Source organism: Nuphar pumila, chromosome 12 (assembly GCF_984573655.1).
Source record: "Nuphar pumila chromosome 12, dmNupPumi1.hap1.1, whole genome shotgun sequence".
Taxonomy (NCBI): domain Eukaryota; kingdom Viridiplantae; phylum Streptophyta; class Magnoliopsida; order Nymphaeales; family Nymphaeaceae; genus Nuphar; species Nuphar pumila.
The window spans coordinates 4,563,584-4,707,762 of record NC_143260.1 but is presented as its reverse complement, the minus strand read 5'-3'; the positions used below and the strand labels follow the sequence as shown (position 1 = coordinate 4,707,762).

General features: G+C 37.6%; 6 protein-coding genes and 1 pseudogene across 16 annotated transcripts; 3 read left to right on the top strand and 4 right to left on the bottom strand.

The window, feature by feature from the left end:
• The first annotated feature begins 3,137 nt into the window (after positions 1-3,137).
• LOC149819730 (4-alpha-glucanotransferase DPE2-like) lies at positions 3,138-20,706 on the top strand. The gene is made up of 22 exons (XM_089983821.1): positions 3,138-3,657; positions 5,695-5,821; positions 5,949-6,004; positions 6,155-6,282; positions 8,697-8,826; positions 8,948-9,144; positions 9,303-9,381; positions 9,565-9,603; positions 10,120-10,239; positions 10,896-10,997; positions 11,142-11,225; positions 11,324-11,566; positions 11,816-11,941; positions 12,110-12,184; positions 12,259-12,330; positions 17,230-17,349; positions 17,513-17,610; positions 17,892-18,051; positions 18,132-18,230; positions 18,577-18,774; positions 19,011-19,104; positions 20,444-20,706. The coding sequence occupies exons 1-22, from the start codon at positions 3,307-3,309 to the stop codon at positions 20,581-20,583; spliced, it is 2,838 nt and encodes a 945-aa protein (XP_089839947.1). The 5' UTR covers positions 3,138-3,306; the 3' UTR covers positions 20,584-20,706.
• A 3,522-nt stretch (positions 20,707-24,228) lies between these two features.
• Positions 24,229-40,315, top strand: LOC149819729 (4-diphosphocytidyl-2-C-methyl-D-erythritol kinase, chloroplastic/chromoplastic-like). Its single transcript, XM_089983820.1, has 11 exons — positions 24,229-24,515; positions 24,708-24,803; positions 24,924-24,992; positions 25,304-25,408; positions 25,636-25,692; positions 25,803-26,003; positions 26,369-26,461; positions 26,552-26,651; positions 26,758-26,857; positions 39,848-39,933; positions 40,031-40,315. Exons 1-11 carry the CDS (start codon positions 24,336-24,338, stop codon positions 40,132-40,134), a joined length of 1,191 nt encoding a protein of 396 aa, XP_089839946.1. The 5' UTR covers positions 24,229-24,335; the 3' UTR covers positions 40,135-40,315.
• Positions 40,316-41,027: 712 nt separating this feature from the next.
• On the bottom strand, positions 41,028-48,301 carry LOC149819728 (uncharacterized). Of its 2 annotated transcripts, none has more exons than XM_089983818.1 (2): positions 48,128-48,301; positions 41,028-43,130 (listed from the first exon to the last, which is right to left on the bottom strand). In XM_089983818.1, the coding sequence occupies exon 2, from the start codon at positions 43,105-43,107 to the stop codon at positions 41,143-41,145; it is 1,965 nt and encodes a 654-aa protein (XP_089839944.1). In that variant the 5' UTR covers positions 43,108-43,130; positions 48,128-48,301; the 3' UTR covers positions 41,028-41,142. The 2 variants fall into 2 exon arrangements, with proteins under 2 accessions (XP_089839944.1, XP_089839945.1); XM_089983819.1 differs by having other exon boundaries at positions 48,003-48,279.
• Positions 48,302-52,124: 3,823 nt separating this feature from the next.
• LOC149819727 (uncharacterized) lies at positions 52,125-109,626 on the bottom strand. Of its 5 annotated transcripts, none has more exons than XM_089983737.1 (10): positions 109,412-109,626; positions 108,804-108,858; positions 108,288-108,323; positions 108,153-108,197; positions 100,833-100,916; positions 98,967-99,032; positions 96,530-96,568; positions 56,713-56,812; positions 54,938-55,088; positions 52,125-52,513 (listed from the first exon to the last, which is right to left on the bottom strand). In XM_089983737.1, exons 1-10 carry the CDS (start codon positions 109,606-109,608, stop codon positions 52,495-52,497), a joined length of 792 nt encoding a protein of 263 aa, XP_089839863.1. In that variant the 5' UTR covers positions 109,609-109,626; the 3' UTR covers positions 52,125-52,494. The 5 variants fall into 5 exon arrangements, 2 of the variants coding, with proteins under 2 accessions (XP_089839863.1, XP_089839864.1); XM_089983738.1 differs by lacking the exon at positions 52,125-52,513 and adding an exon at positions 54,256-54,588; XR_016426823.1 differs by lacking the exon at positions 56,713-56,812.
• A 15,576-nt stretch (positions 109,627-125,202) lies between these two features.
• LOC149819726 (RAN GTPase-activating protein 1 pseudogene) lies at positions 125,203-126,206 on the top strand (annotated as a pseudogene).
• Positions 126,207-129,415: 3,209 nt separating this feature from the next.
• On the bottom strand, positions 129,416-130,101 carry LOC149819725 (uncharacterized). Of its 2 annotated transcripts, none has more exons than XM_089983882.1 (2): positions 129,730-130,101; positions 129,416-129,625 (listed from the first exon to the last, which is right to left on the bottom strand). In XM_089983882.1, exons 1-2 carry the CDS (start codon positions 130,066-130,068, stop codon positions 129,545-129,547), a joined length of 420 nt encoding a protein of 139 aa, XP_089840008.1. In that variant the 5' UTR covers positions 130,069-130,101; the 3' UTR covers positions 129,416-129,544. The 2 variants fall into 2 exon arrangements, with proteins under 2 accessions (XP_089840008.1, XP_089840009.1); XM_089983883.1 differs by having other exon boundaries at positions 129,883-130,101.
• Positions 130,102-132,295: 2,194 nt separating this feature from the next.
• Positions 132,296-139,289, bottom strand: LOC149819724 (uncharacterized). 5 transcript variants are annotated; one of them, XM_089983735.1, is made up of 6 exons: positions 139,158-139,289; positions 136,204-136,352; positions 135,365-135,458; positions 133,875-133,991; positions 133,709-133,763; positions 132,296-133,060 (listed from the first exon to the last, which is right to left on the bottom strand). In XM_089983735.1, the coding sequence occupies exons 2-6, from the start codon at positions 136,256-136,258 to the stop codon at positions 132,599-132,601; spliced, it is 783 nt and encodes a 260-aa protein (XP_089839861.1). In that variant the 5' UTR covers positions 136,259-136,352; positions 139,158-139,289; the 3' UTR covers positions 132,296-132,598. The 5 variants fall into 5 exon arrangements, with proteins under 5 accessions (XP_089839861.1, XP_089839860.1, XP_089839858.1 ...); XM_089983734.1 differs by having other exon boundaries at positions 132,296-133,063; positions 139,158-139,283; XM_089983732.1 differs by having other exon boundaries at positions 132,296-133,063; positions 136,204-136,276; positions 139,158-139,281.
• Between the last annotated feature and the right edge of the window lie 4,890 nt (positions 139,290-144,179).

Below are 144,179 nucleotides of genomic sequence, written 5' to 3'. Positions count from 1 at the left end.
ATAACACACGCTCAGGGAACCAATCTGCCCCTGGGGGGAGCAACGATCTATACATTTTGTGGGTGTGGAACACACCATTTGGTGCAATCGCCCATTGCAACCACTGATCATAATTTCTCGCATCCCCAATTTGATCTCTGAAGAACGATAAGACTCTCAACCACATGCTTCGCAAGTGCGAGATCACCAACCCCTAGGTTCTTTGACGAAAAAAAGATAAATCAAGAGCACCATATTTAGCATAAAGCAAACAAGCACATGGAGAACCTGATTGATGGGCGATGACATTGCTTGGCCACAAGAGCAATACTCCTCTGTCTTGGAGCAAAAACACCTAAGCCAGCCATACGTCTAGTTAACACCACCGTTCGCCAACCAACCAAATGGCACTTACTCTTAAGTTGACACCCAGACCAAATAAAATCTGTCATTAAATGACAAATATGCTTCTCCACACCCACATGCATCATGAACATTGACATGGAGAATTCAAGGATAGAAGAAAGAACATATCTGATTAAAGCCAGACGACCAACGATCGAGAGATAAGATGCCTGCCACAAAAAAGCTTATTTTTCACTTTTTGAATAGTTGAAGCTCAAGCAACGGAAGAGAGACGCTTCACTTGTAATGGCAGACTCAAATACGTCATCGACAACTCAAAGATTGCGCAATTAAAAATCCGTTGACCCGCTGCAAGCATACAAGACTCAACATTGAACATAGTAAGAAAGTATTTGCTATCATTTAGGGAAAGCCCAGAAAGAGAAAGAAAGAACTGGAGAATAAACTTGAATCTAAGCATCTACTGCATGTTTGCTCGCCTAAAAATAATCATATCATCAACATGAATAATAATATGATCCGAGAAATCTGGAACATCTAGAGGATCTATCAGGCACATCTCCGCAACATGCTTGAGCAACACCACAGACCCTCAACAATGACATTGAACAACAAAGGTGAAAGATGGTAGCCTTGTCTTAATCCATGCCCCAACTTGATCTGGTCACCTCTAATGTCGTTAATCTTAATCATGGCTTAAGCATTAGAGACCAATTCCCTCACCCACCTAGAAAAATGATGAGCAATGCCAAAATTGGATAACATTTGAAATAAGAATGGCCAATGCATAGAATCAAAGGCTTTATGAAAATCTAATTTAAGAGAAAAATAGGGCTGCTCACTAAGATGTAAAGAGTGAAAGACTTCAGAGGCCAAGATGAATGAATGGTGAATCCTCTTATTGTGTATAAAAGTGAACTGAGAGTTTAAAAAATTTGGTGAGCCACGACTTTCAACCTATTAACTAACACCTTGGCAATAATTCGATAAAGAGCACTCATAACAGAAATCAGGCGAAACCTAAAGATATCAGTGGCCGCATCATCTTTCAGAATTAAAGAAATAATTGTCAAGTGGGTTTGAATAGGCAACCTGGAGTTGCGATAGAACTCATCAAACATATTAATAACATCAGGCTTTACACAAGACCATTTTTTTTTGAAGAAATCCACATGAAACCCATCAAAACCTGGAGCTTTCCACCCCGACAAACCTTTGATGTCCCTAAAAATCTCATCTTTAGAGAACTTCATTTGCATAATTCTGGCTTAATCTTGATGAATCGAATCAACAGAAACATGACCAATGACACCCTTCGCAGTAAATGAAACATAATATAAATCTTTAAAATATCGAGTGGCAGCTGAAATAACGTGTTGATTAAAGTACGAAATACTCTCAATGGTGATTGAAGGGACGACATTCCTCCTATGACAATGAGAAGCATATGAGTGAAAAAAAATTGTATTATTGTCTCCAGCCGCAAGCCATTTCACCCTTGCCCGTTGCTTTCATCTAATTTCCTCTTTGACCCTCCAGTTCTTCAAAAGGGTTGATAACTCAATAGATCTAGCCTGCAAACTCTGCAGGTGCAAATCAGATAGGGACTCTGGGGAAGACATAGTTTGATACAACGCTGAAATCTCTTGCTCCCAAGTAGCCATTTGATGAAATTTAATCACATCTCGATTATGGAGCCAAGCTTTGATATCCTTAGCAAGACGAGACAACTTCTTATGACATCGGATAGCCGTCCACTGCTCATTGGAGGGCTTGTTCCAAGAATCTGAAATAATCGTGTGAAAGTCTGGCTCCTGGAGCCACCATTGTTCAAACATAAAACTCCTGGCATATTTAAAATCATCCCTCAAATAGTGATTAACTGACCATGGTCTGAGATAGAAGAAGTCAACAAGACACACTTGACATCAGGAATGAGATCCAACAAATTTGGAGTGACAAAAACCCTGTCAAGAACTCTGCAGCATGGGCGAATCCGCCTATTCGACCAAGAGTAACGCTCTCCGATAAAAGAGATTGGGTAAAGGTGATGCTGATGAACAAAATCTTGAAAGCCTCGCATAGATGGATTGGGAAAAACGAGGTTATTGGAATCCTGAATAGACAAAAGGCAATTAAAGTCTCTCATAAGAAAATGATACTCTTTGTTTGAGACGGCGATCCTATTTAAGTCCTTCCAGAAAGCAGGCCTCATGACAGCGTGATTAGGGCCATACACAACAGTGACCACAACTCTTCTGTTATTGTCTTGCAAAGTGAAGACAATAGAAAATGAAAAAAGATTCATGTCTAGCTGAGAAATATTTAAAGACTGCTTTCTCAAAATAAGGATACCACCGGCATGACTGACCGCAGGCTTAAAAAAATAGTCAACACCCCTCCATATACCAGAGACAAAAGAACGAGAAATGTCATCCATCTTAGTTTCACAAATTACAATCAGGTTAGGCTTCTCTTGTCTAATCCAATTAGCCAGAAACATACGCTTAGCGGAGCAATTCAAGCCCCTGATATTCCAACAAAGAGACTTCATGACACATAATCTGAAAAAATCTGGGGAGTGTGGCCTCGCCGACATTCGTAGAGACCTGCCATCGAAAGTCCTAACGTGGGTTGCTCCTCTTGCTTCTACTACCATTAGTAACATGCCGGTGTCAAACAACCTCCCTAAGCTCAGTCACCCTCAAAGAATAGGGAAAATCACCCCCCTCGTATCATAGAGGCAGCATATATATATATATATACACACGAAGAGAGAGGTAGGTTCTTACTTCTTGGCCATCGTATCCTCGCTCTCCCCTGATACAAAGAACTCCATTGTTGATTTTTCTTCCCACTTAACAAATTCCAACAAAGGCAGAGGACGGAGACCCACCAACAATTGCTTTTTGGGCATCTCTCATCTGGGTTCACCTCAGAATCCTCTCTCCATCTGAGAGAATGGCGACCCTCAATCCAAAATCCCCACAAAACCCACCAAAAAGGCTGCTCTTATCTTTCAGGCTGCCTTACTACACTCAATGGGGCCAGAGCCTTCTTGTCTCAGGCTCAGAATCAATCCTCGGATCGTGGAACGTGAAGCAAGGCCTTCTCCTGACCCCTGTTCACACCAACAACGAGCTTCTTTGGTGTGGGACTCTCAGTGTTCCCGTTGGTTTCAGATGTGAGTATGGTTATTTCTTGGTGGACGATGAGAGGAATGTGTTGAGGTGGGAGGGGAGCAGGCACAGAATCGCCCTGCCTCCCGAAATTCAGGAAGGAGACGTCGTGGAGGTTCATGATCTCTGGCAGGTTGTTTAATTTTTCTTTGTTTTGTTGGTTTCTTGCTTGCCTCTTCTCCCATTTTTTGTTGCTAGTTCGTATTGATATTCGGTGTTCATGCATTATATCATCTTGTAGTTACCTTTTGTAGCTTTGGTTCTAGAAGCACTTCCTGTCTTGCTGGAATTTGCTGCTACTGTCTACTGTATGTACAATCTAGTTGGAAAACAGATGCAAATTGTATCCACTGAATCTGACCTCATAGATGTGTTCATCATGGTTTGTTTGCTAGGGATTGCACTTTGGATCATCTTTTTTCATTTTAAAGTATGAATTTTTGAGTTATGAAAATTTTAATACACGGTGGGTCGTTGATTTATGAAGCCCTAGGAAAACCAACTTATGATACAAACCTTGTTTTCTGCTAAAGAAACCATGTAGATCACATCTATAAGATGTCTACCAAAAAGGTGGGGAAAAAGTAGTGTTTTCTACTAGATTGCATGTACAAACGGCTGTAGAAGAATATATATATACATATATATATATATATATGTATATATACATATATATATATATATATATATATATATATATATATAGAGAGAGAGAGAGAGAGAGAGAGAGAGAGAGAGAGAGAGAGAGAGAGAGAGAGAGAGAGAGAGAGAGAGAGAGAGAGAGAGAGAGATGCAAGCATGCTAAATGGAGTTTTTGTTTTTTTTTTAAAATTCTGACCATACAGATGTGATCTACGTACATAGATGTGTTCAACATCGCTCATATATATATATGTATGTATATCATGGCCCTTAGTATAAAAGATAAACCCTCCAAGGTTCGATTACAGTAATGGGAAGAAACTGAAATTTTAGATGGTTTTTTGATACTTAACCTCCTAATGAGTAATGACAAACGTAACCCTTCAGTATTAGAATCCTGATGAAATTTTGGCAGCTTCTTAGATTACATTGGGTGGAACTTGGAGGGTATTCTAGTTGAAGTCACCTCATCAAGATTGTGGACTTGTGGCAATCGAGAAGCCATTTAATTCATTTTACTAAAGAGATTAACGTTACATTAATCCTATATATGTATATAACAATGTCAGAAACACAATATTTACAATTCTTTCTCACAATGAGAAAGTTAGTATCTCACTACGCAATGAATCTTGAAGCTTTGTTTATAGGTTCGGAACTTGATATCCAGATCAAGTGGGAAAAGAGGGAGTCAGGTTTTGTGTAGCAGATAACATGTGGCTAAGACATCTACACTTCAATCAAGTTTCCTGGTTCTCTCCATGGGTTGTTTTGAAGCATGTATAGTTGAGCTTGCAAGTTGCAGTGTGGCCATTTATTCATACTTTTTCTCAAGATCAATCTTCTACCATAATATAAGTTCACACATCTGATTCAACTTACTCCATGTGATTGACATGACAAACTAGCTCTGGATAATAGTGGGTGCCAACCATGACACTGACATAAATTGCCAATTGAATAAAATGTAGATAGTAGACCCCAACACCACATGTTTTGATATGGTTTTTTACTGAGAAATGATAGATCAGAAACACATTGATCATTGAGGGTGTGCTTTGTCATGTCACAACCTTTGCCAGCATGCTTGTTAATTCAAAATACCAGTTCAATTAGGAACATTTGGTTCATTGGCCATATGGGAGTCTAGGGTTTACCAGTTGCATGACAAGATCATGAGTCTAGGCATTTTATGCAGGTCCTGTTACATAATCCTGCCTGTTAGCCCATGGATCAAGGCATTGGATATACTCTCTTGTGGTAAGTCATGCAAGGAAACCGAATTTTAGAAGAATCTTTGTTGTCATATTTATTCCTTTTTCTGTCCATTTACTAAATTATGATTAAATATCCCTGTTTATGATAATAAAATCTCATTTTGTGTGCATCTTATATGTTTTTGATCTTTTCTATCCTCTTGTTATTCAGCTGTTTGTTGTTTGAGAGAGATATCTCTGCAATCATCTGTTCAGTTAAATCTTTGGTGATCTTTTTTCAAAATTATGCTGATGGTAGTTGCTGTAACCAGACTGCAGATGAAGCTCTTTATCTGAGAAGTGCTTTCAAAGATGTTATTTTTTTTGGAAGGAGAGATTCAGATTCTTGTGTTGACGAAAATGGATTTCAAAATTCAAAGGTGACTTTGAGCCAGCAAGGTAATTTCTGTCCATGTGCTTATCAGCTTTCTGTCTTCTGTTGGATGAAGGCAATTTTATCAGGTTCCCTTTTCCTACATATAATACTTCTTGTTCGTTTTTCACTTGCATTGGGCTCCAAGGGCAGATTCTGTGTATGTTCATTTCAAAATAAGCTGCCCAAGGTTGGAAGATGGTGCATCTGTGAGTATCTATGACTGCATAAAAATATCGTGTTTCGTGTGAACTTTTTTGCCTAACTTTCTTAGTAATTGTAGCCTTGGACTTAGTAATTCACGTGTTGGATTGTTTCTGGATACTCCAAAACTAGTTTGTAATTGTGACCCTTTGCAGGTTTTTGTTACTGGAAGCTCTATCACGCTTGGAGAATGGGAGCCAGAGAATGGAATAGAACTTACACATGCAGGCAAATTCATTTGGCAAGCAGTTTGTGCAGTTCAAAAATATGAATTCCCTATAAAATATCCTTGCAAACGTAATTGTGTCCCATATGGACTGAGATGCACAAATACATGCACCAAGTGTTAAAATGTAAACTGTAATATATATATATTATTTAATATTATTATATTTTCTTTTATTATTTTCTTTTTCTATTTTTCTTTATTTTCTTTTTTAGCATCTAGTTCAATAGAAACTAGATATTTGATCCAGTCAAGTTCCTGTTGGAACTTGACTGTGCAAATAGCTGTTGGACTGTAGTCCAACAACTATATTAAGAGACGTTGGAATCCAACGTCTCTTTTGGAGAGCTCAAAATGAGCTCTCCTCTCTCTCCCACTTTTTTGTATATATAGGGGTGAACCCCTTCAATGTAAATAACCATGCTTCTTAAGCATTTTGTTCATGAATAAAGTATTATTTATTTTTCAAGTGTTCTTCCCTTTATACCCTTTCAAGGGTCATGCTTGTAGTGTCTCCAATAGACACTTGTTTGTGAGTTATTTGTGCATTTGTTGAAGACCACCATTTCATTCAATGAGCGCACTAAACACATTGAGATGGACTGTCACTATGTCAGAGAGAAATACTTACATGGAACCATTGATCTGCCATATGTTACATCAGAATATCAATTAGCAGACTTCTTCACAAAGCCTCTCGCTGCTCCCAGATTTCACTTCCTCTTAGACAAACTTTCGCTCATTGTACCGTAAGTTTGAGGGGGAGTGTTAAAATGTAAACTGTAATATATATACTATGTCACAGGGACTCGGCAAAACAGGTGCCGCACCCGCGTCGACGCGACGCGGGATCGCGTGCGGGTGCGGTCAACACGACCCTGGGTGCGGTCAACGCACCCAGGGTCATTTTTGTCCAAATTTTTGGGCGAAAATTCCCCCCCCCCCCCGATGAAAAGGAGGAGGATTAGGGCAAACAATTTTTTTTGCCCTAATCTCTCCTCTCTCTCCCCTTGAGCTCGAGCTCTCCCATCGCCGCCCCAGCGTCGCCGCCCCCAGCTCCGCCGCCCCCAGCTCCGCCTCCCAGACTCCTCCTCTCGGCTCCTCCTCTCGGCTGGCAGGTATGTCTCTCGTCTTCTTGGGTCGGCTGGGGAGGGGCCGAGCACCCCCCCCCCCTCCCCCCCCCCCTCTCTCGGTCTCTTGTTGGGTAGGCAGGGGAGGGGCTGAGCCTCCCCTGCTCCCTCATTTTTCGGCACAGGAGGGGCCGAGCCCCTCCCCCATCTACCTCTTTTTTTTGGGTTGACAGGGGAGGGGCCGAGCCCCTCCCCCATCAGTTTTTTTTTGGGTCGACAGGGGAGGGGCCGAGCCCCTCCCCCATCTGTTTTTTTTTTTTGGGTCGATAGGGGAGGGGCCGAGCCCCTCCCCCATCTTTTTTTTTTTTTTGGGTCGACAGGGGAGGGGCCGAGCCCCTCCCCCATCAGTTTTTTTTTTGGGTCGACAGGGGAGGGGCTCGCGCCCCTCCCCCATTAGTTTTTTTTTTTTTTTTGGGTCGACAGGGGAGGGGTCGAGCCCCTCCCCCATCTTTTTTTTTGGTATGTAATTTAGTTCTTTTATGCATACTTATTTAATTGATATTTAGGTCGATTTATGTAATTGCTTTACTTATTTGATTGATAATTTGATATTTAGGTTGATATACTGCATGCATGATGAATCATATTATGAGTTTATGACAATGTTTACTGTTAAATGTTAAACTGTTAAAACTTCAAAATTTTATATATATATATATATATATATATATATATATAAATTTTTTTTTACATTTTTGCCCCTGCCGCACCCCCGCACCCGGGTTTTTTGGAAGTGCCGAATCCCCGCACCCGCACCCGCTCCCGCACCCGCTCCCGCACCCGCACCCGCACCCGCACCCGCACCCATGTGACATAGTATATATATTATTTAATATTATTATATTTTTTTTTATTATTTTCTTTTTCTATTTTTCTTTATTTTCTTTTTTAGCATCTAGTTCAAAGTCCAACAGCTATAATAAATGCTGTTGGACTATAGTCCAACAGCTATAATAATAAATGCTGTTGGACTGTAGTCCAACAGCTATATTAAGAGACGTTGGAATCCAACGTCTCTTTTGGAGAGCTCAAAATGAGCTCTCCTCTCTCTCCCACTTTTTTGTATATATAGGGGTGAACCCCTTCAATGTAAATAACCATGCTTCTTAAGCATTTTGTTCATGAATAAAGTATTATTTATTTTTCAAGTGTTCTTCCCTTTATACCCTTTCAAGGGTCATGCTTGTAGTGTCTCCAATAGACACTTGTTTGTGAGTTATTTGTGCATTTGTTGAAGACCACCATTTCATTACACCAAGTGCATGTGCACAGACACAAGCACATGTTCATGATGACCTTCCAGTTTGTCCACAACATTGTTTTCCTTATTAACTTCAGCACATACAAATACTGCCAAATGAGTAAGGTGGGAAATTCTGTCCTGGAAATTGGTCCCAACAGAGAACTTGTGGTTGATTCAATCTCAGGAAAGCTACCAAGACATATTTTTATATCTGATGGTGCCTTCCGGGTAAAATGTAGGCCTTGGAGTGTTTCTTTGTGAGACTATGCCATTCAATATCAAACCCCTTTTTCTGAATAGATTTTCCCATAATCATATTAAGTGTTTTTATCGGTTCAATATTTGGCAGGAAACTTCATGGAAAGGTGCTGGGGTTGCTATCCCCATGTTTTCTGTTAGATCAGAAGATGACCTTGGAGTTGGAGAATTTCTTGATCTCAAGTTACTCATTGATTGGGCAGTTGACTCAGGGTTTCGCTTGGTTCAGCTTTTGCCTGTCAATGATACTTCTGTACATGGGATGTGGTGGGATTCATACCCATATAGGTAATAAACGTGCTGTATGGTTCATGGAAAGAACACAAGCAGAACTTAAATAGATTGCACTTGTAAACATGCATATGCACAGTTTGAGATTAATCTTACAATGACTGTATCGATTTGGTTTGACTAAAAAATAACTTAGATGGGAAATTGCTATGCAGTTCTCTGTCGGTCTTTGCATTGCACCCTCTGTATCTGAGAGTACAGGCACTATCAAAGAATCTCTCAGGAGAAATAAAGGTAAAGAATGGTATCTTCATTGAGCAACTATCTTCTGGGAAATCTTTTGTTTCATGATTAATTCTCATGATGGCCTGGGTCTGTTTCTCCTTGTCTTTTAATTACAAAATTGTGCTATGTGGAACAAATCCTGCATATGTTGTGATTATCTATTTGTGACTTTTGCCTTACATATGCTTGCAGAAGGAGATCATTCCGGCCAAAAGTGACCTAGATTTGAAGGTAGTTCAATGATCTTTTTTCTTGTTTGGAAGCACTCTTGTCAATGGTAACTGTAATTGTATTTTATTGCAATTGTACTTTTGTTTGCTTTCATAGGGTGGGGTCTGTGGCATGATGTCATCATTTATATTTGCACTTTTGCCTGGTTTTCAGCTTCTTGCTTTGTGGGATTTGTTTATTGAGAATGGTGCATTATTGAATAGTCTTACATGTTTGACTCGATCAATTTCATTTTGACTCATTCATGCTATGGAATAAATTCAATTCCAAGTGTTTGGCAAAAGATTGCAATTCCTACATTTCAGAAAGCTGGATAAATGTGCTTGCATGCTACCATGCTCTATGCAATACACATATGTTTCTTTCGTTTCTCATGATATGGATGATACTATTCATTTTGAAAATTGCCTGGGACTTGTTGAAAACCTTTAATTTGATGGCATTAGTGCAATTTATCAACGACACTGCATTATAGTTAGTGCTAGGCTCCATCCTCTTTTTACATGGCTAATGCAGGATGTGGACTATGAAGCTACTATGAAGGCTAAGCTTTCAATTGCCAAGAAGGTCTTCACAATGGAGAAGGATGCTGTACTTTCTTCCAGTTCCTTCCAAAAATTCTTTTCTGAGAATGAGGTATATCAGATGTTTTTTTGGGCAATATCACATAATATATGAAGGAACTTTTTTGTCTTTGAGGCCCCACTGTTACATTGACTGCATATGTTCTATGCTAAGTCACACGGACTCGGCTATAAGGTCGACGCACCCGCGTTGACACGCCCCGACACGGACACTGTCAACCAAGTGTCGGACTTGGTCAACGCACCGTAGCCGAGTCCATCCACATTTTGGACTCTGTCAACTTTGACCGAGTCTATTTTGTCCATTTTTTAGGGCAAAAGACGTATAAAAACTAAAAAAAATTTGATCTTTTTATATATATTTTAAGTATATATATATAGCTGAATCTTATTATTGTTATATATATAGCTGTCTTCTAATAGGCACAACTTTGACCGAGTCTTATTATTGTTATATATATATATATATATATATTTTTAAATATATATATACATATATATATAGCAGTTGTCCAAAATTTTTGAAATTGCTCCGCACCCATATCGCACCCGTACCCGCAGCCGCACCCATGTGACATAGGTTCTATGCAGTTGTCCGTCTGGAAGAGGAATTTTATTATTTAATTCTTCTCATGTCGAGCATAACTTTGAATAGTTGCATGTTCATGTAGTCCTTGTTCTTTTTGAACATCAAAAAATTATGGGCAGATATGGTTGAAGCCTTATGCAGCCTTCTGTTTCCTGAGGGACTTTTTCGAAACATCAGATCACACTCAGTGGGGTTGCTTTGCCAAATATTCAGTGGAGAAGGTAATTGAAATTTCTGATTTCTTTGTGCATTATGTCAAAAATTTGCTATGAAGATTTGGTGTTGGAGAAACCACTCATATTATGATTCTTTTTGAGTTTAATTTCTTCCTTGATTTTCTGTTTTTTGGTTATTACCTATTCCAGTTGGAGAAGATTGTTTCAAAGGACAGAGTGCACTATGATATTATCTGCTTTCATTACTATATCCAGTATCATCTACACCTACAGGTAATCCATGGTTAATTATCTGAAATGTTTCTACACCCATTGAAAAGTTTCCTGTTCTGAAACTCTTGTCAAGATTTAGATTTTTCCTGTTTTGTCAGCTTTCAGAAGTGGCATCATATGCAAGAAAGAAAGGAGTAGTTTTGAAGGGAGACCTACCTATTGGGGTTGACAGATGCAGTGTTGACACATGGGTTTATCCAAGTCTCTTTCGTATGAACACATCTACTGGAGCGCCTCCTGATTACTTTGACAAAAATGGGCAGAATTGGGGTTTCCCGACCTATAACTGGGAGGAGATGTCAAAAGATAACTATGCTTGGTGGCGTTCTCGACTATCGCAGGTTCCTGCTGATCTGATATGTTTATTTATTTTATGCCATTCTTTTGTTTTCAACAGACAAACAATTGAACATCCTTCTGAGAACTCATCTGAATAAAAGATCTTGTGAGAAATCCTATCTGCCTTGAAATGAATCTCAGTATCTTGGCATTCTTTATTATTTTCAAAACTGCATCCCATATGCTTATAGATGCCATATCTGCTGATTCCACTGTATTTATGTGAACCTGTCTTTCTTCTCTCTCTATAGATGGGAAAGTATTTCACTGCTTACAGAATTGACCATATTTTGGGTTTCTTTCGGATCTGGGAACTACCTGAACATGCAATTACTGGTTTAGTGGGAAAATTCCGGCCATCCATCCCTCTTAGCCAGGTATTTCTTTCTATTCCTTTTGTATGAGTTAAATATGATAAGGAAATTCTCTGCTGTGGGATATATTTCAGTTCCGATTTTCCAAATTGTTATTACATAAAGGATTATATGAGACAGATCATCTACTGACATGTCTGTTTCTGGCTGCATTTTAACTTTACTCTCTAGGAAGAGCTTGAGAAAGAAGGTGTGTGGGACTTCAATCGTCTCGCCCATCCTTACATCCGAAAAGACATGTTGGAGGTATTCATATAAAATTCATTTAAGCCTTCCTATATCCATTTCTTTTTGGTTAATTACTTCAATGGATATGTCAGGAGAAATTTGGATCCCTGTGGACAGTTATTGCTTCAACCTTCTTAAATGAGTACCAGAAGCTCTTCTATGAGGTGATTTGTAGTGATTGCCATTGAGAATTTCTATGTTCTTACCTTTTTTGTCTCCCCTCTTGCTGTGCCCATTTCTCATGCATGATTGTGAGACCAATGAGATGACTTAGCTCAGGATATAACAAGCGATAAACATGGTTATACAGTCCAAATTGTGCATTGCATGGAGACTTGGTTGAGTGAATGGTCGAGTATGACTTATGGGTTTTGGTTGGTGGCCTTTGTGGTGCCCCCTTTAGCCAATGGGTATGGTCACCACAGACAAATGCTTAACCCAAAGATGGAGCTTGGTCAACTATCACAGATAAATACGAAAGAAACCAAAACAATCAAATTCAGGAAGCTTGGTGTCTCATGCATTTGTGGGTATGAAAAGCAAACAATAGGCAATTGATGCATTATATGAAAATATTTAGAACCTCAACATGATTGATAGTTTAGATTAGGAAGCATGAAAAAGAGTAAAGCCTTTTGTGTGTTCAGTCAGGGAGAAATACCTATGTCTACAAAATGCAAGTTATGGAAAAGGATCCCTTCATTTTCTGGTTTCAAAGGATCCTTCTTGGACATGTGATTGTGAAGAATCCTTGCAAACAATCAAGTTTTCAAATAACTTGATACTTCAAATACTCAAGACACAAAATAAATGCACAGTGTTTATAAGCTTTACACTACAAAAGAAGTACAATAAATGCACAGTGTTTATAAGCTTTACACCACAATTTGTGCAATAATTGCCCAGTGTTTATAAGCTTAAGAGACAACTCTTTATTGTAATGCATGCATTCAATGGGCTCACATAGCCCTTATTTATAAGCACACTTAAAGAGTCGTTGGGCTATTCCCAACGATTCTTATTAGAGACGTTGGGAATCAGCCCAACATCTATCTTTTTAAACTGTGTACAACAGTCAGTGGCTGTGTACAGAAATATTACATAAAAGAAAAAAAATGAAAAAAATAAGAAAAAATAAAAAGGAGGAATTACAATCATATTAAAAAACATGAATATGCGTAAAATGTAGAAATAACTAAAATACCCCTACAACTAATACATTGTCTTATGAATTACAATTTAACACCCTCCCTCAAACTTAGGGCAAGATGACCGAAAGTTTGCCAAGGAGGAAATTAAACTGCGGAGCACACAAAGCTTTGGTAAAGAAATCTGCCAACTGATATTCTGAAGTTACATATGGAAGATCTATAACTCCTTTCAGATACGCTTCTCGAACATAGTGACAGTCCATCTCAATGTGTTTAGTCTGCTCATGAAAAGTATGATTTTGACAATGTATATTGCACTATTGTTATCACAACATAGCTTGGTGGGCCCTTCTATTGAGATCCCCATGTCCATACAATTTTCATGGTAGTAGTCGCCATGACACGATATTCAGCTTCTGTTGAGGATAGAGACACTTTTTGTTGCTTCTTACATCTCTATGAAATCAGCGAGTCTCCTAAATACACATAAAAACCAGTGGTGGAGTGACGGTTATTTGGGTCACCTCCCCAGTCAGAGTCAGTATAAGCAATTAATTTTAATTTAAAAGAAGATGATAAGAATACTCCCTTGTTTAGTGTGCCCTTTATGTATCTCACAATCTGCAAGATGACACTCATATGAACTGATGTTGGTGCATGTTGGAACTGACTTGCAGTATGAATTGCATGAGAGATATCTGGTCTAGTAATACTCAGATACATCAAAGATCCTACAAGTTGTCTGTAGGAGGTGGGATCGGAGAGAGAAATACCATCATCAATCTTCATTTTGGCTCCTACTATAGCAAGAGTTTCACAAACCTTATCATCCGTAATACCTGACCTGCCAATAATCTCAGAGGCAAGCTTAGTTTGAGATAATCAATCAAGAAGGTACTCCACACATATTATCCCCCTTCCAATATCACATGCACACAGTTTATAGGCAACCAACACATCAGCGCACAACAAAAATAGGAAAAACCAGTCACCGCCTACTAGAGCACATCCAAAATACCAATAAAACTCAACAAATACGTCGTTGATTGCAACCAAACCACTTCCAATAGGATACTTACTAAAAAATGATCCAAATGATGCAAATCTATGACATTGAAAACCCCTGATGAGATCAATACCAGTGATTTCTTAGATCTGGAAACTATTCACGTCACTATTCAGAAAATAAAAAAAATCCATATAAAATCAAGTATACCTCTGATTGGAATGATTCTTGATTTAAAAGTCATCTAAAATCAAGATCTACCAAAGCCCCAACTCAATCAAACCAAACTGCAAAACATGTACGGATGTTTTTGGGGCACACAAAACGAGGCACACACCCGAACACACCAGGATGAAGTTTCTTCTTCCTTTTTCCTTTCAGATGATTACCAAATACCGCCCTCTAGGGTTTGGTATGACTCTGATACCATATCAAAGTTCAAAGCAATAGAGTTTCAACCATGAGAGAGAGCAAAGAAGAAGATAAGAAGAAAAACTTCATTAACCTTGAAATGAGAATAATACAATCATATAAGGGGACATCCCCTCTATCTCATTACAACAACAACAACAACTACGCCTTCATCCCAAAACAATTGGGGTCGGCGATATGAACCAAAAAAGAAAATCATTCTGGGTCTTCCACATGAATCCTCTCCTCCAATCATTTCTATCCAATGCCATGTCCTCGGTGAGGTTCAAAGCATTCATATCCTTTCCTATCATCTCCATCCAAGTCTTCTTAGGCCTACCCCGACCTCTTTTAACTAATATATTTTCCCATTTCTCCAACCTTCTAACTGGAGCATCATTAGGCCTTCGCCGAATATGTCCAAACCACCGTAAACAATTCTCTCTCATCTTATTTTCAATGAATGCAACGCCTACTTTCTTACGTATCTCCTCGTTTCGAATCTTATCTTTTATTATATTTTCACACATCCATCTAAGCATACGCATCTCAGCTACACTCATTTTTTGAATATGATGTCTCTTGGCAGCCCAACATTCCGTACCATGTAGTAAAGCGGGCCTAATTGTTGTCCTATAAAATTTTCCTTCAACCGCAATGGCATTCTACGATCGCACAACACTCCAGTTGCACTTTTTCATTTCATCCACCCAACGTTTATCCTATGATTTACATCTCTATCAATTTCTCCATACTTTTGAATGATAGATCCCAAATATTTGAAACAGTCATCCACCGGTATTTCTTGCTCACCAAGCTTCACTACACTCCCATCACTACTTCGTTGCTTTCTAAACCGACATTCCATATATTCTGTCTTACTCTTACTCAACTTAAAACCTCTTGCTTCCAATGTCTGTCTCCATAATTCTAACTTAGCATTAACCCCAACTCTAGTCTCATCAATCAAAACAATATCATCAACAAACAACATACACCACGGCACATTTTCTTGAATTGATCTCGTAAGCTCATCCATCACTATAGCAAATAGGAAAGGGCTTAATGCAGATCCTTGATGTAACCCAACCATTATAGGAAAATTGGTTGTCACCCCTCCACAAGTGCGGACATTGGTAACTATTTCTTCGTACATATCTTTAATTATACTAATGTACTTGAGAGAAACACCTTTCTTCATCATTGTCCACCAGAAAGCATCCCTAGGTACTCTATCGTATGCCTTCTCCAAATCAATAAAAACCATATTCAAATCTTTGTTCCTCTCTCTATATCTCTCAATAAGTTGTCTAAGAAGATGTATAGCTTCCATAGTTGATCTTCCAGGCATAAAACCAAATTGATTCTCCGATATCATGACAACTTTCCTCAACCTATACTCAATCACCCTCTCCCAAAGTTTCATAGTATGACTCATGAGTTTTATACCACGATAGTTTGTGCAATCTTGTATATCACCCTTATTCTTATATAGAGGCACCAAAGTACTCTTCTTCCACTCATTAGGCATCTTATTTGTCTGCTAAATCTTGTTAAAAAGATTTGTCAACCATTCTAAACCTTTCTCACCCAAGCATTTCCAAGCCTCGATAGGTATACCATTTGGGCCAACTGCCCTTATTGATTTCATTTTCTTCAAAGCCTCTGTAATTTCTTTCTTTTGAATCTTGCGCATGAAGTCACGATTCATCTCATAAAAAGGAATGGAGAAGTCTCCAAGATCCTGAGCATGACTTTGCACTACCTAAAAAAATGCAAAAATACCCCTAAAAGGAATGCTATGTACGAATAAATACAAAAAGGGGAAACACACAAGAATTGTAATATACATATGATACATGTCTCAACACCACCCAAGCCTTGATAGAAATATTGAGACAATTTCAAATGTTGTAAACGCCCATGTCATTTTATCCTATAAATGCATGAATTAACAGAAAAATAAAATGGATAACTATCTTGGTTAGGGGTGCACATGAGCTGGGCTCGAGCTGAGCTTAGGCTTGTTCAGAAAAACACACATGTACGAACTCAGCTTTTTTCAAACTTGAGTCTGACTCGGCTCAGATCGGCTCGAGCCGAGTTTTCTTTTAAAAAAATCTTTGAAGTGTGTGTGTAGACGGTGAGATTCAACCCCAACACCTCACACATGAGTGTCTAACACCCTACCCACTTGGGTGAAACTACATTTTGTGCTTTTTAAACAACAAAATTTTTACATATTCTAAGATGTCATTATACAGCCACATTAGCCGAGCTTAATCGAGTTTGAATGCTTGATAAAGCTCTACTCGTTTATTTTTAACAAGCCTAAGCTTTTGTTCAAGCTCGGCTTGTTACTTACTTGCTGGGCTCAAACAAGCTGAGCTCGAGCTAGCTTATCTCATTGTGCAGCCCTAATCTTGGGGCTTTTGTTCTCTTGTTCACTCTGTTTCTTGTAGAACAATGAAGAAACTTATTCTGTATTGTTCCAGTTCAAGGAGGAGTGCAACACAGAAAAAAAGATTGTTGCCAAGCTTAAATCAGCTGCTGAAAGGTCTTTGTGGGTAGAACATGGGGACAAAATATGCCGTGATCTATTTGATCTTCTAAAGGTAGCTTAATTTCTTGAATGTATTAAGGTGATTGATTTGAAATTTTGAATCTATGACAAGCAAAAAAACTATTTCTACCTTTCTCAGTTGAGGATTTTTTTTGCGTGATTTTCAAGAGTCAGACTTGTTACTTGAAAATGGACTAACTGGTTTTTTATTGCAGAATGTTGTTCTTATAAGGGATGAAGAGGATGCAAGGAAATTTTATCCTCGGTTTAATATGGAAGATACATCTAGTTTTAAAGATTTAGATGATCACAGGTACTTGAATTGAACTATGGACAACTAGTTGGTGTTCAAGTTAGTTGATTAGCCTAATTTTCCCCCTTGGATTGATGCTTTGTGGTGGCTTTGCAATTTATCAGTGTGATGTGTTTCTACTGGGTGTGGGTGAAGATGTTTTGTGTTTCCTTTAATCATGCTAGTTATCATGTGCATCAAATTAGTTGTGTCTATTATATTTCTTTATTTTTGGGATATTCTATGATTTCTTATCCAATGGAGAATCTAATACCATGCATATTTTTTTGTTGATAATTCAGTAAAAATGTTCTGAAAAGGCTATATTATGATTACTATTTCCATCGGCAAGAAAATATTTGGCGGCAAAATGGACTGAAGACTCTGCCTGCTCTCTTGAACTCATCAAATATGTTGGCATGTGGAGAAGATCTTGGACTTATTCCTTCATGTGTTCATCCTGTATGTTCTTTTTGCTCTTCCATTTGTGGTAATCATCTGCATTTACTTGTTGATCATGGGGCCTTTGACTTCTTGTTTAGGTTATGCAAGAGTTGGGCATAATTGGACTGCGCATTCAGCGGATGCCCAGTGAACCGGGCGTCGAGTTCAGTATCCCATCGAAGTATGAGTATATGACAGTAAGTCATAATCTTGGAGCAATGCAACTGGGCTTTCTGATCTCATTTAACTAACAAGACTTGATAGAGTTATAAATCCAGTGTCAATCAGGTTTGGTCACTATGATGACTTGACCAGATAGATTAAGGTGTTTGATGACCAATTCTTTAGTCATAACTGTGTGTTCCAACTTGACTAGCAATTTTCATTGAAGGAACTTTGAGTTCTAGAATAAGCTGTTTCTGATCTTGGCAAAATTTTCTGTCATAATATAGAAACAAAGAAATGCATTTATGCTATATAAATCACTACAAGTAGCAAACGTGCTGATAATTCAGTTAATTAACCACAGTTATCATTTCCCAGGTTTGTGCACCATCTTGCCATGATTGCTCAACACTGCGTGCTTGGTGGGAAGAAAATGACGAACGAAGAGAACGATATTTTAAGGAAGTAATTGGAGATGATGGTATACCACCTTCTGTTTGTGTTCCGAGTATTGCATACTTCATCATACAGCAGCATGTTGAATCTCCATCGATGTGGGCAATTTTCCCTCTCCAGGTATATTTCTAAATTTTTGATATTCGGCGAAAAAAATTTACTGTATCTCAAAAGATACTAGGAGGCTTATAACGTTATTAGAACATCTGTGCATCTGTGTGTGTGTGTGTGTGTGTGTGTGTGTGTGTGTGTGTGAGTGTGCGTGCTTGTCGTACAGCATTGACTTTATGAACTCAATAGGATGCCAAATCATTGTGTTAAGTTTATGTGCTTGAAAATTTTGTACTCGTGTTCAGGATATGTTAGCATTGAAAGAAAAATACACCACCCGGCCTGCAGCAGAGGAGACAATCAATGACCCAACAAATCCAAAACACTACTGGCGGTATCGTAAGTGGGCTACTTTATAATTTCTCTTGTTATATGAGTTTTTACATATCTTTATGCCTAATGGTCATTCTTTTAGAAGCTTTAGTTCATTTAGATAAATAGGTTGATTTTTTTGCCATTTTGTTCAAGTGTTAGGCAGTAAAACCAGTGAACATTCAGACAGATGAAGCTTTACTATTTTATCTTGCTAAGTACCTTGAAATAAAAGAAGAGCTGATGGTGAAATAGAACTTGTTCAGAAATCACATGCAAACATGCCTGGGCTTGACAATTGCATACAAAAATTGGCTATCGCTGGTCTCATAACTGAGAAGGTTTAACCTTTAATATTTACTCAGGTCCCTCCTTGGTAATCACCCTGGTATACACCTCCATATGATTCTGATGACAAGGTATAGTCCCCAATGGTTGGAAAAATATTGAACACCAGTGTACATGTTTGACAAATCGTGAGACAGAACTGCTTTGCATAAAATAACTTCATACCTGTCTTAGCTGTTAGAACAATCATAAACATTCACAAAATTGATGAGTTGGGTCCATGCTTTTGATCTTTTTGTGGTCTATATCAGGGTAACTACAAGGGTAAAGGTGATCTTCGGTCTTCCTTTATTCTATTTTTTCTGAATTATCTTCTGATTGTGCCATGTAAACTCAAGAATTTGGTTATTGTAGAATGACTGACTTACCAACGGCTTGTCTGGTAGGAGCAGCTAGTGCACGTCACCTTGTGTTGGGACGTTGCAGGTTCAAAACTCAATTGTATACTTGTATAACTGGTAGGGGTCTGCCTAACCCCAGCTTGCCTTTCAAAAAAAAAATGACTAAGACTTTAAGACAGTAGATAAATAGTCTGTGCGGTTGATTGCATGGAATTATATCCCAAAGAACACAGTATTTGGGATTTAAAAGAAAAGTATAAACTGCTGAAAAAATGCAATTATATTCAGCTATGGACTTGATTCTGTTTGGAACCTTAGTGAATAATAGGCCTGGTTGAGTTGCTTACCAGCTTATACGGCTCATGTACTGATGTACGTACATCTCACTGAACTGCAAACCATGTCACTGTCTGTCGTTTTTTGAGCTTAACTACTGGTTGGAGACAGATGATCCATTCGGTGTATAAAGCAAACATAAAATGGTGACTTTTTTCTGGGGTTGACAATTTCGGATGTGACCGATTCTTTTTTTTTTTTGATAATCGGATGTGCCTATGAATTGGTTCTGTGATTACAGATATTCTTTTTAATGATCTTCTATAACCATTGTTTCTTTTGTTTATTAGCTTGTCAAATGAATTTTCAGTATTTTGGAGCCTCAGTGTATGGTATTTCAGGTATGCATGTGAGTTTGGAGTCGCTACTGAAAGACAATGAGCTCAAGATGACCATAAAAAATCTGGTAGTGAGAAGTGGTAGATCATGCCCAGCCGCAGAAAAGACTGATACGCACTCTAGCATCCAGCAGTCCAGTTGACATGCTTGGCGCGAAAAGTTGAAGCGGTAGAGGTTTGCCAATAAATGATCTACATGGATGCAGTTCGGCAGCAGTTAGGTTTCCAACCTCACATGAATAAAGCATAAGCATAGATTATGAGAAGTGGTAGATCATGCCGAGCCGCAGAAAAGACTGATACGCACTCGAGCATCCAGCAGTCCAGTCGACATGCTTGGCGCAAAAAGTTGAAGCGGTAGAGGTTTGCCAATAAATGATCTACATGGATGCAGTTCGGCAGCAGTTAGGTTTCCAACCTCACATGAATAAAGCATAAGCATAGATTATATCTCATTTGTTATTTGCTGCCTTTTCTTTCTTTCTGCATAATGCCTGCTGCTATCATAAACGACCCAAGCCGCAGTTTTTAAAAGTAAATATGTAGCAAATTGATTCATCATTTAGAATTTCCAGAAATTTGCTACCAAAAAGCAGTTCTGTGGTTAAAACTATTGATGGTGACCCCACTCAGGTTTTACCTTTGCAGAGACCCAGTTCTCGGCGAGGGTTCCTGGTCATGAAAACAAAACTCATTGATCCAGTTCCATTCTTGTTGGATCTTGATCAGTTTGTTCAAGTCTAGGCACGTCGAGCATCACCCGACCCGTTTTTGCTTTTAAAATATACTTCAAAACCAAATTCATTGGACTAAGTTCTGGTCTTGCCATGCTAGAACCGGATGAGCTCAACGGATTTGAATCTTGTCAAGACATCGATGGCTGGACCCGGTCCACCAAGAGCTGGGTGTTTCGATCATCTGTGAGCTGACAGGGATCATGTCTGTGCCCGCTGTTATAGTTCAAGCCTGACTGTTTACCCCTCAAGTCGCCAAAGATTGCTTCACTTGGCCGGTCCCCGGCGGTGGCTGTTTTGAAATTTGTGGGTCCCGGATATCCAGCTTGAGTTGGACCGGCTTAAGCAGGGCTTGCAAGTTGGGGTGCAAATGGTAAAGTTTGGTCAGGCCTCCAACCCAAATATGATACCTTATTTAGGGATATGGATCTCAAAATAAGACCCAACCATGCATTCAAATTGGTTCAGGCTCATCTGATCAAAGTTTTTGAATTTGAATTCAGACCAATGTTTTCTCTTGGTTTCATGCTCATAATCGATTAAATCTTTTTTTTTCTACTTTTTATGTGTAACGAGCTTGTTTCATAATGGAATCCTATATTATCATACAAAAGTTGAATCTGAATTCAGACCCATTGGTTATTGTTTGGTTCTAGATTTAAATTCAAATCAACCACGATCTGGCCCATATCTGATCCATTTGGACACATTGCTGCAAGGACCTACAGGGCATGAATAAGATTTGGCCCTTATTAGGCAGTAATTTATCTGGGAGGGTTGAGCCAGGATTGGATCTGGGTCCAGCAGGTCAAACCTGATACTTGAACCAAATATGGATGGCTAGTATATGATAAACCTATTTCATAAATATGGAAAAAGGTGGATATTTTCACAATATCGCTCATTTTAAAAATATTACGCTTTTATCATAATGACAATATGATTAAAAAAAATTTCACAATATCTTATATACTATTTATTATTTATTCACATTATGAATATATTTTATGTGTATATATTTTCACGTATGCCAAAAATTTTCTTAGATTCTTGAAAGAAAACTACATTTTTCAAAATGTCACAAGATTTTTCTTTGCCCATATTTTACAGATAATGTGATTCGTGGCATCGAACAAATTCGGATTTTAGACACTGCACCCCCGAGTCTACTTCCAACCCTGATGGGACTACCTTGTATGAGACTTACGGATGATAGAACTATGTGGACATTGGGTCCGGTACCCAATCCAAACTGAGCTGGATTTGGGTTGATCTATCTGCCTGAGGTCTAGTAAGTCTTGGGCCTGACCCGGTCTGAGCAGTAAAGGAGCTGGGTCTGGGTAGGAATAAAAGCTCATCCCAGTGGAACCCAACCCGTCATGCCAGGCTCGTCCCATTCACCAAAAACCAGCCTGATAAGACCTGTGCCCAGCCCTCCAACAAAAGCTCAGCTGATCAGGTCTGGGTTGGACCTCTTGGTGGCCCTGGTAAATTAACCAAGCAGCTTGTGACTCTGCTCAATTAGTCTCGTCACTCATGACTCGATCGTTCCTCAGTCCATGTAAGTAGGTGAGCCAAGCATGAGCAACTCGTTTAGCTCAAATGAGGCGAGCATGAATGCAGGGTGTTCGTCTTGGTTTGACTTAGGCCAGGCACACGTGTGTATATATTTGCTACTAATGAAGGTAAGGAATTAATGTGATAGAAATCTTAGGTGCAAGTTGTATCAGCTCAATTTAACTACATAGATGGGTAACATGATTTGTTTGCCAAGGATTGGATAATTTTTTTTTAACATAAAAATGTGATCTTTTGAGTTGTAAAATTTTGGCACATTTGATTTAAAAAAATTTAAATTTTTTTGAAGAAAAGAGTGATTTCTACTCATTAGTTTTGTACCTTCATTAGTAACTACCCATATATATGTATATAAAGAGAGTAATATGCTGGTGACGTGACGTGGGGCAATTCATTAGAGAATGCCTACAACTCGTTCTGTTTGAGACAAGTCAAGCTCAAAATAGACTCGATTAGGCATGAGCCCGATTACTATTGGCACATTTGAAAGCAAGAAAAAGTCTCATAGAAAAAAAAATTGCCTATGCGAAGTTTTGATATGATAATCTTCCTAAAATGAAAAATTTCACTTATTTGGATAGCATTAGAAAAATAAAAATGAAAAAACTTAAAAAATGACAGAGTGGGGGTGGGGGGGGGGGGGTGTGGAGCTTTTCTGACACAGTTTTTTAGGAGGTGGGTGGTAGTGGTGAGATGGATGGTGGCCAAAATCATCGTGGGAGTGGTGGTGGAGCTTCTCTGACGCTGTTTTTCAGGATGTGGTGATGGTGGGTGGTGATTGATGGTGAGGAAGGCAGTTTTCTGGGAGGTGAGTAGTAGTGAAAAATCATCCTAGGTGGTGGTGATGTCACCATTTTTTGGGGACGTGGATAATGGTAATGGTAACGGTGAGATGGATGATGGTGATGGATATTGATCACGGTGGGGAGAGCAATTTTTCAAGAGGTGGGTGGTGGCGGCGGTGGTTAGTGAACCTCACCATTTTCTTTTGGTAATATCAAAAAGTATATTTTTAAGAAAACTCTCTCAGAGATCAATTTTCTCTCCAAAGTATAAAAAAAGCCTATACATATTTTTCATTTTGTATCACTTTTCCTACAACTTTTCCACTTTCAAAGGTACCCCCATGTGTAGAGAGAACTCATTTACCAGGCCATTTGCATTCCTACCCCCAACTTCTCTATGCCTAACGGTCTCAGTCCGGTCCAAGTCAAGTTGGTCCGCCACCCTTAAATCGAACACAAGAAATAGGACTGTGGGTTCTTGTCTTGCCCTCCTCCTCTGACTTTTGCGGAAGACACGTTTGCTTGCATTTCATGTGATTTTCCAAAACCACATGTGATTCTAAGTTACATAGTAAACAATGTCATTTCGAAATCTAATTACCTCATTTATCACATTTGTTGCACATGAGAAATGAGGCAAACGAGATGAGATTTCATAATCTCATTGCCTCGTTTCTCGCGTTTGCATGCACATGAGAAACGAGGTAAAATGAGAATCGTTCTCTCACCATTGTAAGAGAGCCATTCTCATTTTGGGCCAACCAAACGTGACTCTCTCTCTCTCTCGTTTTCCCGACGATGGTCGCCACGAATATCTTCCCTCACAATTTCTGTTGTTCCATACAACTGAAAAATGAAGCTCATTACCGTCAAAAGGCCGCCTTCCCCTCTTCTACTTCCCGAAATTCTCGATTTCGGAGATGCCCATCTCCTAGAATCGTGTGTTCTGACAGCAAAACGAGTAGAAAACAGATAGAGGTGAATCGGGACCTTCCACCCTCTCTCTCTCTCCCCTAGTTGATGGGAACGGTGTATTTTATCTTAGTAAAGAAGTTTTCATAAGCCCCACCATTCTTAATCGATGCATCCCATCCTCTCTCTCTCTCTAATTTACTTGATACTATTTCCGTTTATTGATTTTGTTTTTTGTTTGGGGTGATGTGGTTATAGATTGTTTACGACCGAGATGAAAGGATTAATAGGTTAGCAGATGAGGTGGACAAGCAGGCAGGACTTTCAAGGCTGACTCTCTTTTCTCCTTGTAAGGTATTCACAGTGGAAGGGCATCTCTTCGTGTTCATACTTTACCATTCTAATGATTTCTAGTAATTCATTCTATTTTTTGGTCATATGTGGTTTGATTGTGTGGTACCTTGTGGAAGCCAGATTAACGTGTTCTTGAGAATAACGAACAAGAGAGACGATGGTTACCACGATTTAGCTTCCCTTTTTCATGTAAGTCTATGCCCCTCTGTTCCAATGTATGTTAGTTTCAGTGTAAAGGAATCAAGCCTTGTTAGTATTGCTCTATGGATTTCTTTAATTCTGAATCTGAGGCCTTTTGAGAATTTGGAATTCAGCTATGGAAAGATTAAGTGCATAGGTAGAGGATTTGTATGTTCGTTGCAAATGACCTTTGGAAAGATGACTTCTTTTGTAATATTTTAGGATGAGAAGAACCCATTGTCCTAAACTTGTGCAAATCATTCTCTAGATAGGTGCTTTATGAAGTTAACATTGCCTTCATGACCTATTATTGTCATCAGGTAATCAGCCTAGGAGATACAATTAAGTTTTCTTTGTCTCCAACAAAGAGTACAGATCGCCTGTCGACTAATGTGCCAGGAATCCCACTCGACGACAGCAATTTGGTGAGCTTGAGCAAATCTTCCTGCTTCACTTGAAGTGTCAGACTAGGTTGACTGTTTTTATTTTGCTTGGATGAAATTCTTTCTGAATTTAGATTTGTTTTTGAAGAATCTCTTTAAATGTCACCTGCCAATTTCTAATCATGATTTATTATCATCTTATGCACATTCTGTTCACATCGGGCTGACGAAGAACTTCTACTTACTTTGGCCTTTGTTATCTTTTGCAGATTATCAAAGCACTTAATCTTTACAGAAAGAAAACAGGCACAGATAACTTCTTCTGGGTATTTAGGACCTCGTGAAATTCATTATCATCTTTTTTCTGCTAATGGGATTTACAAGAGTGAGGAGAAACTAGACATCTGCATCTTACTTTGTTATGGAATTCTTGCAGATCCATCTTGATAAAAAGGTTCCTTCTGGTGCTGGACTTGGTGGTGGCAGTAGTAATGCTGCCACTGCATTATGGGCTGCAAACCAGTTTAGTGGATGCATTGCCACAGAAAAGGAGCTTCAAGAATGGTCAAGTGAAATCGGTTCAGATATTCCTTTCTTTTTCTCTCATGGAGCAGCATATTGTACTGGTAGGGGTGAGGTATGCTATGTGCATAGCACAATTCACTCTCCATGTAAGGCTATTTCGGACTAAACTTTCATCTGGCCAACTAAATGACCTGTATTTACTTGTGCACTTTAACCCTCACGCTTGCACATGTGAAACACCTCAAAAATTCATTCTTAGGGAAAAAATATAATGAAATTTCTTACAATAGTCTGGCTAGCAAGTTAATGTTTACTAGTTCTGTCATATTTGTGTAAAAGTAATGCTAACTCATTTCGTGGTCCATCTTAAGCCATGTTCATGTTGATCAGGGATGTAACTATTTTAAGATGTTGTAGAAGTCTTAATAGATGTCTTGTCTTTGAAAATATGAATTTCTGAAAAGTTGGATTGTCCAGGTTGTTGAGGATATTCCTTCACCAATTCCCATGGATATGCCGCTGGTTTTAATAAAGCCTCAAGAAGCTTGCCCAACTGGTGAAGTTTACAGGGTACTGCAAATAAAAAATCATCTTGTTCATTTCTTGCACTTTGAAAAACTTGTTTCGCCTCCTTTTTGACACAGTTTTCTTAATATGTAGAATCTTCGGCTAGATCAAACCAGCTCAGCTGACCCTTTATCCTTGTTGGAGAAGATAAAAAAGAATGGGATTTCTCAAGATGTTTGTATCAATGATCTAGGTATGTACAGGTGTTTAGATGAAAATCCTACCCTATAGTTTTGTATAATATCTTATCAGCTCCTTGATATCTGATATTGATTATGTAACTATCCACTGTTTTGCAGAGCCTCCTGCTTTTGTAGTCTTGCCGTCTTTGAAAAAGTTGAAGCAACGTATTCTTGCAGCAGGGCGTGGACAATATACTGCTGTTTTCATGTCGGGAAGGTAAGCATGTTCTTTTATTATGCATTTTACTTTATCATGTTCATTAACTTCTAATCAGGAATAACATCCTTGCTAGGAAAGCACACAGATCTTATATGCATGACCTATTCACATTTTTGATAGGTCAGCTGGGGGATAATCCCTGGTGGTATCTTAACCTGCGACCTATCTGCCAATGATCTGCTCAGATTTTTTAAATCCAACTATTGAGCCACGTTCCTTTGTATATTTGTTCATATTATTTAAATAGTTGTCCGGTACATGAGGATTGCTACTAGGAGCATTTAGATCTAAGTCACACGGACTCGGCTAAAAGGTCGATATACCCGCGTCGACATGCCCCGACACGGGTGTGGCTTCGGACACGGGGCAGACATGGTCAACTAAGTGTCGTACTCGGTCAACGCACCGGGGCCGAGTCCGTCCACATTTTGGCCTCGGTCAACTTTGACCGAGTCTATTTTTGTCCATTTATGAAAATTAATTTGGACTCCCCGGACCGGACCCGGATCCAAGACGGTATCGGGGTCGGATCTTATTATATATATATATATATATATATATATAGCCGTGTCCCCATGTCCAAAAATTTTGAAATTGCTCCGCACCCGTGTCGTACCCGTACCCGTACCCGCACCCATGTGACATAGGTTTTATATATATATATATATATATATATATATATATATATATATATATATATATATATATATATATATATATACATATATATAGCCGTGTCCTCATGTCCAAAATTTTTGAAATTGCTCCGCACCCGTGTCGCACCCGTACCCGCACCCATGTGGCTATTTTCCCTTTCATTGTATGTGAGACCACTCTGTAATATATGTTTTTCTAAGCATATTTGCTGTTATACTAAAATCAGTTTTTTACATTGTGCTCTTGTGGAATTTGTGCCATTGTGCTCTTGTGGAATTCGTGCTTTTGTATATCTCTTTTATGAGATTGGTATCGGTCCATTAGACACCATATTGTATTTGTGCACTTGTGTAGCCCTTCGTTGGCATTGTGATTGTGCACATCTTGTTTCATTACATTATATGTATGTATATCAACACACACACACACACACACACACACACACACATATATATATATATATATATATATATATATAACAGCTATGCAAGTTAACAAGTGACAGTGCACACTGATACATGCATGGATGATGGACAAAACATGATAAATCACATATTCATCATGGAAATTCAAGACCTATACTATTACAAGTATGGGTCTGTGCTGTTGATGTTGATGACAATGGTTTGCATGTTAGTTCATGCATGGATAATGCACAAAACATGATAAACCTCATCTTCATCAAGGAAATTCAAGATATATACATGTCAAAGTGATTAAAATGATGTAAAAATAATCTTATGCTAAATAAGAAAAGGATGGAGTGTATCCTAAAGATACTACAATATGGGTAAGAGAGGAGTGTTAGGTTGGGTGAGGAGAGGAAAGTAACTAAATTACATTAATTTATAAATTCTTCCGACATTTATTTGAAAAGTACCACTTATTCAGAAGTAGTCCAGACTCCAGACCTGCTTATGTGCCTATTTTGGTTGTAATCAAGTCAACCTTTTGGTAGTAAAGCCCCAAACCATTGATGAGCTAGTAGGAGTTGAATTTCAGTGCAACTATTTGATCCTTGGATTTTCTTTTATTTTTTATTTTTGCAGAATTTCTTATCATTGTGACCACACCAAAGAAATTTCCTAATAATGGATTCCAAGGATCAAACTACTTTGTCAGGTAAGAGAAAGCTCATCATCCAGTAAATAGGATGGCATTCATAACATAGTTAATAAGAACAATTCGTGTTGGAGTAGACAAGAGATTACCCTTCCATGAACTAAGTTTGATCTGCATCTTACGAATTAAAGGTTCACACATACTTGAAGTGAGGTGCCCTTAAACAAAGGAAGGTCGAGATATTTTAATGGAAGCTCACTTCTCCGCCAATTAGATAAAGCAAGAATATTGCTAATACGATGATCTGAGACCTTAAAAGGAATGCCGATAGTTTTTTCTTCACTGACTAACATGCCAGATTTTCTTTGAAAGTCTGCGATTAGTGAAATAAAATTCTCAATTGATCCATCTTTATCTTGATGAAGAATAATGCATCATCAACAAAGAAAGAGCGACTTCAGGAAAAGGATCTAATGGCAGTTGGGATGATGCTCTTTAGGTTCTGATCCAATTGCAATCTCCGGCTTAGCCTTTTCATTATTAGAATTAAGAGATAAGGTGAGAGAGGATCACCTTAACATATACCCCGAGATACATAAAAAATATCACCAGGCTGGCCATTAACTATGACTGCAAAACTCACTATGGTGACACACTTAATGATTCTTTCAATCCATAAAGCATGAAAACCAAAAAATTGGAGTGTGTTCTCCAAGAAGTGACAGTTGACTCTGTCATAGGCCTTAGATCAATTTTAAACAAAAAATTGGGTTTCCTGCTGGACATGGAATCCACCATCTCATGCACTATGAGAATACATTCCTGAATGCTTCTTCCTCTGAGAAAGGCACTTTGATTTTGAGATATAATGCACTGCAAAATAGGTCTCATGCGCATAGCTATGATTTTTTATATTATCTTATATAGCACATTGCAAAGGCTTATCAGTCAAAATTGAGAAAAGGAGATCGGGTTGTCACACTTAGGGACCAAGACAATATTGGTAGCATTAATCTTCTTTAGAATTTTGCCAGTAGCAAAGAAGTTCTGGATAGCAAAGCAAACCTCTTCCCCGATGATGCCCCAATAAGTCTGGTAAAAGAAGCCTGGAAAACCACCAGGCCCAGGTGCACTATCTGGCTTCATCTGAAAGACAATGTTTCTGATTTCTTCATGGAGAATAGGTTTATGAAGGTTCTCATTCTCTTGTTCTGAAACCGTGGGTTCCATAAGACCATGGAAGTGATCAAAGGAAACTGAAATCTGTGGCAAGGTGTCTAATTGTAGACACGTCTTCACACCTTTGTCCATTTGGTAACATGATGCATCATATTCATATTTGTGACGAAGTTTATTATTGAAGTAGGCAATATTTCTGTCACCTTCTTTAAGCCATTTCTCCTGGATTTTTGACACCACATACTTTCCTCAATTTGTAATAAGGATTGTAAATCATCTTTGAGATCGAGACTATGTCCAACAAGAGAGAGATGACCCTGATCAATTTTTTGTTGGACATCTGTAAGCTCAGACCGCACTTGATTAATTTGATGTTGGATAATGACAAAGTGACGCTTATTCCAGGATTTCAGTTTAACCTTGATTTCCTGCAACTTGGAAACAATGCGCAACATAGGGAAACCTTTACATTGTAAAGCCTGCCAGTTGAATAATATTATGGCAGTCTTCACTAAAAGTCCAGAATTTAAAAAAGCAGAAGGGAACTGCAATTGGCTGGCTTGTAGGATCCAGATCAACAAGGATGGGATTGTGATCAGAAATACTCTTAGGAAGTAACTGCAACCCAGATAGAAGAAAAGTAGAAATGCAGCTATTATTGATAAAATCTCTGTCAATCTTATTATCTTACTGGCCTTAAAGCTAGCACCAATCTTATTATTATGCCAAGAGGACTTATCGGAAGGCAATTCCAACAGATCACAATCTTGAATTGCAGTATTGAATTCTTTTCTAGCTTGATGATCATTACTATCTTCCCATCTTTCATCAGCAAATCTTACCGCATTCCAATGGCCTAGCACCAGCCAAGGACACAAAGGCTTCATACTAGCAAGTAAAGACCATAGCTCTCTGCACTTAACATAGTAGTTAGAGCCATGCATTTCTGACATTGGCATAAGAGATAGAAACTGAAATGGATTGGTTGGTCATGTGGATAAGTTGAAGTGCATGTGACTCGGGTTCCATAAACAAAATATCCCGCTGACTTGACCACTGATAAAGTTACTTATGATATTGAATTCAGGAAATGCTTGCCGAATATTCCCAAAAGCCTGAGAGGATATCTTTGTCTACAAAAGAAAGATGATATGTGCACCCGATTTACGGATGACTCATAAAATTTCTCTCCGGGCCCACTTACGACCTAAGCAGTGGATGTTGAAATGAAGTGAGGATCTTCCACAAAAGTACTTAGATCCTCAAGAGAGAGTGTCTAGAGAGACACTTGAACATAACCCTTAAAAAGGGTATAATGGGAACAAAAAAGAAATAAAAATAATCTTTATTGAAATGATAAAATGCTTAAGAAGCATTGAGTGTGTTTACAAGAGGGGATGCACCCCTTTATATACAAGTGAGAAAGGAGAGCTCTTAAGGAGATCTCCTTGTAACTGTTGGGCTAGTCCAACGGTTATAAATGTAATCGTTGGACTAGTTCAACGGTTATAAATGTAATCGTTGGGATAGTCCAACGGTTATAAATGTAACAGTTGGACTAGTTATATATATATATATATATTACATTTTAACACCCCCCCCTCAAACTTACGGTACAATGAGCGAAAGTTTGTCTAAGAGGAAGTGAAATCTGGGAGCAGCGAGAGGCTTTACAAAGAAGTCTGATAACTGATATTCTGAAGTAATATATGGCAGATCAATTGTCCAATGTCGATATTTCTCTCTGACGTAGTGACAATCCATTTCAATATGTTTGGTGCGTTCGTGGACTGTTCTGTTGCTTGCAATGTAGATCGCAGTCTTGTTGTCACAACACATTAGTGAAGCTTTTGTTGCTTCAACTTTCATGTCGGCAAGCAGATGTCGGAGCCAAACTACTTCCATGGTCGTGGTTGCCATGACTCAGTATTCGGCTTCAATGGATGAGAGATAGACTTTCTGTTGCTTTTTGCACCTTCACGAGATTTAAGATTCATCTAAGAAGACTTAGAAACCAGTGGTTGAGTGTCTATTATTGGGATCACCTCCCCAATCAACATTAGTATATGCAATTAAATGAAGAGAGGAAGTGAAAGACAAGAAAAGTCCTCATGAGAGAGATGACTGGATGTACATGATAATACGCATGATTGCTCCCATGTGAACAGAGGTGAGAGCATGTTGGACTGACTTGCTGTATGAACAACATGTGTTATGTCTGGTCTAGTAATAGATAGATAGGAAAGTGCCCCAACAAGTTGTCTGTAAGGAGTAGGATCTTCAAGAAGTTCTCCATCATCAATCTTCATTTTAACATTGACAGCTTCTGGAGTGTCTACTTTCTTATCATATGTAATTTCAGATCTGAAAACAATGTCAAAAGCAAATTTAGTCTGAGATAATAAATATCCCCTAGGAGAATAGGCGACTTCAATGCCTAAAAGTATCTCAATAAACCTAAATCAGTCATTTTAAAGTGAGATTTGAGAAGTGTTTTGATGTTTTTAACTCCTTGTTTATCGCTTCCGGTGATGATCATATCCACATATAGAAGAAGCACAATAATTCCTGCATCAGAATTCTTAATAAACAAAACAGTGTCGATCAAACAAAATTGAAAACCAATATCAAGCATAACACGACTAAACCTATTATACCAAGCTTTTGGGTCTTGTTTAAGACCATAAAGAGTTTTTTCTAAGCGAAGAGTTTTACCCTTAGGAATACTAAGACCTTGAGGGGCTTTCATGTACACTTCTTCAACTAGGTTTCCATTTAGAAATGCATTTTTGACATCCATTTGAAATATGAATAATTTCTTGATGGAAGCTAAGGCAATTAAGGTTCTGACTGTTGTCATAGGAGCAACATGGGCAAAGGTTTCTTTATAATCAATGTCATATTCTTGGGCATAACCTTTTGGCTACTAATCAGGCTTTATATCTTTCAAGAGTGCCATCATTCTTGGTTTTAACCTTATAAACCCATCAACATCCTATAGGTTTCTTGCTTAGAGGAAGGTCTTCAATAGTTCATATAGAAGCCTTTTCAAGTGCATCTAACTCAGCTTTCATGACTTCTATCCATTTGATATCATTTTTGACTTGAGAGTACGAAGATGATTCCTCATATGAGTGAATTAATGCAATGACTGCCCTATATGTAGGTGAGAAGGATTCATATGACACAAATTTTCCTGGAGGCCTTGAGACTCGGGATGACCTTCTGGTTGGAATGTCAGAACATCTTTCAAGTGCACATGGAAGATTTAGGTTCTCTTCGTCTGGAATATTGCATACTCGTGTCTTTATGGACTTCTTTATTGTCAATATTATGATCAAGATCAATAATACTTTGATCATTATCAAAGTTATAGTCAAGATCATATTCATCAGATTTAGATGTCAGATCTAACAAAAAAAGTACTCAGTAACTTCCTTTGGTTTTTCAAAATCAAAGAAGCTTTCTTTTTCTAAAAAGATGACATTTCTTGATACATATAATCTATCATTCTTGAAGTCAAAACACCTATAACCTTTTTTATTTTTTGCATATCTTAAAAAGGCGCAAGGAATCACACGAGAAGAAAGTTTATCATTTTTGTCCGAAAATATAAAACACTTGCATCCAAATACTCTCAGTCTAGAGTAATATGGAGAAAGCTTCACAAGTTTTTCGATTGGAGTTATATTTTGCAAAGAAGAGGATGGCATTCGATTAATCAAATAGGTGGCAGTTAAGGCAACTTCTACCCAAAAATATTTTGGGACTTGATTTGCTATTAGTAAAGTCCTAGTGGTTTTCATAATATGGTGATGTTTATGTTCTGTCATCTCATTTTGTTGAGGTGTGTATGGGCAAGACCTTTGATGTATGATGCCATGTAAGTTAAGGTAAATTTTAAAATATGTGAACAAAAATTCTTCTCCTGAATCTGTGTGAAAAATGAAAATATCATTTTGAAACTTATTTTTAACCATTTTATGAAATGCCTGAATTTTTGAAAATACTTCAGACTTATGTTTAAGAAAATAAATCCAAGTATGAAAAAATCATCGACAAAGATAACGTAATAGACAAATCCACCTTTAGAAATTATTGGTGCAGAACCCCAAACATCCGAGTGTGTTAATTCAAGTGGTCTTGAAGAAACAAAAGTTCTGTTCTGAAATGGTAATCTTTTTATTTTGCCAAGAATACAATCTTTACAAGTAAATTTTTCAGAATTACAAAATTTTCCTAAATTTGGAAAATGTTGAATTTTGGCTATATGTGAATGACCAAGTCTTTTGTGCCATAACTCCAACTCGATTTTTTGAATGTTATAACAAAAGACATTCTTCGGCATTTCCAAAAAATCTATGTAATAGAGTTCTCCTTCTCTATGGCCTTCTCCAATCAACTTTCCTGACTGACGATCTTGTACCCAACAACCACGAGAAGAAAAGGAAATATTACAACCATGGTCAGATATTTGGGAAACAGATAAGAGATTCAAATTTAATTTGGGAATATATCTGACTTCTGGGATAATTCTTTTTTCAGTTTTATGGATTTTTTTCAAAATTTCCTATTCCTTCTATTTCTAGAGAAGTTCCATCAGTTGTAAATACTTTTGATACACTTGTTTTATTTTTAACACATTCGGATAAACTTTTATTATTTGGAGTCATATAAAATGAAGTACCAGAGTCAAGAAGCCAAGACAAGTTACCTGGATCGGAAAAAGATGAAGCAACTGCCCCAGTCGAAGCTTCAGATGAAGCGGAAGCTCCTTTGATGAGTGGTTGGAGAATCTCCATTAGCTGAGCCATAGAAACTGGTGCATCTTGATCTTTGGGCTTCGATCCAGCAATCACAACTCTCTTTTATCTGAGTTCTTTAAGCTTGGGACACTGAGGCCTGTAGTGTAGTGTCCTGGTTCATGACAATGATGGCAAATAACATTTTTCTTGTCATAGTCACTATTTTGTTAGTTAAAGTGAGGTGGTCTGTACGAACGTACATGATTATCCGGTCTAGATACTGCTAGAACATAATCATCTTTGGACTTTGGAATATTCTTCTTCATTATGTTTTTTTCCATAGTTAGTTCTTCTATACTATCGACAATAGAGGAAACTTTTTTCCGATAAAGAAGAACCGATTTAGTTGACTCGAATTTCGGTCTTAGATCGTTTACAAATCGATAAAAATGCTTCATATCAAGTTGCCTTTGACGGAGCTTAATGTTCTTAGGACAATGCCATTTTGGCTCTAAAAGAGCCAATTCTTCCCAAAGTTTGGACAATTCATTTGTAATACTCTCGTATGGTTTTGTCACTTTGGGTCATAGACCTAACTTTTTCTTGAAGATTGCACACATGTGCAATATCTTTGAGGAAATACATATTTTTGAAGTATTCCCAAGCCTTATCAGCATGCTCAAACTTAGCAACACTAGAGTATTTTTTGATGTCAACGCTATTGATTAGCCATGACATAATTTTTGCATGCCATATCCGCCATTCTTTCCAACTTTTTTTCATAGTTGGTCAAAGCTTTGCTTTTTTCTCCTTCGGTTAGGAGAACCTCTTTATCACCTTTCATTTTGGTGAGGACTAGTTTAGGTTCCAAATCAGAACCATCTACTATTCCCCAAAGCCCCTTTCTTCATATGTGGTGCTTCATTATCGAAGCCCACATTAAATAATTTGTGTCATTTAATTTCATGAGTATGACGGTTGTCACCCCTCCACAAGTGCGGGCATTGGTTACTACTCCTTCATACACATCTTTAATTATACTAATGTAAGAGAAACACATTTCTTCATCATTGTCTACCAGAGAACGTCCCTAGGTACTCTATCGTATGCCTTTTCCAAATCAATAAAAACCATATGCAAATCTTTGTTCCTCTCTCTATATCTCTTAATAAGTTGTCTAAGAAGATGTATAGCTTCCATAGTTGATCTTCCAGGCATAAAACCAAATTGATTCTCCGATATCATGACAATCTTCCTCAACCTAGACTCAATCACCCTCTCCAAAAGTTTCATAGTATGACTCATGAGTTTTATACCACGATAGTTTGTGCAATCTTGTATATCACTCTTATTCTTATATAGAGGCACCAAAGTACTCTTCTTCTACTCATTAGGCATCTTATTTGTCCGCCAAATCTTGTTAAAAAGATTTGTCAACCATTATAAACCTTTCTCTCCCAAGCATTTCCAAGCCTCGGTTGGGTTACATCAAGGATCTGCTTTAAGCCCTTTCCTATTTGCTATAGTGATGGATGAGCTTACGAGATCAATTCAAGAAAATGTGCCGTGGTGTATGTTGTTTGCTGATGATATTGTTTTGATTGATGAGTCTAGAGCTAGGGTTAATGCTAAGTTAGAATTATGGAGACAGACATTGGAAGCAAGATGTTTTAACTTGAGTAAGAGTAAGACAAAATATATGGAATGTCGGTTTAGTAAGCAACGAAGTAGTGATGGGAGTGTAGTGAAGCTTGGTGAGCAAGAAATACCGGTGGATGATTGTTTCAAATATTTGGGATCTATCATTCAAAAGTATGAAGAAATTGATGGAGATGTAAATCATAGGATAAAGGTTGGGTGGATGAAATGGAAAAGTGCAACTGGAGTTTTGTGCGATCGTAGAATGCCATTGCGGTTGAAGGAAAAGTTTTATAGGACGACTATTAGGCCCGCTTTACTATATGGTACGGAATGTTGGGCTGCCAAGAGACATCATATTCAAAAAATGAGTGTAGCTGAGATGCGGATGCTTAGATGGATGTGTGGAAATACAATAAAAGATAAGATTCGGAACGAAGAGATACGTAAGAAGGTAGGTGTTGCACCCATTGAAAATAAGATGCGAGAGAATCGTTTACGGTGGTTTGGACATATTCGGCGAAGGCCTAATGATGCTCCAGTTAGAAGGTTGGAGAAATGGAAAAATATATTAGTTAAAAGAGGTCGGGGTAGGCCTAGGAAGACTTGGATGGAGATGATAGGAAAGGATATGAATGCTTTGAACCTCACCGAGGACATGGCGTTGGATAGAAATGATTGGAGGAAAAGGATTCATGTGGAAGACCCAAAATGAATTTTTTTTTTGGTTCATATCGCCGATCCCAATTGTTTTGGGATGAAGGCGTAGTTGTAGTAGTAGTTGTTGTTATTGTTGTTGTATGACGGTGATTTTATCATGATCATCCATCTCTTACAAGGGTGATAAAGAGAGAGAAAAAGATGAAAAATAAGGTAGAGAGAAGAAAAGGGAGAGTAAGAGAACGCAAACTCAATATTTTGTTGCAACGAATCTTCCTTTCTTTAAAAAGAACTTTAGGAGCCTCAACCAAGGTGACGAAACACCTTTGCAATAACGAGGCAAGAAATCTTCGCGATATAGGATGAACCATGGTTGCCAGTTGAGAAAGCGGGAAGCGATACGGGAAACGGGAGTGGGAAGGGAGGCACTTTCAAAATTTTAGGAAGCGGGAAGCATGGGACCACTTAGGAGCGAATCGGGAATCGTCTCGGAAGCGACCTAGGAAGCAAACCGGAAGTGACCTAGGAAGCGAGGGGGAAGCGAAAAAAATACAAAAAAAAAAAATTGAAAAAATGGGGGAAGCAAGGAGAAGCGTGATGGGAAGCACGCTTCCCATTAAATAATGGCGCTTCCCTGTGCATTTCGGAAGCGCGACGTTTCACGTTTCGAGAAAACACGCTTCTCCACTTACCTGGGCGTTTTCGGTAACTTTGGGATGAACCTTACTCTGATAATACCATGAAATGAAGTGAGGATCTTCCACAAAAGTACTTAGATCCGCAAGAGAGAGTGTGTCTAGAGAGACACTTGAAGATAACCCTTAAAAAGGGTATAGTGGAAACAAAAATAATCTTTATTGAAATGATGAAATACTTAAGAAGCATTGAGTGTGTTTACAAGAGGGGATGCCCTTTATATACAAGTGAGAAAGGAGAGCTCTTAAGGAGCTCTCCTTGTAACCATTGGACTAGTCCAACAATTATAAATGTAACCGTCCAACGGTTACTTTACTAGTTAAGTTTCAAGTAGAACTTAACTAGTTAAAGTTGTCTAGTTCTATTAGAACTAGACACTAAAAAACTAAAAAGAAAATAGAAAAAAATACAGAAAAAATAAAGAATAAAAATACATATATATATATATATATTTTACATTTTAACAGATGTTCCATGTGAGTATTTTCATTGATGATGGGATGAAGGTGATGGGTCAAGAGGTCCATCTCCCTCATTTCGAGAAGAGTCCTCAACCGTAGCCAAAATTGAAGACGACGAATCAGTTGGAGCTGGCTGCGGCGGAGTCAAAGGCTCAGGTATTTTGAAGACAGTGGACCAGTTCACAACTTCATGTAACCGTCATTTTGGTGGCGGAGTGTGCTCAAGCTGGGTAACATCACGTCGACTAGCCCGAGTGTTGGCCATGTTACAAGAGGAACCAACCCTAGTGACTGAATAAAGTGAAAGGGGGAAGGAGTTAAGGTGAGCTTTCCCATTGGATGCTTTAGAAAATATCTGACGCGAGGAAGATTTTGAATTTGGAGGAGCACGTTCCCTGGACTGGCCCATCATGATTGGGAACAATCTCTGGAAGTCCCCCAGCAGAGAATTGAAAGCCAGGCAGTGCTTCAATTGCTGAACTTTGTAACCAGCTTAGTAGATGTTGATGACCTATGCAAGACAGATTACAGCACTGATTGAAGCTGGCCATGCAGACCGACCCTAGAGTTAGACATAGTCGGTAAGTTTACCGGTGGGAGTTGCTTAATCCAGCAGCCCGAGAGACCGGGCCATGGATTGGAGACGATCCAAAGAGGGAACTGAGTCGGCAATTTGCTGGTCGATGGTCATGGCCGTTGCACCAGTTGGAGATAAGGGCACGTCGATATCTTGACACTGCTGCAAAGCTTGAAACCTGTTAGAAGCAAAGGTTGGTTTCATTCTGAGCATAACGCCTACAAACCTTCACTTCATGGCCTTGTATGATTCAATATCAACATCAACTGACGAAATAGGGGTAAAATTGATTGGAACCTCCACACAAATTCTACCAAAGAAAAGACGTTCCAAAGAACTCGTAAGATCATCTATAAGAACAAGTTTACCATGTAAAAGTTAGCAATTCCTTCAAAGAACTCCTTGAAGCTCGTGACCTCTCAAGGGAGGAAGCCGGAACGAAAATATAAGGACTGCTGGAGTCAACCTGAGTGGGAACTGCCTTCAACTATATCCGCCCAAGATCTTTGAGATGCTCTGGCTTCACCTAAAGGAAGGGAGCATGTAGGACTCTTAGGAAGAGAATCACCCATTTTTACGCTTTTTTTTTTGTTTTTTTTTCTAGCAAGACATTAAAAAACCAGGGCATTGACAACTTCTATAGCATGTTACAAATGTGTAACCAGGGAATTTATCTTAGTTTTTGTTATTAATAAAAAGTTTTCTTAAACTGGTTATTCTCCCCTACTACTTTTCCTGTAAAAAGCATGGACATGTCCTATGCAAACTCTCATGTACCTCTGCAAATAAGAGATGCAGTGTGTCATGGTCAAAATATTAATTTTAAAATTCTCACACTTCAGAGTATTAATTCAGAGAAACATAATAAATACAAGTAATAGCTGCTTGCTAGTAATAAAATTGTCGTGCTAAGTAGCCATGAAAATACAGAAGAGATGGCAGAGTATATTCTTGGGGATATTAAACATATGATATTTGATATTTAAAACTCAGAGAAGTAAAATTACCGTTCAGAGTTCTCTGCCTTGAGAAGTCGGCAGTTTTTTTGGTGTCGTGTGTTCCCAAATATACCTGTGCTTAATGTAAGACCATGTCACAAGGACGGGCCATTTTGGCTGTGTCCGTGGTGACATGGCCGGACATGCTGACATGGACACTGACACATCTAATTACTTTTCATTATTATTTCAAGGAAAAATACATTTTAAATATTAAAATATCCAAAAATAGTTTTGCATTGGTTAAAAATTCCTCATTAAAAAAAATAAAATAAATCAAAATGTGTTTGTATGTGATGTTTTACTTTCTGTAGTGGGAGCACCATAGTTGGTATTGGAGATCCAGATCCTCCACGATTCATCTACGATGAAGATGAGTACCAGAACGTATTCGTGTCAGGTAAGAGACCCTTGGTGTTGACGATGAAAATATTTTTGCTTCAGTTCTGGTTCATTTCCATCTTTTTGTATTTTAATGTTAAGCTATAATTTGTCAGAGGGATACTTTCTCACTCGAGGAGAGAACGAGTGGTATACCGAGCCAAGCTCACCCGCAGATATGCCATGCAATGACAGTGGAGAAAGAAAATCAGTTATGTGACACGATGCAGATCCTGTGCCATAATAAAAGCAGCATTGAGAAACTGTGGGAAATTATAAATGCTTTGATTGTTTCTTTGTAGTTGCATTTTCCTGTGCCTAAATACCTGTTGCAGGCATGAATAATACATCATGATTGTTTCTGTTCATATATCAATCAAAATCTGGTTTATTTGAGCAAATAGGAGGGACGCAGACTAGACATTCCGATCCTCCTTTTTCTGGAAGAAGTTGGGGCAGCTGCATTGCTGGCTTTATTCGCTAAAAAAGATGTCTAACCTGCCCTCTCGACTCGATATATCCAGTGAAATGATTTTTTTGAAAGATCCCTACTCAATTGCCAATGAAATGACTTGTCGTATCGTTAATTCCTAAAAGGCTAAAACGGTTGGTAGCCTAAACTTGATTGCAAACCTCTCTTTGTTCCAAACGCAAGATTTGTGATTGTAAATTACCTGCAAACGGACGAACCGCAAGTCAAAGTGGTTAAGACTGAATTAAATAGGCTCAATTTCAGAGCGATCAAAGGGTTGGTGGGGAATAGAGGTGGGCACTGGGCCAGGCAGCCCATGGGTCAGCCCAATCCGTTTAGGCCACAGGCAGTGGGCTGGGGTTTTCCCAATGGGCCGTCCGGGTCCATTAGCAGGCCAGGCCAGCCCGTTACCCGCCTAAAAATAGACAGGAAAATCCACATCCCCACTTTACTGTTTCTCACCAGGGTGCCCAAAATGCCCACTATTTCTGGTATGGTGCCCCAAGAGAGTGACCTAACAATTTACCTTTCAACTTGAGTACTGAAAGTTCAAAATCGGCATATTGTTCCCTTCAAAGGTTAACGGTAGGTCGCGCAAAACGCAAAAGTTGTGCGGTTTAAAATTGCTAGCAGAGAGAGAGAAACAGATATCACAAATCACCTCATTTTCTAACTTGTTATGCAGCACTCGGCAGCATTTTATAGCACCATGAACGACAAATCACAATTCTGTCCGTCTTTTTAACACCTTTTTCACTAAAGAGATGGAGAAGTCACGATCTGCCTTGGCAGACTAAACAAGTCCTTCCCAGCAAAGGGAGACGTCCAGTCATGCAACGCAGACGATGCCTCCGTCGCAACACCACCATCCGGCAACCCAGAGCCAAACAGACCACCCACATTTCCCCTCACCTTTGAGTCATTCATCGTCAACCATGGTTCATAAGACTGACCATTTGAACCGAGTGATGCAAAATCTTGCCTTTGCATCGATTGTCCTGGCCAGGATATGCAGGATGATGGTGTTATGCTCCAGTCGATGTTGGTGTAGTCACAATCCACCATCAACCGGCCCCTACTCCAATCTGCTGTTGAAGCAGAGAAATGGGAACCAGATGCCACGGACGAACTCCATCCAGTGAACAGACCCAGTGAAGATGGCACAGAAAGCGACCCTGATGCGTTCCATCCACCTCCAGCAGATAAAGCAGGGTCTGCTGCCCCTCCAAACCTTCTGGAGATACTAGTCGCTGCACTCCAGCTTGCGGAAATTGCATCAACTGGACTAGGCATAAACGGCTGATACCGACCTTCCTGATGATATTGAGCACCAGCAGTCAACGTAGAGATACTCGAGGGTACTGTGTCCACAGGACCAGCACTCGGCACCTTCACCTGTTCAATACCAACACCACCTTTAGTATTCCACCCAACCACTGCTGAGGTACCACCGGCATTGGTTGCTGAATGTTGCTTCAAGTTAACCGACTGAGGCCGTTGCATAACGATGACAGGCTCCCTGACAGTCACTGTCTGAGCACTGGTCTTGCTCTCACTACCCACCGTCACAGCCCTTGCCTCAGCCTGCAAGGTCTTTGATGCCAACGGCACTACAGGCATGGTTGTAGCCAGAGAATATGACACAGAGGGACCCACACTAGTAGTTGGCCACAACTTCTCTGTAGCCAGAGACGGTTGAGACCTCGTGCATTCCGTCTTTCCTTGGCTTCTTCTCATAGCTACAACATGCCTGTTGCTTGCATAGTTGAAATCTCGTTCATCTTGTCTTTGCAGAATGGGCGGGGCAGCAGCTCCAACCTTGGCAACGGTCCCTGTCTTTGAAACAGTCAATGGCATGGCAGCTACTTGCTTGGTGCTGCTACCAGAAGGTGGATCAGTGGGCTCTTCGGGTTTTGAAGGCTTTGTTTCCTGTTTCTGGGATCTCAAAACTTCCGCTGCCTTCTCAAGATCACCCTCACAGGCAACAACAGCACGTTCTACCTCCTGCCGCGTACTCTTGAACCTAATTTCCATCTCTGCCATCCGAGCAAGCTCTTCGGTGATGTCTATCTTACGGTTCCCTCTTGTGCCAACTTTTGCCTCAGCGGCCTGTGCCTCCTCACCAGCCTCAAACAGCCATGCAACAGATTCCTCAACACGGCCCTCATTCAGGATAAGTGCCATTGTTGCCTGATCAGATGAGAATCCCATAGCCACAAGTTGTTGAGAAAGAGCTTCCAGCTTCCACGACATTAGGTAACCTGTGCAGCGGTCTTGGAGCTCTTGGGCACGCCGTTCTTTCTGCCTTTGGTGCTTCCTCTCATTCTTCTGACGGATCTTGTCGCGCTTCTCATTTCCTGAGGATGCAGAGCCAGGGGGAGGTTCTTGTCGAAGAGAGGCAGAGCTCTTCTCTTTTTGATCTTCTGACTCACCAGAACAGCTATCATTGTTGGAGACGGAGTCATATTCGGCTGCAGTTCCAAGGGAGCTACCAGAATGATCATCAGTTTCATCAATAGATCTGAACCGCCCATTAGGGGATGCAGCAGACAAGACGGCTACCGTTTCAAGCGAGTGAAATGTGCCGGAGACAGGGTTATAAGCATTTGCTGGACTACCAGTACCAGCATTCCCAGTATTCAGTTTTGAAGGAGTTTTCTGTTCCTTGGCTGCCTTTGTGGAGGATTTCTCCTTTGGTTTGGACTTGGATGCAGGCGACATGATGATGTCTGATTGGAAATTACCTGCAAAATATGAGGAAATCAGGAAATACTTCTTTTCATTGTTGAACAACAAACCCAAGGTCAAAACCAATGGCAACCAATTTGTGTAGGAAAATTACCAACATCAAAACTGAAGTCCCATGCATCCGCTCTACTAAACTGAAACACTCGACGACAGGTTACTTGGGTCCTAAACTTCTCTCTTTCAACAAAAACAATGCTTCATTTAATTCAAAAACCACTATCCAAGATGCTGATTTAGCTTTTACGTGACAAATTATTTATTGACTGTTCATCTCAACATATTGATGACTGCTTTTTTTGGAGGAAGAAGAAGAAAAACAGAGACCAGAGTTTAACGATCAGACATAAAACAGGATTTCATAACATACCAGTTTAACTTCAAATTTGTCAATCATATGAAGTCATCAAGTGATCCAGATACTGCAAATCTTAAATAATTAATAAGCCCAAAGACTTGCCAATTGATCAAAGAAGTTGACTTCCATTAACTATTTCAGGATCACAAGGAGAGTTTTGTGCTATTATATTCAAGAACCAGCTATTCGATAAAGCAATCGGCCATTTAATGTTTACAATGAAGCTCACCATCTTTTCGGCTAGCAGTCTTAAACAGGCCACGACTTGTTCCTTACCCAATTGTTTTCCTCTCTTCCTTTTTCAATTGCCATTTAAATATCTGTCAATTACTGAACTTTTGTTTGTCCAAAATAAGCCTCAAGAGAAAACAGATCAACAAAATGACTGCTAATACTTTGGTTGCACTTACATCGCGTGACATGCTACCCTCTCTGCAAGTTTGAATTCAAAGAGTATAATGCCTTGTCCAACGGCACAAGTTGGTGCCACAATCACCTGAGCCATAGTGATCAAGTCCTACCTAAAAGTCACAAAGTTAATCAGGCACTCTCTTGGCCTTAACCACCCATACTTCACTATTCATTTATGCTACAAGCCTACAAAGTTTTCCAGCAATTCTGCATGAATCCATAAGTCAATGGTATTCCAAACCTTTGAGTTTGACCTCATATGAAACTTCTGACAATTACAAAACAATTTCAAGCACCAAATGAAATATTTCCAATCACAATTGAAAAGAATACAAAAACTAAGCCTGACTACATAAGGATCTCATTCCTGAACTGCTCATATAAGAAATAGGACTTCCTCTCATACATGATACTCAACAAAATTGTGATAAGGGGAGCAACGATCAAAGAAATAGACTACCTTGGCAGAATGATTACACTCCAATTGTAAATATTTTGAATAACCGCGTGCTAGATAGTGTCATCTGCATTAATATTACCATAAAATGTCATTCACCTATTCATGTGCCAGACAAAAACATCCTGCCCTAGACTCTCAAGAGCATATCTGCAATCTCAAAGGAATAAGAATTCACAAGAAACTATGACCAGATTGTAACCCATGACTAATGCAACCATCTTCAATCAATAGTTACATGATAACATCATTTTTTTTAATCTTAGAAACCACAGGTCAAGGTTCAAACCTGTCCTCTCCTCTTTCATTGCTAAATAAATTATTATTCTTTCTCTAGGAAAAAAGAAAAGCTAAATGAAAGGGGGAAAGGAAAACCACTGGCTGCAACATCTATTAAACAAAAATGTTTCATTTTCCAAACCATAGCTAAACCAAAAAGCAGACCATCAAGCTCAACTATCCACAAAGTCTTCCAAAATTTAGAACCTTCAAGGGTGCATATGCACCTTCGCTATAGCCTATTTTGAGACATCTCCAAATTTTTGCTCCATAATCCTTAGCCAAAGCACAACTCCATGAGAGTCCAAAGCACCAGAATGATTTTTACAGATATTTCATTCTCTATTTGCACAACAGGCATCAGAATACAAATAAGTCCGAGTTGACATTGATAAAACATAGTAACAATCATTGATTGCAGAGCAACCTCGAAGTGGCAGAAAGTATAATCACCAATAAACCTAAAAAATGTTTATAAGAATCCAATAAACAGCAGACAATGAAATGAAAACATGCATAGTCAGAGTATCGGACCACATGAGTTTTTGTAATAGGATTTGGCAGCTATAGCATAAAGATATGTGTAACAGTGCACATGCCATCAAAAATAGCTCCTTGCAACACAAAAATTTCTAAACATGTGTGAAGTGAACAAAACAATGGGGCATAACAGAAAACAATGGGGATTACATGATCATTTCATGGATATAAGAGTCCCAACATCATCCATCTCAACATATAACCAAGAGGACTACATTGTGTTCCCATGTGCAACCACTAATACAAAACATACAAGAGAAAGTATCTCAAATATCCACAAATAGGGAAGGTAAATGAACTGAGCAACGCATGGCTTGGCTTGGTTCAGCTCGTCCCAAACTCATTCATGTTCAGTTTGTTTGGATGGCAAGCCGAACACAAGCTCATTCATTATACAAAGCTGAGTCGGGTGTTTGTCTCGGCTCGGCTCATATAAGCTCATTTAGATAGCTTATGTAGAATTTATTGCTCTACAAATGTCAAAAAAGCAGGTTAGCTCAATTGGGTCGTTGGGCTTACTTGCATGGAACAAGTTGAACCCTTTCAAAAAATATTTTTTTTTAGGCAAGCCAGCTCGGACTCGGCTCATTTGGCTCGGGCCTATACGAGCTGAGCTCGGATCGGCTCGCACAAGCCATATGAGCCAAGTCTGAACACTATATGGCTGTAAATAAGCCCAGCCCGAACAGCCCCTGTTCGGTTCATTCAGCTCGTTTACCAGCCCTATCCACAAAATATATAGTTCCAGATTGCTAACTTTGCATCATAGAAGCATGAGATAAAAGTTGGGCGAATCCAAAGGACAAATTATAATCCCAAATCAGATTTTCAACTTTCAGTTATCATGACCTTGAAAACTGTTAAAACAACTCCACCATCCAAGAAGAAAGAAGTTGACTCGAAACTCAAGAAACAAGCCACCTTGCACCTACAAGACTAGTAAGTCAGGCATGACCCCAGGTCCCAGAATATCCAATAATAAGATGCTCCCTTGCAACTAAATCCAAATCAAGCAATCCATGTAATAAGAAAACTGATCACTCTCCACAATAAATAACCTAGATAGGACAACAATACAAAAGTCTCACAATGCCCTCCAATCTACACGAGTTGATCCTCAGAACTAAATTACTGAATCAAAAGAAATGGATAGAATATTTGACCAGCATCGGCAAATACAATCTGCCTTAAAGATAGACATATTTACACAATTTACCACATAAAACCAGAAATCACATGCCACAAGGCCTCAAGGAATATGATGGAGAAAAGAAGAAGAAGAGGGAACAGCTCTAAATGAAAAACAGAAGTCAGTGAACGCTATTTCAAGCCACATACTACAAAAAAACAGTCTAGATCATTGGGAGAAAATCCAAGGACACCTCTAGAAACAGAACACTGAATGGTTAGTGAAAAAACAAAAGTAATAAAAGTTACTACTATAATGCCGTACAAAAATTACAAGGATATTCCTGAGAAAGAGCACGTTAACAAAAAATGTAACAAAAAAAGACCAGGCGAATGTGACAGTATGACAGTACAAGAATTATAAAAATAAAAACAGCTAGAAAGAGATACACACGAGCCACAATCCTTGGACTTTGCTGACTTCAAAGAGTAAAGGAAAATGTGAGAATTGCCCACAATCTCCCTCCCTCCAAGTAAAAGAGATATCACCTCTCAACTCTCAGGCCAACAAAGGAAATATATATAAAAGAGAATTTGGTCAAACTAATACAATATAGAATGCAGTTGCAACAAATCGACAAGACTTATTAGCTGCCCCTTCATTGCCTGAGGCATTTAACCCCTAATGGTGGTGCACTTTAGAAATTTGCATTAGAGATGCATTTAAACCAAATTTCCTTAACGTAAAGTCAATCACCATGGAATCGCGTACTTCATTAACAACCACGCTTATTCCAACTGAAAAGACCTTCCCACTAAATCACGCGCACCCGGATGGATGACATCGATTTCTGCACAATGCAAGCCTGACAAGCAACTGCAACCGACGTAACTAAGTTCATGGTGGATCCACTTTATCTCTCCGTGTTGCTGCCTCATCCGCACAACCAGCATTCCCAAGAAATTTTCAACCAGAAACGTGTACGGATTCTTGATGCATGGTTACCAACGCTCAGATCGGTTACATTCTCTTGGGCACTTCGCAATCCTCCCTACCCAACATAATTTTAAAATCCGTCCTACAAAATCCAATACAGGAATCCACGCTTCCTAATAAACCACCGCAACGTTTACCATATCCTCGTTATGTTGATTCCATATGCTGCTAGTGCTAGCTCCATTTCGGCTACCAAAACCTGCTAAGCTTCATCTATCCTCTTCTTAACAACCCACACCGATCTCCGCCTCCCGTAATCCTCACCCAACCACAACTGTGTTATATCCACGATTAACAGAATTAAAACATGAAAAGAAATGAACCGAATTCATCATTCACAATCACAACCGAATCGCCCGCAGTCTCGCCCATCCAAACGTAAAACTCCAGTGTTTGCATTCAAGGCATCTTTGTAAATCCAAGGAAGAAAACGGAACATCCAATAAAACCAATTTTCTCTCGCTCGATAGCTTAAAAATGAAGAGAATTCACACAAAAAAATCCGCGAGGATCCACCAGATTCCAGCAAATCACGTCGGCAAATTCATCGTGAAGAAGGATCTGAGGATCAAGAACCCTCCTGCACGATTCTCATGAACCGTACGCCCAAAATCCCAAACCCGAAGACGAATCCAAACACCGAAACAGAAGAAAAAACTCGAAAACGAAAGAAATCGAGAAAAACGTCCCGGAAAACCTACCGATTCGGGAATCAAATCCTCCCTGGAATCACCACAGCCGCACGGAATGAAGGGAAAAAAATCCCCGAAAATCCCACCAAAAGAAGCAGATCGAGGAAACCGCAGACGGGAAGAGGACGACGTACCTCCAGAATCCGAGATCGGGAAGAAGAGGCCGAGAACCAACGGGATCGGGAGATGGACGGCTGGGAAGGGATGGGGCGAACGGATCCGACGATCAAGACGCGTCGATGATTCTAGGGTTTGCCTTTCGCTTCTCTCTCTCTCTCTCTGATCTTGAGCTAACAATAGGTCCGAATTAAGAGGGTTTTGAGTTCTGGAGAATTAACTAAATTCGGATGGGCATTGGGGTCCGTCCCTACTAAGAACTTTGGCCCCCCACCCCTCGAGCGGCGTTTGGAAATCCCGAAAATTCCGATCCTAGAACGCGTTTCCCCTCCGCCTATTTCGCGATCCAAATCAGGGCTGGCCCTGACTTTTACTTTAATATGCCAAACCCTCATTAGGCAAGCCTTTAATGGCGTCGTTATCCTTCCAGCCAGGGCCTGTTTATGGATCGGGTCTGTTCGGTCGACATAACTCGAACCGGTTACAAATTCAGGGTTGGTTATTCCTTTTATTTAGCATGTAAATGGGTCAGACTCGGGTCTGATTTAGGCATTTAGCCCGACCTAATCGGATCTGGATTCAAATTCACAGTCCATTTGGGTTGGGGATCAGCCAAAACTGAATCTGGATCCAACTTGCATAAAATCCGGCTTTTACTTGAATTCAATTGGGATGCAAAACTTGATAATAGAATTTGGATCCGATTATGGATTCAGATTCGGTTGAAGATCTAACTTGGATTTGAACCGTTTAAAGCTTTAATTATTTTTTTGGAAGACAGGGGTTAGTCCGACCCTTACCAGATATCTCTTAAGACCCATGTAGCAGAGAGATTCGAACTTGGGCATTCAGCTTGGCACAGGACCCCGCTTACCACATGGGATACCACTTCAGTGGTTTATGAGAATAATATATCCTCTACATATATCGCCCTGTTTATTTTCCCTCCCATGAAAGGAAAGGCATTTTCAAGGGAAAGAGAATAAGTTTCTAAAAACTCTTGCCAGATCAGCTTTCTTGTGAAAATCCTTTCACATGAAAGTAGGGGTGTCAACAGGTCAAGTTTGGTTCAGACCCATGTAAAACTAGATTCAGACCTGATTTAAGATGATAGTACCGAGTTCAAAGCTAGATCCAATCGGACTCACCATAAGAAAAACCATACCTAGTTCCTATAAGGATTAGAAACCTGGATTAAAATAATATATTTTTTATCTTTTTTACATTGAAAATTATGAATCTTGGTCAGAACTCAGGTCAACCCAGGTCTGGTATGAAATTTCACAAACCATACCCAGCTCCATATATTAATCAGACCAGATTCGACCCATATCCTAATAGGATCTTCTTATTCATCACCAAACCCCAACCCTGTAGGGTTTGGTACGGTCAGGTTCAAGTCAAACCCGACTCATTGACACCCCAACATGGGAGGAGGTGTGAAGGGGGTTTTTAAATGAGAAAAAGAAAAGCGGTGGGAGACATTGGCGCATAGACAACCAGCATGGTTTGTTTCATCATGGTGGGAAACACCTGCCACTATGGCACTTTCCCATGAAAACCACGTGAAACAAACCAGCAACTCCGGCTCAAGGTTGGTGGATGGGTTGGATCCATTTGAATGACCCAGACTGACTTTTTGGATCTTAGCTTGGTCCTTTTGAAGTGACCAAGCCGGGCCATGTGCTCCTGTCTTGAAGGCCCATCTACCCGTCAGTATATACGTATAGGTTAATATTGGCTACTAATGAAAGGTACGAAACAAATGAGTTTCATTAAAAGAACTTAATTTTTTGTAGATCAAATGTTACGTACATGGTTTGTTTAGTATGAAACTTGTTTTGAATCATGTGATTATGACAAAAAAAAAAGGTTTTTAAAGGGGTTCGAAAATCAAACGGCCCACAATGTGCCAAAATTTCATAACTCAAAAAATTACATTTTTACATAAAAAAAATATGATCCTTGATCCTTAGCAAACAAACCAGGTTGAACACATCTATTTGGTTAGATTGAGTAGTTACAACTTACACCTATGATTTCTACTTTCATTAGTTCTGTACCTTCATTAGAACTCAAGATTTAACCTATATATATATATATATATACTTAAGCTAAGATAATTCTAATATTTGCTGACTGAGAAATGCCAATGATAGGTTAAAGTCAAAGCAAACGCTAGTGCAAGGTTGTAAAGTAATAATAGAATTAACAAAAAGGTTGATGAGACTTGTTTTCAACTTCACTTTGGAGTCATGCAATTATTTTTAAATATAATTAATATCTAGGGACTTGCACATTCCCAAGACAGATAAGTTGACTACAGGAGGATGCAAATTTTGATGTTCCCGTTTCACCCTGATGCTAGCTGTTCTCAACAGGGTTTATATATCTTTTTTTTTATGATTAAAAACCCTGGCCTACAATCAGGCTACTCAATGAGCGTGCGGCGTGCCCTCTTAAGACCTAAACCCCAAGTGGAGTCACCGACACCCAAGCCCTTAAGAAACCTACCAGCCAAAGGCACCTACACATCCAGTGAGAGCCCACCAGTTATAGAGCCATGATGCTAGCTTTCTTACAGGCTTTACATATCATTACGAAAAATAGTGAAGAGTTTTTTGAAAAGAAAACCTAGGAAACAAACAATTGGAATACGTAATTGCATGAGGAAGACATGATCAAAAAACAAATCACCACCATGCTGTTTTGGAATTTGTTAAAGAAAATTGAAATCGATCTCACACCAGAGATCCGAGAATCTCTACTACAAACCACCACCACCGTGCACTGGACTAAAGATCTGTGGATTTTGGGAGAAAATGACCTAAAATGAGGATCCCAGATCCTTGGATTTGAGATCTCCTATTTGAAAGGGGGTCAGATCAAATGCGATCTGATTGAACACTTTTGGTGTGTTGCTGCACTGATCACCCTCCGTATGCTGTTGGGCCCCACATCTGACAGGTTGTATCCCAAAGGATGATCGGCATAATCCACACATTCATGGATCTACTTAGAGATCCATGACATTCAAACACCCCTTAGTGAACTTATTGAATGTTGACCCACATTATCCTTTGGGCACATTTGGAAGCGAGAAAGATGTAGGAAAAGTGGTGCAAAATGGGAAAATTAGTACGGATTTTCTTACCCTTCCAAAGGACAGATTTTTTTGCTGAGAGAGTTTTTATAAAAAGTACACTTTTTGATAAAAAAAAACATTCCTCCATGGAAGAAAGTAGAAGAATGTTTTCTACAAAGAAAAAAATTATTTTTACACTCTACCACCCATCTCACCACATCTCACACCACCACCCACCATCTCACCGTCACCACCACCACCTCCTCTCTCTCATTTTTTTCACATTTTCCCACTTTCTTTTTCTCATGCTACACAAACAAGCGAAAAACCTTGTTTTGGAAAATTTCTCATATCAAAAACTCAGGCAAAACTTTTTTTTTCCTATGAAAGTTTTTCTCTTCCAAAAAGCGTTAGTGATGAATACAATACACAGAGTGAGTGGTTGGGACCTGTTTGTTTCATGGAACACAACTCATTCCCCACAATGGGTGAAACAAATGCCTTATGAAGGAAAATGAACGGCTCCACGCAGCTGGCTGTGAGGCTTACGTTTTGTCCCACCCTACAGGATCATATGAAAACCCTTCCATAGGGCCCCTCCAGGGAAGCGTTTTGCCTCAGACAAGCATGGAGCTCGTAAGGGCCCTGGCTGTCTAAGGCGTGTGTCTTTCATAGAAAAGTCACTTTTCAATCAAACGGGGCCTTGAAAAACTTGGTTTGGTGGAGATGGTGAACTTGGGGTGGACTAGTGATGTTTGTCAATGCGCAAGACGAGAACTAACAGTGATCTATATCAGGTTCCGGTGAATATAAATTGAACTCAAATTGTGCATAATCAGATCTGATGGATATGGAAATTGCTTATTCGCTCATTTGTACTGCTTTCAGATAGAATGATCAGATTCAGATGCTCTTCACAATTGGAACACTGTCAATGTTCCAAATGGTACACCTGTGGAAAGATAAACACCATCCATACTGATTTTTTGCGAACTTTTTTTGCAGAGAGAGAGAGAGTACTGATGAAAGGATTTGCTTACATAACAGAAAACTATTGCACATCAAAATTGAATTAAGGCAGCCATTTATTCCATAGCGACAAAATTTCTGCACCCAACTCATGTGTTACCTTTGAATCACTGGATGGGATCCTACCTTACTCGCTCAGCATCACGAGGAGATTCTGAATCATACCTTTCTCCCACTCAGCACATTCGGCAGTAAGAACGGCTGCTTCATTGTTGAGAACAATTCAGTAAATAGCGACTCCACAGAAACAGAGGAAGAAAACTTAGCAAATCAAGGACCCATTCCTCTCCTGCATGAAACCCAAGTAATTTATTTTTATTTTGATACAAAATGAGAGAAGACATCAACCATCAGCTCCTCCAGGTCCTTCCTATACCAAGGATTATTAAGGAGCACTTCCAAATCTATGTAACTAAGGTGATAGAAACCAAGGGTGGGCAATGGACTGGTCGACCTTGCCCACATTGGGAATAGCGATCCATTAGAAACCTGCCCAAAACCCAGCACATCTAATAATGGATCAGATCCAATTCAGCTTATGGGCTATCTGGAAGGTTAAACGTAAAACAAGATTAAATCTAGCAGGAGACATCATTACACACACACACACACCAGTAGTGCATAGCTGCCTACACCAAATCCAGCAAACAGGTCAACAGAGCACGCCCACAGTTACAGAAAAAATACGCTTTAGTGGCAATCACAACTGCTGCTAAAAGCCAAAAAACTTATCTTTTTTTCTTCCAATCAGACACACCCAGTGCATCTGTCAGCATTCACTGGATTGGGCGTAGGTAACTATGACCAACTCTCTCTCTCTCTCTCTGTGTTCAACTAAAGAAAGGTCCAAAATCTACAACCAACGACGATCGGATGGCTTTCCTTTTCCAATGCTTGAGCATCTCATATATTTGTTCTTTATAATTTATTTAGTAAGAATTATGTTTTACACAAAAACTTTACCACATATAGGCTTGCTTTTCAAAACGTGAAAAATCGATGACTCACAATGCATTTAAAACTTTACAATACAAAGTATTGTGGGCCGTTGATTTTTAGCACTTTCAAAAACACATCTAAACATCGAAAATTCATAATCCAAAACATGTCGCTCACTAAATGAATGATAAAAATCCAATATGTAAAGTCTGATCGATGAAAAACTCAATCATTAGAGAATGAACGTTGTCGATTATCATCGGTTGTAGATTTTGGATCTTCCTTTGGTTGGGCAGTCCTCCTTCCCTATATATACATATGTATATAGTACGGAGCATCATTGAACATCCAAGGCGTCAGTCAAGCATCGGACACGCGGTTGCGCACCGCACACCCAAAAAAGGACATTTAGTGGCGGTCTTTGACTATCGCTAATGACCTGTTTGCGCAAAAAAAAACATCACCGCTGATCGCACGCGATCGGCGGAGCTCATTTGTTTGATGGGTGTTCGACAATACACCCGTCTCTAAGAGAGAGAGAGAGAGAGAGAGAGAGAGAGAGAGAGAGAGAGAGAGAGAGAGAGAGAGAGAGAGAGAACTAACCCTTGATTTTAGAACTAGGGTTGAGAATGACCCAGCCTGACCCATGAGTCATGGGATTCTTGTAAGACGTTAACACATTAAAAACCAGGCCAAACGCCCATCAATAAATGGCCCAGGTTGCTCCTTGGCTAGGTCACTCCTTAAACGTGGTGGGTCAAAGCTAAATGAGCTTGGGTCGGGTCAGGCTGACCCCTTGCCTGCCCCCTACTTCAAGCTGTCCAGAATACCCACGTTGATGCTGGTACTTCTAGGTCCTATCATATACTGTACAGATAGATAATATATTTATATGCTTCAGCTTCATATTTTTCCTCTCTCAGTTTTTCCTTCCATTGTGTTTAAACAAACAAAAGATACTTGATAGTAATGGCTTCACGACATCCAGTTCCTCATGCAGTATGAGGATTCGTGGTTTCAGTGAATAGGCAATGGAACATTCATCAAGACAGGGTTACTTTAAACAGTTTGCAACAGCCACACAGTAATCCATTCCTGATAAAAATATATATAGCAAGATATAATAAGAAGCATATCACAAATGGACATCCATTTTTTGTGTCAATCTCGATAGCCTTAAGAAAGAAGCTCTTAGAAGCTACAACCATAGCAGAACATGACTGGTGGATTTATTGTTATTCAAAAACAAGGCCCCACAATGTCCTGCTGCCATAGTTAAACATGTGAGCTTTATACTTAACAGTTCATCTTTTTTCTAGTACCCAAAACATCCATGCATCTATACCCAAGGCAGCACCATAGTTGTCATCTAATTGCTACCACTATCGGTAAATGTAGGTGTTGTAATGCAGCTGAACCTAAACACTGAGAAGGCATATTACATTGGAAATTGCCTACAACATCCATAAAACAGTTGAAAAAACCAAGCACAATAAAATTGCAGGTATGTCCTTTGGACTAAATCAACTGATGCCTAGCACAAAGACTTCTGCAATTTTTCCTATTTTTTTGTGTTGGCATCAAGATGAACAAAACTATGAAGGGTTTCAGTTTTGAAGCTATATATATATATATATATATATATATATATATATATATATATATATATATATATATATATATATATATATATATATATTGCTACTCATGAACAATAGATAAGTTCACTTTTTTCCCCAAATATAAAACAAGAGATTATGATCCTTAGTCTTACCTCTGTATGGCATCGCTAGCTAGAGAAACGGCTTGTCTAGCCAATCGACATATTGTATCATAATCTCGTTCTCTCATGGCTTCTTTGTCAAATATAGCATCAGATAAAACCACTGCTGAAGCTCCACGACTAATATATAATTCCATAGAATCTGAGAGATACAAAATTACAGATTGGGTTATTTATCTTATCTCTATGAATAAAATTTCAAAAAGATCAACTATTCCAGCTAAGCTTAACAGATCATTTTCAGACATCACAATGCAGTGATGGTTGGCAACATTTTTTCCATGTTTATTTGATATTTATTCATTTGTTGTTTTATATTCTTTAAAAATTACAAAAACTCTAAAGGTCTTAATGCCCATAAACACCCAGTCTAATTAAGTTACATCAGGATCGCTAACTAGAGACTGGTCAAATCAAGGCATTGACTTATGAATTAGCCTCATATGCTGGACGTTTGTTTTGCAATATGTTCTTGCATCAATTAAAACCAAGTGATTGAATCTGCCATGGCAAACAGTTAGCCCTTCCACCTGATAGGAGGACGATGGTCATACTAGTAGGACCAAAACCTACATTCTGCCTAGATCCATTGTGCTCAATATCTGCACTTTACATGTGATCACATCCGCCAAAGAACAAGCTGGCATGCACAGGGAGAATTGTGGTGCACAATCCTCACAAATAAACTTGGTGCATAACTTCGTATGAAAATAATCGAAAGCATTGATGAATTGACCAAAAAGGAGTGTAAGTCCACGTATCAAACCAAGAAGATTTCCTTAGTAATATTCAACAAAACAGAAGAAGGTAGGGTACAAAATATTTAGTCAAGAAAGTATCCAACCAGCTTGCCAGGTGCAATTTGTGGCAGTAGCCCTGGTTCTAAATTTTTAATCATGCATGTCAAAGCTGTGAGTAATTAAAGTGTCCGAGACAACTCATGAAATGTCAAAAGAAGCACGTTTAGCATATTTGCCACCAAATTGTAAAGAGCATTAAACAGAGTAACTTGAGAACTATAAAGAAATAATTTCTCTCCAACCATTATGATTCTTATTAATTAACTGGACAAGACACCCAAAGCATGCCCCACGTTTCAAGCTCCCCCATTTCATATTTCTTTCTCTCGTAACCAAAAAACATGTAGACAAGAATGAATGGACATTATTTGATATTCCATTACAAACCCTAGAGCTTAGTTGCAAATTATTTCAAAAAAAGAAATCTTTGAATAAAAAAAAGTGACATGGTGCACATACATTATATTGAAAATTGCACCGGCAGGAGTCCATATAAATATAGAAGTCATGACGAGCTATAAAATCACACTTCAGTATGAGTTTCACTAAATAACACTTGCTGAATGGAAATGAATCATTACAACAGTTCACACATTTGTTTTGGTAGAATCACTGGCAGAAGTAGGAACCACTAATGCTAGACTCCAGTTCTTGCAGAATGCCATCATTGAGCACATGCAGCCATAAATGCGTATCCTCATGCATATCCACAAACAAGCAATTACAAGAAGACAAAAGGTGCTGTACACAACTTGCTTCAGTTGAGTTTTTTATACTAGATTGCTTCGGTTAAGGTTGTTTATCCAACAAACAAGCGATCATCTGCATGAGTTAACATCAACTAACATACTCCAGAATTTTCGGTTAAATATCCAGGTACTTATAATATTCCAAAAAAGTGGGGAAATACATCATCAAATTCAAAATATGCTTCAACAAGCAATAAATTTGACTCTTGGCACAAACCTATTGTGATGCCTTGAGAAGCAACCATTGGAATATGAGGAAATGGCTTCTTAAGAGTTGATATGTATTGGGGTCCCCCTAATAATGAAATTGGATAAACCTATGCAACCAAAATGATTAACATTACATCAAAGAATCTTGATAAAACTATTATTTTTCAGATGAATAACAGAGTATGCAGACTCTGCAGTCCTCAATGGAACTAAATTGCAAAAATTGAATAACAGTATGATAAATCACACATTACCAACAATAAAACAAAAAAATCTGGGGAATCATATCCAACACGAGTTTCAGCTAATCATGTAGAAAGAAATAAGAAAATATATATGCAACGAACTTATTGCACATATTTGAACGAATTTGCCCAAGTAAAACCTTTGTGAACTAGTCTTCATCAAGTATGGCTAATCAAATACTAATCAGGAGCCTGAGGGAAATAAAATTCATTGCCAAATGGCCTTTGCATTCTTCATTTCATCCAGATACACTGTTTTAAATCCTTGTTGTGTCAGTTGGGTTTTTGGAGACAATGGATAGGTCAAACCGTCAAAGGCTTTTTCTTATATATGAAACCCAATTCTCTAAATGATCTAAGACTTTTTAAACATTATGACTAAATCATCCAATCAAGAGAATAAATAACTAAACCAAGCCTGTCTATACAAATGTAAAAATTTTGACTAAGCATAAAAAAAGTGATGCTAACAAATATATTGAAGGACGTAAAAAGATCCTACACTACCTTCAAATTCATTATTAGACAAGTAATGATAAGCTCTGCTAGGAGCTGATTACTGACCAATAATCTGAAACTACAAAACAAAAGTGCTAATTGAAGAACTAGTAAGATAGTGGTCACAGAATGACAGATAGTACTAAAATGTTCAGCCCACTCATATTCTCATCATCGTAACCAACGAACTGGCAGGTTCTTGCTCTTGGAGCAAACTTATCTCGAAGAGTCTTATGGATGTGAACATAAGATATGCAACCAAAAACCTTAATATGCGAATAAGTTGGCTCTTTCTCAAACATCAAGGAATATGGCGTATGGCCATTTAGATTTGTGAAAGGCATTCGGTTGATAAGAAAAGTGGCGGTATGGAATGCCTTTGTCCATAAATCAGTCCTAAGGCTCGACTCGACCATCATAGTAAGGGGAGTTTCAACTATATGCAGGTGTTTCTGCTCAGTAACACCATTTTGTTCTGGTGTTCTAGGACAACACATCTCATGCAAGATGTCATTATCATGGAGAAATTGTTTGAATGCACCGGATGTGTACTCACCACCACCATCACTCCTTAGGGTAAGGATTTTGGGGAAAAATGGTTTTCAACATAATTCTTAAAACATTGGAAGGTAGAAAGTACTTGATCCTTAGATATAAGAAAGAAGATCCAAGTATATCTGTTGAAATCATCTATAAAGGTAACATAATATCGGGATTTAGAAAAGAAGAGAACAAGAGCAGGTTCCTAGAGACCAGTATAAATCAACTCAAAGGGAAAAGAAAATTTTTTATTAGGTTTTCCAAAGGAGAGCTCATGGCTCTTACAAATTTGACAGAATGAACAAATGGATGAAGTTCTAGGAGTATTGTTTTTCAAGGGAACAAGATTCTTATTACATAAAACATTGAGGAAATTGAAATTACAATGACCGAGTCTTCGATGCCACAACTAAGCCTCTTTATTCTAACTCTTAACAACAGACATAAAAGCTGGACTAAAGGACGACGATGATGACAAAAGATGAGATCCACTGATGACATAGAGATTCTCGCATCTCCTTCTCTTAGCAAACATCTGATTCGTGTGAAGGTTCTTCATAGAAATAGAAGACGGAGTAAAGGAAATGTAAGATTTTGACTGATCATAGAGTTGAGCAACAAAAGTTTTGTGGATTAGACATCTCTTGACAACGTTGCATCAGGGAATCATGAAATCAATCCTCTATTGTGACAACCGGAGTGTAGTTGCTATTTCCACTAATCCTGTACAACATGGAAAAATGAAGCATGTGGAATTGGATCAGCACTTTGTTCGGGAGAAGGTTGAGGATAAAGAGATTCAACCTATGTTTGTAACCAGCGAGCAACAAATTGCATATTTATTTACCAAACCTCTTTCAGTCAATAGGCATTGGTTTCTAAAAACCAAATTGTCCATGGTTCATAACCATGCACAGTTTTAGGGGGTGTTAAGAATAGACGTGTTCACAAGTAGGGGTATTTTAGTCTTTCAAGTTATAACAGAGTATACCTATAATATGTTGTATTTGAGCAAGGGTATTTTTGTACATCAAAATAACTTAATATAAGAAGAGGAGAACCCTAATCATGTGGGACGTTGTGATCATCGCAAAATTTTTCCTCTCGTAATACTCTCTTTCTTTCTCTTCCTTTCCTACCTCTATGTCCTCCTTTTGAAGGGAGAAAATAGAAGTCGAAAAGTGAAGAGAGAAGAGAAAAGAAGAGAAGAGAAGAGGAACTCTTTTGCGGGTCTCACTTGACCTTAATTTTAAAAATATTTGAAATAACTCGCCTCCGTTTTTGAAATATTTGCGGGAAAACTGGGAGACGGGATCCGCTCGTCGGTACGAGATTCGACCGTTCCTGGCGCCTTTACCAGGGGTAATCAAACCAAGGGTCGAATTAATGCCTTTTGTTTTGCTAAGAAATTATCTAAGTATTTATCCTAAGTCTAAAATGCACAATGAATCATGCTTGTGCAAATGCAAAGATGTATGCTCTTTTTGAAAATGTTTTGAAGAAATCCCAAGTGAATCCGATAAAGTGAAGAAATGCTTTCTAACTTAGAACTTAAGATTAAAGTTTCTAAGTTTTTAGAATAATCAGGAGCTTGGGAAAATAAATCTGGAATTTGGAAATTGATCTTGAAGTTTTGAGATAAAAGAAGAATGAAGGAAATTTTCAAAGTCATAAATGGACTTTGAATTTAGAAGTTTGAACTTAGATGAATATTCGGAATGGAATTGAATTCCACTTTTGAAGTTTTGATTTTAGAAGGAAATGTGGGAAATCTAAAGGAATTAAGGAATGGGATTTGTAACAGTTGGAATTTCAAGATGAAATCTGAATCCAAGATCTGGATTCTGAATAGAGCTCAAAGTTCGAGTTTTGAATTTAGGATCTGAAATGAGAACTTGGTTTGAAATCTGGAATGAAAATGGAATTGATTTTAAGAGTTGGAATTAAAGTGAAATTTGGATTTCAGAATTTTGAATGGAATTGGATCCAAGGTTTGGAATCCAAGATGGTATTTTGATCCGAAATCCAAGATAGGGTTGGACTCTTGATCACAAGATGGAATTGGATCTGAAGTCTGAGATCCAATGTAGAATTGGTTTCTGGATCCTAAGAATTGGAATTTGGATCTGAATCTGAGATCCAATGTAGAATTGGTTTCTGGATCCTAAGAATTGGAATTTGGATCTGAATCTGAGATCCAATGATAGAATGAGGATCTGGATCCTAAAAGAAATCTGGATCTATAATTGGAGATCCAAAAAAAGTGTAATAAGATTTTGGATAGAATTTGGATTTGTGATGGGAGATCCAAAATGGGATAAGGATTTGGATCCTAAAAATTTTGGAATTTAGATCTGAATCTGAGATCCAAAGCAGAGTTGGATTCTGGATCCTAAGAATTGGAATTTGGTTTATGAAAAGTCCAAATAGGACCTTTAAAGACGGATATGGGTTTTAGAAACCCAAATTTAAACTTGAGATTTGAATCCAAACCTTGATTGAAGATAAGGGGATGAATTTCGATTTTGACATCAGAAGGTAACTTCAAAGTTGAATCGAACTTTGAAATTGAATTTTTGAATTGATTTTGGAAATTTGAAGTTTGAATATAAAATGATTTTGGAATTTCAAAGTCAAATTGGACTTTGAAATTGAAATTTTGAATCTTGAAATGATATAGAATTTGGATAAGAAGAAGAATCACTTGGAATTTTGAAAAGGAAATTTTGAAAATATGATGTAATTCTATCCTATATGATGAATGAATTTGAATAAGTTGAAATTGGGTTTTGAAAAAAAATCATATTTCATTCTTTAAATGAATATAAATAAGACTAATGATATAATACACCCCTGACTATGGTCATTGAGTGTATTATATAATAGTCATATCTAAATTCAAATGAAGGATAAAATATCTTTTTGGTGCTTTTATAGAATTTAAAATGAAATTAACCCTCAATATACCTTGACTATGGCCATTGGTATATATTTTGAGTTAATCCTAGGTTAAATTCTGATAAAAGAAAAAAAAAATATTTTGAGAAAATATGATGGATTTTGAAAGTGGATCCAGTGTGGATCCGATGTTACTTCGTAAAAGATAAGAATTCTAAGTTTTGTTCACACCCCGACTATGGCCGTTGATGTAAATCGTCAACTTAGAATTAACTTACCTCTTACGAAGTGGTGCACGTGCCATTCGTGTTTCACCATTGTGGGGATTTTGAGAAATAAAGGAAAAATGCATGGAATAAACAATTCATGGTATTCTATAATGCCCATTCATTCTACCTAAAGCAAGAAATGTAAATTCTTATTCCAACCTAACTATTACAATGGATAAAATCAAATGTACAACCCCAAATAATGATATCTTTTACAAGTTTCCTGCAAAACAGCTTGGTTAGTAATGAAACGAGAAGGAAAATCATATATATATATATATATATATATATGGAAATCAAATGATGAAAATATATGTATGATAAAGAGGATGGAAAATGGCATATTTGTTTTGAAAAATTCTCAACAAATGTATGATCACACAATGATATGTTAATATAAAAGAACAACTTTGAATATCCATATGGCCATGTTATGAAAGATGACAGGTAGGCACTATGACATATCAATATGTAGATCTCAATGCTAATGATGTGAGGTGATTAAATCAGCATACAGTACGTAAAATTGGGAATCTAATGGATGGAAGGATGCTTAGGTAGTAAGGAAAATGTGCAGCTGTAGGGGCCAGCACAGAGTAGATGTATGCTATATTGGATTATAGGTTATATGAGTGTGAGGAAACTAAAGCAGAGAAAAAAAAAATGTAACACTTGATGACTGAAAATGACATAGTAAACTGATGGTGTGCTATGGAGGTAAGCTATGGGGATTTTCAGCAAAAAAAGGTTTGTTGTAAAGGTTTACAGCAAAACAGGGTGTTTGACTATAAATACTTGTAACAAATTAAGACATTTGCTGTAAATGTCACGGGCTGATATAACAAAGCAGCAGGTGGCTGCTCATACACAGACACTTAAGCACATAATGAGCTGTAAGAAACAACAACAGATGAGGCTGTATGGTGGTGGAAGTGTGGATGGCTAGGTAGGGACAATTTTCTGCAAAAAGGATGGCAGTAATGTTGTTGAAGGTAATGAAGGGTGATCATGGGAATGGTTTGTGAATGCTTATTGAGAATGTGTCTGTTAAAAAAATAAATCTACAGCAGTACAGATATCAAAAATGTTGTAGTGAACCCCTTTGTAAGGGACAAACTGAGGGGCAGTGTTTCTTATAACCACTTCTCTTGATGTCATTCCCCAATCCTCAAATAAAACGACCTGAATATTGCGTAGGTAAATTCGGCTTCACAATAGCTCAAGGACCAAAAAAAAAAAAAATCTCAGAATGGTGGAATTTTCAATGATATTTCTTCTCAGCACATGATCGATTCTGTATTTCTGCTTCCCTCTTCCAGCTTGAAGATTTTCAGCCAATGATGACACTACATCCAGAATTCTTATTCCTGACTGGCTTTCCTATTGCTCTAAGAACTGTGGCACAAAGCGATGATACATGAATGCTTGGGCCAATTGGGGGTAATGCCCCAAAAACTTAGTTCAAACCTCATTTCACAGAAATGTAGTTGATCAAACATACACAGAACAAAGAGAAAAAAAAAAAAAGTAAATGAATAAATGAAGCTGTGGTGCATTAGGTGGAATAATGGGAGATGAGTGATGGTGAAAACCATAAAATGGTTGTTTCTAAATGATGGTGTGCAATGAAAAATCAAAATCAGACACCCACCCATTACTGTGTGTGCGATGAAGTTGAGGCACCCATTTGAGTTCCTTAGTGGAAGATCCATAGTTATCGGGAAATGACTGAATCTACTAATTAATCAGATTTTCTTTTGAAGTCCTGTAGGCAACAACTTATATTTATATTTTTTTTTATGACACAGTGCTGACAATTAATACCATTTTTGAAGCCTGTATTCTCTGATAATCTTTGAGGAGTCTTCTGATTGGGCTCCTTCCTTATTCATAATCCTTATGGGACTACTTTATACAAGTTTGGCACTTCTTTGTTTCTCAATTTGGGATGGAGAACAACTGATTAGAGAATCTATGCATGCCTAAGATGAAAAATGAAGCTAATAGACATATCATATCCCAAGATGAAAATGAAACCAATGGACATACGACATATGTTGATTCAAACCCAGATATAATACAACATAATAATAAAAAAAAAAAGAAAAAAAAAAGAAAAAAAAAAAGAGAGAAAAGAAAAAAAAAATTACAGAATAAATTTGCAAACAGAGACAAATCCCAATATAGTGAAGAAATGACTAATGCCATGAGATGAAGTAACAAGGAATATGATGGAAATGTGATGAACATGCTATGCAGTCAATGTAATAGGTGGAAGCATGCCACCAACTAGATGATGAAAATGCCACAAATGACAATGAATACACGCTGTGTTGCTGCAACTGATGTATGCAAGCATAGTAAGCGTAAATACAATTATCGCAGTATATGTAAAAAAAAAATGAGAAACATATGCATTATATCAGATTTATGATAGGGAAGCAGCCAAACGAGTGAACCAGAATTCTTAGACCTACAATTATACAACTATCGTCTGATCAATGGTGGACCATCAAATTCCATTACTACAAGGTTCAGCACACGCAGGTAGAGAGATACAATGAAATGAATGTGATTAGTTGCCGTGAAGGAGGAAGAAGGAAAAAAAAAAAAAAGAAGGGATAAAAATAGGGAATCAAAAGTATAAACAGACAATCAAAATTAAAACATAATTAACAGAAACCAGAAATCAACATTTTACGAAGGATCAGAACGTAAACAGGAAGTTGAAAACTAGAAGAGGAGTCAAGGTATAAACAGGAAACCGAAGATCAAAAGAGAACTCAGAACAGGAGAAAAGAATAGAAAAAAGGAAATAAGATGAAGCCAGATATGGATTGGAATACAATGCCCAAATAGAATGATAAATATCATTACGAGGCACCTCCAACATATAAGGCGATGTGAATCATATCAATAGATGCGATGGATTTTCAGCACCTGATGCTATGTATAAATGAAACTAGGAGTAAAACGTGAATCATAAATTAGAAGGAACATTAGAATCATAAACGCAAAATGAGAAATCGCAAATAATGAGACGATTAGAATGCAATAAAACAGAAAATCAGATACAAGTAAATACTCAAAATCCACGAAAAATCAAAGGGACTCAGAAATGATTCGCAAGGGAAAGAAGAAGGAAAAAAAAATGTATGGGAATTATTAGATTCCATTTATTGTCGCACAGAAGAGGGATTGAGTTTGCTAAAAGCAAATCAATGCCCTCGATAGTGCATAAAAAAAAAATCGAATTGAGGAGGAAAGAAGCTTAACAGGAAAATCTAAAAAAAAAGAATAAAAAAAAAAAATGAAGGAACAGAGATAGGGAACTCACCGTAATGAAACTTTGCTTCGATTGATCAGACGGTGTTGTCTCCTTTGAAATTTGAGGCTGGATGGATCTTCTCCAATCGATCAGAAGGAATTGCTCACAATGTTCGGCAGACAACGGGTGATGGGTGCTGAGAAGAATCAATGGATGGTGCTCCGGTGGACTAGCAGAGAATCCGATCAAGCATGAAGGAAAATGGAGTGTCGATAATGGATGAATGCGATTAAAAAAAGATCGATCCCCCTCGTTTCTCACTGGCCTTCCTTTATAGAGGAAAGGAGAAACCTTGAGGAAGCAGGTTTCTGTTGCAAATCAAAGGTCCGAGTGAGAGGCCCCTGATCGGAGGGTGGGGGGTCTCCTCTTAAAGGAAAAGAGGATGGTTCCAGAGAGGAATTCGTTGAGGATCAAAGGTGAAGAGAAGAAGAGATTGTTGAAGATTGACTGTGGAGAGAGGAGAAGAGGGAGCATGCGGGAGGAGTCCGTTGCAACTTTTTGATATTTCAAAAAGGTGGTTCCCCTTTTTTTTTAAAAATTTTTATAAAATGGTTTTGAAAATGAGGTTTTTGGTAAAAATGGTCCAAAAAGTTTGAAAATCATCTGTTTTCTTCGTAGCTTTTCTCGATTTTTTTTTTTTTTTGGTTTTTTTTTTTTTTTTTGTTATTTTTCTATATTTTTTTTGTATTTTTAGAATAATCCTAAAGCTTTACGAAAAGTTAAAGATTAAAAACTATTTATTATTATTTTTTTTGTGTTTTTGTAAAATATTTACAAAAGAGGGTTTTTCTGAGAACTCAAGGCGACTTTTTGAGAAAGATTTCTTCAGAAAGTGGATTTATGTCCGGATTTTTGAGAAATATTCGAGGTTTACAACCTCGAATTGAGAAATATAGGATCGAGGATCCAACAGAGTGCCGGATGAGCCGCCCGAGCCTTTCAAAATCATTTTTTTGGTATTTTTGTGCTTTTATTTTGGAAATCGGACAACGGGGCTCAGATTTGGATTTAAAATACTGAGTTCAGACCCGAAGTTGATTTTGAATATGTCAATGTGGAATCTAATCCAAAAATCTGAAGAAATAACTTGATTTTCTCAGAAAAACGGGGTTAGGGGCAAAAGGGTCATTTTTACAAGACTTTGAAAAATTTGGGGTGTTCACAGACGTCCTTGTGAAAGTATCTTCAATAAGATACTATGATCAAGACCTCAATATTCTTGATAACAAACACGTGCACACATGCACAATAGGCACTCTTAGAACACTTGTGCATAAAAGCACAACTCACTAAATCTCACAAATGCACAAAGGCATAAAAGAATAAAAAGCTTTATTATCAAACACTTGGGCTTTGACCCAAAGCCATAACAAATACAAGGGGAGGAGCCCCTATTTATAATGCATTGAGTGGGCCTTGGAGGGGCTCCACACATAGACGTTGAAGCCCCTCCAACGATCACAAATGTGATCGTTGGAGGGGCCCAACATCTATTATGTGCCCCCCCCCAAGGTACACTAAGTACAAAAGAAAGAAAAGAAAATAAAGAAAAATAAAAAGGAAAATTACAAACATATTAAAAAATAGGAATATGCGCAAAAAGAAGAAAATGACTAAAATGCCCTTATGGCTAAGATATATTTTATATATATAGATAGATAGATACATGTACATATATATGAAATATATATGTATATGTATCTCTCTTTATATATATAAAATATATATGAGAATACAATTATGGATTACAATTTAACACCCCCCCCCCCCCTCAAACTTAGGGCATGATGACCGAAAGTTTGCTCAGAAGAAAGTTGAAGCGAGGTGAGCACAACGCTTTGGTGAAGAAATCTGTCAGTTGATATTCATAGGTTACATATGGAAGATCTATGACTCCTTTCAAGTATGCTTCTCGAATATAGTGACAGTTCATCTCAATATGTTTTGTGCGCTCATGAAAAGTGTGATTTTTGGCAATGTAAATTGCACTTTTGTTATCACAACATTGTTTGGTGGGCCCTTCTACATTGATCACCATGTCTTCTAGCAGTTGATGAATCCATACGATTTCCATGGTAGTAGTTGCCATGACACGATATTCAGCTTCGGTTGATGATAGAGACACTTTTTGTTGCTTCTTGCATCTCCATGAGATCAGTGAGTCTCATAAAAATACGCAAAAACCAGTGGTGGAGTGACGGTTATTTGGGTCACCTCTCCAGTCAGAGTCAGTATAAGCAATTAACTTTAATTCAAAAGAAGAGGACAAAAATACTCCCTTGTTTAGTGTGTCATTTATGCATCTTACAACCCGCAAGATGGCACTCATGTGGACTGATGTTGATGCATGTTGAAACTGACTTGCAGTATGAACTGCATGAGAGATATTTGGTCTAGTAATACTCAGATACATTAATGATCTCACAAGCTGTCTATAGGGGGTGGGATCAGAGAAAGGAATACCATCATCAATCTTCATTTTGGCTCCTACTATAGCAGGAGTTTCACAAACCTTATCATCCGTAATACTTGATCTGTCAATAATCTCATAGGCAAGCTTAGTTTAAGATAAAAAGTACCATCTATGAGAGTATGCTACTTCAATACCCAAAAAATAAGTTAGAAATCCCAAATCAGACAATTCAAATCTATCCTTCAAAATTGTTTTTATGCTTTTAACCCCCTTATAATCACTTCCGGTTATAAGCGTATCATCTACATATAAAAGCAGAATGACAATCCTTGCATTGGTTTTTTTAACAAATAAGGCAGTATCAGTGAAATAGGAAGAAAAACCATTTTCTAACATTACGGAGTTAAACCAATCATACCAAGCCTTAAAGGCTTGTTTTAAACCATAGAGTGTTTTTCGAAGGCGAAACACTTTCCCTTTGGGAGTCTTCATTCCTGGTGGAACATCCATATATACTTCTTCATTCATATCACCATTTAGGAAGGTATTTTTAACATCCATTTGATAGATGTTTCATTTGTTGATTGAGGCAACGGTGATGAGACATCGGACAGTGACCATTCGGGCCACAGGGACAAAAGTTTCTTCATAGTCAATCTCGTACTCTTGACTATATCTCTTTGCTACTAAACGAGTCTTATATCTTTCAAGAGATCCATCGCTCTTATTTTTTACCTTAAATACTCATCTACATCTTATTGTTTTCTTACCCTTAGGGAGATCTTGGAACTCCAAAGTCTTTGCCCTGTTTAGAGCTGAAAGCTCAGATTCTATTGCTTTCAGTCATTCATCATTCTTTTTGGCTTCTTCGAAGTTTCTGGGTTCTATATAGGAATGAATGGCGTTGAGGCAGACTCTATGTTTAAGAGTAAAAGAATCATATGAAATAAACCTAGAATGCATCTTTATACTTCTTTCAGTCCTTTGTAGGTTTTCATCATTTATTGAGTTGGAACCACTAGGTTCATTGTATTTTTCAATTGCACTACTAAAACTGCTTTTATCTGTATGGGTATATGTTATAGGATCTTTCAATGCTCCTTCATTACTATGTTGGGAGATAGGAGGATGGGAAGAACCATCTTCTTTATCATTGATGTCATCATGAATAAAATTGTCATCACTATCATCATCATGCGCTAACATTTCAAATAAAAAAGAATAATCCCTGTTATCTTCAAGAGGTTCACTCCTTTCAAAACCATTAACATTTTTCAGAAAACTCACATTTCTAGCAACATATAGTTTATTATTCTTAATATCATAACAACGAAACCCTTTTTGAGTTTCGGAATATCCAAGAAAGGCGCAGACAATGGCTTTTGGTGAAAGCTTGTCATTCTTGTCAGTAAGAACAAAACATTTACAACCGAAAATTCTCAATCGACTATAGTCGGGTTCTTTGATATACAATTTTTCAAAAGGCGAGATATTGTTCAAGTTTTTAGAAGGTAACCGATTTATCAGATAGACATATGCTAAAGCCGCTTCAGCCCAAAAACCTTTTGGGATGTTTTGAGAAACAAGTAATGTTCGAGTTGTCTCTATTATATGTCTATGCTTTCTTTCGGTTAATCCATTTTGTTGAGGGGTTTTCAGACAAGATCTTTGGTGAAGAATACCATGACTTTCAAGATAATTTTTGAATTCACTTGAAAGGTATTCTCCTCCAAAGTCAGTTCTAAAAAATTTTAAGTTCCCATTAAATTGGTTTTTAATCATCATATGATGGGTTTTAAAGATCGAGAAAACTTCATATTTGTGTTTAAGAAAATAAATCCAACAATATCTCATGTAATCGTCAACAAAAATGACATAATAAGTGAAGCCTCCTTTTGATAAAACGGGTGTCGATCCCCATGTTAAAATGTATCTCCTAAAAATCATTATCATTATTGTAAATATAAATATATATATTTATATACATAGAGATATATTTACATATAATATATTATATGTACATATATCTCTATATATATAAATATATATATTTATATACTTTTACCTGAAAGGGTATTTTTGTCATTTCCTGTTTTGCGCATATTCCCTTTTTGGAATATGTTGTAACTTTCTTTTTATTTTTTATTTTTGTAATTTTTTTTCTTTTTTTCTTTTTCACATTTTTTAATGTGCATTGGGGGTCCCCCAACAGAGTCGTTGGGGGCCCCCAACGGTCACAAATGTGACCGTTGGGGGCTCCCAACGACTCCTTTGGGAGCCCCCTTTGCACCTTCTTGCATTTGTATAAATAGGGGTGTTCCCCCCTTGTATTTCTCAAGCTTGAGAGTCTCAAGCATCCGGTTCTTTCTATGAAATACATGCCTTAGTGCATGTTTATTATTTTTACGCTTTTGCGTACTTTGTTCAAGTGTTGTGAGAGTGCCTTCATGCACATCTTTTCTATATTATTTATGTTCGTATGCGTATTGTCTTATCATAGACATTTTCACATGGTATCAGAGCAAGGTTGATTATTGAAGATCGTGGGATTCTCCTTTTTTCGAGTGCCTCGAAAAATGTGCCTTCCGATTTTTGAAGTTTGAAGTGATGGATCTTTCTTCTCATATATTTTAGAAGAATCTTGTGCAAAGTTGGTGTTGGAAATATTGTGTTGGTACGCTTTTTCCTCTACCTCTTTACTCTCTAATGGGCGAAAAAGAGTCCCATTTTGCTCTTGGTTTCAAATTGAATGGGTCCAACTATCATGTTTGGGCCGGAAATATGGAGGCTCATATAAAAGGGAAGGGCCTATGGGGATATGTACTTGTTACAATTCCGGAACCGGAACCCAAGATTACCGTGGTAAATGGAAGCGAAATCAAGGTTCTTGAGGGAGAAGAAAGAACCAAAGCCCTTGAAGAATACTCCAAGAAGCACGATGAATGAGAAATGAAGAATTTCAAGATTATTTCATGGTTTTTCTCATCCGTGGAGACTAAGATCAATGCCAACATTATTAAATTCAAAAAGGCATCGGAAGCTTGGCATATCTTGAAAAAATGTACACATCAAGGGATCTCTCTCATAAATACTACCTTCAAAAGAAGGCTATTTCCCTTACCCAAGGTGAAATGACGATTAGGGAATACTTTGCCGATCTTTCCTCTATTTGGGATGAGCTTGCAATGCTTGAACCAAAATGGAGTGGAGAGGCAATTGAGCTTCGTCACAAGCAACTTGAAGAAGATCGGTTCTTCAACTTTTTGAATGGGCTAAGGCCCGAATTTGAGCAAATAAGGTCATCTCTTCTTTCCTCATTTTCTCCTTCTCTTGAAGATGTTCTCACCAAACTAAGTGGTGAAGAGACTCGTATGAATTTATGTAAACAAGGACCAAATGTTCTTGCGGTTCCTTGTAGTATTGAAGAAAATAGTGAGGTTAATGCCGTATCAAGACCCGAAAACAATGTAAGAACCTATCGTCCCCCTCACTTTAAATTTCAAAATCAAGGAGAAAATGGTGGACAAAGAGGGAAAAGAGACTATAGCAAAACTATTTGTCATTTTTGTAAAGAACCGGGACATATCAAACCCGTTTGTCCCAAGTGGAAGAAGCTCCTAGCCATGGCTACCACCGGTGTACCACAGAAGGAGGAGGCATCTTCAAGTGGGACCCTCTCTATAAGTCAAATAGTGGAAGCTCTTCAACCTCTCCTCAAGGGATCTACCTCCGGTGCGGCCGTGTCCACTTCTTCTTCTCCAGGTAAAATCACTTGGCTTTTGGACTCCGGTGCATCCTTTCATATGTCCCCAAACATTTTTTCACTCTCCGATTACTCTAAAAATGGTTCCCCATCTTATGTCTCCACTGCGGATGGAACCTCTCTTGAAATTAAAGGAATAGGTAATTTTGAAACTCAAGAGTTCTTTATTCCAAAAATCAGATTTATACCTAAACTAGGCTTAAATCTCCTCTCTGTTTCTCAACTCACGGACCATGGCTGTGATATTAAATTCTCTTGTGATAAATGTTTAATACAGGATCGCCAGTCCGAGAAATTGATTGGGAAAGGCTTTAGAAGGGGAGATTTATATTATATGGAATCTCTTCAAGTTCCAAAAGTTTTGTGTAATGTTGACCAACATAAAGATATAAATGTGTGGCACAAAAGACTTGGTCATCCTAAAATCATCAAGTTATCATACTTACATTTTGCAAAAGACCTATGTAAAAGCTCCTTTTCTTGTAATGACTGAATTCTTGAAAAAATGCGAAGTTTACCTTTTGAGCAAAGAACTATGTTCTCTTCTAAAACTTTCGAAATTGTTCATTCGGATGTTTGGGGACCTGCACCTGTTGTTTCAAAAGGAGGTTTTTCTTATTACGTAATATTTGTGGATGATTTTTCCAGATATTCGTGGATATATTTTCTTAAGTTTAAACATGAAGTGTTTTCATGTTTTAAAATTTTTCATTCAATGATTAAGAACCAATTCAACAGTAACATAAAAATTTTTAGAAGTGACTCTGGAGGAGAATATCTCTCCAATCAATTTAAAGTATATCTTGAGGATCAAGGTATTGTTCACCAAAGGTCCTGTCCTAAGACACCTCAACAGAATGGGTTAGCTGAAAGAAAACATAGGCACATTATCGAGACCACTAGGACTCTGCTTATATCTCAAAATATTCCTAAAATTTTTTGGGCTGAAACAGCTCTTGCTTCTGTTTATTTGATAAATCGCTTACCATCTAGGTTATTAGGTAAAATATCTCCCTTCGAGGTATTACATAAGATCGAACCTGATTATAATAGGTTAAGAGTCTTTGGATGTAAGTGTTTCATACTTACGGATAAGAATGACAAACTCTCTCCCAAGGCTATTCCTTGTGCCTTTCTTGGTTATTCTGAAACTCAAAAAGGTTTTCGTTGTTATAACCTTCGAGATGATAAACTATATGTCTCTAGAAACGTAACTTTTTTAGAAAATGAAAGTGGTTTTGAAAAAAATGTTTCTCAACAAGAAAATTTTGATTACTCCTTCTTATTCGACTTATTGTCTAGTAATGATGACATATCTAGTGATGATGATGTATCATTAAACCATGATGAGGAAAATGATGGAGACATTGGTGAACATAATTCACCCAATGAACCAGAAAGTAGAGTTCCAAGTGATCCTATAACCTACTCTCGTAGAAACCAAGACACCTTTAGAAGTGCTATTGATCAATATAGTGAGCTTTCCACCTCTCTTGACCATAGAAGATCTGAAAGGAATAGAAGACCTCCAAATCGTTTTGTCTCTTTTGATTCTTTTTCACCCCGATATAGGGCTTGTCTAAGTGCCATTCACTCTTATTTTGAGCCAAGAAATTTTGAAGAAGCAAAAAAATGTATAGAATGGCAAGAGGCCATGCAAAATGAACTTGATGCTCTTAAAAGGGCCGAAACTTGGGATTTTCAATCTCTACCTATATTAAAGAAAACTATAGGTTGTCGATGGGTCTTTAAAGTTAAAATCAAGAGTAATGGTTCCCTAGAAAGGTATAAAGCTCGCTTAGTTGCTAAAAGATATGGGCAAGAATATGGAATTGATTACGAAGAAACCTTTGCCCCTGTTGCTCGGATGGTTACGGTTAGGTGTCTCATTACTATTGCATCTATTAAAAATTGGAACATTTTTTCAAATGGATGTTAAAAATGCCTTCTTAAATGGTGATCTCAACGAAGAAGTATATATGGATGCCCCACCAGGCATGATAATTCCTAAAGATAAAGTTCTTCGTCTTCGTAAGGCTCTCTATGGTTTAAAGCAGGCACCCAAAGCCTGGTATGATAGGTTTACCAGTGTAATGCTGGAAAATGGATTTTCCTCATGTTATACTGACACTGCTTTGTTTACAAGAAAATCTAATGCAGGGATTGTAATTTTATTGCTCTATGTTGATGATATGTTAATCACAGGTGATGATATTCAAGGAGTCAAGGGTATTAAGTCCGTCTTGACTTCAAAATTTGAGATGTCAGATTTGGGTTTTCTGACATATTTTCTTGGAATTGAGGTTGCCTATTCGCAACGTGGTTATTTTCTATCTCAGTCTAAACTTGCTTGTGAGATTATTGACAGATCCGGGATTTCTGATGACAAAGTATGCGAAACTCCTGAAGTTGTGGGAGCAAAAATGAAAATTGACGATGGTATCCCCTTAACTGATCCTACCCCTTACCGGCAGTTGGTAGGTTCGTTAATGTATCTTAGTATTACTCGACCTGACTTGTCACATGCTATACACATCGCCAGTCAGTTTCAGCACGCTCCCACAACCGTTTGTATGAGTGTTGTTCTTCGCATCATCAGATACTTGAAGGGCACAGTAAATAAGGGAGTATTTCTATCTTCTTCTGATTTAAAATTACTTGCTTATACTGACTCAGATTGGGGAGGTGACCCTAGTAACCGTCACTCCACCACTGGTTTTTGTATTTTCTTAGGTGAATCTTTGATTTCATGGCGATGTAAAAAGCAACAAAAGGTCTCTCTGTCATCCACTGAAGCCGAATACAGAGCCATGGCATCCACTACAATGGAAATTGTATGGATTCGACGTCTTTTGGAAGATATGAGAGTAGTTGTCAAAGAACCAACAAAGCTATGCTGTGACAATAAGAGTGCAATCTACATTGCCAAGAACCACACCTTTCACGAGCGAACAAAGCATATAGAGATGGATTGTCATTATGTCCGAGAAGAATACTTGAAGAAGGTCATTGATCTACCATATGTGACATCTGAGTATCAACTTGCCGACTTCTTCACAAAAACTCTATGTTCGCCCAGATTTCATTTCCTTCTTGACAAACTTGCGGTTATCACACCGTAAGTTTGAGGGGGGGTGTTAAAATGTATCTCCTAAAAATCATTATCATTATTGTAAATATAAATATATATATTTATATACATAGAGATATATTTACATATAATATATTATATGTACATATATCTCTATATATATATATATATTTATATACTTTTACCCGAAAGGGTATTTTCGTCATTTCCTGTTTTGCGCATATTCCCTTTTTGGAATATGTTGTAACTTTCTTTTTATTTTTTATTTTTGTAATTTCTTTTTTCTTTTTTTCTTTTTCACATTTTTTAATGTGCATTGGGGGTCCCCCAATAGAGTCGTTGGGGGCTCCCAACGACTCCTTTGGGAGCCCCCTTTGCACCTTCTTGCATTTGTATAAATAGGGGTGTTCCCCCCTTGTATTTCTCAAGCTTGAGAGTCTCAAGCATCTGGTTCTTTCTATGAAATACATGCCTTAGTGCATGTTTATTATTTTTACGCTTTTGCATACTTTGTTCAAGTGTTGTGAGAGTGCCTTCGTGCACATCTTTTCTATATTATTTGTGTTCGTATGCGTATTGTCTTATCATAGACATTTTCACACCCCATACATCCGAATGGACAATTTCAAAAGGTCTTATTGTAAACATTGATATTTGACAAAAAGGCAATTTTTCCATTTTCCCAAGTATACAGTCGTTACAAGTGAAATCACTTTTACATAGATTTTTAACAACAGGTAAATAGGAAATTTTTACAATATTTGGGTGTCCAAGTCTCTTGTGCCACACATTAATATCCTTTTGTTGAACAATATTACAAAATGAGTTCTTTGGAATTTGAAGGGAATCGACATAGTATAGATCGCCCTTCCTAGAGCCTTCCTCAATCAATCTCCCGGACCGGCGATCTTGTATCAAACATTTGTTAGATGAAAACTTTATATCACACCCATGATTAGAGAGTTGAGAAACGGAAAGCAAATTTAAGTTTAATTTGGGTATAAATCTAATTTTTGGAATAAAGAACCCTTGTTTTTCAAAATTTCCTATTCTTTTTACTTCAAGAGATGTTTCATCCGTGGTTGAAACAAAAGAAGGAGAGGGATTTTTTTAATATTCGAAAAAAGAGCTAAAACTTGGGGTCGTGTGAAAAGAAACACCCGAATCTAAAAGCCAAGAGGTCTTAGCAGGAGGAAATGAGGTTGACATGGCGGCTCCGGAGATAGCCCCTTTTAGAAGAGATTGAAGTGCATCCACGATTTGTTTCAATGAGAGAGCTCTATTTGAAGATGACGAGCACTCTTCCTTTTGAGATTGGAATGTAGTAGCCATGGCTAGTAACTTTTTTCACTTTGGGCAAATAAGCTTAATGTGCTCTGGTTTCTTACAAAAGTGACATAAAAGCTTGCTATAATCTCTCTTTCCTCCTTGACCACTTGAGTTTTGATTCTTGAAGTGAGAAGGCTTGTAGGTCCTCAAGTTACTCCTCGGTCTTGAAACGACATTAACACCTTCATTTTCTTCATTATTGGAAGGTATAGCAAGAACGCTTGGGTTGCTCTTGCTTATACTCATACGAGTCTCTTCCCCACTTAGTTTAGTGATTACATCTTCAAGAGAGGGGGAAGTGAAAGCGAATAAAAGAGAAGACCGGATTTGTTCGAATTCGGGCCTGAGTCCATTCAAAAAATTAAAAAATCTATCTTCTTCCAATTGTTTAGGACGAAGCACTATTGCTTCTCCACTCCACTTGGGTTCGAGCATAGCAAGCTCGTCCCAAATAGAAGAGAGTTCGGCAAAATACTCCCTTATAGTCATTTTCCCTTGATGGAGATTTAGCGCCCTCTTTTGGAGGTAATACTTGTGGGACAAGTCCCTAGAGGTGTACATCTTCTCAAGGTATTCTCACACTTGAGAAGCTTTCTTAAACTTGATAATATTGGCGTTAATTCTTGTTTCTACGAATGAGAAAATCCATGAGAGGATTTTAAAATTCCTCATCTCCCATTCTTTATGTTTTTTGGTGTAGTCTTCAAGAGCCTTTGCTCTTTCTTCGCCTTCAAGTATTTTTATTTGCCCTTCCTCCATCAAGGTTATCTTTGGCTCCGGTTCAGAAATCGAGCCTTAGACATATCCCCAAAGCCCTTTTTCTTTGATATGAGCCTCAATGTTTCCGTCCCAAACGTGATAGTTGGATCCATTGAATTTGAAGCCGAGAGAGAAATGAGAGTCTTTTTCACCCATTAGATAGAAGAGATGATGAAAAAGAATATGTACCGCAAAGAATTTTTTGATCTTTCTTGATAAAAGAGTCTTCTAAAATATTGGATGAACAAGAGAATCCACTCCAATCTCCAAAAAATTAAGAGCACGCTTTTTGAAGCACCGAAAAAAGGAAGAATCCACACGATCTTTCTTTCTCCAACAAGGCTCCGATACCATGTGAAAGTATCTTCAATAAGATATTATGATCAAGACCTCAATATTCTTGATAACAAACATGTGCACACATGCACAATAGGCACTCTTAAAACACTTTGTGCACAAAAGCACAACTGACTAAATCTCACAAATGCACAAAGGCATAAAAGAATAAAAAGCTTTATTATCAAACACTTGGGCTTTGACCCAAAGCCATAACAAATACAAGGGGAGGAGCCCCTATTTATAATGCATTGAGTGGGCCTCGGAGGGGCTCCACACATAGACGTTGGAGCCCCTCCAACGGTCACAAATCTGACTGTTGGAGGGGCCCAAGGTCTATTGTGTTACCCCCCCCCCCAAGGTACACTAAGTACAAAAGGAAGAAAATAAAAAGGAAAATTACAAACATATTAAAAAATATGAATATGCGCAAAAAGAGGGAAATGACTAAAATGCCCTTATGCCTAAGATATATATATATAGATAGATAGATACATGTACATATATATATAATATATATGTATATATATATCTTTATATATATATATATAATATATATGAGATAATACAATTATGGATTACAATTTAAGAGTCCTTTCATTCTCATGGTTGGCATTCTATTGCAAATCTCTTTGCAGGTTGCACGTCTTCTCAAAAGAGAGGAAATAGAAGAAACTTCATTGAGAAGAAAAATGAAATGCATACAACAAAGGGGGTCGACCCCCTCCTTGCACTACAAGACAAATATTGTTGACCTCTAACCACCTAACAATTTACTATGGTACCCCTGATAAATAACAATACACAAACATAAAGTGGGGTAGTACAAATGAGAAGTAATGCAAATGATACAACTGAATATTACACTATTCAACATAGCCAAGAGGGGACGTCCCCTTGAAGATGTATTCCTTTTCATTTTGTTTAGTAATGAAGTTTCTTTGTGTTCTCCTCTTTATTCTCTTCCCTTTTCTTTGTGTATGCTTTCTTCTTCATTTCCATATGCTATCAACCATATTGAAATAGGAAGAGTACTGTGTGGAGGAGCTATTGAGCGGAAAGAGCTTCATCTGGATCAACTGCTCAGACCACCTCAGATTGTGTGATGGCATCAGAACAGTTGAGTTTTTGGTCAATTGAGGTTGGATTTCAATAGTTCTTGATTTTTGTGGCTGAATGAATTAAGAATTTTGGTAATCAGATAAAATCTTAATTTTCTGTGATTTTTCTCGTAATTTCTGGAAAACCCGATGAACAAGTAACCTGAATGCAAAGATTTGATGGTTTTGAAGTTATTGGTGGGTTTTGCGGCTTTTGCCTTTTCAAATCAGCCCTAATCTGGTCATTTTTTTATGTATGACTGATTGGGTCTGATCTTGGAATTTGCTTTGGAGTTTTTGCTATGTTTTGATGCAAGATTTGGGTTCCTAGTTCAGGCGGCAACCTATTTTGTGAGGTTTTTCCTTGTTTTGATCAGCATAGTGTTGTGATGTTGGGGTTTTGATAAGTATCAGTTGCTGTTGGGTATATCGTGTTGTGTCAGCTGATTTTGCACAAACTTTGGGGTTCTTGTTTGGTTGTTTGTGGTCGTTTTTGTGTGGGATTGATAGCACAATACTGCTTCTTTGTGTTGGTGACCTTGTAGGGCACTTCTTCTACCAAAAGTGTGGTGTATAGCATGTATCCAGTACTTGTATTGCTATTGAGGGCATGTTTGCAATGCCCTGTAACTTTTGGTTCCTGCGATTGTAAATCACAATCACCATACTTTCTCAAGGTTAATGGAACACAAAAAAGTAGTTGTGATTGCCAGCCGTTATTGTTTGTCTCTTTTCATCTTGAAACTTGTGAAAGTAGATAACAAGGTTGACCTTATGGTCTACTTTCTCAAGCTTCTACTTTCTCACTTGTGACCAAAACAAACATGCCCTGAGTGTTTTGTATGCAGCATATAATCTGTAATTTGGGGGTTGGCGAGTATGGAGAAAAAGGAGAATATCCAGATTATTCCTGTGAAGTTTAACGGGACTAACTTCGCATATTGGGCAGAATTCATGTGAAAGGTGATTAAGGGGCATGGATACATTGGGTTCTTGGACAGCACCAAACCCAAGCCCAAGAAAGAAGATGCCACCTATAAGGCGGGTCTTGTAGAATGGGAAAGCAACAACGCCAAAGTGAAGTCATGGCTTTTGGGATCAGTGGAGCACAATATTTCAGTGAATATCATGAAGTATGAAAATGCCAAGGATGCTTGGGCTCATTTAAAGCAAGTATATGAGCAATCTAATTGGAAAGTGAGTCAATTCGGGACTTTTATACTCGGTTTCAGCAAGCATCAGATGCATTGACATCTATCTTGGGAATTATGAAGTGTGATAAATGTAATGAATGTGTTGAACGCAAGACTTTAGATATAGAGGTCAGGGACCAAAAGCAAGTAATTGATTTCCTTATAGCACTCTGTCCCGAATTTGATAGTATGCGCAACAACATACTTCATCGATTCTTTCTCCCTACTCGGGTGCAGACAATGGGTGAGATTCTTGCAGAAGAAACTAAGTTCAAGCCTCTTGGTAGTCAGTCCCCAGCAGAGTGTGTGGTTGTTGTGACCTGTCAGTTTGGGGGTAGAGGTGGAGGTAAAGCAGGAGGTCGGTCTAGTAGGGGCCATGGGGATATGAGCTCTATTGAGTGAGCTATGGACATCAGAAAAATTCATGTCCAGTGATCAAGAAGAAGAAGGGTGGAGTAGTAGTTGTCTATGTTAAAATGTATTAATTCATATACATATATATATTCATATATGAGTGTATATGTATATTTTATATAGTTTTAAACTGTTTTTTATTGTAATAGGATTTTGCCATTGTAGGGGCATTTTAGTTTTTTTACACATATGTAATAGGTACTGCCCATTAGGGGCAGTTTTGTCTTTCTAAACTTTTTATATTTTCTTTTTCTTTTCCCTCTTGTATGAGGATATATTGGACAAAGTTCAATATAGTCATTGGAATCTCACCAGCGGCTATATTTATAGCCATTGGGAGCATCCCAACGACTATATGGCTTCTTGTAATGCCTATATAAAGGGGTTAAAACCCCTCTTGTTCTTTAATGCTTTTCTAAGCATTCTATCATAATAAAGATCATATTTTTTTAAGTGTTTTGTGTTTTTTTGTATTAGCCATTGTTTGGCTTGTGTATTGTCCCTTTGTGGATTTTGTCATTGTTTGAGCACTCTCTTGTTGTCTTTAGTATGCCCTTAGTGGCTCTTTTTGTATTTCTCTTGTTTTCATTACCGTATCTACTGAGGAAGATGGTTCTAAACTAAAGCCAAGTCTGGCTCATCTGATGTGAGCAGTATCGGTTCTCAAACTAGTGTGCCTCCTATGTCGAGCTCAGCTGAAATCGTGAGCAGCACTCAACATCAGTTGTTGGAGTAGATGCAACCATAGTAACAAATATCAGCGATATCTTCAAAATATCACCGATATTTTCAAAATATCGTGAAAAATGAGATATATTATCTTACTGTTTTAAACTTTAAAATCTCGCAATATTTTCAAAATATCGTGATATTTTTTACAAAACCTAAATATCATGTTTTTATCACGATTTAAAATAAAAAAGAGACCCTTACTTGCTTTAAATTCATCTAAAATGCATTAAACAACATTATTTTCAAATGAATAAATTCTCATTAAATTATCTTTTAATTCATCTCTCTCTCATTTAATAGTAATAAAACTTCCTCTCATCCACCAAAAACATAAAACAAGTTTCTCAACAAGGAAACTTTGGAAAGTGTTGATAATAGAAAATGGTTTCCTAAAATCTGTTGAGACTAAGAGGTTTTAAGTTAAAGTTTTTTCTAAACTAGAGGTTATTTGAAATTTAATGTTTAATGAGGGACTTGTGTGTAATTTCTTTCTTTGGCGTCTCTCTATTTAATATAGAGATTAGCCCTAATCTATCTTAACGAGTTCTCTTATTCTTACTGCTCTCTCTCTCTCTCTCTCTCTCTCTCTCTCTCTCTCTCTCTCTCTCTCTCTCTCTCGGCTTCTATGTTAGTGTTCAGAACTTCTACATGGTATCAGAGCTCTCGGGAGTGTGATCGATCCAGAAAGCAGGTGTGCTCATTTTTTTTATATAGATCTGATAACAGATCTAGTGTCTGACTAAGGTCACGACACAGATCTGTCATCAGATCTAAAGGACACGATGTTTGCATGTCATCAAGATCGGGATATGACAGTTTTTTCAATGGTGCCCTGAAGAAACGATTTTTTTTTTGCTGTCGTGATTTATATGTCTGGGAACAACAGCTGTCGTGATTTTTATTTTCTGCGTGTGCATATTATCGTTGGTCGTGAATCTGGGTGCCGAGTTCTTCTCAGATCTGTCGTGATTTCTATTTTCTGCGTGTGCATATTATCGTTGGTCGTGAATCTGGGTGCCGAGTTCTTCTCAGATCGTATTTGGTTGTTCGATTTCAGAATATGAATATCAGTAGTCGTGATTCCCTGCTGTGTCGTGAATTTTTTTTTCGTAACATGTGTGTTGTGAAAGCAGCATGTTAATATCAATTGTTTTTCTGTCGTGGAAGCAGCAGGCGTGATTCCCTGCTGTGAAAAAATATTCTGTTTGTGGGAAGAGCTGTGTGGAAAAATATTCTGTTTGTGGAAAGATTTTATCTACTGTCGTGGGATTTCTGTGTTGAGTACAACTGTTGGTCATAGTATTGGCTGATGCGTGATTGTAAAACACGCTATTTTTGTGTCACTTGTAGCCGGTCAAGATTTTATTTCTGATGTGGCAAACTGTGTAGTCGTGGACTTGCCTGACGTGTGATTATAAAACACGTTCAAGTGAGTGAACCTGATTTTTTTTTTTTGCAGCTGAAATAGAATTAAATATTCAGTATGGGTGAAACTTCGAAATGTGATTCCAAAATTGAACATATTGGAGAGTATAAGGCTTTTGCAAATCCCTTCTCGTATGGTTCTTCTGTAAGGTTGAATGAAACTAACTATGCCAGGTGGTCCAAAACTTTTATGATGTCGGTATCTTGACATCGTAGAAAACATATTTCGTTGGAAGACGAACCCAATGAAAAGGTGGGAAAATACGTTACTTGGGATGAAGATAATGACATAGTTATGTCATGGATCATGAATAGTGTCGAACCTCATATTGCAGATGGTTTAATTTACTATAATTCAACCAAACAGATGTGGGACAATCTTCGAGATACGTACTCACAAGAGACTAATGTGAGTCGTATCCTGCAAGTTGAACAGGAGATATATAATTTACAGCAGGGAGATCAGACATTGGCTCAGTACTATGCCTCCGTCAAAGCTGCGTTTGAAAGACTCAATGCTCACAGGCCTCTTTGTTGTTCGAAGCAAAAGGATCATCAAGAACAAACTATGGTTGCTCGGTTTCTTACAAGTTTATCTTCAGAATTCTCTGTTGCAAAAGTCCAAATGTTGACTGGATCAGATGTACCTACTCTTAATGATGCATATAATCGTCTAAGTAGACTTGCGATCTCTCTTCCACAATCTCAGCCTGTGACCCAGTCATCTGCTCTAGTTGTCTCATCTGGTTATGGGCGTGAAAATATTCAGAATATCAGAGGACGAGGTCGTGGGCGAGGTATGAGAGGCAGAGGAAAACTTCAATGTACATTCTGTGGAAAATCTGGACATTTAGAAGATCGTTGCTGGGATAAGCATGGTCGGCCAACCTCTTCTTCATCAAAGTCATATGCTCCAAAAGCAAATGTTACTACACTAGAGGCAACAAATGTACATGATAATATCTATGCAAGTGACAGTATCACCCTCAGTCGAGCTGAATATGATGAGCTGATAGTTCTTCGCCCTTTGAGTTTCATCCCTCCTGTAGCCGGTGTTGCCTACTCAACAGGGAATCATCTTCATCCGAATGACAGTAAGTGGATTATTGACTCTGGTGCATCCAGGCACTTGTGTGGAAATTCGCTTGTCTTTTCAGATCTAAAGGATATTATTGTTCATCGAGGAGTCTCATTAGCCGATGGGAGTTCCTCACCGGTTGTTGGTAAGGGAAATATTTCTATATCCTCCTCCTTACAGTTGAAAAATGTTCTTCATGCTCCCAACTTTCCTCAAAGTTTACTATCAGTTAGTTGCCTTACAAAAGAACTAAACTATAGAGTAATATTTGATCTGATTGGTTGTCATTTTCAGGATTTGCTGACGGGAAAGAAGATTGGTGGAGGCTATGAAGAAAATGGAGTCTACTACCTACATCATCCAGTGGGTAATGTTCATGCTGCAATGGAATACTCATCCAGTCCTGTTCAGTGGCATCGTCGTCTTGGTCATCCTTCATTGTCAAAGCTTCGTTCTGTCTTTCCTCAAATTCCTTCTACTACATCATTTCAGTGTGAAGCATGTCAGTTGGGCAAGCATCATCAAAGTTCGTTCCCTTCGAGTCAGAGTCAGTCTAGTCATAAAGTTTTTGAACTTCTTCATGCAAATGTATGGGGTCCTAGTAAGATTCCTACTAGGACTCAGTGTCGATATTATTTTGTTATTATTGATGATTTCTCTAAGTTGTCATGAGTGTTTTTAATAAAAGAACGATCTGAAGTTCCAAGTATTATCAAATCCTTAATTCTTGAAATAAAAACTCAGTTTGAATCTATTGTCAAGATTGTTCGCACTGATAATGCTCTTGAGTTTAAATCAAAAGTTCTGTTACAATTTTACCAAGATCATGGCATTCAACCCCAAACTACATGTGCCTATTCATCTCAATAAAATGGGGTGGCAGAGCGAAAACACCGGCACCTGCTTGATGTTGCCCGGACCATTATGATTCAATCCAATGTTCATGCGTTATATTGGGGTGATGCGATTACCACTGCTTGTTATCTGATCAATCGCATGCCTTCATCTTCTGTGGGTAATCAAATTCCATTACATATCCTAAAACCTAATGCCCCACTCTTCTCTTTCTCACCAAAAATATCTGGATGTGTTTGTTTTGTACACAAACTTAGCTCTGACCGTGATAAATTAGTTGCTCAAGCTACAAAATGCATATTTATAGGTTATCCAAAAAATCAAAAGGGATATCGATGTTATGATCCTATTTCTCGCCGAGAGTATGTCAGTGCGGATGTATCTTTCTTGGAATCCACTCCATATTACTCTAGTACCGGTTCCTCGCTGCAGGTTGATCCAACTGACTTTTTTCCATTACCTATACCTCCTTTTCCTTTGGAATTTGTGCCCTCATTTCCGAACCAAACTCCATCCTCTTCACGATTTAATAATCCTCCATTGGTATATGTGTGTATAGCTCCACCTCCGCAAGTGCCTCCATCCTTTTCTTCTCCTGAGGTAAGTACTACTGACAATAGTGATCTTCATGATGATGATAACAGGCCTATCGCTCTACGCAAGGGGACACGACAATGTACCTTATATCCCATATCTCATTTTGTCTCCGATGTCAAAATTGGAAATCAGATGAAAACTTTTATTTCAGCCTTATCTGCTGAAACGATTCCTCTGAACTATCAACAGGCAGAGCTAGATAACCACTGGAAGTAACCACTGGAAGCTGGCTATGCAAGAAGAAATGGATGCTTTAGTGTCTGAGCATACATGGGATCTAGTTGATTCCCCAGTAGATGCTGACATTGTTGGATGCAAATGGGTATATACAATAAAGTACAAATCGGATGGTTCTATTGAAAGGTACAAGGCCAGATTAGTAGCAAAAGGGTATACTCAGACATATGGTATTGATTTCTTTGAAACCTTTTCTCCTGTTGCAAGGATGGGCACCATTCGTCTTGTTCTCTCAGTAGTTGTTCATCATGGTTGGAGCTTGTGTCAATTAGAGGTGAAAAATGGATTTCTATATGGGGATCTATCTGAGACAGTTTACATACAACAACCTCCAGGATTCGAGGTTGAGGGGGAGTGTCAGAAGGTGTGTAGATTGAGAAAGGCGATTTATGGCTTGAAACAAAGTCCGCATGCATGGTTTCAAAAGTTGTTTGAAGTGATGTCACACTTTGGCTTTAACAGGTCAGTGGCAGATCATACACTATTTATCAAGAAAACTAACTCAGGCATAGTTGTTATGGTGGTATATGTGGATGATATCATTCTTACAGGAGACGATGTGAAAGATATTGAAGCCACAAAGGCTCATCTTCAAAAACACTTTGTTACAAAAGACCTTGGTTCACTTAAATATTTTCTGGGTATAGAAGTTGCCAGGAGTCGTGAAAGGATGGTTTTGTCTCAACGGAAATATGTTCTTGACTTATTAAAGGAAACGAGAATGTTAGGAGCTAAACCAGCAAATATTCCCATGGACCATAAAGTTCAGTTGTTTGAAGAAGGGTCAAAACCGGTTGATAGCAAAAGCTATCGCTCACTAGTAGGGAAGCTACTGTATGTAACTGTGACCAGGCCGGATATTGCTTTAGCAGTAAGCAAAGTTAGCCAGTTTATGGACAAACCAACTGAGGTACACTGGAATGCAGCTATAATGATTCTCAGATATTTAAAATTTTCTCCTGGAAAGGGGTTATTGTTCAGGAAAGGTGGAACTCTGGAGATAGTGGCCTATTCTGATGTTGACTATGCAGGATCTGTAGTGGATAGAAAATCTACCACAGGATTCTGTGTGTTTCTGGGAGACAACTTGATTTCATGGAGAAGTAAGAAGCAAAATGTGGTTTCTAGGTCGAGTGCAGAATCAGAATATCGGGCTATGGCCCAAACAACTGCTGAATTGATGTGGGTTCGTACTGTTCTTCATGATCTTCAGGTGAAGGTTTCCTCTCCTATGACCATGATGTGTGATAACAAGGCTGCCACATATATAGCGAAAAATCCTGTCTTTCATGAGAGAACAAAGCACATTGAGGTTGATTGCCACTATGTAAGAGATATGGTTCAAGCTGGTCATATCACTACCAAATATCTAAAGTCGGAGGACCAAGTTGCAGATATGTTTACAAAGCCTCTTGCTAGACCAAATTTCTCAAAATGTTGTGACAAGCTGAGCATGATTGATATCTATGCTCCAGCTTGAGGGGGAGTGTTGAGACTAAGAGGTTTTAAGTTAAAGTTTTTTCTAAACTAGAGGTTATTTGAAATTTAATGTTTAATGAGGGACTTGTGTGTAATTTCTTTCTTTGGCCTCTCTCTATTTAATATAGAGATTAGCCCTAATCTATCTTAATGAGTTCTCTTATTCTCTCTCTCTCTCTCTCTCTCTCTCTCTCTCTCTCTCTCTCTCTCTCTCTCTCGGCTTCTGTGTTAGTGTTCAGAACTTCTATAAAATCTATCTTGGAAATTAAAAGCTTTAAATGTGTTGAGAACAAGAAAGATCCCCTAAAGTCCAATGTGTAAATTAAACCTATATTTTGAAGTTTTAAATGATTTTATTTAGAAGTTTCAATTTTGGACAAGACCTTAAACCCATATCATTTTCTAAAAATTTATTTTGCCCCATATTTATTAAATATTAATTAATTTATTTTTAGCCGATATTTTCCTGAGAAAAAACTTGAGATAAATAAAAAAAAATCAAAATCTCACGACAAAAATCTTAGCGATAACTTGTTGTTTTAAACTTTTGTCACTATGGATGCAACAACAGATTCAACAACTTCAACTCCTTGCCCAATCTGCCACTGCCTCCTCTACCTCTGATCATTCTCCTTCTTATGCAGGTATCTTTGGTAGTCCCCATGGTTTGTTGATAAACTCAGAAGACAGCTCATGAGTCTATCCTAACCAATTGTCATCACTGCAGTAGAGTTTTTTGCATTGCAGATGGGTCTTTTATGTCAATTTCTAAAATTGATATCGTGTCTCATACTTTTTTTCCTAGGAGCAAGCTTAATATCTCACTAGCCTATCATGTTCCTTCTTTAGCTATGAATCTCATTTCTGTTGGTTAAATAACTAAACCCAATTGTAATGTTACATTTTCTCCTATTGATTGTGCTGTGCAGGATCAACTATCAAGGAGGAGGATTGGATTTGACATATAAAGGGTGATTTGTATTATTTGGATTGGTTGGACATGAGAAAGCAAAGGAGATGTGAAGTTGGTTTGGGTGCAGCTAATTTTGACGAGTCTATTTTGTGGCACCAAAGACTCGGACATATATCCAGCTCTAGGTTGCAATACTTAGTTATTTCTAGTAGTTTAGGAGGGTCAAAGTTTGTAGTTTTGAGTCATGCGCAGGAATGTGAGAATTGTAGGTTGGCTAAGGGTCATATCTTGTCTTTTGAAGTTAGACAGAAGGAGTCTCAGAGTCCATTTAAACTTGTGCATTCTAATGTATGAGGTCTATCTCTTGTTTTGTCTAAGGAGGGTTCATCATACTTTGGTACATTCATAGATGATTGTGCAAGGCTTATATAGATTTATTTTGTGAGAAATAGAAGTGAACTTTTTGAGATATTCAAGAAACTATGAGCAATGGTTGAAATTTTGTTTTCTACTAAAATCAAAACTCTTTGTATTGACTCTAGAAGAGAATATATTAGTGGCATGTTTGAGAGTCTCTTACAGGATAAAGGAATTGAACATCAAAAGACATGTCCTTACACTCTTGAGCAGAATGGCGTGGTTGAGAGAAATAACAGACACATCTTGAAAACAACAAGGGCCTTACTTTTTGGTGGAAGTGTATCTAGAGAGTAATGGGCAAATGCAGTTTGTATGGCAATTTATTAGGTCAATCATATGCCAGCAGTGACTCTTAAAGGTATATCCCCATTCCAAAAGCTATATGGTACCATTCCAAATTATAACATGATGAAAGTGTTTGGATATATTTGCTTTGTATTGTTACCTAGTAGATACATAGATAAATTTTCTCCTCACACAGTAAAATGTTGTTTTGGGGGTTTTCTCCATGGTCAAAGGGGGTATAAGTGTTACGACCCAATGGAGAAGTGAGTTTGGATATCTAGAATATTTTTCATGAGGACATGCCTTACTTTAGTTAGGAGAAGACCAAAGAGAAGAACTTAGTTGATTTATCCTTCTTAATACCATTTCCTATACAAAAGAAAGTTGAGAGGGATATGGAGGCTCAAGGGGGAGATGGTATATATGGTCAAACTTATTCTGGGAGGCAAGAAAATGTGGTGGAAATATTATTTCTGAATCAAGTTAGAAGTAAAAGAAGTAGGAAACATAGAGACCAATTATGATCCCCTTTCACTTAATCTAGAGCACGTGAGTTTGGAGTCTCCTTTCACATCTTTTTCTCCTCCTCAGGTACATCACAGTACCAGTTGCTCCTACTCGCTTTGTATTCTATGAGTCCTTTATTCATCAGCATTGTGCCTTTTTAACTCTAGTCTAATCTAGCCATGGCTCAAGTCACTGCGGAGATCATTTGGATTATATAGCCCTTAGAAGATCTTGGTGTGGCAATTTCTGAGAGGACATCTTTGTATTTGACAATATGAGTGCTATCCATATTGCTAAAAACCGGAAGTCTCATAAAAGGACAAAGAACATTAAAATTGATTGTTATTTTACTAGGAGAGCCTATGAAGGGGGGATCATATCGTTGGAGTATGTTAGTTCAAATAAGCATATTGCAGATGTGTTCACAAAGAGTTTGGCTCACTTACACTTTCAATCGTTCTTTTCCAAACTTGGCATGATTTCTCTAGCATCATCTCAAGTTTGAGGGGGAGTGTTCAGAAGTGTATGTCATGTAATACGTGGTTGTACCATATGTATTTTAGTTCTTGCTACCCTCACTCATGCTTGTATATAAGATTACTTATGAGAGGCAGTTTTGTATTTTAGTAGGAAGTTAAATGGTCAACTAATTTTGTCTTGTAGTGTAGCCAAGAGGGGACGTCCCCTTTAAGATGTATTCCTTTTCATTTTGCTTAGTGATAAAGTTTTTTTGTGCTCACCTCTCTATTTTCTTTCATTTTTTTGTGTATGCTTCATTCTTGATTTCCATAGAAGTTGGCACTTCTAGGAGTTGGTGTTGGATGGCCAAAAAACAAGTTGAGCCGCTTGTTGCTCGACTGATGTTCAGCTTGTAAAGAGCTCATTCAAACTCGTAAAATAGGCTTGGCTAGTGAACATGAACAATGGGTATGCGGCTTGGCTAGACTCGTATGAACTTGTTAAGTAGTAAAAAAATATTTTAGATATACTTTACATCATATAGTATATGGAGAACATATGATTGAATGACAAAAATGACCATATTGTCCTAAAAAAATGGCACATCTTTGCAAATGACCATTTTACCCCATTGCACAAAATATTTTGTGAATCTCCTTCAAACTATAAGTGATTCGCTCGTAATTTACGTGGACCTAATGATATTCACACAATATCATATGAATCTCCTTCAAACTATAAGTGATTCGCTCGTAATTTACATGGACCTAATGATATTCACACAATATCATATGAATCTCCTTCAAACTAGAGAAGATTAACATGTAATCTACGCGGACCTACTGACATTTGCACTAATATATTGTAAAACCCCTTCAAACTAGAGGAAATTCACATGTAATTTTTGCAGACCTGCTGACATTCGTACAAAATATCTTGTGAATCTCTTTCCAAATAGAGGAGATTCGCATGTAATTTGTGCGGATCTGATGACATTCACACTAACATCTTGCGAATCTCCTTTAAACTAAAGGAGATTCACATATAATTTGCGCTGACCTGCTAACATTCGCATAAACATCTTGCTAATCTCTTTCAAACTAAAGGAGATTAGTGTGTAATTTGCACGTACCTACTGACGTTCCATGAATATCTTACAGATATCCTTTAAACTATAGGAGATTCGTGTATAATTTGGGCAGACCTACTAACATTCGCACGAATATCATGTGAATCTCCTTCAAACTAGAGGAGATTCGTGTGTAATTTACGTAAACCTGTGAGTCATCTTAAATATATACGAAAATCACATTTAATGTTCTAAATGAAATTCACAAGATATTTGTGTGAATGTCCACATGTCCGCATAAACTACATGTGAATCTCCTCTAGTTTGAAGGAGACTCCCAAGATATTCATGTGAATGTTAGTAGGTTTGCACACGTTACATGTGAATCTCCGGTAATTTAAAGGAGATTCACAAGATATTTGTGTGAATGTCAGTAAGTTTGTGCAAATTACATGTGAATCTCTTCTTGTTTGAAGGAGATTCGCAAGATATTCGTGTGAATGTTAGTAGGTTTGCACACATTACACGTGAATCTCCGGTAATTTAAAGGAGATTCACAAGATATTTGTGTGAATGTCAGTAAGTTTGTGCAAATTAGATGTGAATCTCCTCTTGTTTGAAGAAGATTCGCAAGATATTCGTGAAATGTCATTAAGTACGCACAAATTACACATGAATATTCTTTAGTTTTAAGGAAATACGCAAGATATTCATGTGCATGACAGCATGTCCACATAAATTACATGTGAATCTCTTCTAGTTTGAAGAAGATTCCCAAAATATTTTGTGTCTGTGCAAATTACATGAAAATCTCCTCTCATTTGAAGAAGATTCGCAATATATTTCATGTGAACGTTAGCAAGTCCATGCAAATTACACATGAATCTCCTCTAGTTTGAAAGACATTCACAAGATATCATAGATGTATGCATTAATACCATCCAACATATATTATAGCAGTATATAATATAATTTCTCTTCATATGTTCTTTTGTTGATAATTTAATAAAGTAATCTATTTGAGTCCTAATACTTAAAACCAGTCATAGCCTCATACCTTCTTTTAGAAAGCGGTATTGTACCAGCTGTAGGTATGACTTACCACATACCTTCACATGTGCCCATGGGCCATGTAGAATTTATGTCCAAGTAAAAACACCACCTTTTTTTTGAGAATTCAGCAGGAGTAAAAATCCCAAAATAAATTAACTTAAGAGGTACCTAATGTACTTGTTCTCATTGCTGTTTAAGACAGGGCCTTCAAGATATTTTCACTGGAAACAATCATACGTAAACACATACAAGCTTTTCTCTCAAGCTGAATAACAACCCCTTGTTCTTCATTGGACCCTGAATGTTATAGACTTATAGTATTCTTTTAGCATCCAACTGTACTAACCAGATAGCTGTACAATATTTGTAAGATTCAATTTCAAACATACCCATCCCAAAGTTTGATTGCTTAAATCAACATGTTTATCAAGGTTCTCTAGGAAACCACAAAGCACCATTGATATATTTTGTTTCTACAATCTATAACCTACATGTGCAACCTTGTATCTCTCTGAGATCCATGACCAGTTAAAATCTGAGTCCCTGGGGCACTGTATCCTCTGAGAATGGAAAACTCTATTGATTATCATGTGGAAAAGGTAAGATACGTCAAGTCGGACCTGAGTCTGTGTTAAAATGTACCCATCAATTGTTGTAATTAGATATATTTTATATATATAAAAGATGATACATATACATATATGGTATATATGTATATGTATCCTCCTATTTATATATATAAAATATATATTTTCCTTTTGTTTAGCCGTAGGGGTATTTTAGTCTTTTCCTCTGTTTTACGCACATTCACTTTATGAATGTGATTGTAATTTATTTTCTTTTTCTTTTTCTTTTATTTTTTATTTCTTTTTTCTCAAGTACCAAAAGGTACCTTGGAGGGCCCACTCAAATAGACGTTGGGCCCCTTCCAACGGTCGCATTTGTGACCGTTGGAGGGGCTCCAACGTCTATGAGTGGAGCCCCTCCAAGGCTCCTTTTTGTTGTTATAAATAGGGGCTCTCCCCTTTGTATTTCTTAATCCTTGAGGGAGCTCTTGCTCCATTGTAATGGGGTTTTTTACCCCTTCTCCATTATTTCTTCAATGATATGCAACTTATGACTTTATGTCATATTTTTCCCTTTTTATGGGTTTTATGTGTTACCACATTATGTGCTTGTGTTGTTTCCCTTTAATGGGTATATTTGCACTTCACGTGCATAGGTATGGGTTCATTATTGAACCCAATGTATTTCAAGTCATTTTCTAACATGGTATCAGAGCAAGGTCACGGTGGGGTTGTCCTTGGGTGCAACGGAAAGCGTGTCGCTCAAGAAATGGTGAAGTATTCATTGCTCTTCCTTTTTGTTTTGAAGTTATTCGGTATGTATCCCTTTTATTAAAGTATTATGCATTTGAAAATATGTTTCTTGCATATAGCTTGTTCGTTTAATGGTTATGATAGTTGAATTATGTCTTTTCACATTTCGTATGCTCGTATATTTTAAAAATATATCCCTCAAATTTGGTGAACTCGTTTGTTGTTCAAATATATAATTTGCGTCTATCGAACTACTCATCGCATATAATAGCAATTTATGTTTTTTAAAATTACCTTCAATTATGTGAGATTTATAATTCTTACATAAGTATCTCATGATTGACCTATAAGTTAATTTTTAAAATTATATATATGATTTCTTGCTAAAGTAATGATCTTTGCTTAAAATTTCTTAACTCTCATATGAACCCTAATTTGATTTGAGTTCCTCTTTTTTATTATGAATTTTAGTGCATTTTTTGAAAAAATTGATATAATCCTTATATGAAAATCTCTCACATCTAAAATCTTTGTTGAATCCTAAAGTAGTTCTTGTTAATGATAACTTATAAGAACTCCTAAACGTTTTTCAATGTTTCTTTTTTGAAAAATTGTTTATGATAAACCATTAGGAAAGATTTTTTAAAAGGAATTTCTCACACTACATAGAGTGCATAGTTCATCTATTGCATCCTTTTGGTATAAATGATTTCATTTTTCATCTTTATAAACTTGTTGGTTTGTATTTTTCATAAGGTTTCGAAACCTCTTAATAATATCTTTTAAAAATGCCTACATTGGCCATAATATGGGTTTCTTTGTCCTCAATTGCAATTGTTAAAGTTTGAGAATTTCAAGCATTGCTCTTTTTATAAAGTGCATATTTGCTCACTTTTGTGTATTTTTGTATTTTGTGCACATTTGTTTCTCAAATATTTGCGCTTGTATGCATTCCCTCTTTTTTATGAAATACATGCCTTAGTGCATGTTTGTTTACACCTTAGTGTGTATTTGTTCAAGTATTGTATGAGTGCCTTCGTGCACATCTTTTATAAAGCCTTTTCTGCTTACATGTGTATTGTCTCTTCGTAGACATTTTTGCATTATGGAGCCTTTATGCACATTTCTTTTTGTGAAAAATATAATGAATTTAGATATTGAGTCCTTTTTAAATCATTGTAAGTGCTTTTAGCACTTTGTATGTTTCCGCATATCTCATCACAATCAAAGGATTTTTTAAAAAATTGTTGTATGGGACTTAATCCCTAAATCTATAAATTTTCAAGTGTTTTCAATATTCTTTCCTTGAGTATTGTGTTAAAGCCTTCTTTGTGAACCATTACGGTTCTTATGATTTCTTTGATTAAAAGCTTGATTGTCTTGATGAATTCTTTATGTTGTTGTGTTTATTGCTTAATAAGTCTTTTTTTTTGGTATAAATGACTTGTTTGAAGATTAAGCATAATTTGTGTTTATGCAAAATTGTTGTTATAAAGCACATTATTGATTATTGGACCTTTTTTAATCGGTCCTCTTTTCTTTGAAAAATGATTCCTAAAGTGTTTATTGCCTTTTTGTGGCATTTATATTTGTCCATCACATGTTATTTAATGCATCATTGTTTTGGCCTTATTATTGTTTTATTAGAGATGTTTGTTGAGGTGAGTTATGGGCACCTCGTGTTATATCATTTTAGATTGTCCAAATTGACATATTATAGATGGTGGTTGAGGTGAGTTATGGGCACCTTGGGACTCTAGAACGATTTGGTATATGATCTCTAATTATGAGTGTGACACTTGTTGTTATGTCTTTTTAGATTGTCCACTTACCATATTATAGATGGGGGTTGAGGTGAGTTATGGGCACCTTGGGACTCTAGAATGATTTGGTATATGAGTGTGTCACTAGTTTGATGTTGGCCATTGATCTTATGGATGCTCTTATTTATATATAAATGTGATGGATATATGATGTTTGAAACCTTAAAATGTTTTAAGGTATATTGAAATCAAGGTTTTAGGGATTATTGCCCAACCTTCCATTGTTTATTATGAGTGCATTTGCACATTTGTGATTTTGTGTTTTTTTTGCACAAGTGTTTCATATGTTCTTGGTGTGCGTATGTTCACACATTTATTTTCAAGAATTTTATTTTATCGATTATAGTATCTTGTTGAAGATACGTTTTACTTGCATTTATTCCAAAATGTTATTATGAGTATTCTTTTTTAAAAGGAATATTGTTTCATTCGAGGTTTATTTTCATTACAAGTTTATTGCCTCAAAAGTCTTTTCCTTTTATGCCCATTATCTAAGTGTCATCGTATGTAGACAAGAATTTTATTACACCTTCGTGTGTTTTTAGCCCTTTGTTGGCTTTTGCTCTATTGGTCTAGTAGCTGAACACACTTGTCTTGAGTGATCTTATATGTAGACAAGACACGTTGATTCACACCATCGTGTGTGATCTTAGTCCATGTTGGCGTTTGTGTTCTTGTTCTAGTCGCTTAGATGCATGCCCATGGTTGGCTTATTTCACTCATTTCAAGTGCCATCTTATGTAGACAAGAGATGTATTATGTTTTAGCCCATGGTTGGCTTATTACTCTTGTTCTAGTAGCTGAACATACTTGGTTTTAAGTGTATTTTTACGTAGACAAGAGATACTTTTTAGTCCATGTTGGCATGTATTCTCTTGCTCTTGTCGTAGATGCACTTATTTCAAGTATTATTTTATGTAGACAAGAGGTTCGTTTACACACCTTTGTGTGTGTCTTTGGCCTTTAATGGCTTTATATTCTTGATCTAGTAGCTTATACACTTGATTTATGGGTTTTGGAGGACTAATGAGGAAGTTGTTTGTAATGAATAAACTATTATTGAAATTTGCAAAATTCCATTCATGACTTGTATTTTTCAAGTAAATCATCTTTTTGATATGCATATCAAGTTGATTTCTTAGCATTTAATCTATATATTAAGTGCTTATGGTTTTTGCCACCCTTATATGTAAAATGTTTTTTTTTTCAATTAAATGTGACTTTCATAAATGTTTAAAAAAAAAAAAAAAAAACTTGTGAACTCTTGGGTTTATTTTGCCTAAAGTATGCTTGGAGACTTCGTTTCTCCTATTTAGAACTTCACTACATGTTTGAAGCATGTTTTAGTTCTTTGAGTATTAATTCATATAATGATTCGTATATACATATGCTCTTTATAGCCTTTTTTGGGTTCTCATTCAATAAAGCATATGTATGTTATGCCTCTTCGTAGGCTTCTTGTGGTATCCCTTAGTGGATCATTTTGTTATTCCCCATTATGGGGTTATATTTGTCCAATGGTGAATCTTATGAATGCATTATGCATTCTTGCAATTTTTGCATAATTTGCTTCCGCTCATTTTGTTTTAACATAATGTATGATTTAGAAACTTTGGTTTTCTAAATTTTTCGTTTCATACTAAAGTAACTATCATATTATGCATAAATTTTGCACCTTGTTAGGAATGTTCCTTTTTGAGTAAAGTGCAAAGATATTGTTTACTTGTTCTTTGTTGTTTTCTTTTCTCTGGATCTTGGAGATAGGACAAAGGGAAGTACCCTGGATGGTTCGAGAAATGGGTTCATCATTTGAAGACAATTGGAGGAAGGCTATTTCAAGTTTCATTGCATCCTTGCCGAAGCCTCTTGGAGTCGCCGAAGCCTCGTGGAGTTTTGCCCTTTTTTCAATCTTTTCGTTTCCCTGCAAAGCTTGAGGGGGGGTGTTAAAATGTACCCATCAATTGTTGTAATTAGATATATTTTATATATATAAAAGATGATACATATACATATATGGTATATATGTATATGTATCCTCCTATTTATATATATAAAATATATATTTTCCTTTTGTTTAGCCGTAGGGGTATTTTAGTCTTTTCCTCTGTTTTACGCACATTCACTTTATGAATGTGATTGTAATTTATTTTCTTTTTCTTTTTCTTTTATTTTTTATTTCTTTTTTCTCAAGTACCAAAAGGTACCTTGGAGGGCCCACTCAAATAGACGTTGGGTCCTTTCCAACGGTCACATTTGTGACCGTTGGAGGGGCTCCAACGTCTATGAGTGGAGCCCCTCCAAGGCTCCTTTTTGTTGTTATAAATAGGGGCTCTCCCCTTTGTATTTCTTAATCCTTGAGGGAGCTCTTGCTCCATTGTAATGGGGTTTTTTACCCCTTCTCCATTATTTCTTCAATGATATGCAACTTATGACTTTATGTCATATTTTTCCCTTTTTATGGGTTTTATGTGTTACCACATTATGTGCTTGTGTTGTTTCCCTTTAATGGGTATATTTGCACTTCACGTGCATAGGTATGGGTTCATTATTGAACCCAATGTATTTCAAGTCATTTTCTAACAGTCTGAGACAGGATCTGGCCATATTTATTCCGTAATGGAGTTGGATTTGGATAGACACTACTTGAATCTGGAAATCTTGGCCAAACTCGGTTTGGACCCAGATTGGAACTCCGACCAATTTACACCCCTAGTGTGAATAGAAGGCATGCAGTCAACCCTTTGCTCTATAAAAGAACAAAACATAGGGCCTGTCAATAGCTTTAATGACAGAAAACCCTTTAACTTGATATGAAGAATCCAATGGCATTCTACTGAACTGATACCAAGCAGAACAAGCAAATAAGAACAAAGAAGATACCAAAACTGATGATAAATCTACCCAGTTCAGGGCTCTTGATGTGCTTGCATGCATACTAAGGTGGTGTCCCTGAAACATCATAGGGGAAGGTGGCTGCCAACTTCATCTTATAGCCCTCAATCCCTCATTAACAAATTGATAGGTGATGAAAGAATAAGTCTCTTCCTCACCAGAGCACTGCTCCCCAAGAATGAACAAGCTTATAGTTTCACGGCAGACACATATTCCTTGCAATTGACAAATAATAGAAAATAACAAACCACAACAACAAAATCACCCTGTGAAAAATTAATTGAACAAGAAGGCAGCTTTTGTCGTTCTCTGAAAGAAAGATCAATCAGATAGGTGATTCTTACATGGTGGCATTAGAAACAGAAACTCAAAATTTAAACCATAGAAGCTGTATTTATCATAGATATGAATCACATAATCAAACACAAAAAATATATATATTCTGTATTCTTCAACAGCAAACACCAATGGTCTTTATTAAAGGAAGAAAGAAAAATTCTCTGACCTTCACGATCCTGACACCAGCAAGGTATGCATTTAATATCTGTTAAACCATGAAAAGGTTGAGAGAGTCTAATTATCAATTGCCAAAATCAGAAGCCTATCTTGCTTATATTAAGATAACTCTCTGGTACGGATGTACGTACATATCAATGGATAGAATTCCATCTAATTGTGCATTTCCGAGTAAATCAGACCACATAGATATGGTTTATTTAGTAGAAATCATGTTTTTTACATCTAAAAATGTGAATATACAAAATCACTTTTTAATAGTTGCATTTTGGTATATAAGGAAGCTAAAAAAGTTGTTCAAAACGCGAGGGCTAAGGTATATAAGGAGGTTTATGACAAGTTGGATACCAAAGAAGGCGAGAAGGATATTTATAGGCTTGCAAAGATGAGAGATAGGAAATCGAAGGATTTGGGTATGGTTAGATGTATCAAAGATGAAACGCAAAGGGTTTTAGTCAAAGATGAGGAGATTAAGGAGAGATGGAAAGATTATTTTGATAAGCTATTTAATGATAGTCATGCTCAAGATCTTGGAGACTTCTTCATTCCTTTTCATGAGATAAATCGTGACTTCATGCGCAAGATTCAAAAGAAAGAAATTGCAGAGGCTTTGAAGAAAATGAAATCAAGAAGGGCAGTTGGCCCAGATGGTATACCTATCGAGGCTTGGAAATGCTTGGGAGAGAAAGGTTTAGAATGGTTGACAAATCTTTTTAACTTGATTTGGCGAACAAATAAGATGCCTAATGAGTGGAGGAAGAGTATTTTGGTGCCTTTATATAAGAATAAGGGTGATATACAAGATTGCACAAACTATCGTGGTATAAAACTCATGAGTCATACTATGAAACTTTGGGAGAGGGTGATTGAGTCTAGGTTGAGGAAGGTTGTCATGATATCGGAGAATCAATTTGGTTTTATGCCTGGAAGATCAACTATGGAAGCTATACATCTTCTTAGACAACTTATTGAAAGATATAGAGAGAGGAACAAAGATTTGCATATGGTTTTTATTGATTTAGAGAAAGCATACGATAGAGTACCTAGGGACGTTCTCTGGTGGACAATGATGAAGAAAGGTGTTTCTCTCAAGTACATTAGTATAATTAAAGATATGTATGAAGGAGTAGTAACCAATGTCCGCACTTGTGGAGGGGTGACAACCAATTTTCCGATAACGGTTGGGTTACATCAAGGATCTGCTTTAAGCCCTTTCCTATTTGCGATAGTGATGGATGAGCTTACGAGATCAATTCAAGAAAATGTACCGTGGTGTATGTTGTTTGCTGATGATATTGTTTTGATTGATGAGTCTAGAGCTGGGGTTAATGCTAAGTTAGAATTATGGAGACAGACATTGGAAGCTAGAGGTTTTAAGTTGAGTAAGAGTAAGACTGAATATATGGAATGTCGGTTTAGTAAGCAACGAAGTAGTGATGGGAGTGTAGTGAAACTTGGTGAGCAAGATATACCGGTGAATGATTATTTCAAATATTTGGGATCCATCATTCAAAAGTATGGAGAAATTGATGGAGATGTAAATCATAGGATAAAGGTTGGGTGGATGAAATGGAAAAGTGCTACTGGAGTGCTGTGCGATCGTAGAATGCCATTGCGGTTGAAGGGAAAGTTTTATAGGACGACTATTAGACCCGCTTTACTATATGGTACGGAATGTTGGGCTGCCAAGAGACATCATATTCAAAAAATGAGTGTAGCTGAGATGCGGATGCTTAGATGGATGTGTGGAAATACAATAAAAGATAAGATTCGGAACGAAGAGATACGTAAGAAGGTAGGTGTTGCACCCATTGAAAATAAGATGCGAGAGAATCGTTTACGGTGGTTTGGACATATTCGGCGAAGGCCTAATGATGCTCCAGTTAGAAGGTTGGAGAAATGGGAAAATATATTAGTTAAAAGAGGTCGGGGTAGGCCTAGGAAGACTTGGATGGAGATGATAGGAAAGGATATGAATGCTTTGAACCTCACCGAGGACATGGCGTTGGATAGAAATGATTGGAGGAAAAGGATTCATGTGGAAGACCCAAAATGAATTTCTTTTTTGGTTCATATCGCTGACCCCAATTGTTTTGGGATGAAGGCGTAGTTGTTGTTGTTGTTGTAATAGTTGCATTTTGGTACAAATTAAGTCATTCTTTTTTTTCTTTATTTAAAATGTTATAATATTAAATTTTCCTGATTCAAAACATGCTCCATGGTAAAAAGAACCATGATAAATCTATCCATATGGTCAGATCTACTTAAAATTGCATGAGTAGTGAGATCCCAATCGATGCCAAATTTGAGACACACATCTGAACCAAAGACAACCTTTATATTATGATACAAATGTTTACTTGGTTCCAAGAAAGTAATGAAAACCAAATACAAGATATGAATGTTAAAGAAAAGTATTCTCTTACTTCTGTTGGTGTCGTTACTCCAGGAAGATAAAGAACTGCACTGCCTTTTAGATCATCGATAATTTCCTAGAAAGGCCATCAGAAAGCATCAATACCCATCATTAACTGTATCTTCACCTAAAAAGTGTTACACGATTGCCAGAAAAGGTAGAGATCAAGGCAGGGAAAAATAAGAGGAAAGGAAATTGGCCCACTGAAAGTTTTTAGTTGTTGTATCTTAATGCTCCAATTCACTATACTAAAATAATTTCAAGTAGAATGGAAAACCAATATTCAAAATCCATGTTAGCCATAAACACTCCAGGCATCTCACCTCCTCGTAAAGTCATCTTTTTCTTTCTTCATTAAGATCATAAAAGTACATATTCATTGAGAACCACTCATTCAAATATCAGTGCAAATGCAAGTTTATGGTGATTCACACTGCAACTAGTTAAAGCTACCAAAATTAAAGAAGAAAAGCATCAAATTTGGACTTTTGAATTCAACATGCTCATTTGCAAAGACAGGCACTGCAATCTTTGCATTTCAATATTTTATACATAAAATTCTCCTGTCATAAAGCTACTTGCATCTTAGTCTTTGAATCCAGAAATAAAAAAGCATAAGTAGATCATACTACAGTGTTGATATTGTGTACATCAATTAAGAAGCAAATTTTAAACAACACATTACATCATTCGGAGTGTCATATGAACAACTAAAGCATTCAATGCATAAAGAGACCAAAATAGAAAAGGAAGCAGTAAATCTCATTTTTTTCCTGAAAGAGAAAAAAATCTCTCTAGTTCATAGTTCAATTCAACGTGGAATGACAGGAACAGTCAGAACTTTATTGAATGGTCCTCACATTTTATGCTTGAAAAAAGCTGTGTACCACCAATTTGCATGGGCTAGTAGAAATGATGCATCCAAATATCAATCATGTGTGGTTGCTTAAAGTTCTCCCGGTGCATATCTTGGAAAAATTTTACATGAAATAAATATTCTGCATCATTTCCAAAAAAAGATTAAGAATCAACGATACTTTGATTTGCACTCCGAAATATGGTAGAAATACAAAGGATAAAACCACCTGCATGATGCCTTCGCATGCAAACATTGGTATTAAACATCCAAACTTCATGACCTTGAGCAGCCTACGTATTCAAAATTCAAATCAAATTACTCATGGTTTTTCACATGCATTAATTCAAATGCCATAAACGTGGTTGGTTGCTCTTAGACATGCAAGGATATGGACAAGAACATCGATCATGGCATGTATGATTATATACATGTAACAAGAGTTTGATACTGTTGCATTTAATAAAATCCATCCAGAATGAAACTATTAGCATTTTCCTAGATTGATATTCCAATGATCAGTTTACGGACATTTGTAAGAGTCCACTTTTTAGTAGTTTTTTTTAACTCAATCCCTTTTCTATTATTTTCGAGAGCCACTTGTCATTTTTATTGCCTTTACCAGCATTCCAAAGTTTTGTTTGGTAAATTTTTACAATCCAATTGAGGAAGTGATCTTCATGTTTTGGACCTTTTGGTTTGGTATCCTACTTTTATTGTTTCTGGTTTTTTGTCCAATCTCCTCACCCATCCACCTCCCTGTACTTCTGCATTCACGAGTCCTTTTGCTTTGTCCTCTATATCCAACTCATAATTTCTAACTGATCAGGCTCCTCCCCTCTCTTCTGTTTGTAAATAAAATAAGAGCACAAAAGCAATAGCAAAGACTATACATTACATTATGCATGGGGAAGGAATCCGGAACCTCAAAGTTATACCAGTCATTCTAAAAATTTACTCTAAAAAACAAATGCAAGTGTATGACTTCCCATTCTAACATGAAAAATTTTGCAGACAAACCTTAACACTTGCCGGACTCATTAGGAACTTTGCCCCAGCTTGAATGGCATCTTTTGCATCCTTGGAGTTTAGGACAGTACCTGCCTAAGCAACAATAAAGCCACATTAATTAAGCAAAGATGACCTGTTTCTATTTCTGTGCCATCAAAACACAAAAAAAAAAGACATTAATTTGTTAACTCAAAGGTTGAAAACAAAGTGCAACTAAGTATTTCGAGGAAAAAAACCTAAGAGTCCCAGCATGTACAAGTATATGACAATCATTCACAAGATATGACATGTTATGAGCAAGGGGGGGGGGGGGGGGACAAGGAAGACTCCCTGTACACCAGATACTCAAAGTGAAAACCTGTTAAAATATATATATATATATATATATATATATATATATATATATATATATATACATCTACTTATATATATACATTCGTATATATACAAGTATATGTATACATATATGTATATATATATACATATTCTAATTTATTGAAATACCCGATAGGGGTATTATTGTAATTCTGTCAATGTACCTTTCCTTTTCTTTTCTATCTTTTTTCCTTTTTTCTTTTTTGCTTTTTGCTTTTTTATCTTTTTATTTTTCTTTTTAGGATGACCACAAGGGGCCCCACTCTTGTAGTCGTTGGGGCCCCAACGGTCATATTTCTGACCGTTGGAGCTCCCAACGACTACAAGGGAGCCCCCTTGTAGTCTCTTCTTTAGAGCCCCCCTCCTCTATAAATAGAGGAGGTGTTCTCCTTCTCATGTATGGGTTTTATACCCCTCTCTCTTCTCTTCTTCAATAATATCCAACTTATGACTTTAAGTCATTTCCATATTTGAGAGTTTTTGTGTGTGCACATTTGGTGTTTGTGTTGTTGGCTTTAGTGGTCACTCTTTAAGAGTGACATTTGCTCTATTGGTGCTTCCGCCTCTTTTCATTACATGGTATCAAAGCTCGGTTGGTGATTGCGCTTCTCTTTTGTCATCTTGGAACGCGTGCCTCTCAAAGCTTTTTGAAAAAAAGAAGAATATTTGGTGCCGATGGAACGTGACTCTAAAGTGGAGCTCTCTTTTAAGCTAAATGGGTCTAACTACCGCATGTGGGCCTCCGCTATGGAAAATCACCTAAGAGGTAAGAAACTTTGGGGTTTTGTTATGGGAACTACTCCCAAACCCTCTCTTGTTCTCACCAAAATTGAAAATGAGATTGAGAAGGCTTTAGATGGCGATGAGCGCATCAAAGCCATTAATGAACATCAATCCAAAATTGAGGATTGGGAAAGTAACCATGCCAAAATTTTGGCATGGTTTATGAACAATGTAGACCTTAAAAATTGTGCTAATATTGCCAAATTTAGAAGGGCCAATGAGGCTTAGTTTTTCCTTAAGGGTATGTGTACCCAAAAGGATCTTGCTCGACAATTTTTTTGTCAAGAGAAAATCCGTTCTACCAAACAAATGGACATGAGTGTCCGGGACTATTTTAGCTCTCTAACCCTCCTTTGGGATGAACTTGCTCTTCTTGAGCCTAAGTGGGTTGCTCCACAAGATATTGAGCTAAGAAGGGAACAAATTGAAAAGGAGCACTTTTTTCAATTCCTTCATGGACTTCGCCCGGAATTTGAACAAGTAAGGGCATCTCTTCTCCATAGAAGCAAAGCCCTACCTATTGAAGATGCCCTTGCCGAGATATGTCAAGAAGAAACTCGACTTGGTTTGAGCATTAAGAGTGATGATGTTTTGGCCGTTACTAGGCCCGGATCTAATGTTAAAGCATATAGACCTCCCCATTTTAACAAAAATAACTATGGACCTAGAAAGGGGATTATATGCCATTATTGTAATGAACCGGGGCACATAAGACCGGTTTGCCCAAAGCTTAAAGGAAAAGTTGCCGCGGTTGGAGAAGATTCTCCAAAGAAGGAAGAAAGCACCAAAGAAGGAGATATCAAAGAAACTCTAAATCACATCTCCGAAGTTCTCCAGCATCTTCTCAAGGCTTCTCCTTCAACATCCGGGGCCGCCATTGCCTACTCTTCATCTCCTCCAGGTATGTGGATACTAGACTCCGGTGCTTCTTTTCATATGACATCTCATAAAAATTCTCTTTCAAATATTTTTTTCCGAACCTATATCTTCTTGTGTTTCAACGGCCGATGGTACATCATTAAAAATTGAAAGTATTGGATCTCTTAACTTTAAAAATTTTTTTGTTCCTAAAGTAAGAATCGTTCCTAAAATAAATTTAAACCTTTTTTCCGTATCTCAAATTACTGATCATGGATGCCAAGTCTCTTTCTCACCCAAGGATTGCACCGTGCAGGATCTCCAGTCAGGGAAGCTGATTGGGCAAGGCCATAGAAGGGGTGACCTCTATTTTATGGATTTTTTGACTCTTCCATCTAAGCCATCGTGCAATCTTGTAAAGGACAAAAGTATTGAAATATGGCATGAGAGACTTGGCCATCCAAATTTTGTAAAAATGTCTCTTTTTCCGTTTTTGAACAATACTTGTAAAGACAATCACATGACTTGTAAAGATTGCATTTTTGGGAAATCTAAAGCTATTCCATTTCCACAAAGAAGTTACTTTACCACTCGGCCATTTGAACTTATTCATTCCGATGTGTGGGGACCTTCCCCTATTTTGTCTAAAGGTGGTTTTTCGTATTACGTGGTATTTATTGATGATTTTACTCGATTCACATGGATTTACTTCTTAAGTCGTAAATCGGAAGTTTTTTCCTTCTTTAAAAAATTTCATGCAATGGTCAAAAACCAATTTTTGGGAAATCTATCTATTCTTAGATCCGATTCGGGAGGCGAATATATGTCCAATGATTTTCAAACCTATTTGAAAGAAAATGGGATTTTTCACCAACGTTCTTGCCCCAACACTCCGCAACAAAATGGCCTTGCGGAAAGAAAGCATAGGCACATAATAGAGACTACAAGAACGTTATTAATCTCAAGAAACATTCCAAAATCGTTTTGGGCCGAAGCGGTTCTAACATCTTCATATCTTATCAATAGAACTCCTTCGTCCTCCTTGAAAAATCTTTCTCCATTTGAAAAACTTTACAATATGTCTCCCGATTATAAAAGACTAAGAATTTTTGGATGCAAATGTTTTGTTTTAACTCACAAGAATGATAAACTTTCCCCTAGGGCTATTGAATGCATTTTTTTGGGATATGGCGAAAAACAAAAAGGATATCGATGTTTTGACATACTTAAAAACAAGCTTTATATCTCTAAAGATGTCACATTCCTTGAAGAGGAAAGTGGTTTTTCGCACCAACCAAATGAAAATATGGATTATTCATTCTTATTTGACTTATTGCCTAAAGATGATCATATTGATCCTAATGAATCTCTTAGTGAAGATCTTGTTGAACATCCAAACGATGATCAAAACTTAGAAGAAAATGTTTCAAGACAAATACAAGTCTACTCTAGAAGGAATGAAAGGAATCCTCCTTGTGCCCTTGAAAGGTTTTCCCAAAATGAGTCCATCGAAGAGACTTCTCAAAGAAGGTCAAATCGAATTTCTAAAATACCAAATAGATTTGTTTCTTATGACTCTTTTTCGCCTAATTTTCGAGCATGTCTACTTGCTCTTCACTCTTTTCATGAACCATCTCATTACAATGATGCTAAGCAATATGCTCATTGAAATGATGCTATGCAACTTGAACTTAATGCCCTTAAAAAGGCACAAACTTGAGAAATCATTGATCCTCCCAATGGCAAGAAACCCATTGGATGTAGATGGGTTTTTAAAGTGAAAACTAAGAGTGATGGTTCATTGGAAAGATATAAGGCTAGATTGGTAGCCAAGGGATATGCCCAAGAGTATGGGGTAGATTATGATGAAACCTTTGCCCCCGTTGCTCGAATGACTAGTGTTCGAGCTCTTATTGCTATAGTCGCAGTTAAAAAATGGCCAATCTTTCAACTAGATGTCAAAAATGCCTTTTTGAATGGTAATTTAAATGAAGAAGTGTATATGGAACCGCCTCCGAGTATGGATTTAAATGGAAAAATTTTGAAATTAAAAAAGGCCTTATATGGTCTTAAGCAAGTTCCTAAAGCTTGGTATGATAGGTTTAGTAATGTATTAATAAATTTAGGTTTTTCTTCTTGTTATACTGACACTGCTCTTTTTGTTAAAAGGACAGGTAACTCCATTATTATGCTTCTGCTGTATGTTGATGATATGATCATCACTGGGAATGACAAAAAGGGAGTAGATAATGTAAAGTCCATGTTAAAAGAAACTTTTGATATGTCTGACCTTGGTTTTTTGAGATATTTTTTAGGGATTGAAGTGGCTTATTCCCCGCGAGGATACATCTTATCTCAGATGAAATTAGCTGCTGAAATTTGTGCCAAATCAGGAATATCCGATGAAAAGAAAGTTGAGACTCCTGAAGTCATTAATGCAAAACTGAGACTTGAAGATGGTGTTCTTCTTGAGGATCCAACCCCCTACCGTCAATTAATCGGATCTCTCACCTATCTATCCATCACACGTCCAGACATTGCTCATGCGGTTCATGCAGTAAGTCAGTTTCAGCATGCACCTACTTCAGTTCATATGGCAGCCGTATTGAGAATTGTCAGATATATCAAAAATACTATATCCAAGGGACTCTTCTTATCATCTTCCTCCTCTCTTGACTTAACTGCTTTTACTGATGCTGACTGGGGAGGAAATCCCAATGATCGTATCTCAATAACCGGTCTTTGTATTTTTTTAGGTGAATCCCTCATTTCGTGGAGATGCAAGAAACAGCAGAAGGTCTCTCTATCGTCCACTGAAGCTGAATATCGGGCCATGGCAATGACAACTATGGAAATTGTATGGCTCAGAAGTCTCCTTACTGACATGGGCGTCCCCATTTCTACTCCCACCAAGCTCTGCTGTGACAACAAAAGTGCGATTTACATTGCTAGTAATCACACTTTTCATGAGCGGACCAAGCATATTGAAATGGACTGCCATTATGTTCGAGACGAATACCTCAGAGGGACTATCTCATTACCATATGTTACTTCAGAGCATCAACTAGCCGACTTCTTCACCAAGGCGCTCCCAACTCCACGATTCATGTTTCTCCTTAGCAAACTTTCGGTCTTCTCCCCGTAAAGTTTGAGGGGGCGTGTTAAATATATATATATATATATATATATATATATATATATATATATATATATATATATATATATATATATATATATATATATATATATACAAGTATATGTATACATATATGTATATATATATATATACATATTCTAATTTATTGAAATACCCGATAGGGGTATTATTGTAATTCTGTCAATGTACCTTTCCTTTTCTTTTCTATCTTTTTTCCTTTTTTCTTTTTTCCTTTTTTCTTTTTTGCTTTTTGCTTTTTTATCTTTTTATTTTTCCTTTTAGGATGACCACAAGGGGCCCCACTCTTGTAGTCGTTGGGGCCCCAACGGTCATATTTCTGACCGTTGGAGCTCCCAACGACTACAAGGGAGCCCCCTTGTAGTCTCTTCTTTAGAGCCCCCCTCCTCTATAAATAGAGGTGGTGTTCTCCTTCTCATGTATGGGTTTTATACCCCTCTCTCTTCTCTTCTTCAATAATATCCAACTTATGACTTTAAGTCATTTCCATATTTGAGAGTTTTTGTGTGTGCACATTTGGTGTTTGTGTTGTTGGCTTTAGTGGTCACTCTTTAAGAGTGACATTTGCTCTATTGGTGCTTCCGCCTCTTTTCATTACAAAACCATTCTTACTAAATGTTAGTTTTCCCTATCTTTGGGTAAGCTGAGAGGACTTGTCAAGCTTGAAGAATGTTAAGCAACCAGCCAGGTCTAGGCTTATGAAGTATGGGCTTGCATTCAGAACCCTTGCCAGAATGCATTCAGAACACACACACTAGACCTAATGCATAAAGGCAACCTTCTTTGCTACAGTGAGGCTCATATGGTGTTACAGCCAACATAGTGATGTCCTTTTGAGGGTTATAATTCATTTTCAAAATTGCATTCTCAAACCCATTTCTCCACTTAAGTAAGCTAGTCTGCCTTAACATCCATGCCTAACAGCTCACTTGGAAATTCTGATCCAGTTTGAGACCAGATCAACCGAAGGATAAGCATATAACAGTCAGGTGTCCCCATTTTATTATAATGTTGGTTCTCATTCCCTAGCAGGGATGATTTAGATACAGAGAGCCCCGTACATTCCAATAGGAGTGGCCAAGTTTAGTCCAATTAAAGAAGGCAATCCCACTGCAAAAGTGGTTACATCTTTTAAAGAGCATTAAAAAAATGATCAAATCTTTTTCGGAACAGAAGAAGCCCCACACTTATGTAGTATAGAACTACATCTCTATCTCATGTTCATATAGATTTTTGTATATATGCAACAGAGTAATATGCACTATTTTCTGTTTGCTGAAACCTTCACGGTCTTATCTAGTATTATTTATAGAGATTATCCCTGTTCATGCCACCAGCCCAAATCCATTGATTAACCAGTTTTAACCATTTCACAAGTCTTGGTAGCTTATGACACTTGGCTTACTTTGTGTCCAACCATTATAAATAATAATAAACTTTAAAACAGCACATCAATGGAAACTAATTATATATAAAGGACTAGACTACGCTCATTTAAATGGCATTTCACCATCAAAGCATTAGCTTTTCATGCCACCAGCCAGAATCCATTGATTAACCAGTTTTTACCATTCCACAGGTCTTGGTAGCTTATGACACTTGGCTTACTTTGTGTCCAACCATTATAAATAATTGTTGAGGAATGTAATATGATGTATTATTTGTATGGGTGATACCCATTTATGTATTACTATGTAATCATAGGGGTAGTTTTGTACTTCAGCAGTCAAAAGAGTATGGACAATGTAAGAGGGCCATTTTGGTCCAAAATTGGTCGCTTGAGTAGAGTAAGGGGGGCGACCCCTACATGTTGTATTAGTATCTTGTTTTCCATTTTATGAAGTATCTTTCCTTCTCAATTACTCTTGCTTCTTTCATGGCTAAATCATGCATCCTTGAGTTTGTATAATAATAAACTTCAATACAGCATATCAATGGAAAATAAATATATCTAAAGGACTAGAATTTGTTCAAAACCTATTGTTAATTCCTTAAATGGCCTATTTCATCATCAAAGAATTAGTACTTCTATTGTTTCATCTGCAAAAGAGTTCCACAATCCGAAAAGAATTGGAAAAAATAAAAGTTCCTGTTTTGCAGCACCTACTGCATGAAATCGTTTCCAAGTTATTACTTACGCCTATAAGGGATGAAGGATGGACTCTTACAAGCTCTTCAATTGCCTACACATGGAAAGACACAGACTTTAGCTTCTCAAGATATGCATCAACAACAAAAGTATAAGATAAAAACAAAAGGTGTGCCAGAACAACCTCAAACACACCTGGAGTAGAAACGACAATCTCCAACTGAAAATTATGGGAAAAGAAAAAAATAACACTTTTATATGCATATTGAAGAAGGGAAGCATTGCCTAGGTAAATAATTGTTTATTTCAAAAATGGCATCCGCATCTACTTTAAAGTGACAGACATCCTCAAAGAGAGCCCAGTAAATTTAGCATTAGATTTTCCATATAAGACAAATATGATGCCCTGAATTTCCCCTTGATGAAAAACAATCAAGGATTTTAATGCATTTGCAATTATGGGACAAGAACATTATCCGCTAAACTTCTTAAAATCGAAGATGAATTCCAAATCCATCAGGATTAACAGCTAGGGATAAACAGTGAGTTTGTAAAATACGAGGGCATAAAACTGTGGTAAGTAAATTAACAATTATCAGAAAGACCTTTTTCCCAAACAAAATTGAATGGCATATTTAGAAAAATGAAAAATGGATGAAGTATTGGGAGAAGGAGAAGAAAAATGATTTTGTGATCCCACCAAAGAGATGCCACCCTTGAGTGCTGCATATGCTGCTTCCACTGCCACCTCCAAACTTCAAGGATAAAAAGGAGGAATGTTAGAGCAGAAGAAGCCTACTTTTTTACTTTTGGGAAAAGAAAGAAAAAACACTCTAGCTTAACACTTAAAGGGAACACCTTTTGGTTTATTATAAATTGCAGTTCCAAGGCCATCACTTATCATCCCAAAACAATTATAGTAACATTTTCCTAGACAGTACTTCAGAAGCAACTAATAAGCTCAGAAAAGCCATTGAATTTCGATTCCCGTGGTTGATTTAGCAGATTCCCGGAATTGGAAGCTCTGCCTAAACGAACGGAAGTCCAATTCCCGGAAACCGGGCACCTCCGGGAGTTCATCGTAAAGGAAATTCCAAATTCCAATCGTTGAACTATCCAAACACCGTATTTTCTGAAACAAAGGAATTCCCGTTTCAAAATCAGAATTCCGACCAAACTCGCGGTCGATTAACAGAGAATCGCCCTAGAACGTCAAATAACACCGTTGTCATTCCCTACAACTCCTTTCTTGTCTTTGACCTCCAACAAAACCCTATAAATCCACAGAGAGAAGGGGTTTGGGTTTACCTCTCAGCCCTGAGGCAAGCGATAACGCCGGAATTCTGGATGGCTGTCAAAGTGTGGGTCAGAGGACACGCCGGAGACTGCGAAAAGCCGCCGTAATTCTCCACCGAGAAGCGGCGGATAGTCGCTGGAGGTGGCCGCCTCGGGGATCCGGCTGGTCGCCGGAGAAACGACGCGCCGGGAAAACCCAGGCTCGACATCGTTCTTGGGGTTTTGAGTTGGGGCGCGGCAAAGAATAAGCGTGGGAGAGTGGTGAATTGCGCTTTTGTACGTATATCCTCAGTCAAATGACGTAAATGGTCATACCTTTCGGGTTTTTTCGGTATCTTTTGCGGGATGGCAAACTGATCGGGAACGTCAAGGAAAATGTTCGATTCGAATCCGAATCCTAATTGTGTGAAATATGTCTGAAACGAGTCCCAATCTGAATCAGATCCTACGAAGAACAGTTGGATATGGATCTAGATGTTGTATAATGATATTGAATCTGATGAAGAAAAAAGTACCTTTTTCCTTTTTGTTTTTTTAAAAGAAGACTTGAGACAAGTTTCTTTACATATAAAAAGTGTAAGCAATTGATCCAAATCTAAAGGTAGATCCGACATAAAATATTGACCTGAATCCAATCCCGATCCATAAATAATCCACTTAAGAAAATCCGAATCCGATGTGAATACATACTGAGATGTAATTTTGAGGATCTATGACAAGAAATAAAGGCATCAATTTTCCTGATGTTTTTTACAAAGAAATGTTACTGGTGTTTTGCTCATAAAAAATCCAATTATCATAACAAAATTGTAATATCTTCATTTTGCCAAATATGTCATGATATTTTAGCCAATATCATGTTTTCCCACAGTTTTCAAAATATCAGAATAATTATCATTTAAGGGAAATTAAAACCTATAAAATGGGCACCATGCTAAATGAATCGAAGTGATTGATTCTGAAGCATGGATAGGTTTGATAAGGTTTTAAAAAAATCAATGGCCTACAATTTTTATAAAATTTTAAGGCTCTAAATACTATTTTTTTCATCCAAAATGCATCATCCAAGTATCAATTTCTAGTAAATCAATCATGATGAACACATCTATGGGTTGAAATTTTGAAAAAAAATATAAAAAATCCAATACAATGTTTCATTTAGTATGGTGCCCATTTTGTATGTTTTTATTTTCCTTATAAGACTTTAGAAAATTAAAGCACACATGTATGGGCTTGTGAACTTTTCAAAATATCATGTTCATATGATTGCCACATGCATGTAGGTTTTTCAAGATCTTCAAAATCAAAGGACCATAATGCATGAAAAGTTTAAGACTTTTATTATTTGTATACACCAATAACAGGATCTGGGGTATGATTCTTGAAGACGTCTATGATGTCATTCTAAAGATGCAGCCTAAACCCATGGTTTCTGATAAGTGGGTATAGGTGTTGTAATGCCTTAAAATTTTAACCCGAAAATCATGAGATTTTTTTTTTATGAAAATCATTTATAAACAAAATCAGTTAAACATTTTGGCGGGTTGCATATCTACCAAACCATTCATCGGATTAAATTGAATTTATTAATAACATAATTAATTCAATCTAGTCCCACAAATTTAAAATAAATACCATAAAGTCAAAAAAATGTCCATCATAACAAATTTAATGTTAAATCCAACAAAAAACTTTGTAAAAAAGGAAAGATGGCATCTCAACATGTTGCCACATCTTGTTATCGCTAGACATCCTCATCAGTACCTGCATTTAAATTTTGAAGTCAGAGTCTTCGAGTCACGATAGAAAATACTAAACCAACACAGGTAAACTAAAACCAATATACATTAAACACATTCAAACTAATTCAAAAATCAATTTAGAAAAATATCTATTTCAGATAATGCATGATATCTCAATTAAATAACAAAAAAAAACTTAAGAAACAAATAATAAATTTTATGCATAAGCAGGTAAATAATGCATGCACTTACCGATGCAGAACAATAGATCTCTTATGCATGAGTGACTTTAACTTTCTTTATTTAACTTTTTTTTTAAATGATGCATAACATGACTAAGTTAATGCACATACACTTAGTGTTTCACTTCGTAACCCTGTGGGTACTAACACAGGTTTAACCTGGATCATGTCAAAGGCTCGAGAGATGTATTTTCAAACAAGTTATAGCTTAACCCTGGTCGGACACCTTTCATTTGTTCTGGGTGAGGGACAACTTAATCGAGAGAAAGCTCCCAACACTTCTATCTTGATATATTGGACTTCATTAATGAGTTCTTTGCCTACCACCCATGGTTAATGTGGAGGTTTTTCCTATCTCCGTGATTGAAAAAAAATAACCTTTTGTACTTAAAACTTGTTCTTACGGAGCCTAAAGTATCAGTTACCCTTTCATTGTAAGTATCAATAGAATTAATGTTCGTACATTATTCTATCAATTACATTAATTCTATTATTTTTCATGCACACACATAATAAATATATTTCAAAGATTCGTGCCTCTATTTTTGACATTTTGATGCATGATTCAATGTTACCCTCACTTTCATGTCATGCATGATAATTGCAATCTATTCACGTTCATTTGTACATTCATTCATAGGCATTGAATATGATTTACATTATGCAACTATATATTGTTACATGCTACATACTTCAATGCACATGCACTTGCAATTTAGTAAAAGTGTTCATTCAGTCATAGAAATTTAGAACATGCATTTAATAACATTACAAAGTACAATTGCATGCTTACATGTTATCACAAACATTTCATTAATGTCAAAAGTTCATACTTCGCATAACTTAACCAGCCTATATTCAACTAGGGACCCAATTAGGCAAGATTTGCCCCGCTGTTACAGCAACCACCATGTTGTACATAGGATGAGACCTAAGCTCATCTTTATGGCAAATTTGCATGCCTTTGTCAGCTTTCATATACTGCAAATACTTTGTAAAAACTCCCCATAACGAGAGAGTTACAAATGTTTTACCGAGCAATGGTTGATTCTCAATTTGCATATGGCATCTACGTAACCAAGACACATATAGCCAATTTTATATGTATATATATATATATATTTCTTTTTTCAGTCAGATGTAATCTTCATAACAAATGAATGCATAAATGTGTCACATTTTTTTTTCATTTTTCATTGTGACTGCAGCTAAGATGTTGCACGCATGGCTTGTTGCACGAGTAAGGACACACCTTGCTGGTCCTGCTGCCCAGTAGGCGGGCTGGGGTCAGGCTGACCCCAGCCTACTGCACCTTAACAGGTGAAGAAGCTGTTGTGCATGCCCCCACACAACATATGCAATCTGTTGTGTGCAGTAGTTACTACCACCTGCTGCCTCAATTTTAAAGCCGGCTGGGCGTCGGCAAACCCCAATCGGTTCTCATTAAGTATTTATTTGTTCTCTTAGCAGAGAACTCGAAAGTTATGCTAATTTCATGAGACTGGTACATTTTTAAATAATTAAGAGAGAAAAAGGATTGTCTTGAGAAACCAAATTCTAATAGGAACATAGTCTGAATAATGCAGGATTTGACATTGAAAATGAAATTGTGAATGGTGATTTAGAAAACTCTACCATTAATACATGTGCAATATCAAAGTTGCAGTAGTAGGCTAGAAATGAGTGAATTTGCCGAACCTTTTTAGATGATACTATAACATGAAGGATCTGAAATATTCTAAACATTTTTGGCTTTCAATTGACTCATGTTCCAAAGTAGGCATTGTAGTTTGTTTTCTTAAAAATACGATGCAGTTGAGAAGCCTTTGCAAAGAAATCAGTAAAAGCTATTACAATCAGTTGTAAGTTCATCAATCTAAAAGCTATTACTAACGATAATCTTTTGCTATTAACAATTGCATATTTGTTAAATACATATTGTAAAAACAAACTGTAATTTTAAGCCTATTACCACATGCATGCTATATATATTTATATACATAGATATATATACATACATATCCAACAAAAAGGAAAACCAGAATTTACATGTCCTTACTCGGTCAGAGATTGAACCTTTCTCAAACATTGTCCTAGACTGATCCATGAGTAGATAGTCCCTCAAGGCCACTTCGGAAAAAAAGGGTGTCCAAACCCGAGACTACATCAAAACGTTTTTTTTTTTCTTTGAACTAAATAAACCCAGCCAACTAAATGACTGATCTAGTTCACTCCTAAACCCGTTCAGAATTGATCTTTTATCCCTCTCAAAATTGGATTCAAGAAACCGGCTCATGCGCATACCCGGTTCTTATACCTGTAACACTCCTATTTGACATTATATATATATATATTTTCTATAGGTCCAGATCAGTCTGTATTCGATCTGGGACTGACCTGGAACCTGTCACAGGTTGAGACCCATGATTGACCCTTACCTAGGTCAGTCTTGGTATCGGTTTCACAAACCGAATCCGGTCCAACTAATTGCGTCTAAAACGTCCTGTAAAAATTTTCTATTTTTTTTTTTCAAAATTCGAATTTTACAAGGGACAAATCAGGTTTGCATCGAGGTTGAACCATATTAGGTCTGATGTTGAGTTTACCCATACCGTATTTGGAAAAAACCTTATTTTTGTACAAAAATAAAGTTTTTTCTCAAAACCCTGGGGTGGTCTTATTTCCTAAAATCTGAAAAACTCTTAAATTTTATTGTCTTGGGTTCTTTGTTAAAGAAAAGTTTATAAATAAAATTATTATTTTCCTATTTTCTTTATCATTTTCGGCAATGTAGGAAGTACATTAGGCTGGACCCACATAGGGGGATGTCCAAACCATTGGACCCCTACAATTTATTAATTGTGATTAATAATTTATTTTTATTCCATAACATTTTCATTTTTTTTTATTTTAAATGGACTTTTAATTTGGATTTTAAATCCAATTAAGATCCAAATCCATTTAGGTAGGCCCACATCCAATCCATATCCGAACTCAATTACCAAAATTCAAATCCAAATCAACATTAAATTACATTTAAATTCTAATGTACATTAAGCCCAAATTAACTTAAAATCTAAGTTAAATTTCAAACCCTACTTCAATAGTGATTTAATTTAACATGCAAATTATATTTCAAGTTAACATTAAATGAAATCTCATTTTCACTCAAACTAAATATTGAAAATCTAATTTTTTATTATCTAATAATTTCAAAAAATTACAGATGTTACAAGTGCTCTCTCTCTCTCTCTCCCAGCATCATATTAGTTGGGCATGGTATTGGCTACATCGACCCGGATTTGAACCCCTTAGATCCTTATTACTAGATTAAGCTTCAGTCATCATATTTGATCTGTGTGTGTTTGTTTTTACTCATCACGTTTGATTTGTGTGTGTAAGCTTGGACATGACATGTTCATACCGATTGTTTTATAGTTTATAAAGTAAATCAAGTTTAAATTCACATTACAACTTTTGGATGCGCGTTTTTCTCCATGTTTGCACTCCAATATGGCAGATTTGTGTCTAACTCTTTTTTATTTTCTTTTTATTATACCTATTTAAACAAACATATTACAGCACACCATGTCATGGTGTGGGAATATATATTTTTAATTAGATAGAGGAAAATTCAAACTAGGTTGGAAACTGCGTCTGAGCCCAGTTTGGCATCAGTAAAAGCCCTTGTGCAGCTCTTTCCGCCAATGGGTACGTTGCTTGCTTTGAAGAGGTAAGAGACGTATCATCACCAGCCAATGATGCAAAGCCTTCAAGCTGTAGATATAGATTATATTGATAATTGATGATGTTTATTTCTCTTTTAAGGTGTGTTTGCATGTCACAGGAAAAACTTTTTCCCTGAGAAAAAGGGTTTTCTTTCTTTTCTCGAGGTACCATCACAAACATGCGGTGCACACAAACAAGGGGGCCAGATCAGGTCATGCGGAACATGAGCGTTTTTGCTCATGCAGACATCGTGGCCGTCTGTTTGCATTTTGGATGAATGCCACGTGGTTTTGTTGACTTTTGAGTTTTTTAAAATGCAAATCGGATGGCCACGATGTCAGCATGAGCAAAAACGCTCATGTTCAGCATGACCCGATCTGTTCCCCACAAACAAGGGAGCTCTCATCCACGCCGAAAGTTTCCCCCTCACCACTTGGTTTTCGGGTTGCACCCGTATTTACAGCAGAAACAAAGTGCAATGGAGGTGATTGGATTTTGTTTCCATCGTAGCAATTTTGAATTGCTATCTTTAGGTACAGAGAGTAGGGCTGGTAAACGAATCTAACGAACATGGCTTGTTTAGGCTTGGCTCATTTACCATCGAACCCAAATCGAGCTCAGCTCACGCTCATGTTTACACGAGCCGAGCCCAAGTCTAGCCACGAGATAGCCCGGAATTTGAATGAATTTAAAATTTTATACCACTAGGTTTTAAACCCCAAACCTCTCGCCTACATGCTAGGAAATTTAACCAACTGCTGAGATAAAACAGAATAAGTGCAGCCGTGCCTTGCCTGTTCATCACTTATTTTAAGAGCGTTTCGGGTACTGTATCTCAATGCCCATTGATTGGTTTTCAGCGAGTAAAGTACAGTTGAAAATATCTTTAAATTTATAATTTATGCTTTGTTTGGTGTTTTCTCAAATTCTGTCATTTTTTGAGTAAAAAAACATGTAGCAATGTATATTACTGGTCTCTGACTTAAAAAAATCGCTATCAAGTAAAACTCCTTTTAGGAGGATCAAATAATTGACACTTTTTTTTTTGTTAATAGGCAAACTAGGGTTAGGCAGACTTCCACCAGTTACACAACATGCCTTTGGGTTTTGAACTTGGAAAAAGTCCCAACACATGGTGACGTGCAGTAACAACTCCTACCAAACAAGTAGAGCTCCTGTTGGTCTTCTACACTTAAATTTTATATATTATATTTTCATGAGCTTACACCAACATAGACAAGACGATCACTCCTTCTTGGTGCTCACCTCTTTTACACTTAACGAGCTGCTTGTGGCTCAGTTCGGTTTGTCACCTACCCCAAATACGAACAAGTTCATGATGAGTTTAACCAATTCAAGCCATAGTTGCTCGGCTCATTTACCAGCCCTACTAAGAGCGTTACCTTGCCATAGTTACCCGAAAACAAAATGGATACGAGAAATTATGCATAAAGTCATAGCGGGATGCTAGTGCTAAAAAAGTAATATGAAGCATAAAGTAAGATACCTTTGTGAAGCTAGTATGCAAGCACATGAAAAATAAAAAGAAATACATAAAAAGCAATGGCACTGGTGAAAGCAAATAAGAAATGACATAAACACAAATATAAAACAATATAAACCAACATCCAAGTTTTTTTATAAAAAAATTTATTATTATTCTTTCATTGAAATAACATAAGTGAGGAGAAGCGAGTGAGAAGTGACAAGCCAGAAGAAAACATTAAGGAAGCGAAGATTTGGGAAAATGTGTAAGCGGGTTTCCCATTAAAAAAAATTGAGTTTCCCATACTTCAAAAAACAGTTTCCTAAAGTTTTCTCACCTACAAGGAAATCCAAGAGTTTCTTGCTTCCAACGCAAGCTTCCCCATTTAACAAAAAGCTTTGGGTAACTATGTGCCTTGTAATACAAATGCCCCTTAGAGTGACTAGTGAGTGAAAAACTGAATGCTACGTAGAAGAAGATATTGCCCTATTGGCTCCATTAATCGGTCTTTTTTATCTTAATCTAACTTAAGGTTGGGGTCTTTTTAAGATCAATGATCAAAATACTTGTGAGTCAATGTGACACGAGTGTGAGGTGTTCCTTACAAAGGGCATGTTATCACCATCAGAAATTCATCAGGAGAACTATTAATTCAACTACCATTCTTACTTCTATGGTTGCATGAAATGTATTGTTACACTGATTAGCTAAACTCCTCGAGGAGGATCCGAATACAAGGCCCCCTGGGAGTCCACATGGGGGTCATTTCATCCAGCTACTACAGTGCAATATGGGATTTATAGTTGTTTCATATATATGTCTCTTCATAAAAAAATCAAAGTCCGGTGGCACATGCAAATCTAGATAATGATTGCCTGACAAAAGAGTCGGTGAAAAGAAAAACAAAAAAGAAAAGAAAAGTTTCCAAGATCTTTTTGCTAGCAGGCGCAAATAACAAAAAAAAAATAAAAAATCGAAAGGTTTATTTTGCTACCTTACGGCTACTAAACAGGCTGTCAAACGCAATAATTGAAAACTTGTGGTCTTTTTGCAAATAGAGAATAAGTCAAGTGGCTTTGTGTAATTACTTGTAGTTTTTTTTGTTTCATGGTTGCCGTTTTAATATCCTAGAATTGTTAAGTTAATTTTACTATATATATATATATATATATGTTTGATGGTTATTAGGTAAAAGATATACTTAATTAGTTTTTTTATTGTATTCTAGACTTATATAGATGTAGCAGCATGAATTTGAGTATGGTATTGTTAATATCAAATCCAGCCAGATTGGTTGTATAGAGCCAGCCCTGGCTGAATTTAAATAATGAGATGGATGAAACTTTCAAAGTTCAGGCAAAGTTTGAACTTTCATAAAATCCAACCCAAATATAACGAATTGCAAAGTATATTTTGAATTAAGTTATGTGTGAGTGTCAGTGTTGTAGAGGAGATGAGAGGAATGATGAAAGTGGAGAAGAGAATAAGTAATAACACTGGAGTTATCTACATCCTTGCGAGAGGACGGAGTTGCAATGAAGAAATGATATCTCCCACTTTCATTACTACTCTCATTTTCTGCATCAAACGACAGCAGGTGTAGATGGAGTAAGCAGGGTTCACTGAATCTCAGTCTTCGGCTCCCAAACATAGCTTTAATAGCTATAAAAATTTAACACAAGGTTGAAATCTCAACAATTAGGCCGTCAACTAGGGTGTATCATCCTAACAAGGCTCTACTCATCTAGCTAGATGGGTTGGCTTAAAACATTTAAATTGATTGAAGGATATTAAGAACTTGATACCCGAATATGCATAACTTACTGCAAGGCCTAAGCCAATAGAGAAACTATTTCCTGGTAGTGAAGTTCTGCACAGAGGAAACCTAAACAGGGCCACAATCAACGTGACATCTTTTGGCTCATGAGGGCACACGTCCAAACCAAAGTACTGGGGGGTTCCTCGAAAAAAAGGTGTGCCATGTATCAAATTTATTGGCCTCTTGTGCATGTTACATGTCAAGTGTCAATATGAGCATGTCTCATTGTCGTCTAAGAATAAATTCACTTATTTTTGACACAGGACACGTTTGAAAGCGAGAAAGATCTAAGAAAAGTGATACACAGTAAAAAAAAAAATAGTGTTGTTTTCAACCCTTCTAAATGAGAGAAAATTACTCTTTCATAGAGTTTTTCTACAAAGTATATTTTTTGATAGAAAACCTTTCTCCATTTGGGCAACTCCTACCATGCTTTATTAGGTGTGACAACCCCTTATTCTTGATGGGGTTGTGAACTACACGGTGGTACTTAGAACTACCATCAAATCAATGTTTTTATTGACATGGGCTCGACTCATAGTTTCATACGAGATGAGCTTGTGCACACGCTTGTTGGTTGTCGGGTGAAGGAGCCCCCTTCTTCGATATGATGGTTGGTGATGGCACCAATTTGAAATGCTCGAAAGTGTGTCATGACACAGTGTTGAGGCTCCAAGGATTCAATTTTGAGGTAGATTTGTATGTCCTACCCATGCACGGGGTGGATGCTGTGCTCGACATGTGTTTAGATTGCTTAGCACAGTCACGTGAGACTTTTGCCAGATGCACATGGTCTTTCGGTAGGGTGATTCTATTGTTACTTTTCACATGCATCTTACTAAGGGAGAGGTCCCAACCAAGGGGGCTATCAAAATTTTCAAGGGACCGAGTGAAGCCATCCTCCTTCTCGTGCAACCGGTTGCCCCGTCTGACCAACGGGATCTTGAGGAATCAGGTTTCCCCGAACTCCAAGAGGTTCTAGATGGTTTCACAGATGTATTTGAAGAGCCAATGGAGCTGCCACCATGTAGTTCTAAGTACCACCGTGTGGTTTTGGCACCCGAAAGCGGGCCCATGAGTGTGAGGCCCTATCGCTACGCGCACAAGCAAAAGGCGGATATAGAGAAGTTAGTGGGGAAAATGTTGCGGGGTGGCATTATTCGCCCAAGCATCAACCCAAAGCAACAAATCAACTCCCCCCCCCCAATCTCACGGTCCACCTTGCAATCTTCAAATACAACTTACATTCTAAGAGCACAAAGGCTTTGATACTATGTAGCGAAAAATAAAAAATAGTACTAAGTGGGTGCCTCTTATGGGCTTACAAGAGCACAAAAATATACACAACAAGGACTTCTTATGGGTCAATAAAAAACACAAGCACAGAAGCCACTTAAGGCCAAGAGCACAAGTAAAAAATATAAAATTTATTAGAAACCAAAATGCTTGAGAAAGCATTACACAATAAAGAGGGAACACCACTTTATATACACAAAGAAGGGCTCATAGAATCGTTGGGAGCATCCCAACGACTAAAAATATAGCCGTGGGGAGCTCCCAACAACTGTCTAGCCATTTAACTAAAATGACCTTAACAAAAAAATAAAAATACAAAAATGGAAAAGACTGATGTGCCCCTAATGGGTATAACCTATTACATAATAGTGAAATAACTAAAATATCCCTAATGGATATTCCTTATTACAACAATTTAAAACACACACATACATATATATATATATATATATATATATATATATATATATATATATATATATATATATATATATATTCTTATATGTCCAACTTAACACAACCACACTCAAACTAATGGACAAACAGAGGTCACCAATCAGGAGACGTATCTACGGTGTTATGTGAATGAATGCTCCAATAAGTGGAGCAGGTATTTGGCATGGGCTCAGTATGCCTATAATACCAACCACTACTCTCTAGGGATGTCTCCCTATGAGGCTCTTTACGGTAGCTTCCCCTTTGTTAGATCACATAAGTTCTTCAGTGTATGAGGTTGACAAGAGGTTGCGTTCTACAGGTGAGTTGACGTGTCTTGTCTCCTCAAGAGAAAGCCTAATATCAGATAAAACAAATCTACAATCAGGGTAGAAGCCATTGGGATTTCCAAGTTGATGATTGGGTATTCCTTAAGAGGTTGCATAAGGGGCAAAACCAGAGTTACCAGTAGTGCCATAGGGAAGCACGTTTCCCCAAAACATTTTTCGGAAGTGTGAAACATCATGCTTCTGAAACATCTTGGGAAGCACCAAAAAAATTGAGAAGCGCGTTTCCCACTTTTTTTTATTATTTTTGTTCGCTTCCTAGGTCCGCTTTCGGTTTGCTTTCTAGGTCGCTTCCAAGACGATTCCTCGTTTGCTTCTAAGTCGTCTTATGCTTCACACTTCTTAAAATTTTGAAAGTACCTCGCTTCCCACTCTAGCTTCCTTGACAGACAACTTTAGGCAAAACTCATTGTTTGGGCAGCCGTACTCCAAGTTGTTGCCTAATTATTATGGTCCTTATCTAGCGGAATAAGGGCTTGGCAAATCAGTCTACCGGCTCAAGTTGCCCCCAACCACCTTAGTTCACCCGATCTTTCATGTTAGCCGGTTGAAGCCTTTTCGTGGAGACCCTCCTATGCTAAAGGTGGAAGCCCCTCTTGAGAGAGCACCCTAGTCTCTTAAGGTGCTCAAGATGAAAAGATTGGAGCGATCTTGTCGCAAGTGGAGGAAATATCTTGTTGAGTAAGATTAAGGAGGGCGCGAGGCTGCTACTTGGGTATGGGAAGACACTTTGTGGAAGAAATTTCCACATTTCTCCCCTTGTGGGCAAGTGGATGGGAATCATGGTGGAACTGATACGGCTCGTGAAGATGCACACTCGCGCGCACCCTAGGTGCACCCTCACCCGGCTTGGCGCATGGTCACCCCATGACCTTGGCCATTTTTTTGGATGTTTGTAGCTTTTTGCTATTTGATTTGGATTATTGGATTGAGTTATGAGGCCCAACATGTGGTGACCTGAATCCGAATAAGTGGACAATCCTATATATGTCACATTGAGAGAACCCTAAAAAATTATGATGAATGAAGTGATTCCTTCTTGCAGTCGTCCCTCTCTCTCTCTCTCCCTTGGGATTGACATGCAGACGTCTTCCCCTCTCCCAGGTTGTAGGGGAGGGTGGTGTATGTTCCCCCACGATGATTCACTGAATCCCACGTCTGTGTTCGGGGCTTTGAATAAGCACCACGTATACAAGCACATGAGGCTCGTATTCCCGTGTATGTTGACCTAACTTTGCATCAGACTCTGGTGTTGTTGCAAAGACTTAAGTACCATTGCTTGCTATTCTTCTCATAAAGTGATGGTTTGAGAAAATGACAAAAATTCCCTTTATTCAAAAAAGAAAAAACAAACAGTTCAAAAAAAGGACAAACATGTCCTCCATCCAGAAAGTCGAGGATGATGTTGACTCTTCAAAGTCTTTTTCTTCTTTCACCGTTCAAAAAAAGGACAAACATGTCCTCCATCCAGAAAGTCGAGGATGATGTTGACTCTTCAAAGTCTTTTTCTTCTTTCACCGTTCAAAAAAAGGACAAACATGTCCTCCATCCAGAAAGTCGAGGATGATGTTGACTCTTCAAAGTCTTCTTCTTCTTTCTCCGTAAAACACTGTAAAACCCTCTCTCTCTCTCTAGAGAAGAAATCAAGGGAGGCAAAGAGTTCTCCCTGGAGAAGGCCATGAACATCAACCCTCTCACTCTCTCCCCCTTCTCTCTCTACTTCTGTGCACATCCAACAGACGATCCTACATTGCTCCATCAAACACCGACTGACATGCACACTGACTGTAGCATCGTTCAACTTGAAGAGTTGTGGAGTCTGATTCAGAGTTTTTGCCCTTACAGGAGAAGGGTTTGGGGGCTCCTCCCAGCATGGGTAGCATCGTTCAATTTGATTCGTTGTGGAGCCTGATTTAGAGTTTTTGCCCTTACATGAGAGGGGTCCGGGGGCTCCCCCTCCCAACGCGGGGGTCTAGGATGGGCCGCCCTTGGCGGGGGGCTCGGGGGGCAGCGCCCTCCCGACCAATTTTTTTGGGGCCTTCCAACAGCGATTTATAGTGTTATCGGGCTTTCCTACAACGAATTGTACTATTTTTGGGTCTCCAACGAGTCCCACAACGATTTATAGTGTTATTCGGCTTTTCAACAACGATTTGTAGTGTCTTCCGCAAATCGCTATAGCGATTTACAGTGTTTTTGGATCTCACTATAGCGATTTGTAGTGTCTTTCGCAAATCGTTATAGCAATTTATAGTGTTTTTTGATCTCACTATAGCGTTTTGTAGTGTCTTTCGCAAATCGCTATAGCGATTTATAGTATTTTTGAATCTCACTATAGCGATTTGTAGTGTCTTCCGCAAATCGCTATAGCGATTTGTAGTGTCTTCCGCAAATCGTTATAGCGATTTATAATGTTATTCAGTAAGCAAATCGCTGTAAATCGCTACCCGATATAGGACCAACTTGTTAAGGCCATATCTCCCTAATCGAAGGTCATATTCCAAATCTGTAAAAAATTATGTTTTCGTTATTGAGTCTAGTTTATTCATGTAAATTTTAAGCAATTTCTATTGTCATTTCATTCTCTATTTTAACTAAAAATCAAACCCTTATTATTTTGTGTTATTTGAGTTGCACAACACCATTCTCGCTTGACATCCACATCTTGATTCTGGCATGCTCCCCGTTAGATTTTCCATTGATTTCTTTCAACCTTGCTTGGAATAAACATATGTCTTTCTCACCACGACACCCTGTGCATTTTTTTACTACGACACTCAGGACCCGTGTCGGAGGAAGCCCCCAGACCCCCCTCCTGTAAGGACAAAAACTCTAAATCAGGCTCCACAACGAATCAAGTTGAACGATGCTACCCACGCTGAGAGGAGCCCCCAAACACTTCTCCTGTAAGGGCAAAAACTCTGAATCAGGCTCCACAACGAATCAAGTTGAACGATGCTACCCACGCTGGGATAAGCCCCCAAACCCTCATTCTGTAAGGGTAAAAACTCTGAATCAGACTCCACAACTCATCAAGTTGAATGATGCTACCCACGCTGGGAGGAACCCTCAGACCCCCCTTTTGTAAAGGTAAAAACTCTGAATCAGACTCCACAACTCTTCAAGTTGAATGATGCTACCTACGCTGGGAGGAACCCTTAGACCCCCCTTTTCTGTAAGGGTAAAAACTTTAAATCAGACTCCACAACTCTTCAAGTTGAATGATGCTACCCACGTTGGGAGGAGCCCCCAGACCCTTCTCCTGTAAGGGTAAAAACTCTGAATCAGGATCTACAACTCATTTAGTTGAATGATGCTACCCACGCTAGGATGAGCCCCCCAAACCCTCCTTCTGTAAGGGTAAAAACACTGAATCAGGCTCCACAACAGTCAATGTGTAGGTCAACCGGTGCTTGATGGAGCAATGTAAGATCTTCTGTTGGATGTGCATAGAAGCAGAAATAGAAGGGAGAGAGAGAGTGAGAGAGTTGATGTTCATGGCCTCCTCCAGGAGAGATTTCTTTCTCAGATAATCCTGCAGTGCAGAGACTGGGTCTTAAATAATCATATTCAGGGCACTTAAGTCTTTACAACCATTCCTTTTCAAGAATCGTCATTTTTTTTTGCACCAATGGAGGAAAGGGTACTTAAGTTTATGCAATCGCATCAAACTCCAACGCTAATTAATGCTGACAAATATGGGTATACGAGACGCACATGCTTACATACATGGTGCTCTTTGGGACCCCCGAACATGAGATGTAGCTAACTGCCCTGTTGGGGGGGGGGACATATAACCTGCTTTGAGGTTGTAGTGCCCCCTCTTGGGCGTTCCTTGGGTGGCGTGAGGTATAGGCAATACCCCGTGGGGAATCGGTAAGACTCTCGATGCTCTGCCGTGGGCATTGAGCAAACCGGTAGCATGTTCCCGCATTGGTGCAGCCCACATCCACGTTGGGATCTATGTGCAGGCCATCTCACACGAGATCCGACCTTCCCAATGTCAGATCTACCCCTTACACGCACGACTGGAGAGATCTGTCACTTCCCTACATGGTGGATATCATGCCGCAAGCTTCAAAGAAGACCCTGTTTCACCCGCTTGCGCAAATACGCTTCCGATCTTGATGTTGAGATCTTGGACCCCGTTTTGGCATTGGGTAATTGTTAATTTTTATGAGTAAATTTTTGTTTTTTGGGGCTGTGATAGTTGTCAATTGTTAGGATTCCTGTTTTGGCATTTTGCTTTCAGATGCAGCTTTTTGAGAGGTTGTGCTTTAATATGCATGGTCCTGTATAATACATTTGAAGTGGAGAGAGGCCTCTTCAACAGTTTGAAGCCAGCGAAAAGCAGTTGTATGATTTTTGTTGAGCTGTTGTTTTAGTCTTGTTTTTTTCATTTGTTACTGATGAACAGATTGTAAGACTTGGTGCTTTAAGGTGGATATAGGATTTTTTGTAGCTTTCCTATGATTTGTCAGGAAGAGGGGAGCTTACAAAACTTGTCTGGCCATCTCTCTCTCTCTCTCAGCCTGCTAATTTTTCAATGAAAAGTATGTGTTTATGGCACCTTAGGCATTTTATCCCGTAAGAGTGGTCAGCTTCAGTTTGTAGTAATGCCAAAGATGATGTGTTACTTGAATTTTCATGCTATTCTGGTTCAACTTTTCATCTATAGATTCATCTGGTTGCAGGATAACTTCATCAATGGATACAGTGGCTGAGAGTCTTCCAAATCGTGCATTCACTATCAAGCTGTGGCCCCCAAGCCAGAAAACACGGCTGATGCTTGTTGAGCGCATGACTAAAAATCTTTCATCAGTATCTATTTTTTCCAAGAAATATGACCTTTTGTCTTTTGAAGAAGCTGAAGAGAATGCCAAGCGAATTGAAGATGTGGCATTTGCTTCTGCCAATGAACACCATGAGAAAGAGCCTGATGGTGATGGTAGTTCTGCCGTGCAGCTATATGCCAAGGAATCCAGTAAGCTTATGCTTGAAGTTTTGAAAAGGGGGCCACAGTATCCCAAGGCGGATGCTCAAGAACTAGCAGTTCCAAAAGCTGACGAAAATGGAGCTCCTAAAAACACTATTTTTGACATATCTGGGGGTGCACGTGCCTTTCTTGATGAATCAGAAGCGCAGGAGCTATTAAGGCCATTAGCAGAAACAGGGAACTCGTACACTAAGATATTCTTTAGTAACAGAAGCTTTGGAGTTGATGCCGCACGTGTTGCTGAACCTATCCTAGTGTCTTTAAGGGGTCAGTTAACCGAGGTTGATCTTTCTGATTTTATTGCAGGAAGGCCAGAGGCTGAAGCTCTTAAAGTCATGTCAATATTCTCATCTGCGCTGGAAGGTTGTCTGTTGAGATATCTTGATCTTTCGAACAACGCTCTGGGGGAGAAGGGTGTCAGAGCATTTGGGTCGTTACTGCAATCACAGAAAAATTTGGAGGAGCTTTACTTTATGAACAATGGTATCTCTGAGGAAGCTGCTAGAGCCATATACCAACTTCTCCCATCCGCTGAGAAGCTCAGGGTATTGCACTTCCACAACAATATGACTGGAGATGATGGTGCAGTAGCTCTTTCCGAGATCGTCCAAGGTTCTGCTGCTGTGGAGGATTTCAGGTGTTCCTCCACAAGGGTAGGTTCTGATGGTGGTGTTGCATTGGCCAAAGCACCAATATAAAGAAGTTGGATCTGTAGTTGTCATTATGCCACTTCTCTCGCTCTTTCTTCTGTTCTTCTGTCTCAATTTCTCCAGCAACGACAGTGGGACAGGGCTTTTTGAGGACATAGTCGATATGCAGCTCGGACAACAAGAAAGATACCTTTGATTGCCACCGCTTGAAGTTTGACCCATCAAATCGATCGAGTTTTTCAAGGTCACGGCTAAGCAGATTGATGGAGTTGGATGTCGAACCAGAGGCCATAAGTGAAGTTCTAAAATTGTTATACCAACCTGGTGAAAATAGGATTTCTGAAAAGAGATTTCAAGCCTAGAGGCACGTTCTTAAGATCGCTATCTTTAGAACTTCAATTGCCCCACTCCGAAAATTCCGAAGATGCGAAAAAGGGTTTTGTTACGACTGAGTTCCCAGGATACAACTAGGCTTGAACCTCAAGAGAGTCACTGCTTCGCAAGAACAGATGACCTCTACCACACATGAACTCCGCAAGCCAAACCGAGAAGAAAAAAAGGAGAAAACTGGAGAGTCAGAGATTCTGATGATATTCAAAAGACGAAAATAGAAGAATTTATAGACTTTTAGAGAGGCAAAAACGTTTTGCGATAAATGAGATTAATGGCCATAAATCTGACGGTTTGAAAATAGTATGAAAAGATACCTGAACGGTCACCCACCTTTGACTGTTAATCAAAGGCCTCCAAAACCGTCCAACAGTCACAAAGCGCCTTAAACTCAATATAAATGATATTATAACTTTTCAAACGGCCAGATATCTCAAAACCATCATTGCGCCTCTTGCGCGTCCGTTCAGCAACGTCCGCAAGCCACCCATGGACACAAGGCTTACCAAAATATAGAATAGAGAACAAAGTCTGTATTTAAACCACTAGAAAAACTGATTTCTCTTAGATATGGGACTAAACTTTTTGGTGGAAAGAAATCATCAATTTTAAAACTTTCCTAACAGCTTGAGTCCAAGCTTCAGGATCTCAAAGTAGACCAGTAGTTTTTCTTATCAATGCTTATTGTGATGTTCACATTGAATATTAGCTTTGATAAATCAGAGTGTTGTTAGGTACCCATAGATCATTGATGTTGTGATCATTAGGTTGTTTTTGTTTTCTCTAGTCATGTTATAAGATGTCTAAAGTGTCAACCTGCACTGGAAGCTTTACTTGTAAGGAGCCTTATTTACTGCCATGCATAATGGGTATTTAGCTGATTAGAAAAGGTCATTTTGATGAAATATTTCAGCAAATAAACACAATTTCTGTTTTTGCCAAGTTCTATGATCTATAGAACCAACAAATCTTGGCAGCAATGTTGTCAGAATCGGTTTGGGATCTGAATCAACTTTCAAAATGATTGAGGGAATCAGCTGGTTCATGCTTGAATCGAATCTGGCTGAATCAGTGGATTCTTTTAAAATTTTAAAAATCATAACAAATAAAAAAACAAAAAATATGAAACAGAAGAGCTGAGTCAACCCTGACTCAGCCATGATCAGGCTGATTCTGTCTGATTCCAGCTGAATCTGGGTTTAATTGGCTGTTTTTTAGAGGAAGGTTCAATCCCACCTGAAGCAAAATGAATTTTGGCTGATTGGATCCGCTTCAATTCTGGTGACAGTTTGCCAGAAAGGATCAGGAGTATATTTGTTTGAGTTTAAACTTCATAACTTTTCATTGATTTATTTCTAGTCAATATGCTAGTGTCTTGCCTAAAATTCAATTAGGCATAATCTTGCAGCTCTTGCCTGAAATTGTCTGTCTATGAGTTCGCAGTAGCTCGGGCTCTGTTAATGTTCAAATGGACGCATTTTGATTCCCAGTTCCAAAACTAAAAAATTAACCGTTCAACATATTAAGCCACTTCCTCCACCCCCCCACCCACCCCTGTGCGCACACCACCACACATCAAATATAAAGTTTTGATGACATGAATGGATCGGATTTATCCAATACCCAACCTATATTTGAATCTGATTAGTCAGATTCGATTAAAAAAACTGAATCTCATTAATAATTGCATTCAGATTCCCAATCCGATGAATATCTGATTCTGACCAATAACCCAATCCGATTACATGTATTTATTTGGGTCCCTTATTAGCTTTTCTTCATTCAAATTGGAATATGAATCTGATTTCAATTAGCCAATATCTGATTAATCATATTTGGTATTGACCCGAATCAAAACCGTTTACATCTTTAGGGCCCTTGAACAATTTTTTTTTTGGATAATCTAAGGGTTTTTGGCTGGCCTCCAGTTGGTAAAACCCTTGAGGTCTCCCCTGCTCACCTAGGAGTAAGGTGTCTAATTTTCTTCCAACTCTATAGTGTCTTGTGTCAAAAGTTTCAAAGAACCGTCAGCCAACCGTTGGGTTTTCTAAGCTCTTGGTCTCTCTTTATCCTAGCGTCGACCTTGTGGCAAGGGTCACCACCCGTGGATTTCGAACTTGTGATGTCCCATCAACTTGGTGACATTCACAAATCGCCCCTACCCGATGAGCAGAGCCCTTGTGGGCGTTCTTAGTTCCTATAACCTTTTAGGTAACAGACAGAATTTTGCCTATTAAGTTGCAATATAATACCATTGGCAATTAGGGAATTACCTATTTATTTCTAGGAGTCCCAACTAGACAAGATTATGTTAATTGCTAAAGAAGTCATAATTTCATAAGATTTCTGTTTTCATTTCAGAGATGAACATGAAACGTGCAAGACAGTTTCTAGATGTGAAGAATAGCCATGACTAGATGGACCATTATCCAACAGCACCCTAGAATTTACAGGGTCTTCTCTAAAACAAAATTTAGAAGATAACATGGTTCCTAGAAACAAGCCGTTTGTGGTAGCTCATTTCTGTCATAACAATGGCTTTTTAGGCTTCTCTAGAGAACAGTTTCTAACAATCAAACTAAATGATTGCCTCATTAGTTTTTCCTTTGCACTTTCAGTTATTTGATAGTTGGCAATTTGGGGTTTTCATTTCATAAGCATGCATAGTTTCCCTGTTCCATCGGACCCTTTTTCCACATTTTTAGCTACCAACCCTCACCACAACAGATGGCTGTGGAAAATCTACCAAAGCCAATAGCCAATCAGTAGCTTCAATGTTTTTCCTATTTATAAGTAAAAAAAATGGCACCCGACACCGGTAGCTTCAATGTTGAAAGAGTGGAAAAGAGAAAAAAAACACCAAAGTAATGAGAGGGCACAAAAGTTAAAACAAACACTGGCATTTCAACAAACAAAATACACGCATTCATTACAACAAATGGACAGACTAAAACACCAACCAAAGTAACAAAATCTAAATATGGTATTGACAAGCAAATGACCCAAATGATCCTCATGGAATGATGAGCTTTTTCCCAGCATAGATGGTATCGCCAGAGAGACCATTCGCCTCCTTGATCGCATCTATCGAAACCTAACCAACATATACAACCAAAAACCCAAATCAAAACCACAAGAAGAGCACACAAGTATTAACAACAAAATGATTGGAGACAAAACAGAAAAAAAAACACAAACCCCATATTTTCTAGAGAGGCCCCAAAGGGTGTCTCCTTTCACAATCTCGATGGTCTGTGAGGGTCTTCCTTGAGCTTTCGAATCTTGGTGCAAAGGAGAAGGCTTGAATGGAAAAGTATGGATTTTAGCTTCTTTCTCTTGTTTGGTGTTTACCTTGACTGAGTGGTCTAGTGGTGGTGGTGGTGGTGGTGGTGGTTTCTTGGGAGTGAGGGCCTTGATGAGACTTATGGCAATGCCGGAAAACACCACGAATCCGGCGGTTTTGGCCACAGCGGCCTCCTTTGCTTTGGTGTCGTCGTCTTCTCCGGTCGGTTTGCCGTTGGGTTTTGCCGATGACATCTCGCTCTCAGCAGCTGGCAGGAGAGAGAGAGAGAGAGAGAGAGAGAGAGAGAGAGAGAGAGAGAGAGGTCTTTGACGTTTATTGGATCGAGTATAGAGCGAAGTCTGACTCCATGGGACTACAGGAACCTAGGAGAGAGAGATGTAAACGGCTCAGATTCGAATCGCATGTGACCAATACCACATTCGATAGGCCAAACGGATTCGGATTTATATGTAAACGGTATCCATCAAATTTGGATATTTTGTGGGATACGGTAGCAAAAAATATCTGAATTGGATTATAATCAGATATGGTTTTGGGCTTGTTCGGCTTAGCAAATGCAACTAAACGAAATTGAATTTGATGATAAAATCCAATTTATTGAAATCCCTAAGGGCACGTTTGGAAGAGAGAAACTGTCATAGAAAAAAAAGTTTTGCTTATGAGAGTTTTTGATACGAGAGGTTTTCCAAAAGAAAGTTTGTTGCTTGTTTGTGTAGCATGAGAAAAACAGAGTGAGAAAATATGAAAAATGAGAGAGAGAGAGGAGGAAGGTAGTGGTGATGGTGGTGGTGAGATCAATGCTGATGGTTATGGTGAGATGTAGTGAGATGGGTGGTGGAGAGTAAAAATAGATTTCTTGGTAGAAAACATTTGTGTGTGTGTGTGTGTGTGGAGGAATGATTTATATAAAAAAGTGTACTTTTTAGAAAAACTCTTAGCAAAAAAGGTTCTTTCTTTTTTTTGGAAGAGTCAAAAAATCTATGAGATTTTTTTTATTTTGCATTACTTTTCTACATCTTTCTTGCTTTCAAAAGTACCCTAAGAGAGAGGGAATACAAATTTGGTAGAGATGTGAGCAAGAGGGATTTGAGTTCAGATATGGGCTTTACATGATCCAGCCCAATTGAATACTGGTAACAGGATTTGGGTTCAGATGAAAAAGGTAGTATGGAATCTAGATCCGACTAGCTTAAAATAGCTAATCTGACAAACTTTTACACATATTCAGATACATATCATCAGACTCGGATTCTGATAAGAATGTAAGTCTCCACGAAGCCCGAATCTGATTGTTAATCGGACCTATTTACACCATCAAATTTGACTAAATGGATTCAAATTTCGTCTGGATATCGGACCCAAATCCGAATGGTTGACATCCCCAAATTTAAGATATGTTTTTCTTTTAGGGTTGTTTACAAATTGGTCCCTGCCTTATCAGCCATTTACAAATTAGTTCCCACCTTATCGGGTTTTGCAAATTGGCCCCCGCCTTTCTCTGTTTTTACAAAATGTCCCTTCTGTCAACATCTGTTAGTTTAACCAATGGCCAAACGCTGACCATGGTTAACATTCACTGAACGCCCCTCGTCTCCCAATCTTTCCCAGGTGACCCTCTCCCTCCCCAGCAACTCTATCCCCCTTTCTCCCTCCCCGGAAAGAGCACAAAAAGAAATGGGATTTAAGATTTGGATGATAACTTGGCATCCTTTTACACGCTCTTGTGCTCTGCCCTCTGCTACTGTTGTGCTCCACCGCTAACCTTGGAAGAACTGAACTCCTGGAAACCACCGCTGTGCTCATGCTCTGACGAATATGTGGTGGTGGTGAGCATCATCTCATCCAAAGGCTAGTGTGGCGGTGGAATCCCATCATAATTTCACCAGAAAAATGGGTGGAAACCTTCTGATCGGATTGCTTCCTCTGGAAGTTGAGGAGTCGGCTGGCGCTGGCAACACCACTGGATTGTTGGGCTGCTGTAGTCTGACCTTCATTACGGTGACCATGATCACACTGTTGAGAATCTTCGGATGGACGGTACAGACAGACGCTTCTCGTTGGATCGCGGTAGAGCAAACAAGATGTTTTTTTACTCATTTTTGCAAATCAGTCCATGTCTTATGGGTTTTTTCGCAAAATAGTCCTTGTGGGTGTAGATATCATTAATTTATCTAACCTTAACGGTTTCCCGTTATGTTGAGGGACGGCTGTTCACCACAAGGACTAATTTGCAAAGGTTAACAAAAGGCAGGGACCGATTTGCAAAAACCCGATAAGGTGGGGGTAATTTGCAAATGGCTGATAAGGCGGGGATCACTTGCAAAAAAACCCATTTTTTTCTTCTTTTTCGTGGTGGTTTTGGATTTCCTCCCCTTCGTTACTTTTGTTACACATTGAACATGTTCTCTAAAGATTAACATTTGACTTCACAAATTGCATTGAATTAAAAACGAAAAATAAAAAGCAAATTATTTATTCCATAGATCTTGCTAAGAAATAGTATATTCAATAATTAGAAACAAGTTTAAGCACCGTCCAGATTGAACATGTTGAGCATTTCCTTGGACTGTTGACATGCTATAAAACACTATATTACAACTTCTAAAGAGACTGAAATAGCTTCAGTCATTCTTCTCTATGAGGTGAGCGAAATGTAATGTATGTGTCGTGCGTGTGGCCTATTTCTTTCCTAACTACCCACTTTAAAGAAGAGAATAACAGGTCAGAAATAAACACAAACCCGAGATTAACAAGCCCGCCTTGTCAACCTTCTTCATTGTCATAATCTTCTTCATCTTCATCTACATGCCTATTGAGCTGTGCAAGCTGCAAAGGATAAATTCCTATTCTGTTCATCTCGGAAAGTGACCACCCTGGGTATTCCTCATGTTTCAGTTCTGGTTCCATTGTAGAAACAGAAGCAGAAGCAGAGGTGGAAGCAGCAGGAGTATGGCCATTTTCATCTAGGTCAAGATTGAGATCAATGTTCCGCACAACTGTGTTACTTGTACTACAAGATTCATTTTCCTTTGTTTCTTTGACCTCCAAACCATCATCTAGCCCTTTAGAAGAGGGTTTGTGTTTGTCTCCATTTTCAGGAGGGAGATCTACATCATCTTCACATTTTTCAAAGTGAGCAGCGCCTCTTTCGCTTACCCTACCACGACCACCTCGACCCCTTCCTCTGCCCCTCCCACGTCCTCTACCACTACTGTGAGGTGCATCCTGCTGCAATGATAATATACATATAAAGGCTCATAAAATGTGTAAATAACTTGTGAATAACAGGAAACTTTACTATGTTTCTTTAGAGTGAAACACACAGAGAGCATCGAGGCCCTCAGAGATTTGGGGTTTTTTACTAATTCATAAAAGGTTCTGCCAACAATCAGCTGACACAATGACGAACATTGCAACCTGATACTGCCAATCAACAAAGAACTGGTTGGAACAAATATAATAATAATATGAAGGACCAAACCATGATTTTTCAGATTTGCACACAAAGCCCACACTATTTGAGCACCATCATCTTCAAAAAAATGGTGTCAAATACAGATCTGGTCCTAAAGAATTTTAAACTTCTTTAGAAAAGATCCTGAAAACTTATTTCTCTTTTCCCGTGATGTAATCCAAACCCAAGATCTCCCCCCAATGAGAGTGAAAAACCAGCCCAGCTAACTTATTTGACCCTTCATTTTTATCCACTATTGGAAAAATAACTATATGCAAAAGGCAGCCATTTTCAGCTCTATATTCCAATTCTATGTATAAGAGATGCATATGACAATGAAGCTAATGAAAGGTCACATCTCTTAGTTCAAATAAATAGATCAGATGAAGGCAATCAGAATCTTAAATGATGGTACTTACAGTCCTTGTCCTCTTTGACTCCTCTTCACTGTCGTCATCATCTTCCACAACTCTCCTGTTAAAGAACACAATGTTGTAACTTGTGCTGCTGCTACTAGAGAAAATTTGACCATGTGTTCTAACATAAGATACACGACTTGTTAGTTCATACATAATATCATTATACCTTCTCCTAGGAAGATGTCTTTCATCACCTCCAGCATCAATACCACCAAGGTCTGGAACTTTGTTTACGATTTCTCTCAAAAAGTCGAAGACACTGAAGCTTTGAACACATTGTTTCCTGAAAATAACAGAGTGAGCTGTAAAAGAGGTTCTTGATCCAACTATTTATGAATACTTTAATTACAATACCACACTTAGGTATGGATGTGTGTTGTGCGTGTGCATGCTCTGTTCTTAGCCATAGATCATGGCACCAACCAATTGTGCAGTGTGTGGAGAGAGAGAGAGAGATGAACGCAAAAGAATCACATTAAAAGAAAGTTTGAAGTCAAGAACACAATACAAAAGGGACAGAAACAAGCAACTCCAAACAGATAGATCAGCTCTCTGGATTCCTGTACACCGGGAAGAGGAATGCTAACTCTTGTTCAGGAACAAATTCGCACATTCTAAAGCATGTTGCCACCTTGCATGAACCACGTTTCCCAACAGCCCAAGCCAGCTCCTTCATGCTAAAGATGAGCAACTTAGAACAGCAGCAGTTGTGGCAGGTGATGTATTTAGAAAAGACAAAAAAGGAACCTAAAGCAGTTAATCAACCTAGCACTCAGCCTAGCTGCCAAAACCAGCCAATCATATGCTACAGCCCCATCTAGCGAATATAAATGGAAAAACTCTGTCCCTGATAAAGTAGGACAAAGCCATCAGCTGGTGATTTCACGTGAAAGGAAGGATACATGGAAAGAACTCCCATAGATAATTCACTTGTGGTTTTATCAGCTTTAAGAGCACTGAAAAAAAATATTCATAGAAAGAAAGCATTGGTTTGCAAATACTGTTCGGTGCTTCAACACTTAAGATATGGAGTTATAACCTTATAATAATAATTATGGAAAAAAAACTAAATGACAGCAATTACAATGCTGTGATGAATAAGTGCCTCAAAAAATGCCCAGTTGCCATAAAGCATAAACTAAAGTCGCAGTCATCACAATCCTGTTACGATCAAGTGCCTCAACAAATGCCCACTCCTCATAAACTATAGCCACATCCTTAGTCTTAATTGAAGGGGGATCCAAATAAAACCTGTAAGACCACCACCGGCATTGAATGTGATAGCCAGAAGGTATTTTTGAACCATGAAAACTAGGTTTACTTTCTCATATGAACATTTGTAAGGGAGACCATGGTAATCACATTGCAAATTACATATGTGCCAATAGGATATAATTAAGTTGTGGTTCTTGTTAAAATGGCTTAAAAGATGGATTGGAAACAGGAATCAATGTGAGGGTGGGTGGTGATGTAGATACAAATCCCACGGGGGCTAAAACCAAACTTGAGAGAGAGTAATAAACAAAAGATGAACAATATAGCATCTAAAAACTTAATATATGCGTTTGTGGCACCATGTTTAAAGCTCAGATGAATATCAAAATTATTGTTTAAAAAAGGAAAGAAAAAAAATAACCAAAATAAATGATGACTTACAGATGTAAAGCACTCATTGTCTTTGCTCCTCTTTGGAGAGTAATTTCATAGGTCCGGTCACAAAGATCTTGAAGAAACAATTCCAGTGCTTTTGCTGCAAGAAAATAATTGGTTAAAAACTCAAATGAGATACCCACCTCATATTTCAAAAATTACACCATCCTAATCTTAGTCAATGTGGTAAATGAGGAGTAAAACAGCAGCATTGTATGTGCACAACAAAATTAGAAATGATGGATAGAATTTAAAACATATAACTGGTGATGCTGTTAACAGAATTGATCATGGTGGATACTGGCCTCAGTTTTCAGATGGTTGAACCAAGCCTCATAACATCATCAATGTTAGCTTCAGAATGAGACCAGGTCTGGCTATCTACAGAGAAAAAGGATAAAAAAGAAAAAAAATTGCCTGCTGCAAAGCCAGATTGGAAAAAGTAGCAGCAATTTTGTGAAGCAACCTGTGCCATGGTGTACTTTTTTAGACGTCACTGCTGACCTTTTTCTATTAATTATCCCTCTGACTGTTCATACATGGCTGAACCACGATGTTTTCTCTTGAGTGTTGACTTAGATATCTCTCAAGGGGGCAGAAAAAATGTATACATGACTAACCAGGATCTGGGTCAGACCTTTTCCAGGCCCCCTGCCTGACCTGTTTTGCCAAGGTTCCATCTTGGGTAAGACTGGCAATAGAGGTCAAGCATGTGTCCAGCCAGGTCAGACCTCAATCCAATTGACACCAACAAAAGGCTGATAAACAAACAGGCACCTATTTCAGTATTTTCTCCAAGAACGACTTCAGCTTGCCAAAATTACACAGAAAGTAATGATACTTACACACTAGAAGTGGCACAGCCATGGCAATCTTTCCGATATCTTCATCAGCTTGCATAATCTTTTTTATTCGGGACTGCCAAAAGAGTTATCACATGAGATGTGCTTAACAGTCCAAGCCCCAACAATGCATTTGACTTCCAAGGTGAAATCTATTGGAGAAATATATTGAGAAAGAAATACCAAAAGCATTAATCACAGCACAAGATATATGCACTATACTGGTACAAGACAGTGTTAGGTAAGAAACGTAACCAACATTATCAACATGTGCATGTCAGAAGGATATGGGCACTGACAAAGGGGGGTGCAGTGCTTGAATATTACAAAAGCACACACACACATGCACATGTGTAATGCTTGAATTTCTGAAAAGTTCACATGCACGCACACACACAAAGCTGTATCAAAATATAAAGTATGAACTAATACTTTTTTTCGGTAATAAAGTATGAACTAATACTTAGCCAACAACATACGGTTACCTACTAATTACTAAATGGTAAAAGTGAATAGTGAGCCCTTATATTAAGGATTAGAACTTAGAACTTAAAAGAGCCAAAAAAACTGGATAAAATTGGTCAATTCAACTTTAATTGTATAACTGACTCCTTGTTGGCTGCCCCAGCTATCTCCTGCACATGTACCCATGACACACCATATCAACATGGTTACCATGGCCCTTCAAAAGCAACCACATTACATATGATATACTATTCCAAAAGCTACTGTTGGTGTCTGCTAAACTTATTAAAACTTCATGTTTTTTTGTAAAAGATAATGAATACATTAATTAGTCGGATTCATAGCTTGAAAGACAGGCCAAAGAGTACGATTTAGTTATCAAGTCCTCTGCGAGAATAAAATGTAGGAAAACACTTAGCATCCATTTGAAGCCAATTAAATACATATGTAGGGCATGGTGTAGGTGCAGACTTTCACAGTGTCCATGCCCATAACTTTTTACCTTTCTTTTTTTTAATGAATCTGAGACCTTACAGAAATGATCAACACGGTTTGATTAGTAGGAATCAGATTTTGGGTTGTCTAATTACAACACACGAGCAGGTTTCTGAAGGGCTTGAAAAATCAGTGGCCCACAATGAACCAGATATTCACGACTCAAAAGATACTCTTTTTTCGATGAAAAAACAGGATTTAAGATGCAGTTAGACCATGATGAACACATCTATGGGGATTGATTTGCAAAGTAGGAGCTGTAACATTGAAAACCAGAACCGTGTTGATGTCCACACCTACAACCCCACCCCCTCTCTACACACACAGACACACAGAACCCTTCATCTTGTTTCACTGTCAATCAAAATTGCATGTGAAACATCATGTCAAATTAGGTTGTCACCCACAAAAAGACTGCTTTAAGGAACATTAAGTGTTCTAAATTATCACAGGAGACGGTTTGGGTCTCGATAAATCATTGCAAGAACTAACTCAGTACATCTCCCATCATGTTTCTGGAGGTTCTGAATGGTAATCTATACAAGCAGCATAAGAAAGCAACGTGCACGTTTAGGAACAGTAGATTAATTTCATGAAGAAGTTACAATTCCAGTATAAAGAACCTGGTAGGCCTGCGATCCAATAAAAAAGGTCTTGAATATACAAGAATAACCAAAAAGGAAAACTTGAATATACAAGGTTTGCAAGGAGAGTGAAATAGGAAAGACCAATATCAACCTTCTCTCTTAATCTTTACAGTTTACCAAGTCAAATATTTAAATTGATAAGGCTGGAGCAATCATAAAAAAAGGTGAAAGTGTTACTTCAGAGTTCAGAAATGGGAAAGACCAAATATCAACCTTCTCTCTTAATCTTTACAGTTTACCAAGTCAGATATTTAAATTGATAAGGTTGGAGCAATCGTAAAAAAGGTGAAAGTGTTACTTCAGAGTTCAGAATTGAGTGTGGCCTCACACCAAACAATTAACACCAGGAGATGGCATCGTAGGCCTAAGCTACAAAATTGTAGTTTGTTTCTCAGAAAAAAATATAGCAGAATAAACAGGAAAGTGGAACGAGTAGGATAGGTTAGTTATGCAACATTTTGAGCTGCCCCGAGAATCATCTGGGAGAATTTGAGGAAAGACAAGCAGGATACAAATATGTACCAACTTCCAAATCAAAGAGTTTCTCTATTACCTCATTCTCTACTAGGCAGTTAAGTAGGCAACTCGATTCCCGGACGGGATCTCTCAAAGAGAACCGCTATCACCCTCAAACTCCCCTTCGTACATTCAATGCAAAAAACAAAATAGCAGCATAACAGAGCACGCAGAAAGGTACATGCATAAAAATCCGAAACCTAGAAGTTTTTTGTGGTCAATCCCAAAAGATACATGGTTACCCACAATATTTTCTAATTGCCACTCTACAGATGTCCTTGAACATGGGCATGACACTATGGAGTGTGTGTAGATGAAACAACTAAACTGCAAACACACCCCTCATTCTGATAAGGTGTAAACTCACAACCAACCCAACCCCCTCCCCCCCCCCCCCCCCCAAAAAAAAAAAAAAAAGGATCTAGGAACCAAATCACGAAGTTTTCGACGGCAATCATTCATATCGGCATCAAAATCGTGTGCAACAATCTGAATACCTAATTCGAGCCGGATTCGATCTCCATGACCAAAACCCCCAAAAAATCAAGATCAACTCCACCATGCCAAAGGCTATACTGGAGTTCAGAAACACCATCATAACTTCCCTCACAATCAAACACTCCAAATCAATCAGAAACCTAATCCAACCCCCTTTCAAAGTTGCAACATAACCCTAGAAAAAAGGGCAAAAAAACCCTAGAAAACGGAAAAACCAAAATCGAGTATATCTCCACAATATCAAAACAATCCAAACAGGAACCTCTCACGAAATCACGAACTTGGGCAAAACGAGCACCATAAAAAAGGAAAAAAACAAGAAAACGGCCAACGTACTGCCGGAAAACGAGTGTCGAGTTTCTTCCTCATTTCGTCAGATTCCGGCCATCGATTCCGATCGGTGAGAACTGAGAACGAACAAGATAAATTGAAAAAAAAAAGGAAGTAAAGTAAAAAAAAAAATCACTTATCCCCTCGAAAAATCGTACGAAAAAGAAACCCTAATTCGTTTTTCCTCCCTTTTGCTTTTGGATATTTTTCCTCACCTCGCCGTGGAGATCTGGGAGACGAAGAAAGGATTGGATCCGGAAAAACCGTAACCCGAAAACCCTACGTATACCTGTCTCTCTTAACCACGGTTCAGCCTTTCGGTTAAATTTGTTACCCCGGATCCACCCTCCACCGGTCCCGACCCACCCCGATTACTCGCCGAGTTTTTCAGTTTCGCCGAGTGTGGAACCCACTCTTGCACTGGGAGCCACCTGACCGGGCCCCACATAACGGGACCCACAGACAAAAGATTGCAAATTTTTTGTCTCACTGTTATTCCGTGGTCTTTTCAAAATATCGTGATATTCAGTTTAGATGAAAATAAAATATCGCGTGTGGTGGGTTCTCGAGCTTTGTCACAATAATAGGCCAACTTAATCCCGTGTCGTGTCCCTTCGTGATAAAAAATCACACAAAAGGGTGTGTTCTGTGTCCGTGTGACATAGGTCTCAAGCATAGGGATAAAGCCCCTTGTGAGTTTCGATGGTGGAGACAAAATTCTTATGTTGGGTTATCCATTATGGACCATATTGATGTGGCTCGTTTTTCTCTCTTGCAGCAGTAGGTGATGGGATGAAAACATTGTGCATGTGATATTTGTATTTTTTATTTGTAAAATCTTGAGAAAATGAACTTGTACGCTGTTAATGTTTTAAACCTTATTTATAACTTGTATTTTTTAAAAATTTAGCTTTTAAATATTTTGTTAATAAAATATAAATAAAATTCTCATATAAAATGACATAAATTGAACTGGTGTCTAGACTTTGATACAATATCGAGTGCAAGTTGTCAAGGGCTACCCCAAAGGGGTTTGGCGTAGTTGGGTGGGACCTAGACTGTCAGATGGGTGGTCAAGGTTTGATTCTTGCGAGCGTCACTCTCTTGTGCAAGCCGATGTCCAACATAGGCCCTCGGAATGAGGGTCTTAGTGTAACATTTGTAATTTTTATATTCAATTTATGTATGCACATTTTTAATTAAATTAGTATTTAGATCTATGGTAGTTTAATTATGAATTTTAGATATGTTAGATCCAGTATGAGTTTGAATTTAATTTATAGATCTGGACTCTAAATTAATAAGTAGAATTGGATTTAATTAATGTTAATTGGATCCAACCTAATTAGATTGAATATAATTAATGATATTTGGATCCAATCTCATTTGGATTGGACCCTAGGTGGACCCCAATTGGACTCATTTGCCTATGTGACAATACATTTAATTTAATTAAATAGGACTCTAGAGGGTGGGACATCCCCACCTCTCCATCCTTTTTAATCAGTTGTTAAATTAGTTATTAATTAAAAATAAAGTAAAAGTGGTAATTTAAGGGAGTTTTATTTAGAATGAGATACCAAAACCCAAATAGGACTCTTCCCTCCCTATCCACACGAGTTGGGGATAGAGAAGGATAGAGATATCCTATTTTAATTAAAATAGGGGGGAGAGGGCTTATATTAGGAGCCTCTCACACACCCCTCTCATCCTTCTCTCTTAATTTTCTCTCTCTAAACCTCCTTTCTACCTTAGTTTCTTTTTATATTTGTGTGCTCTTCTCCTTCGTCACTCATGCCCCAAGGGAGAATACATGATTCATAAGATGGTTGCTCTCATTAGAGCTGCAACATGAAGGTGGTGGTGTTGAAGCCATACTACACTTATCGATTTCAGTATTCTATGCAATTTTCAAGTAGGATTTCATTGACTTATGTGTGTACATAATACTAAGGGTTTATATGCATGCCAAATTAAATTTTATATCGATATTTTTGAGTAATATCAGTCCTACATATGTGCTTGGGCTGATATCCTATGATTTCGAAAGCAACAGGTCTCTGAATAGTTTTTTACCAAAATATTTTCTGGGAAAAACCTTAAATCTCGTTCGTTCTTCATAAATATCTTGCTCGATATTTTTAAATCATGATGACTACATATTTGATGTGATCAACATGTGTAGACCCTATTTATATTAATATTTATGATAAAATTAGAATAAAACTCAAAAAATAATGAAAGAACCCGAATAATGAAAATCATTTTTGAGGATTCAGGGTTTCTTTTTGGTTAAAACATGTTTTAATTGTTTATTGTTGATATGTTTCATATTATAATTCATATACTGTATGATTTAAACCATGTTCATGTTAGATGCATTATTTATGGATGATTGAGTTTAAATATCATAAATAAATTCACGTAGATCATACCAATTAGGATTTAATGAGAGCTTTTTCTGGAAAAATATGATTTATATGATTTTATTTATTATTTATGTTTGATTAATTTATGATAAACCTATGATTTATTCATTATGATAGATCTAAAATACATGTGCATGATTCATATTCGATTCAAAATTAAATTCTATTTGTCTAATACGTATTTCAAGGTACGAGTTCCTATTTTTTAATAAAATTGTTTCTTTTATGTTTCAGATTCAATTTCATGTGTTAAATTATTTTGTATGTAATTTAAAATTATGTTGATACATGTTTAAACTGATATTGATTGTATTGTGATGAATTGAATCATGAAAATCATGTTTATGCAGTTTATTTTATAAAAAACATGAATTATACATGATTTTCAACGTAAATAGCATATTGTCATGTTTTTATTGGTACAAACACTTTTTAAGAACTTTATCGTACGCCCAAACGGTTTGTTTAAAAATTCTCAAATTTTAGAAAAATGTTCTAGAAACATAAAGAAACCCTTGTAAAAAAATTTGGCATTGTTCCAGCTGCGTGTGTAAAAATACGACCTTCGGAAGTCATAATAGAATTTTTATCCTGATATGAATTCTATGTTCGACTGCTATCTCTTGTTGATTTTATTTTTCTTAATGTGTTTCATGGTGATGGCTAAAAAATTTATGTATGTTGAATTACATATTGATGAACTTTCAATAAAAAATTGATACATAGATCTGTTACGGTTTGTGAGTAAAAATTATAGAAGTTAGCTCTGAAACCTGAAATTTTTTGAAGCACAACCTATCTAAGAATCTGAATAGGCTACGATTCATGAATTTTAATTCATATCTTGGATGAAGTTTGAACCTAATCTCTATGAAAGATTGTTCCAAATATTTTCATCTATCTATGGTCATTTTTATAGATTTTTTTCATTTACAAAGTTACTGAATTGATGCTTTTTCAGAGGGATTAAATGAGACAAGTCTGTTCGACGAACATAAATCCAATTTTGGTAAATTATTTATTTATTCCTGCATCAGACTCCAATTTAGACAATGTTTATGACTATCTTTAGCTAACACATCCTTATATCTACTTTTAAAATTTTAGATTTTTTCTTATTATAATCTGATCAAAACAAAATTTATACCAATTGATTTAGTCCCTACAATTTTGAGTTGAAACTCTTGTGATATAGGTGTTTGGGTTTCGAAAGAGTACCAATTGAATAAGTTCTGGTTTCAAAATTGAACTACATGGACAAAATGATGGTTAGAGACCTGTGCGCATCTTAAATGATATTTATGCTATGATTATGCATATGCTAAATGATATACACACGGTTAAATGAATGCATAATCTGTCTATGTGTTTAAATGAGTATGATATATAACGTATGATATGTCATGATTTATAAGCACACATTATGATAGTCAAATATTATTATTACATGTTATGATATATGATTTGCATGATGCATGATTGAATGTTAAGGTGTGAGCTTATAGTTTGAAAATTTGATCAGTGCTTGAGAGCCTGAATTGATATATTGCATATGCTTATGCAGATGTGTTGTAAGGCTTGAAGAGACATGCACGTACATATTGATTAATGATATATGGTTCTAGGAACAACTACGGTGCCTTGTGTATATGATTGTGTGGATGAGGCAAAATAATAATCTTGTGATGTAAGGTGTGTGTAACATGAAAGCACACAAGACCGCTTAAGTGTGAGCAAGGGGTTGTTGAGAACCTATGAGGTGATGATTGTGCACCAATTTGTGAATGCATATCATTGAATCGAATCAGGTTTGAAATAAAGTCTATATACTATTTAATCCTTTAAATGATTGAACTGGTTCCATGATTGATATGAGGCATTCTGGGACCAATTCAAAGCCATTTTTTGATCGGTTTCTATCAGTTTTTCATCGCTTCCTGAATGTAGAGACCCTGTTTTCATGAATCAGTGAAGAAGCATGGATTTTCTCATTCAATTTTAGGGGTTTATAGGATTTTGTACATGTTTCAAACTAGTTTCACTGTCTTGGGGCTGGTTCGGGCCCTTAGTTGATCGGTTTAAGGTCGTTCCGAACATATTAAGAGCATTTTTAGACCAATTTCAGCATGAAGACCCTGGGTTTTACCCATAAGAGCATGTTTTTATTGTCTTTTTATGATTTATAGGTGTTTATTATTATGGAAGCATGAGTTTTACATATCTTACATATGCATTTTGTGTTATTTAAGCTATGCATGATATTTAAGCATGAATTATAACAAAATTCATGACATATGTGATGTGTTTTCATCAAAATTTATTTATGCATCAAAGTTAAAGCATAAATTTATATTTTTTGATGACATAATACATATTTTTCCATGAATATACATGCATTATCATGTATGCATGGGCATGCTCCATAATACGAATATGTTTGTAGTAAAAGATCTCGATTAACTAACTTATGCAATCACCAAAGTGATCTGAGTTGTGTTGATTGATGGTTCTTTGGACCATGTTAAGATTCAGTATTATGATTATGTGTGACTTTATAAAATAATGATTCTACCCAAAGGTAGATTATTGTATTTCAAAT

Bases quoted from the DNA above. Each gene is read 5' to 3' on its own strand.
- LOC149819730 (XM_089983821.1), top strand. From the start codon at position 3,307: ATGGCGACCCTCAATCCAAAATCCCCACAAAACCCACCAAAAAGGCTG. The intron at 9,604-10,119 runs GTAGTTCAATGA...TGGCTAATGCAG, and splicing joins AAAGTGACCTAGATTTGAAG to GATGTGGACTATGAAGCTAC. The intron at 18,231-18,576 runs GTAAGTCATAAT...ATCATTTCCCAG, and splicing joins CGAAGTATGAGTATATGACA to GTTTGTGCACCATCTTGCCA.
- LOC149819728 (XM_089983818.1), bottom strand. From the start codon at position 43,107: ATGTCGCCTGCATCCAAGTCCAAACCAAAGGAGAAATCCTCCACAAAG.
- LOC149819724 (XM_089983732.1), bottom strand. From the start codon at position 139,190: ATGAGGAAGAAACTCGACACTCGTTTTCCGGCA. The intron at 133,992-135,364 runs GTAAGTCATCAT...TGTTATTTTCAG, and splicing joins ACAATGAGTGCTTTACATCT to GAAACAATGTGTTCAAAGCT. The intron at 133,764-133,874 runs GTATAATGATAT...GTTCTTTAACAG, and splicing joins AGACATCTTCCTAGGAGAAG to GAGAGTTGTGGAAGATGATG.
- LOC149819729 (XM_089983820.1), top strand. From the start codon at position 24,336: ATGGTCGCCACGAATATCTTCCCTCACAATTTCTGTTGTTCCATACAA. The intron at 25,409-25,635 runs GTGAGCTTGAGC...TATCTTTTGCAG, and splicing joins CACTCGACGACAGCAATTTG to ATTATCAAAGCACTTAATCT. The intron at 26,004-26,368 runs GTATGCTATGTG...TGGATTGTCCAG, and splicing joins ATTGTACTGGTAGGGGTGAG to GTTGTTGAGGATATTCCTTC.
- LOC149819727 (XM_089983737.1), bottom strand. From the start codon at position 109,608: ATGTCGAGCCTGGGTTTTCCCGGCGCGTCGTTTCTCCGGCGACCAGCC. The intron at 108,198-108,287 runs GTTGTTCTGGCA...TTCCATGTGTAG, and splicing joins CTACTCCAGGTGTGTTTGAG to GCAATTGAAGAGCTTGTAAG. The intron at 55,089-56,712 runs GTTTGTGCCAAG...TGTATCTCTCAG, and splicing joins TTCTCAAGGCATCACAATAG to ATTCTATGGAATTATATATT.
- LOC149819725 (XM_089983882.1), bottom strand. From the start codon at position 130,068: ATGTCATCGGCAAAACCCAACGGCAAACCGACCGGAGAAGACGACGAC. The intron at 129,626-129,729 runs GTTTGTGTTTTT...TATGTTGGTTAG, and splicing joins GCCTCTCTAGAAAATATGGG to GTTTCGATAGATGCGATCAA.